At 36.0% G+C, this 144,179-nt stretch overlaps 8 protein-coding genes and 1 long non-coding RNA gene across 10 annotated transcripts in view; 5 read left to right on the forward strand and 4 right to left on the reverse strand.

The window, feature by feature from the left end:
• Positions 1 to 16,418: 16,418 nt before the first annotated feature.
• Positions 16,419 to 23,220, forward strand: LOC112053379 (uncharacterized). The gene is made up of 4 exons (XM_024092781.2): positions 16,419 to 16,765; positions 19,037 to 19,224; positions 22,137 to 22,303; positions 22,993 to 23,220. Exons 1-4 carry the CDS (start codon positions 16,594 to 16,596, stop codon positions 23,189 to 23,191), a joined length of 726 nt encoding a protein of 241 aa, XP_023948549.2. The 5' UTR covers positions 16,419 to 16,593; the 3' UTR covers positions 23,192 to 23,220.
• Positions 23,221 to 26,445: 3,225 nt separating this feature from the next.
• LOC112053381 (uncharacterized) lies at positions 26,446 to 30,611 on the reverse strand. The gene is made up of 4 exons (XM_052884349.1): positions 29,934 to 30,611; positions 28,792 to 28,979; positions 27,675 to 27,844; positions 26,446 to 26,965 (listed from the first exon to the last, which is right to left on the reverse strand). Exons 1-4 carry the CDS (start codon positions 30,106 to 30,108, stop codon positions 26,767 to 26,769), a joined length of 732 nt encoding a protein of 243 aa, XP_052740309.1. The 5' UTR covers positions 30,109 to 30,611; the 3' UTR covers positions 26,446 to 26,766.
• Positions 30,612 to 51,560: 20,949 nt separating this feature from the next.
• LOC112053370 (alpha-(1,3)-fucosyltransferase C-like) lies at positions 51,561 to 55,126 on the forward strand. Its single transcript, XM_024092771.2, has 2 exons — positions 51,561 to 52,321; positions 54,859 to 55,126. Exons 1-2 carry the CDS (start codon positions 51,606 to 51,608, stop codon positions 55,124 to 55,126), a joined length of 984 nt encoding a protein of 327 aa, XP_023948539.2. The 5' UTR covers positions 51,561 to 51,605.
• A 12,412-nt stretch (positions 55,127 to 67,538) lies between these two features.
• On the reverse strand, positions 67,539 to 74,791 carry LOC112053373 (alpha-(1,3)-fucosyltransferase C-like). Its single transcript, XM_024092775.2, has 2 exons — positions 73,642 to 74,791; positions 67,539 to 70,857 (listed from the first exon to the last, which is right to left on the reverse strand). The coding sequence occupies exons 1-2, from the start codon at positions 74,619 to 74,621 to the stop codon at positions 70,590 to 70,592; spliced, it is 1,248 nt and encodes a 415-aa protein (XP_023948543.1). The 5' UTR covers positions 74,622 to 74,791; the 3' UTR covers positions 67,539 to 70,589.
• A 3,069-nt stretch (positions 74,792 to 77,860) lies between these two features.
• Positions 77,861 to 89,294, reverse strand: LOC112053374 (alpha-(1,3)-fucosyltransferase C-like). Its single transcript, XM_024092776.2, has 2 exons — positions 87,949 to 89,294; positions 77,861 to 83,848 (listed from the first exon to the last, which is right to left on the reverse strand). Exons 1-2 carry the CDS (start codon positions 88,932 to 88,934, stop codon positions 83,581 to 83,583), a joined length of 1,254 nt encoding a protein of 417 aa, XP_023948544.2. The 5' UTR covers positions 88,935 to 89,294; the 3' UTR covers positions 77,861 to 83,580.
• An 11,535-nt stretch (positions 89,295 to 100,829) lies between these two features.
• LOC112056910 (uncharacterized) lies at positions 100,830 to 104,023 on the forward strand. Its single transcript, XR_008251277.1, has 4 exons — positions 100,830 to 100,973; positions 101,721 to 101,935; positions 102,885 to 103,093; positions 103,971 to 104,023. It is a non-coding gene; the product is annotated as an uncharacterized LOC112056910 (long non-coding RNA).
• Positions 104,024 to 115,571: 11,548 nt separating this feature from the next.
• On the reverse strand, positions 115,572 to 117,202 carry LOC112053378 (uncharacterized). Its single transcript, XM_052884277.1, has 2 exons — positions 116,601 to 117,202; positions 115,572 to 116,116 (listed from the first exon to the last, which is right to left on the reverse strand). Exons 1-2 carry the CDS (start codon positions 116,850 to 116,852, stop codon positions 115,790 to 115,792), a joined length of 579 nt encoding a protein of 192 aa, XP_052740237.1. The 5' UTR covers positions 116,853 to 117,202; the 3' UTR covers positions 115,572 to 115,789.
• Positions 117,203 to 119,746: 2,544 nt separating this feature from the next.
• On the forward strand, positions 119,747 to 137,873 carry LOC112053377 (myophilin). The gene is made up of 4 exons (XM_024092778.2): positions 119,747 to 119,946; positions 133,470 to 133,606; positions 135,846 to 136,050; positions 136,540 to 137,873. The coding sequence occupies exons 1-4, from the start codon at positions 119,893 to 119,895 to the stop codon at positions 136,708 to 136,710; spliced, it is 567 nt and encodes a 188-aa protein (XP_023948546.2). The 5' UTR covers positions 119,747 to 119,892; the 3' UTR covers positions 136,711 to 137,873.
• A 3,943-nt stretch (positions 137,874 to 141,816) lies between these two features.
• Positions 141,817 to 144,179, forward strand: part of LOC112053371 (mitochondrial glycine transporter) — a 13,276-nt gene continuing 10,913 nt past the window's right edge. The window contains exon 1 of one of the 2 annotated variants that reach the window (XM_024092773.2): positions 141,817 to 142,053. In XM_024092773.2, coding sequence (XP_023948541.1) covers positions 141,946 to 142,053 — 108 coding nt within the window. In that variant the 5' untranslated portion in view covers positions 141,817 to 141,945. The remainder of the gene's footprint in view (positions 142,054 to 144,179) is intronic. The other variant, XM_024092772.2, reaches the window with a different exon arrangement.

Raw genomic sequence — 144,179 nt, forward strand, 5'->3', positions numbered from 1 at the left:
TAGTCAAGGCATGTAGCGTAGACCGATAACTCTACCATCTAAGGCTTGTGGAAAATTCGTTAAAGTAGGGGAGCCGAAGAGAGGATGTTTACAGTTACTCGAGCGCAGCAGTTGAACTTATGAGACTATATCTTGCACGTTGTTGAGTAGGTACGTCCACCAAGTATGAGCTCTCAATATTGGGGGGTAAGATTTGGCAGACAAAAAATAAAGTAACTTCAAAATAGTCATCCAGCACGACAGATAAAAATTAGTTGATAGCAAAAAGGTGTGCATTTCGAAAGTCTAACGATTTCAAGGTAACGTAATGGAATGTGAGGTTTACAAAGTTAAAAAAAACCCTTATATTTCAGTATCCGAGCCACGAGCGTGGTTAATTTTTTATTAATTTTGAAGGAAATAAACTCAGAAATAATCGCGAATATTTTCTGATAATTCTAGCTAGCCGAAGTAATCAAAATTGCCTAAAGTCTGCAGTTTTTTTCCCACCGTTGAAAACGAAAACAATATATAACTATTCATATTTCCTATCATCTAATGTACCAAATCTAATCGATCATTAGTAACTGAAGCCCAGACGCTTTCTGTCGCTTAAGTATCTGCAAAATTAGCATCACGGGCTCCTCTAATATTAGTTGGTCTCCTAGAAACTAGCTAGTTACCCTACTAGCTTAGACCTACCATGCAATGTCTCCTGTCTCAATATTGATCACTATTGCCAATGTTAATTACAATGATAAGTTTCGTTGTACGCGGTCCCAAAGTGACTTAACTACACCGGTACTGGAGTTGATAAGTGGTGTGGAGTAGAGAATTAAAAAAAACATATGTCATCACTCGGCCAAGGACTGTAACCTAAAGCCTCGTGATCTGTACCTACATAGACTTACAGCTCCACGCCAAAAGGGATTTTAGGCGATCGAAGTAATTGGTAACGGCTATAAAAGCATACAGATACATATAGAGACTGTACTGCCATATGGACCAAGAGACTGCGATAGTCAGACATTCCTCATTTTATGAACACTGAAAATTTGTCAGCCTATGCTTTTACCATATGTAGATAATGTACTCAATTTATAAAGTTAACCTGCTGCCGATCAAAAAGGTTTGTGAACGGCAGCAGGTTAAGGGTCCAGAAGGGTTTTTAACTGTCCAAGTTTAATGCGTACTTATTTTTAAATATATTCTTCAGTATAATATCAGAATACATGTCTGGTAACTCTGCGAAAAACACCGCTAAAGTCCTTTTAAGAGAACTTAAAAGCGAAGGGTTATCACCACATTATGGGTCTGGCGAATAGAAACATGATTTCTCATGATGTACCTACGGGATATAAAAAGTATCAAAAAGCTTTAAGTACTTTGGTATTTGAGGCTTTGCTCCTTTTAAATCTGTTATCTCCCAAAGCAACGGTTCAGACTCCACAATTGATTAACGTATTTACCCTTCTCTTAGCATAGGTGGATGGATAGGATAGGTAGATGGATAATAAAGGGTATGTCTGGCTATCGCAGGCTCTCATTCTATAGAGACTGTACCGTCATAACTATGTTAAAAAATTATATCAGCGCTATTAAGCCGGCGACCGAATGCTGGCCCCGATAGCCGCTGACGAGGTTCTGACATGTTTTTCCTTTTTTGAAAGCTGACGCAGAGCACAAAAAGTGCATCAAAACTTCCATGTACCTACCATCGCTTGGTAAGCTTAACGTTTACGAAATTCAATTTTAAAAAGTTAAAATCTCAAATTACAGATTTTTTTTTTTCAGCAGCAATTTAGCTAAAATGTCAAGGTACTTTTGTGTTACAATTTTTAACCGACTTCCAAAAAGGAGGAAGTTCTACGTTCGGCTTTTTTTTCTTCAATGAGGACATTCAAATAAAAACACATTTCGCTCTGTAATTCTTTTATTTCAAGTCATGGTTTATGAATTATGCAGGACGTCCAGGATGCACGCCATGATATATCGCTCTCCCTTTCGTTGCGATGGGATGAAAAAAAAGGATTTCGCCACTATTGGTCGACAATAATGTCTTTTCCCCATCACGTTTTTGTAGTTAGTTGCCCTAGGCCTATTAGTGCAACCAAGTGTTAAATTACAATGGCGAAATTAATGCATGGATGGTCTTTATGATTTGAAGGAGTCCTTTGAATAAATCAAATTGATTTAACTTCCTTTCGAGACGTGAGTGAGGTACAAGATTAGGTACCCTTAGTAAGAGTTAAAGTCGAAAGCTTCATTATACTATTATCGTAACTCGTCATCATCAACATTATTAGCCAATGGTTGATGGATGTTCAATGCTGGACATAGTCTTCTCTTGGACTTCAACATCACTACCTTAGCAGCCTACAACCAGCGGGTCCATGTAACCCGCATGATGTCGTTGGTTCACCTAGCTGGAAGTCGACCAACAGACTTTCCGATGCGAGGTCGCCACTCCAGCTTCTGGAGACTCCAAAGTCCATCGGCTCTTCTATTTATTGGTACCATACTACGAGTATATGTTGTCGTTACTACTCGTAGCATTACGAGTAGCTTTTCAAAAGGAGCTGGGAATATTAATTATATAATATTTTAAGTAAGACATGGTGAACATTGTTTTGCGTTAAAATTTTAGAACTTGAACAGGGTGCTAAATTCGGTTTCAAGTTTGCCTTAATTCATCAATCTCGCTATTTGTAATGACTCATTACAGGGCACACCACTCTTCTCTTCTGCAGAAGAATGGAAATCTAACCCACTAGACCTGACGCAAGGAGGGTTTTTGTTTTATTTAATGACAAGTTAACCCATGACTGTGATCTCACCTGATTTTAAGTGACAATGCGATGCAGGATGGAAGCGACATGGTAGGTATGCTTGGCAGTACGTCTTTTTCGGTAGGGTAGTTACTAGCCACGGCTGAAGCTTACTACCAGATAAATCCGTGCTAGGACCAACTTGTGATAGTGTGAGTCGAATTTCACGAAATCTATCAACGTTGTCGAGATTAATGAACTCGTACTAAACCTTGCTACATATTGTGAAGTGAGAGGAGTAAATCACTATGGAGGCGAATGGGTCGCGAGGGAAATTTTGTGAATTGTTTGAACTATTGTTTGGTTTCCCAAACAAGTTACAAAGTTCTACCATCCCGTGGTTTATGGATCACTAGTCGTTCCCAAAGTAAGCAATACTTACTTACTTACGTGGGCACTAAAGTCATAGGTGATATTAAACATGAATTAAATATTCGTATATTGTGAAATATTATGTAAAAGTTTTACATAATATTTAATAAAATATTCTATTATCTTAATTTATTATGTCTCACCTAAAATTCAAAAATTCTAATATTCATATATCATGTTTAAACTACACATGTTCCATGTAAAAAACCATCAGAAGTAGAAGATCACTAAATATTTACATTATTTCGCTTTTTAAAACTAAATTACCTACTTATTTTATTTAAACAGTACCTGACGTCACGCGGTTTCACCTGCGTGGTTCCCATTTTCGTAGGAATATATAGGAATATATCCTATAGCCTTCCTCGATAAATGGGCTATCTAACACTGAAAGAATTTTTCAAATCGGATCAGTAGTTTCTGAGATTGTTACGAAGGCTGATACCTTCAGTAGGTTGCAATGCCAGCAATGTTCCAGTGCTCTGCTTTCCGCGACGTTCCAGCGGCATATGCTCACTCAGCAATCTACATACATCGATTCCTATCTACCTGAAGTCATGTATGACGTCTATCACCGTGACTTGCGGCATCAAGAATCAATTCAGATCGATCTCCGATCGGGATTCATTATTTAGATAGAGTTAGTTATAATATAATTTTGTAATAATTATTATATTGCAGAATTTTCATTTTTTAACCCCTTAGCTGCCCCAAAACGTAAGTAGATTAGCGCGTTCAATCAAACAAATAAAACAAACTCTTCAGCTTTATAAATATTAGTAGACGCCTGGCCGTGTAGTGAAGATAAAGTAGACTGATAATGATGAATATACTCTGTACTTTAATTGTGATATTAGTAACTAGCGGTCGCCCGCGACTTCGTCTGCGTGGAATCCAGTTTTTCACAAATCCAGCGGGAACCATAGACTTTTTCGGGATAAACAGTGACCTATTTGTTAATCCAGAGTGAAATATATTTCCATTTCAAATTTCAGTCAAATCGCTTCACTTAAACTTTCGAATTTACAATATTAGTGTGATTTACTTATATGCTGGGGAAGCATGTTAAATACACTTTCTATCTTAAACAAATAAAGTAAAAAGGGAATAAAATCTTCACGAGGGAAGTCATTTGTGTAGTCCACAAATTTGACAACCTATGACTTCAAGCTATTCCATAATTCGACAACGACTCAATAACCCGTACGGCCTATTCATACAAATTCTAAACGCATTCGAATGGATTAAAAGACCCAGAAAATTATAATTATGGCTTATTCAAATTATTCAAACCTTTCGTATCGCATCGCGGTCTGCCAAATCCAAATATATTAAAATTATTCTCACAGAAATACTTTTGTATCGCCCAGGGAAGAATGGCCACAGTGATGAGGGTATGATCTATCTGGAATGGGTACGTTCGTGCAAATAAAATAAATTGTAAGCCCGAAGTATTCTTTTGTATGTATTTTTTAAGGAAAGTCATTTCGAGTCATAGAGAACAATGACTTTTGGTAATAGTAGAATCGACTTTCTTTTCACCACCACATTGACCAGATTAACTGGTAGATTATAGAGTTTAGAGCCACCACGCTCCTTTATTTATGGGTGACTAGCGCACGCCCGCGACTTCGTCCGCGTGGAATTCAGTTTTTCACAAATCCCGTGGGAACGATGGATTATTCCGGGATGAAAAGTAGCCTACGTGTTAATCCAGTGTAAAATCTATTGCCGTTCTAAATTTCAGCTTAATCGCTTCAGTAGCCGCAGCGTAAAAGAGGAACAAACATACTTACACACTTTCACACTTACACACAAACTTTCGCCTTTATAATATTAGTGTGATAATATTTGTCTGTAACAATCATAACTTAATTATATTGACCTCTCCAAGACACGAGGGGTAATAACAACTTCCTAAACTCGTACTGAGAATTTTGCGTCTGTACGTATGTAATGGTTTAAACGGCTTGAATCAAACCTATCAAACAAAAAAAAATTCAAATCGGTTCAGGCTTCTTCGAGTAATCGGTGAAAATCCATAAAAAAAAATTAAAATATTGTTTAAAGACCCCTCATACCTTTTAAAGACTATCTAACGATCCTATCCGATCCCACACTATGAAATAAACGAGTAAATCAAATTCATCCCCTCTGAACCCTAAAAAAATATTTTATTTTATTTTACGACTTTGTACACATTTTTAATGTACATACCTCATGCTAATTACCATCTTTCTAGTATTAATAGTCTCTGCGCTAAACCGCGGACAGACGGACGGACGGACAGACAAACGGATATGGCGCAACTCTAAGGATTACTTGTGGACTACGAAACCCTAAAAATTGGATTATTCTAAATAGGCACGTCATGTTTGGATCAAAACCTTTTTTCAACAACTAAAAAAAAGAATATCATAAGCACATAGTACGAGTAGGTATACCCTGCACGAATAATTTTATAAACCACTAAAACAAAGGTGAACCTGAAAGTAAAATACGGGTATTGTTTGCGCTAAACGTGACAAACTCTCTATGAATGTAAAGTAGCTTACTTTGTGCTAAGATTTCGTGTAAACATTTACGTTCAACTTTGTTAAAACTTTATTTATTTTACCGTGTAATTTTATTCTACACAGTTTTAGATTAAAGGGTAGAATAATGCTAATATAGACGTCTGTTTTGAAAAGCATTATTCACTTTAAGTAGAAAAATGCTTTTCAAGTCCCAGAGTCAGACAAGGAGACTTTACTGTTTATGCTACGCCGTAGCGTGAAATGTCTGTGTGTAAAATACCGAGCTCATATGATAACCAGCAGGCTAAATAACTAACTTTGACGTACCCTTAACGGTTCAGTTTTTACAGGGGCCGGATTCATCACAGAGAGGTGGTGGTTCGATCCCCGCCCGTTGACTTATTGTCGTACTCACTCCTAATACAGTATTTTCCGATTAACTGGAGGGGAACAGGAATTTTGGTCATATTGAAAAAAAAGATAATTATGGCAAACAAAAAATATTTAGCTGAAATTTTGTTAACGGTTGGTTAACAAAATTTCAGCTAAATATTTTTTTTTTGTAATTTGTTCATAATATTTCTATCAACATATTGGTAAGTACCAAATATGAATGTGAAATACCATGGTACACATTGCTTTTTGGAAATTAGTTTAATTTTTATCTGCCTTGTTTACAAATATTCTTGACAATAAAAATATAAAGTGTGATTTTATTATACTAATCAACATTCATTCCTTCATTATTTCTTTATTTATGCTTCAAATGTTTATCACAATTTACCTAAAAAGCGTTTTGCGTATATAATAATAATTTTTAGACGTTCGTAAAAAACCACAATATAAAAATACAAGGTTTTAAAGAAATTTAGACACTCAAGATACAATGTCGAATCACTTGGCGACGCTGAATTGCCAGGTTTAAAAACTGAAGTCCCTTTGTTACATACAAAGGTCAATAGCGACATTGAAGGAAGATTAACTCGTAGACCTTGAAAGAAAGTATAATATTATTACAGACCGCATCTTCGCAGGCTTTTTATAGAGAAAGAATACAAGGAACTTAAGCTAACTTATCCTAATAACTATACAAATCATGTCCACGTGGAATGGTGGCAAGAACACTGGCTGCATTTCCGCGCTGGACAGCCAGGGTGATCTTTTGCGCAAAAAATGAGCAAGCCCAATGGCTTCACCAGTCGAGGCAACTAGCCGCGAGATTTCTTGGTACTTCGACTCCATGACCCTAAAGTATCTTGTCTAAATAAGTCACGCTTGTTGAAATGCTTATTTCCATCCCCAAGAAATGTACTTTTTTCCAGATGAAAAGTAGGTTTTCGACCGACCTCCGTGGCGCAGTGGTTTGTGCGGTGGATTTACAAGATTGTCCTGGGTTCGATTAACGGCTGGGCTGGTTGAGGTTTTCTTAATTGATCCAGGTCTGGCTGGCGAGAGGCTTTGGCCATGGTTAGTTAGCCACCCTACCGGCAAAGACGATTTAGCATTCCGGTACGATGCCGTGTAGAAACCGAAAGGGTGTTGATTTAAATCCTCCTCCTAACAAGTTAGCCCGCTTTGTAAGATTGTAGTCAAGGACTAACTTGTAAAGAATAAAAAAAAGGTAAAGTATGCGCCAAATTTCTTGTCCACTCGTTTTTACTTGTTGACATTGCATTACGCCGAACTCCGAAAATAATTTATGTTCTCGCTTACTACCATAAATCATAAGTCTCATGTTCAAATTGGACTCGTAGTTTGGCGCGTTTTCCTTAAGTGCTATTTTCCTAAAATAAATTTTACCATTATTAGCGAGAGCTAAGTGTGTGTTGGACTTTGTTATTAGTACCTATTAACACGTGTCTTGTATTTACTGTAACTTTAATTGAGTGAAAACGTATGGCAAAGCTTCAGAAGATGTTAAAATTAAACAATACAACGTGTACAAAAGTCCTGAGCCAAACCTTAAGCAATAGTTTAAAAATTAAAACATCTTATTAGATAAATATAAATTCTAATTCCGAAACAAGGTAAATATCATTTTGATAACATTTTCCATTTTGTATAATAGCGAACACAGATTCACAAAATGGGGAAATTTCCTCAAACTACGAGTATACCCGAGAGCTAAACGACCACTGTTTGCTCCACAAAATTAACTTTCTATGAATATATAGTAGTTTAAAATCCTTTTATAAATTGTCACACCCACATTTGTAATAAACTTTCGACCAATTTCCCAACTAGATTTACCTACAAAAGGACATTGTGACCGACAAAATTTCGGCCACGGGCTCCCAGACCTCAATCTCATGTAGATATTGTCTATCTACGACTTAATTTTAGTTTTTATTGCACAAGACGTGTACCTACCTATATGCAAACACACGTGGCCTCTTTACTTCGATCATGTGATGGTAATTCGAAGGGAAATACGCAATAGGCTAGTTGAAACTTTTTTTTAAATGGTCCTAAATTGTTCATTATCAATCTACTAGATTGAAAAAAAAATACCTTATTAAATTAGGGGATATCAAGCTTAGATCCACCACACTGCTCCAATGAGGGTTGGTGGTCTTAAGGTTAAGTATAACGTTAAACTTTTTAACGATTACGATCAAATGTTATGATATGAATTGATAATGAACACGATTGTCGACTCATGCTCTCCGAGGCACCGGGGCTTACCACCACCAACTCCTGACTGAGAATACTTTTCATAAACTGTCCTTTTATTAATTTCATAGTTTAACCCAGAACTTGAATCCATAACCACCTGATCTGAAGCCATCTTAGAGCCTGGATTATACACTGGGCCAACGATACACAGTCGATGATACATCATCATCATTAACAACCCATATTCAGCTCACGTTGAGTTCGAGTATCCTCGCAGAATGAGAGGGGATAGGTCTTAGTCCACCATGCTGGAATGCAGATTGGCAGACTTCAAATACCTAGAGAATTAATTCTCATCTATACAGGTTTCCTCATGATGTTTTACCCTCACCGTTTGAGACACGTGATATTTAACTGAAAAGTTTTAGGGGCATGCCCCGGACCGGATTTGAAAATACGCTCTCCTAATCGAAAGTAGAGGTCATATACACTGGGCTATCACATCTCACAGACGCCTTATAAAATAATATATTTTGTAAGGCCTGTGTATTATTAATATGCAGAAAATTGCTAATCGATCAATAGCATAACAAATTGCCCAGTACTGACAATGATCTCGAAATAATATAATGACTAGTCACCAGTAGCCCGATAGCTCTACAATTGTCAGTTAAATCCAGACTGACTGGCAATTGGCACTCGGCCAACAATTTGGACATAGCGATGCGTTGTGTGCTTAGGTTCTACAGTGCTACCATTGTAACTCGATTTAGGTTTATCATTTTAAATCGAATTAAATAAAGATGGAGCTTCATAATATAATAGTATTTATGTATTTGTTATCAACTGGCTCGTTGATAAATCTTTATGGCTATATTAACCCTGCAAGTCTAAATGTAAGGTTTTTTTCTTTACAAGATAGTATAAGTTAGAAGTCGGAAAATTCATAGTGTTGCCCTGTACTTCGGATTAGAACACTATGTCAAATGTCCCGATAGATTTCATTAATATTAGATAGTGATATTAATGTATGTAAGTAATGGCTACTTAAATAGCTATTGTTAATATAGTTTATATATGGTGATTAACTAAAAAATAAAAAAACACCTGGCTGAGTTGAAGAGGCTGTAGAGGGCACTACTTTGCTCGTTGGGGCACAACGTTTGGGACCCTCATAACTTTGATATTAAGTTTTCGACGAATTTATTGTTATCTAATAATATTATATTACCTGACGCTTTGAAAGTGCTTGTAAACTAAGCCTAATTGAAATAAATTAATTTTGACTTTCACTTTACAGAGTCTAATATGGATTATATTGGAGAAGTGTGGTGGGTTCAGCTCACTACTAAGAGTAGCCCTGAGTCTTTCAGAATAGGTTGATGATGACTATTGTTACATAATATTATGTTCGGGCGTAACTTCATTACTTATAAAATGGTTCTGTTTATGGTTGTGAAGTTTAAGGTCCAATCTCAAACTATCCTGGTTTCGAAGATAAATATAGCAGGAAACTCCTCAGCTTATTTGGCACCGAATATGAACTTCATGCCGGTTTACAAAAAAAATATTATTTTAAATAAATATTCCTTACATTTACTAGTTACACTAAAATTTTATGATATCCTCCGTTTTCTTTCTGGAATCTAAGCGAGTTACAATAGTACCTACCAGCAAAGCATGCATGTTGATAGCAAGTACTGGTACGTGACATTCATTTCAAAGTGCTCGAATTTACCCACACAGAAGCGGATAGGTTAACCTTTGTCAACAAGTGAGATGGTACGATTCACGTCAGTTGTATCTAACAAAAGTGGACTGTTTAATGGTCTACAAACTGTCGTCTAGTTTAGAGGTCCCCAAAGTTTTTTGCCTCGCAGACCACTTTTAATGTTTTCGGTTTTGAGATCCCTGATCGACAAACCATATATGGATCGATTGTAAGTCATCACGAGATTTGAGCACTGTTGAGCACCAGTCTCCTCACAGAATAAGAGGGGTTAGGCCTTAGTCCATTCCAGTCCACGCTGGTCATTTACGAATTGGCAAGCAGGTTTCCTCACTATGTTTTTCTTTCACCGTTAACTAAAAATTTGGAGAGACAGAGGCAAGAAGTGTATGCCCTGGACCGGACTCAAACCTACGTCCTCTGAATTGAAGGCAGAGATCATATCCACTGGGCTATTACTTATGTCTCACGTCAAGCCAGGAAAGATCCTTCGTTAGCTTAAATACTAATTAATTATCACTAAATTATTATCACTCCAACGGTAGAATAACATACATCTCTCTCCATTGCAAATACCATAATAACTCTATTTGGAGTCTCTTTTGAGTAGACCTGCCCTATATAGATGACTACAACAAATTATACAGAACAATTTAAAAATAAATAACTTTTTAAATTATCATCATTTCGAATTGAAATAGCAAATCGATAAATAATTTATTATTTTTATATCCGGGAAAGAATATAATACACCTGCTGTGCATTCTAATATTAAAATTAAATCGGTATAATATTTCTCCTATTACTTTAGCAGCATTAAAGCTAAGTGTTCCATAACAATAAAACTTTTCACGAACAATTTACGAGGAAGTCGTAGATACTCTAAGTAGAGTGACGCATAAAATTTAAATGTTTAAATTTACATTATTTGTAGGAATGAAATCTAGGCGTCAATGTGTTTTACTCACTGACTGAAAAATATAGTGCTACGTACCTTTAGTTTGTTAAAACCATCAGCAGGGTTATTATGTATGTAACTCGGTGTAGGATTCAAACAACTAGTCACTACATCGTTTTTGATCGTATTCTCGGTTTTGCAATCATCTAACATGGTATTTTCAACGAAATAACATAAGTATCTTCATTTACCTACGTAAAGTAGCAGTTATATAGAAGTGGTAATTGCAAATAGTAAGATTATTTCAACGAAAAATTGTCATTTATGTAATTTTGTTAAAATATTCATGTTAAATGATAGTAAAACGAAAAGATTACTGCCATTTGACGTAAAGTTATAACGAAAAATATAATAAAATAACTGGAGGATCATAATTACGAAAATACGATGTAGTAGTTTGAATGGTACACCGAATTACATAATAACCCTGCAGAGCTTCCTAAAACTATCAAGCAGCGGAAGATCTCCTACCTCGGACATATTTTACGACACGTTAGTTACCGTTTGCTTCAAACTATTATGATGGGCCAGATTGAAGACAAAGGTAGAAGGAAGAAGTCTTGGCTACGAAACATAAGGCATAAAAGCAGTCGAAGAACTTTTCCGCCTAGCCATGGGCAAGGAAAAATTAAAAAAGCTGACCGCCAACTTTAATTAATAGAGAGGCACTTAAAGAATATATAGGTACGTACCTACTACTAGTATGTAGTACCTACCAGACCCATCTCGTTGTTAAGTCATGTCTAAAATTTGTTCTCGACATCACTCGACTACATGTTGCCGACGATGTGGTCATTATCGCACCGAAAAGTGCATTGTTAGTCGACCCTCCACTAAATGGATCGAGAACATCAAGCAGATTGCAGGAAGCGGCTCGAGATCAAGGTGTTTTGACGTCCAGCGTCCATCAGCTGTAAACGATGATAATGATAACTATGTAGTATTTGTATGTATAATTGTATAGCCTGAAAAAAAAAATTTATAACATTATATCTACTTCAACCTCTGTGACTCCAAGTAGCTCCTTCATTATTGTTTCAAAGTACACCAGCATGATGCATAGGTTTTTAGTAAATTAATAATTTTTAATATGAAAATGTGAAACCTACGAAGCAGAATTTACTTAAAAGCTAAATGTCGAAAAAATAAGTACGTTATAACTCACAGAGAATAAATAATTCCATTTTTGCAAGCACTCGTTGAATAAATCTAACGATCAAAAGGCAGTCGCGCGTAAAAAGCATTAATTTACATAATGCAGCAACATAGACTGGAAATATGTCGCTTTTAATCCCGTTACTGGAACATTCTGAGATATTTTCTGACATTTTCATCTTAGAAGCTTCGATGTTTAGTACTTCGTAGAGCACGTAAAGCCATCGACGATCGGCCTCAGTAATTGCTGATATATAATTAGTGTAAAATATTGTGACCCTAAGACCGCCAACCATTTTAGTCTAAAATAATGATTACTATATAACTCGTGCGCATTAACTTAACACGTGGCTACAAAAACACAACCAAACAAACACAGTACAAACATTATTCGAGCCAGGTGTCAATTAATCCGTGCGAGCTGCATGGCTTAGCAATTTAGCAGTCCGGAGCATTGTCGAATAAAAATTAAATAGGCGCTCGGTTTGATTCACGAAGAGAAATATAAAATGAATAATCGGTGAACATACATAAAAAAACAAAGATTCCGACGAATTAAGAACTTCCTCCTTTTTTGAAGTCGGTTATAAAAGCATTTTAAAAATCTAACGATTTTTAGCGTAACCTAAAGGAAAGGGAAAGGGTGGATAAAGTTGCAAAATTTTTGCTCTTGTATTTTTTCTATTGATCCAAATTTTGAAGGGAATAATCCTCCTCAAACAATTATAATATTATCTGTCGAATTTCCCTACCGCGGAAAGCGAAAATACGAAAATTAGAAAAAAAAACATTTATTCTTCTTATCATCTAATCAACTAAATATTTCCTATGTTCTGTGTACTAAACTATACAATCTATATTAATATTATAAAGCTGATGAGTTTGTTTATTTGAACGCGCTAATCTCAGGAACTACTGGTCCGATTTGAAAAATTCTTTCAGTTTTAGATAGCCCATTTATCGAGGAAGGCTATAGGATATATTTTATCCCCGTATTCCTACGAGAACGGGAACCACGCGGGTGAAACCGCGTGGCGTCTACTAGTTTTTAAATAATTGTTTAAAAGAATACCTACCTAGTATCCAATTAGTTGTGTTTAAGCAGCAGATAATCGCCAAGTAGCGTACTGACAATAATTATTATTAATGCAAGTAAAATAAACATCAAGTTATATTTTGTCGCTCTTTTCAGAGCAGATTAAACCTACAAGTGGTGTTCGAGCAACAATTTTGCAGAGCTTTTAAATAGCCTAGATGCTTCGCGCTAAGCTGATAGTCACTAAGTATTTAACTTTACAAGGATTACTAGAATGTTTCTGGTGTTGAAAGTTCTAAAACCCAGTTAAAGCACCGGATAATAAGACCTAAAACAGGGTTATTCTACCCATACCTCTAACGGTTTCAACGCGACATCGTACCGGAACGCTAAGCACCAATTCGCACGAGAGATTTTTAACTGGCGTTAAAAAAGCGATCAAATACGACAAATGCATTCCCAAGTATATATTCACACGATAACGTTTTTTTTAACACATCTATGAATGCAATCTGAAGAAAATTATCAGCATTTATAGATTATCTAGAGGTAGAGATAGGGGTAGGGTAGGGTAGGTGTAGGGGTAGGGTAGGTGTAGGGAAGGGGTAGGGTAGGGGTTTAGTAGGGGTAGGGTAGGAGTAGGTTAGGGTAGGGGTAGGGTAGGGTAGGGTAGGGTAGGGGTAGGGTAGGGTAGGGGTAGGGTAGAGTAGGGGTAGGGTAGGGGTAGGGTAGGGGTAGGGTCGAATCCCTTGTCCCCAGAGTTGGTAACAGAAAAAAATAATGCAGCTTCAAATGTTACTTCGCCGGTTTGGTACGCCGGTGAACATTTTTCCCAAATTATCATCGCCATGTACTTTTATTCGGGGTATACGGTATACCTGGGTTTAATAGACCGTCGTCGCAAAAGTCAATGTAACGAAAACACTATAAAATAGAATTCCTAAATATCTTTTGGAATAATAGACTTGAGTTAATTGAGTGCCATTTCAATTCAAAATTTATATTAGTACGAATATTATTATTGAATAATACTCCAATTCAATAGTTGGACGAAATCTTTAGCAATAAGCTGGCTCAAGTAATTTTCATCAAAGGCAAACAGAACGCTTAGAATATATTACCTTTAGGATTATTCAAGCCAAAGTGTACTATAGATTTTTAGAAGCGATAAAGAGATCAGCATATTTCTTCAAAGTTCAAGGTCGAGTGGGATTAATCATTCATATCAGCCTATTTTAATAACCCACCCAGTCATACCACGTACCACGGAGTAGCGTGGTGAAGACCCACTATGCTACTCCAATGTGGATTGGCGGGCTTAGCGGGATAATGTGTTTTTTTATTCTTTACAAGTTAGCCCTTGACAACAATCACACCTGATGGTAAGTGATGATTCAATCTATTGATTTTATTCATTCATATTGTTTAAGTCAAACTGTATCTTTAAAATGCGATCGAAAAGTTCTCCTCTTCTGTCGCGGTCCAGTCGTTTCATATCAGAATGCGACGATGTAGGTATTCGTAGGTAGTAGTAGATATTGCAAGGCAAGGCTCAATCGGGTAACGGAAAAGTATTAAATAAAAAATTAAGTTTAAAAACTATAACCCGACTACGTCTTAAAAAGGTGTCTAAAAAAACGAAACAAGAAAATGTTTCAGATTGAAATAGATAAATGCATAGGAACAAAAATGTTCATGGTAGAGCCTATATTATATGGCCTGTCCATTGCCTCTTCAGCTTCGCGACTCGCTGACTTATGTCAGTGGCTTTGGTTCGTCTGCGGATTTCCTCATTTTTGATTCCATCACGCAGAGAAACCCCAAGCTCCATCGCCCACAGAATATTTATATCAATAATATTTTCTTGGCATTTTAATCCTGAATTATTTAGCAATTCAAGGGAAGTATTCAAAATGAAAATAACAAAGAAGAAAACTGACATGGTAATCCCGCCAAATTGAGATGGGTCTGTATCAGCTAATGCTAAGTGTGACCGAGCTAACCTTATATTTACATAAAAAGGTATTACGTAGGCCCATAGAATGGCGCAATCCTTTTGAGATATTACAGAATTTAGAATGGGACAGGATAACGTTTGGTAAAGTTAGTGACATCGTAATTACGATTGAAAACGACACCTTTATTAATAACTTAATATATATTAATAATAGAGAAACATGATAGCCCATTCGATTCGGAGGGCGTAGGTTTGAATCCGGTCCGGGGCATGCATCTCCAACTTTTCAGTTATGTGCGTTCTAAGAAATTAAATATCACTTGTCTCAAACGTTAAAAGAAAAGCATCGTGAGAAAACCTGCATACCTGAGAATTTTCTTGATTCTCTAGTTGTGTGAAGTCTGCCAATCGGCATTAGGCCAGCGTGGTGTACTATAGTCTAATCCCTCTCTTTCTGAATGGAGACTCGTGTTCAACAGTGAGCTGAATATGGGTTGTTAAAGATGATGATGATGATGATGATATTAAAAATTTAGTCCGAGAGTGTCTTGATCCATTTAATTTAAATTAATACTCGTATAATACAGACGTGTTTGGCAAAATTTAGCAAAAAAATGAAAGTGCTGGATAAATTTTGATGAACATTGCTAACTTTACAATAATCAAAGTTACTATTGTGATGTCAATTGGTTAGATATGAAAAGACTGATTTGCCATATAATTAAAACACTTTCATAAATTTTATTGCTTTAATTTTAAATTAAAGTTAATTACCAATAGATAAAGATGAAATAAATTTTTATGCACAATATGTTTGCTAAAATTATTGCAAAATGATACTGTTTTTGGTCAAATTATCACAATAAAATTTTAACTTACCACGATAAAATAGTAATATTAGAAGTAATTCAATTAAAATAAATAAGAAAATACTTGAAAAAAAATAAACTCGTACTATTTAAAATAATATATTGTAAGCTTAAATATATTTACATAAATAATAAAAATAAAATATATAATAGAGACAACAAATACATACAATACAATACAGATAATATAAAATCATATAATAATAATATACTATTATATAATAATAATACTGACAGATAAAGCAATAAAACTCATACCTATGTTAGCCGTTGTGTGCGTGCCAAGAGAATACGATCACAGATACTCACATGACGACTGTAGCACACATTGAAACTGTATATTTACACGCACACAGAAACATGCACAATATACATAGCGTGGTCACATGAATGGGTATTATATCAGATACATACTAGTTTTGCACAAGAGCTTGCGTTTATTGAGAGGAGCGTTGAATGTGTGAATTAACGAAAGATCAGTCCAGTTCTCGTCTAGTAAATATTCGGGTGTCCTCCAAGGCTCTTGTGTTATAGTTTATTTAATTTATTTGTATGGTAGTAGAAATTTTAGTGTAACAATGTCGGATGCTAGCAGTTCTTCTAAAATATGGACCAGATTTGAGTCGAAGAAACCAGATGGCAGCATTATAAAACTAAAGATTGAAAATAGGCCTGTGGAACCTGAGAATGATGTTTTTGAATTTCTGATGGAGCATTTTGTCACAGAGGAAGCTGTTCACAAAGCATCAGGTAATATATTATTCTGCTTATTAATAATAACTTCTAAAAACATAAATATTATATTCGTAAGCTGCTGGTAATTAATGCAATATGCAGCTGCAAACTCAAAAAATTGTAAACCACAGTGAAAGTGGAACACTGTTTCTTAACGGTTTTTATAGGTATTACATATAAACTTAAAGTAGGTACATTCCACATTTTAAAAAAAAATATTTATTTTTAATTATCATGCTTGGCAAGATTTTAATGTCCGCCCTTGAACTTGGTTCAAACAATGTTTACTATAGGTAGGTAGTTGAAATTCCAACTCTATCAATAAAGTTTTTATGTTGTTGTCAATCATTTTGCTTAACTTGAGAAAATAATAAAGAAATTCTGGGATACAAATGCATCACGTAATTGAGGTAGGTATTCGTGGTAATTTAAATTAAAGTAAATTCTCAGATGCAAAAATATTCGATCCCAATATTTTAGGATTAACTACAATAAAATGTTTTTTTATTGTATCATAAGTTTGACGGCCTCCGTGGCGCAGTGGTATGCGCGGTGGATTTACAAGATCCCCGGCTGGGCAGATTGAGATTTTCTTAATTTGTCCAGGTCTGGCTGGTGGGAGGCTTCGGCCGTGGCTAGTTACCACCCTACCGGCAAAGACGTACCGCCAAGCGATTAAGCGTTCCGGTACGATGCTGTGTAGAAACCGAAAGGGGTGTGGATTTTCATCCTCCTCCTAACAAGTTAGCCCGCTTCCATCTTAGACTGCATCATCAATTACCATCAGGTGAGATTGTAGTCAAGGGCTAACTTGTAAAGAATAAAAAAAAAAAAAAAAAAAAAAAAAAAATAAGTTAGCCCTTGACTGCCGTCTCATCTGCTGTTAAGTGACGATGCAGTCTGAGATGGAAACGAACCTACCTCTGATGGTTTCTATGCGGCATCGTACCGAAACGCTAAATCACATGGCGGTACGTCTTTCCCCGTAGGGTGGCAACTAGCCTCAACCGAAGCCTATAACGAGACCTGAGGCAAGTTAGAAAATATTAAATCCCAAACTGTCCCGTGTTTGAAATCGAGCGCAGGACCTCTCTGTTGAGAAACTCTCTCTCTCTCCGCATCATGTTCCTCATTACTGAAGATCGTGACCCCTATCAGACATTCACGACTTTTTCCCACACGACATCGCGTCATGCGGCTTGGCTTTTCGCTACTTGTAGACTTTCGTGTACTTTTATCCACGACGCTCAGTTTACCCGGTCTTAGAAGGCCTCTGACGTTCTAAGTGGCAATATGGCTCATATTGAGGTCTTGCACAACGTATGTTTTTTGCCGTCAGTAGCATTTCCGTATAGAGACACCTGATGGCACGCATCTCCAACAGCTTAGGTCGCATATTTTACACCATGCAGCCCGTGTAGTTAATTGCGCCGAGTGTTAGTCAGGTCGTTCAACAAGCACATTCCAATTCTATTTGCTGTCATAGTGGATTGGGGTTTTCTTGGAATCAATGTGGTGGGCTTCTAGATCCTTCCACATCAGTTTTTTAATAGAGCTATCTCTTTGTGGCCACTGGAGACCTCTTGGTGTCTGATTAACTTATTCGCCGCTCGAGACGTTGCTGCGCGTTTTGCACCACCCGGGCATGTGTAGATGTGTGTAATCTACACACATATGCCGCTTATCTATCGAATTTTAGTCCACAACCTTTATGATTTACGCTCAAGGAAATCCGACTAATCGACAAGTACTTTATCCATGGACTCCATTCAAATCTTAATAGAGTTGTAAATATTAAGGAAGAGAAGCGACATGGAACAAAATTCCTGGTCAAACAAACAACTCTTTGACAGTTTGTCGATTGATCTACGCTGACCTCTGAACAATAAAACTTTCGACACACTAACAAGAATTTTACTGTTTGTAACATCAAAACTTACTCAAACGCATTTGAGTAAGTTTTGATGTTCTCTCTGGCGTTGGTAATGCTGATTTCTACAAAGAGGTCCTGGTTTCGATTCCCACCTCGTCACCTCGATACTTTATAAATTAGCTCAGGTTTGGTTTGATTGTGGCTAGTCACCTTTCTACCGGCAAAGACGTATCGCCATGCGAGCAAAGTACATCTTCCAAGTACGTTCGCTTCCATCTTAGACTGCCTTATGGAAATTAATTAATTAATTAAAACTTGTAATTAAATAAAAAAACTGTTTAATTAACCGATGTCAAAGAAGGAGGAGGTTCTCAATTCGAGAGTGTTAATATTATCTGTTGTTTATTTTCAAGGCGTATCAAAGAACGCAGATGCAGTAAAAGAATATAGAGAGTTGATGACACTAGTTTTCACAGCAGTACCAATACATGCAACAGCGTGTTGTATCGATGATGACTCGGACACGAGGGGTAAAATCCTCGGATTATCAGTTGTACAACTGATGAGGAATACGGATAAGTTTGAAGATTTAATAAAAGACGTGAGTAAAACTATATTAAATAGATTGTGTTGAAAAGGTTTACTTAGTTGAGGTACTACATAATAATTGATGAGTTTCTTAGAAGGAAGTGAAAATTGTAATGATGTTAACAATTCTAAATTATAATACTGTATGATTTTTAAAAGAGCAATTGTTGAGTTTCTTGTCGGCTTTTATCAGTAAGACCTGCCTTCCGAACCATTGGTAGAGTCTTAAAAGTCAACCTTGACTCTAAAGTACTTGTAAACTAAGCCTACTTGAAATAAATTAATTTAAAGTTTGATTCTGAGTATTCTATTTAATAGACCTTTGGTAATGGGCAGGGCGTAACGTTTAAAATACCCAATGAACGGTGGGGTTCCAAGGTGCTGAAATGGCCATAGAAATAGCGCAGTGTTGGTCGACCCCTCACTAAGAGGTTCGGTGATAAAGAACGAGTTGTTGGGAGCCCTAGACTCTGATGTTTGAAAAGCCTCACGGTAGGCTTATGTGCTGCAGTGGATGTCAATTGACTGATAATGATGGTGATGATAAGTAGAATCATAGAATTATCATACTTTAAAATGAAAATATAAAATTTTTCTTTGAAGAATTACTTTCTTCTTAGACGATTTATCGCACTGATTATCACGCCTTGAATCTAGGAATATGAAGAGAACTTATCAATAGACAACAATCACAAGCCATCATTGTATATGACGTTCAACATTACGTAAACCACATAAAAGATTTTATATAGATCTAATTTATTGAGCATTATTACCATGGTTTCAAGGCCAGTGTAGCATATTTATACTATTATATTGCAGTATATTATTATACTTATTATCTAAATCATAAGCCCACGATTAGCTAGTTCGGGTAAGGATAACAGGGTCCAGATTTTGAGTCCCGGGTCAGATGGACAAAATAATCTCCTGCTATATGGCGACTCATATTGCCCGTAGTGGCCGAAATTATGTCATAAAGGCATTCTAGCATGGCATAAACCAGTTCTGCGGTTTTATCCGCGTAGCTGGTTTTTGGAATTGGAATAAAAATAGCACAAGTTATTCCATAAAGCATCAGCTAGTTACCAGTGAAAGTCCTATCAAATTCAGTTGAGTCGTTTCAGAGATTATAAGTTCCGACTGGACAGACAGACTACAGGTTTTAAAGAATATGTTTTTTAATAAATACCGTATATACCTACTCTGTATCCTATACGAGTATCCTTGTTGTTTAGAGGATGTGACAATTTAGCCTCGTTCCTACTCAGTTCGTTTCCTTGATAAGAGACGAGGCAAATGCATCGCCGGAAACGTCAAATCCTGGGATCGCTTTAGTTTCTATTCAGGTAATTTAAGATGATCGAATTTCCTCGTTTCAGTGACTCAACCTGTGGCTTACGATCACGAGGTTCTGTATTCGACCGCTAGATTAGTTTATGAAGTACTACTTTTCTTTCTTCTGATAAATTGTTAGCTCTATCTTTTTTATCTCTCAGCCCGCAGTTGGAAAATTAGACATCCGTTCCTCGTTGAGCTTGATGAGTTTGTCTGTCTTGGTTAAAGGTTCAAACATTAGTCATTTTGTTCAGGGTTTAGGGTAACCTAAGCCCTGCAAGTAAAAAAATGCCGTCATCAGAAGGCAAGATTATTTTGGGTGATAAAGAGTTGTTCAGATAGCATGGGCATGGTGACAGTTGCCTTATTACGTTCATAATGAATTGGACCGCGGCAAACTTTCAAGAGTGAAACCGGCGATAGTTCGTACTATCTGAAAAACACTTTAGTTTGGTTAATCTTGGGCTTAGCACAGTTAACACACTCTAATTAAGGAGGTATTTAATGTCTTTGTGCATTGTATAACTTTTATTTTCCATGTTCCATGCGGAAATTATTATCTGGTAAAATAAACGTTATAGCACTCTGGGGGTGAATATCTTACTATTTTTCCTTTGCCATTAGTAGAGAGAGCAAGCCTTTGAAGATAAGTATCATATGAATCATCGGTATTTAATATGCAGTACTATCCCGTCCTCGTCTTTATGCAGTCTTACAGTCTCTGATAGCCAAAGTACGATCAATAACATTGCTTCTCCAATGAGCTGAAGCAGGAAATTCATCCAAACCAGTATCAGTTGCCAGAAACTTCAAGTCATTCTTCTTGCTAATCTACTTTAAAAGACTCAAGGAAATCTTTAACACTGTATGATGTCTGTCATGGTGGTATGGTCAAACCCAACTGGGTTTTTCATACTATTTATATTGCAATAACACATAAACATACATGGAATTAAATTGAGAGCTTCCGTCTAATTTTAATGTCGATTAAAATAACCAAGTACTAATCAAAAGTACTCCCTTGATTGGGACAATTGGGAGCAGTGTTCGTATTGTTTCTCGCACATTCGATGATCATAAAGTTAATAAAGAATAACAAACGTACCCAAGAGACGCCCCCAGTGTAATTGTATCATTTGAATAACAAATCACAATGACAATGCTGATGTTATTTTTATCTTAACTACTGCATATGCATAAATTCATGGAATATAAATATAAGATATTATGTCTTATGTAATGTATTTAACATCTTATCTATCTCGTACACAAATGAATTTCAACTATTATATATTAATTAATACATAATTACTATATCATTATATCATATTAGTAATAAAGTAGAACAGAATATTTTAACAATTAGAAATCTATTTATTAATATCAAATCATCTAAACTTGAAAGTGTTCTAAATCTGAAACACTTTATTCATGTAAACGTAAGCCTAGGCCTCATCATTGCTTTCCATCAGGCAATTGTAGTCAAGCGCAAGCCTATTCTGAAAAAAACAAGCAACTGACTTAGCGAAATTTTGCGGAATCAAATAAAGTCAGTAACAATGAATGACGCGTAACTATTTGTTTCAGATGGTGTTCAAGACAGAAGAAATGCAACGATTATTGTATGCTGCTAAAGTATTAGATGGCTACACTGAGGATAAATCAGAATACGATATCTTTTACTACGGCAGAGGAGTGATTGTACACCCAGATTACAGAAGATTGGGCATAGCGGTGGAACTTGTAAGAGTTAGGTGCGTATATTTTAAAGCTTTGCAGCCGCCCAAATTTGACGTTTCCCCTTTGAAGACATTCATTTCGTTAATCGAAACGAAGATCTTTAGATCTATCCTTAATCTATAGTTAAACGTATACGAAGCGCAGATGCTGCAACAGAACGACAAGCGCTGTATAAAGTTTTAGGACCAAAAAAATTACCCATCCGATGGTTAGCTGGTCTCTTATATCATGATGTCTGAATTGAAATTAGTAAGCGTCCTTGTATTTAACGTTTTAATCTTATTAAATTCAGTTCCATTTGATAAACAAACCACTATAATTAAACGAAAGCAAAGAGGAAGTGACTTCCCCTTTGCTTTAGCTATAATAACTTTATTATAGCTTTATTTTCCACTTAACAATTTTAAAATACATAATATCTTAATAATAAATTATAGCATTTCTGTTATTTAAATATGACGTGGGCCCCTATGGGTAAAAGCCTCCACCTCCTTTTTCCATCTTTCCCTATCTTTGACCATATATATGCATCCAATGCCCTAATAACTAACGTTTTTTAAATTACAGAATAGGCTACTAAATAAAGCATTATTACCACATTACGTTTTGATCTTTAAATTTAAAGAGTATCACACCGATTTGAATTGATCCCAGTTCATTTAATATTAACGGCATATTTTTTATGTATCAATTTTTTTTCTAGAGAGTTAATCTGCAAAGATACAGTCATTTCGATGACTTGTGCTTGGATGTCAGCAAGAGGTAGCCAAAAGGCAGCGGAAATTAATTCATGGAGGACTATGTCAGAGGTGCCGAGGGAAGAATTGGAGGAAAAGACTGGATTTACTTTCGATAAGAATCTACCTAGTTTTAAGTTTATGTTTAAGGATGTATTAATATGAGAGTTTCAATAAACGCTGCTTGAAAATTTTGAGATTTTTAATAATTTACAAAAGTTATCATCGTTATCTGTATCGTTATTATCTGTGTTAGCTATTGCATTAGCAACAGCAAATCAACAGTAAGACCTTTTGTATCAAAAGATAAAAATTCATTACAATACTCGTACTATATATAGTTCACTATCTTGATAATGTAGTAAATTTTACCAGTCTATTGTGTCAAATTAAAATTACGAAATTTTTGCTGAGTTTGCGTTTACTGTGAATAAAACCATAGGTCTAATATTTTAGTAGCATATAAAAATAACTTCTCTGAATGAAATTTTTGCCTAATTAAATGTTTTTAAAAATATCAGCTCTGTTATATTTTTATTAAATTAGTGTAACAGCTGGATTTTTATTTCTAGTTGTAAAATAATTATATCAGCGGTCATCATATCATTTAAATTGGGTTCGATTTTAAATAATTGTCGGTTCAGTAATTCTCTACCAAAATGTCTAAAGAGTTTAATTCCTGTAAAGTTTGGACAAGATTCGAATCTAAACAAAGTGACGGTAGTGTTCTGAAATTAAGAATTCAAGACTTGCCTGTGGAGCAACAAGATGAGGCAATCGAGTTTTTAGTAGAACACTGTGTTAACGAAGAAGCTTTTCAAGTTGCAGCAGGTATGCTTAAAATTTGATTTATGGTAATACCAAAACCAATAAAATTAATTACTGTTCTACATGACGATATTCTGGTGAATGCAGAAAAGGATAAAGTATCAAAATACTTGATGGATCTTCCTCACAAGAATTGTGTGTGGAATTGGAATTTTGTGTCACTTGTCATCCAATAGTCGTTTTAGTAAATGGTCTTAAAGCGAGAAGCTTAAACCAATACTTTAAGAAGCTTTCTCTTGACAGAATACAGAAGGTAGACATTCTAGACAGTGCGTATTGTGAGGAGATTCCTCACTTTGGAAACCTGACCACCGGTTGTATACGCACTCAAAAGCCTCACAACGGGAGAGCTGGTTCTATTTTAATTCACTTTTGTAATCTGTAAGCATTGTTAAAATTTAACAAAGTGTCTATATCTTTTCCACTAGGAATCGGTGATAACCAAGAAGCAATAGAAGAATATAAAGCACTTTTCAAAGGTATAATTGAAACTCCAGAAACGATGCCAGTTATGTGTTGCATAGATGATCCAAATGTTGTTGGACAAATTATTGGATTGTCTATTATGGCTGTTACTAAAAATACTAATAAGCTTAAAGATCATATACATAAGGTAAGTTTGTACACATAATATAATCTGTACTAATAATTAAAAAGTAGTACCTACTGTATGGATCTTTCTGGGTCTACAGAAATGATTTTAAAAATTCTCTCAACATTAAAAAAACAAAATCCTTCACCGCGCCTGTCAGTCTATTTGCCATAAAGTCTAAAACTACTGAAGGGAACTTTCGTGCGGTTTTCACCTATAAAGTGATTCATGAGGAAAGTTTAAATATAATTTGTCATGGTTCTGCTGAAACTGATTGAAATATGAGGATAAATTTTGGAATTGTCCAAAATGGGTTTCTCACGTTGATACATATTTTTCATGGAAAAATCTCCTTTTTGAGATATAAAATAAAACAATGCATGGTGGAATATCCCGCTTTTATACCACTTGAATCTACAAACAAAAAAATTAGTTATTTTCTTTATTACAACAATTCCTCGTTTTCGAAACATTTCAGATGGAGATTAAGACAGATGAAATGAAAAAATTGTTCCACATTTTAATAGTCTTGGAAGATCATATAGGCGACGTACCATTTGAGACCTCTTACGAAGGCCGAGTGATTTCAGTTCACCGGAATTATAGAGGGCTGGGCTTAGCGACTGAACTCGTAAGAGTGAGGTAAGTTCTGATTTATTGTAGCCTGGGGAGCGATTTGCCAGTTTGATTTATTACTTTGACATTGGGGATTAAAACGTTTTATAAATTATTTTGGAAAGACTTTGATCATAATCAACAAATGTTTGTGTGGGAAACGGAAGGAGTGTCTAAATTTTGACTTCAAATTTTGATTTTGTAGAATATCATCTTTCTTTGAATGGTTCCTGAGTAATGTTTCCTCTTTGGGTAACGTCACCATTGTCTCAAAATGAACCGAGATGAAAATATATGGTTTAGAGACAAATTGGGCCTTGTAACAGAACATGGGCTACTTTTTATCCGAAAGAAATCCATGGTTCATGGGCGTTCATTCAAGTCATGGGCATCTGTTAGTATATAATAGTGCGTTTCAACGCATAAATAGTATTATGTATGCGCTAAAACACACTTCCGGCTATCCGCGCGGTTAGACGTCGACGGTTTACCGTTAGTGCATTTGCGCCCTAAAGAGTGACATCATCCTTCATCATTATGATCATCATATCAGCCGATGGACGTTCACTGCAGGACATAGGCCTTTTGTAGGGACTTCCAAACATCACGATCCTGAGCCGCCTGTCAGTCAGTCTAACTGGTGGGGGGTCGACCAATACTGCGCTTTGTAGTACGGGGTCGCCATTGCAGCACCTTGGGACCCCTTACGTCCATTGGCTCTTCGAACTATGTGCCCCGCCCATTGTCACTTCAGAACGTCGAGCAGATTCTGCGGATCTCCTCTTAGGGATCCTAGGATCTAAGGGTGACTTTATAAAACTATATATTTGGTTGATCGTTTTCAGAGAAATGGTATGTGCCGAGCAGAAGATATCAGTAACTAAGGCCTGGATGACCGCAATAGGCACACAAAAGGCAGCTGAAAACAACAATTGGAACACCTTCTATGAAATATCTTTGGAGGAAATGGATAAAATTACAGGCCTCAAATTTGAAAAGAAGTTAAAAAGCTTCAAGTTGATGTACAAATTCATAGATTAACTTTACCGGTAGAGGTGTTACTCTATTATTGTTTTAAAATTTTTATAAATATGAATTAATAAGAAAATATTTTCAAACTTTCTTAAGTAAATTCTACCCTACTATTTGGATATTTGTTAACCTTTCACACAAAAAGTAATTAATTCTTTAAAAGTCCAAGTCATTCCAAATTACGGCAATTTGGAATGACTTAGATTTTTGAAACTCTTATAATATACTATTAGTGTGATAAAACGAGAACAAGGTTGCTATGTAAAATAAACAAACACTTTTATAAGATTAATATATTTAAGAAAGTTAAGGGTCGGTTTTACCACTTAGTAGGTAAGTATCGGATAATCTAAACGTAAGCTTTGTCACTTTCTTAATACATGTCAAATGACAAAGACAAAACATGTAAATAACCGACACTTATCAAAAGGCAGTGAAACCGTCCCTTAATGGTAAGCGTTCACATATCATCGCATCGGACGTATCGGGCGCATCACATCAAACGGATTGTAATATTCTTTATATAGAAAGACCGTGAAATTGAATACCCGTTTGACACGATGCATCAGATACGTACGATGCGGATATGTGGACACCTATCATAATAGAGCTTAAGTATGAAATGACATATGTACTACAAGATTTCATAAATCAGATCCAATTGTTTTCCATGCTACTCTGTCGTTGTGTACATTATGTTGTGATTCAAGATGGAGTCCTTTTCGAATACAAGTCCAGTATTCTTCTCGAGTTCGTCTATAGGTATATCTACGAAGGTCTTCCAATTGTTCTTTTCAGCCGCCTTTTGGCTACCCACCGCTGACATACCGGCGCATGTCATAGGGACATTATTTGCGATGCAAACCAACTTTCTAAAAGAAAACAAAATCACATTGATATCATAAAGGCCAAAGTGTGTGTGTGTGTGTTTTTGCGTGTGTGTGTGTGTAAGTATGTTTGTTCCTCCTTTACGCTGCGACTATTGGAGCAATTTGGCTAAAATTTGGAATGGAAATAGATTTTTCTCTGGATTAACACATAGGTTATTTTTAATACCGGAAAATCCAGGGTTCCCGCGGGATTTGTGAAAAACTGAAGTCAGCGCGGACGAAATCGCGGGCGTCGGTTAGTATTAAATACTTTTTTTTTAATTGCAAAGCTATTAATCGGCGTTTTCGTGGCTATAAGGCTGGCTTTGGGTCAAAGGATCAGTATTGGCATTCAACTTGGCTACTGTTGGTACATAACAGCCTATTGTGGGCCTATTAGGCGACCAACGACATAATATATTTTGAAGAGAAATTGACTAACCCTTTTTGGCAGTCGGGTAAACAGGAGACCAAAGGCGAATGTGTTGTCCCAGTCCAATTTCTTTAGCAGTGAAAATGGTAGCGGTATTTCCGACAGCGCTTATTGGCTAACATTTGTTCATTTCTCTTCACTAATATCTCGTAGGTCGCATGTTAGGCACAGAGGTAACTTTACTATTTGACATCGATTCGGAGGAATACTATGACGCCTAAGTTTTTGGTATAGCAGAGATCTTTGATTTATATAAATAATATGATGTAGGTAACTCACCTTACTTTAATAAACTCATTGGCTATTCCTAATTTTCTATATTCTGGATGTACGATGAGGCCCCTACCAAAATAAAATGTATTGTAGCTGCTTATATGAGGCTGAAGATAGCCTTCTAGTACTTTCGCTGCGTGCAGTAATTGTTGTATTTCTGCCGTTTTAAGGTCCAACTGAAAAAAAAAATAGTGCATATTATCAGTTCAATGCTTGAATGGAACATATAGCTGATTGTATTCATACAGTTAATACTGAATTACTGTGTAGGTGTAATTATCACAAGGACAGCTTTGAATTTTATCCTGTCCTAAGAAGGCTGTAAAGCAGCTCGCGATTGAACGAGCTATATACTTGGAGTTTCTGCGTGATCGAATCAGAAATGAGGAGATCAGCAAAAGAACCAAACCGAGTCGCGAAGCTGAAGTGGCAATGAGCGGGGCACATATTTCGAAGAGCCGATGGACCCAATATGCTGGAATGATGACCCCGCAACGGTAAGCGCAGTGTTGGTCCCCCAAGTGGACCAAATATATCAAGCGGGTTGCAGGTACTGAATGCTGGCGGCTCAAAACTGTGTCAAAACAAACTAAAAATCAAAACTCCAAAATTTGGAAGTCCTTTGAGGAGGCCTATGTGCAACAGTGGACGTCCATCGGCTGATAATGATGATGACAATTAATGGAATAGCTTCAGATAAAGACTGGAGCGAGCTATACTTGGATTCTTGGATTGTGATCGAATCAGAAATGAGAAGATCCGCAGAAGAACCAAAGTATAGCTCTATATAAGTATAGTATAGCAAAGTATAGTGTACATAGCTCAGAGAGTCGCATAGCCAAAGTAGCGGGGCACATAGTTCGAAGTTAGTTCGAATATGCTGAAATGGTGATTCCGCACTAGGTGGGGCGAAGATATCAAACGGGTTGCAAATAGACGCTGAATGCAGGCGGCTCAAAACTGTGTTATTTGGAAGTCCTTAAGAGAGGCCTAAGTTTGGAAATCCTTAAGTCCTTAAGCAATAGACTTCCATCGGCTGATAATGATAATAACGATGAATGGAATCGATAATAAATAGCTTTAGATAAAAAATTATTTATATAGATCTATATTTAGAACTCACCTCTTTAGTTATATCCTCTAATTTTTGTGTATTTGTCATGAGCTGTGTCATCGACACACCCAGAATTTGGTCAACAGTAGTTCCATCATTGTCAACACAACACACTTCGGCGCAGAGTGGGGCAACTTTGAAATGCAGGTCCAATAGTTCCCCGTATTCCTTCAAAGCTTCTGGATTTCTAGTTATGCCTGGAATTAAAACATGTCTTGTGGTAGGCTTCGGCAATGGCTCGTTACCACACTACCGGCAAAGACGGTACGCTAAGCACTTTAGCGTTCAAATATGATGCCGCATATAAGCCGTCAAAGGTATGGTTATAATAAACTGGTATCCCTTTCAAGTTAGCCCACTTTCATCTTACACTGCTTTGTCATTGAATAGAAAAAAGGCCATCGATGTTATTTGATCTGTTTCTGTCGAAATTGATAAAGTCTATGTTTTAAGAATGCCTTGTTTATCTAGTGGTTAGCCTATATAACTTTGGTTCACGACATCCTGACTTAATTACTGAGTTTCTATTTCTCTTGAGAAATTTCAAGTATAAAATCTCGAAAGCTCGTTAAGCCTTTGGTCACGGTCGACGTGAAATTAAAAAATATCATCATTCTAAATCATTAAAATATGATAGCGGTCGTTAAAGAATTTACATTAAAAGCCCTCCAATTCGCATTAGGACCAGCATGGTGGGTATAAGCACCATATTTCCTCTCTAATACTCTCTCTGTATTAGAGAGGAAATATGGTGCTCCTAAAATCTTGGCTTCGCGTTAAAAAAGGCTGTTAATAGACAAAGATAACAGCTGAAAATTCTTCCATAATAGCTGAAAATTCATCAGCTCATGCTCCTACTATCGATATGTAATAGCCACAGTCCGATATACCCACATGCCTGCAGCGCTGCCGGCATGATGTCCGGTAAAACTCGTCGTGTGAATGTTGGACGGTTCGACTTGAAGCATAAATCAAATATACATGTATGTAGTCGAGAAACCAAAAAATGCCTTAAGAGTTTTTCCTTTGAGGTACGAAATGGTGTGTATTTACAAATAAAAATATTTAAAGGTGCACATGAACATTATGAGCTACGTAAAGTTTTCCAGAAATTATGGGTACCGTTGTTTGTATTTTAATAGACATCTCACCTGCAGCTTTATGAATTGCTTCACCGGAAACAAAATGTTTCAAAATAAATTCGTAAACATCATCTTTGGATTGTAATTGCCAACTTTGTATTCTTAGTTTAATAACACTGCCATCCTGCTTCTTCGCTTCAAATCTAGACCAGATCTTACTCGTACACTCATTCATATCCGACATCTTTATAAACACTTAACAAACATGAATTTATATATATTAAAAAAAATCAAACCACAGACACTCCCTTGGGGAACGCCAACACGTCTGTTGTTAAATTGCAACAACGCTAACATTAATACAATGGACAGTACTTAATAGCAAACTAATAAAGTGCTACATATATGGAATAGGAACTTGGATAGAATATAAATTGTTTATTTCTGACTTCTAGGAAGAAGACAATCTTGTAGAAGGAAGTACCCTAGTGGCGGACACGTAAGATTTTTAGGAAAAAGTAAAAAAAACTGTTTTGAAAAACGTATCTATAATGACAATTCGTCGGAATCTTTTTTTTATGTATGTTCACCGATTACTCGAAGACGCCTGAACCGATTTGAAAAATTATTTTTTCGTTTCAGAGGGTATGCTTTTCAATTGGTTCTATTGTAATAATGTTAGGATCTGATGATGGGATCCTGGAGAAATCGAGGGGAATCGAGGGAAATAACATGGTATCACTAAAAATGTAAAAATAAAAAAATACAACCGACTTCAAAATTATTTTCAAGCCGTTTAAATCATAAAGATTTAGGATTTCCAGACAGTTCTTTCAGAAACGGTTTCAATTAACACAGCACTACCTTGGTACCGCCTCCAAACTGATCGCACTGAGCAAACTGAGAAGGTAGTACATACGATGTTATTTTTCGCTTTTTAGTTTTGTAAAAACATTTTTATGATTTTGAAGTCGGTTGTATTTTTTTATTAACATTTTTTATAATGTTGTCATTAAGTATTTTAAATCACTACAATTCATGAATGTCTGGCATCGATCTGATGATGAAACCGAAGCACAGACGACGGAACTCCTCATCAATTTACAGCAGTTACCTTGTGTTTGAACTTAATTAATTTGTAAGGATGAGAATTTTACGTCTAGATAGATTGTGACTGTCGTTAGGGGTCTGGTGATGGAGACGGGGACCCATCGCTCCTGGTACTCATATATTGGCATCTCATACAAATTTATTATACGTGTATAGGATTGAAGATTTTTGCGTAGTGGTAACTGAAAGTAGATATAAACTGGTTACGTACAAACACTTAAAATGACATAAAACTTACTTGTTTACTATATTTTGTATTATTTTCCTTTTAATTGTTTTTTTTTATTCTTTACATTTTAGCCCTTGACTACGATCTCACCTGATGGTAAGTGATGATGTAATCTAAGATGGAAGCGGGCTAACTTGTTGTTAGGAGGAGGATGAAAATTCACATTCACCTTTCGGTTTCTACATGACCTCGTACCGGAACGCTTGGCGGTACGCCTTTGTCGATAGGGTGGTAACTAGCAACGGCCAAAGCCTCCCACCAGCCAGACCTGGACCAATTAAGAAAACCTTTATCGGCCCCGCCGGGGATCGATCCCAGGACCTCCGTCATGTAAATCCAGCGTACATACCTTTCTTTTACCTTTTGATTTCTTTATTTTTTTATAGATGTGTTTATTATTGTCAGGAAAAGGTTCTTATATAAGAAAAAAATTAAAAAATTGAACAGGTAGGGGAAGGGTAGGTTTAGAGTAGGTTAGGGTAGGGGGGTAGGGTAGGGTAGGGGTAGTTGAAAGTTTACATCGAGTGTTACGCGGACAAAGTCGCGGGCGTTCGCTAGTAAATAAATAAAATAAAAGTTGGTGCTACATGACATGAAAATGCTGATGAATATTAAACTAAGTTAAAGTAATTAACTAAACTTCCTACTTGTAGGATACTACTAATATTTGTTTCTAATCAAAATAAAACACTTGAAACTTTGAATATGAACTATAAATCAATCGGTAGGTAGTACTTGTACAGAATATCAATGATAATTTAATAGCATTTTTATTGCAAATTCTAAAAAGGAAGTAGATTACGAATTTAATTTGTATTTTATGGCTTCCAAATAATATGAGGAAAAAGTTACGTTTAGGTTGGTACTCGTATCTAATAATAATAAAAAGACTTTGTTTGTTACGGACAATCTCTGTGAGATTATAGAAAAAATATCTAAGGTTCTGACAGTTTTTTAGTTTATGTCAAACTAGCGGACGTCCGCGACTTCGTCCGCGTGGAATTTAGTTTTTCACAAATCTCTCGGGAACCATTGATTTTTTCGGGATAAAGTAGCCTATGTGTTAATCCAGTCTATAATAAATCTTAATCAGCTAAATCGCTTCAGTAGTAGCGACGTTATAGAGTAACAAACATCCAAACATCCATACAAACTTTCGCATTTATAATATTAGTAGGATGATAAAGATAAAACTTGTAGAAGACACATAGCAAAAGAAAATTACAGTCAGTTTTAAGAATTTTTATTATTCCGGACCAGATTCGTACCCACACCCTCCGGAATAGTAGGCAGAGTACATATCCACTGATCTATCACGGTCCTTATCATCATCTCCTTACCCTTATCCCACTTAAGTGGGGTCGGAAAAATATGTCAATCTTTTCCATTCGTCTCTATTACTCGTCAACTCATCATCCACTCCTTTTGCACACATGTCCTCTTTCACACAATCCAACCATCTCTTCTTTGGCCTTCCTCTCCTCTTATGACCTTCCACTTGCACATTCAACATTTTTCTAGTAATATGACTTTCCTCTCTACGCATTACATGTCCATACCAAGCTAACCATCTACTCCTCAATTTTTCTGTCACTGGCGCCACCTTCAGACTTCCTCTTCTATACTCATTCGTTATTTTATCTATTCTTGTCACACCACACATCCATCTCAACATACGCATTTCGTTCACATGCATTCGTTTACTATCCGTCCCTTTCACCACCCAACATTCTGATCCATACAGCACTATCACGGTCCTTATATACTTAGTATTATATTATAATTAGCAGACACCCCGTATATTTCCCGTTCCCATAGGAATACAGGGATATAATACGTGTATATAGCCAATTACACTCACAAGTAACATGGTTATAAAAATATAAAAAATAGTGTACTCTCTCATTTATTTATTTAACCTTTTTTCAAGCAAGCAAAGCTTAAGTTGTGGGTTTTGGCTATAAGACCATTGACTGTAACAACTAGGTATCGGAACAATAACAGTTGACTCAACATTCCACATGGCGGTAATCTCGTGAGCAAGGTCCAAGTATTTTGAGTACCAATTACCATTATTTAGTAGTTCCTGCTTCCATAGTAGCAGACAATACTTAGTTGACAATCCGTTGAATGGCTTCTTTCGAGTATAGATTCTTTTCTTTTGACTGATTGCACGATATTACATCGAACAAAAAATCTTTTTAGTGTAAAACATTTTTCTATTTTCCAAGTCGGTTGATTTTTTATTTTCATTAAAGTTTTCATTATTAAATGTAAGCATGAATATCTCCTCAGTCTACCGCTAAATTAATTAAGACAAGTCTGAAGCGTCGACATGGTCTCAAAGAGCTCGTTCGCATTCAGCTCGTATACGCAAGTACATTTTGTTTTATTTAATGAAGGGTCTCAAAACAACCCTAATGCGGTCTTGGGTATCTTTTAAACCGCGCTAGCTTTTATTCGCGTCTATAGGCCACAAGTAGAAACTGTCAGAATTTATGACGAAAAGAATCGTCATAATTAGGAAGATGTTTGACCGATTTTAAAAGGAAAGAAGAGAGTTATTGACTTATATAGTCAATAAGTAAGAAAACATATATGACCTATTTGGAATATTACTTTTTTATTGGATAATACTCTCTTTATATTGTACTAGCGAGTACCCGCGATTTCATCCGCGTGGAAGTTACGAAGAACAAAGTAGTTAGTTAGTTTTTCACAAATCCCTCGGGAACCACGGATTTTTCAGGGATAAAAGGTAGCCTGTGTTTAATCCAAACTATAATCTATGTCTACTTTAAATTTTAGGTGATTTGTTTCAGTAGCCGAGGCGTGAAAGAGCATTCATACCATAAAAAATCATCATGTTTGAATAGTACACTGAGATACATAATCTATACTTATAATAAATCTGTAGAGAGGTTAATTCTGTACATGAAATATATTTCCGAAATAACTATCAGGGGGTGATTAGTGATCGATACTGATGCCAAAAATGCAATTAGTAAAATTTTTGTTTGTCTGTCTGTCTGTCTGTCTGTCTGTCTGTCTGTATGTTCTTTATAGAAACAAAAACTACTGGACGGATTTTAACGAAACTTGGTACAATTATTCTACATACTCCTGGGCAGGTTTGGTACTTTTCATTACGCTACGATCAATAGGAGCAGAGCAGTGAAGAGAAATGTTGAGAAAACGGTAGAAGTTACTCAATTTTTTAAGCTTCCGTCGCGTGTACAGCCTTAATGGTTAAAGCTACATAGAAATAATGTATGACGGAAATGTTCTCCTTGAAATTATCTATAAGGGTAGGATAGGGGTAGTTGAAAGTTTACAACGACTTTCACGCGGACGAAGTCGCGGGCGTCCGCTAGTAAGTATATATAGTGTTTAGTGACTAGTGATAGTGTAGTGTTAAGGGCTACATGGAAGATCACGTGAACAAAGTGACCTAAAGACGTAATAACGTTAGTAAAAGACTAAGATTAAGTTATTGGACATTATCTTAGCATAATAATAATATATTATAAGTTTAGGTTAAAGTTAAATCACTAATTAGTCACATAAGTAGGCTAGATCGTAATTTTATGATGTACCAAATTGGTACTTTACAATAGAAAAAAAAATGGGTTTATACTGCTAATTTAATCTACGGAACCCTTTACTGCGCGTGGCCCAACACGCACTTGGCTGGTTTTTATTTTTTTTAAAGGCCTTTATCCAGCACTTCATATAAATGCTGGCTGAACGTGAAAACATAATAGCCGTATGGAATCGTTTGAATGCCTATTAAATTAATTGGCACACACATCAATTGATATCGAGTACTGTATAAAATCGCTTATCCATACGGTAAACCCTCATTCGCACGAGAGTTTTTTTTAAAGTGTTCTAATACAACAAAATATGCATTCTATGACTGACTGGAGGATTGACGGCCTCCGTAACGCAGTGGTGTGCGCGGTGGATTTAAGACGGAGGTCCTGGGTTCGATCCCCGGCTGATTGAGATTTTCTTAATTGGTCCAGGTCTGGCTGGTGGGAGGCTTCGGCCGCGGCTAGTTACCACCCTACCGACAAAGACGTATCGCCAAGCGATTTAGCGTTCCGGTACGATGTCGTGTAAAAACCGATAGGGGTGGGGATTTTATCCTCCTCCTAACAAGTTAGCCCGCTGCCATCTTAGATTGCATCATCACTTACTATCAGGTGTGATTATAGTCAAGGGCTAACTTATAGAGAATAAAAAAAATCTCAAATTATGTTCACACGAGCGTTTTTAAAACACGACGCTTTTTTATCAGGTAGTGTCGCATTTTCAATTTTAGGCGTTGGTAATAGACATTAATTTAGCCCTCATTCGCACGAGCGTTTTTTTACGGGCGTTAATAAAGCGTTCAAATATATTGAAAATGTAACCTAGTCTGAAAAAAGCGTCGCGTTTTTAAAACGCTGACGTGTGAACATAAACTTGGGAATGCATTTGTTCTTTTTGAATGCTTTTTTAACGTCCTTTGAAAACTCTCGTGTGAATGTGGGCTTAAGCGTTCAACGCTGAAAAAGCAATAAAATAAACTTCTGGACACATCTATTGGCCCACCTTAGAGTTTAGGTTTCGATGGCCCCTACCGAAATATGATTGCTAGATTGAATTTACTATACACCGGCCTTCGGCCGGGGGTTCTTATATAAAGCCTCTGACCGCGGCTTCAGCTGGTCATTTTATCCAAGTAAATATAATGCGAGAACAAAAAAATGCGCGGCCTTCGGCCGGGGATCTGAGTTAGAACCTCTGATCTTGTCTTCAGCTGGTCATTTTATCCAAGTAAATATAATGCGAGAACAAAAAACGCGCGGCCTTCGGTCGGGATCTGAGATAGAACCTCTGGTCTTGTCTGCAGCTGGTCATTTTATGCAAGCAAATATAATGCGCAACAAATAACTTTATCATACACCGGCCTTCTCGTATTGTCAAAAACATACTTAAAAATTAAAATTTTTATGTATTCACGTCTCGAATAAATAAAAAAAGTATCAACTAGCCTATCCTAAACATATTCTAGCTGGGAATTGAACCCAGAACTACAGCACCATGCGCCAAAGAGGTCGTCCAAGCATGAGCTGAGGAACTTTCAGCTATAAATTTAGTAATTTAGTAACACGAAAGGTCCATTCGCCATACAAATGGGCAATCAAATGCAGTTATTCAATTTCGTGGACATTGCTTGAGGTGATTGGCTTAATTCCGTGCGCCAGACGGCCCGAGGTCCCGTGAAATGGAAATGAAGTGATGATTGTCAATCTGACTGCTCGTTAGAAGGCGGATGTCGGGCTAATGGACGGCACTCTTCTTTTCAATCGTCCATTAAGAGATTTTGGTAGTTAGGTAGATACGTCAAGTTAGATAGTCGTCGTTGTTATCAACCCATATACGGCTCACTGCTGAGCTCGAGTCTCCTCTCAGAATGAGAGGGGTTAGGCCAATAGTCCACCACGCTGGCCCAATGATTGGCAGACTTCACACACGCAGAGAATCAAGAAATTCTCTTGTGCTCACGATGTTCTCCTTCACCGTTTGAGACACGTGATATTTAATTTCTTAAAATGCACATAACTGAAAAGTTGGAGGTGCATGCATCGGGCCGGATTCGAACCCCCACCCTCCGAAATCGAAGGCAGAGGTCATATCCACTGGGCTATCATGGCTCAGTTAGATAGTAGGGAATTAAAAAAAATCCAATGTTTCAAGAAAGGAGAATGGTGAGGTTGCATGTATTTTGGGACTAGCCGATAGAAGTAGCGTACATAATGGAAACCCATTAATAGTTGTTAATCGTGATTAAACTAAGAATAAAGCAAATGGTAACCAATCTTGAAAAGCAGGGGGAAAAGAGATATAATAAATGTGAATTTTATACTGAAAAACATTGCTGACAACTGCGTGATTGCTTTATAAATACGACAAGGCGTTTCGGTCTCAGGCAACAAGTAGAACAATTTTACTATGCTAAGTATAGAGGTAATCTTGACTCCCGTTCTGTAAAATCTCAATATTTTTTACAAGCATCTTATAAAATAATAGTTTTAATTAATACAAATGTATGAGTGTACCACACTTCTGAGTGTGACTCCCACTTTCGCCATCCTCCTTTAATAGATAACAGTGGTGAAGGATGGAATTTTGACGAAGGTAAGCCGTCCCAAAGAAAAGGAAATTCATACCGCTTGATACACACTCCGGTTTCTCATATATGCATACATACATTCATTACAATAATTAATATGTATGTATGGATTTTTAAACGGTAACGTAACGGGAATTGGCTTGTTTGAACTATTCGCCACTATTAGATTATCATATTAGAATGTTCAAATAAAATCTATAGGATGACTGGACTCTATGTATTTTTATTTTTAATAATAAAAGTTCGTTTTTATCATCAAATCAACACTATTATAATTATCTTCATATTAATAACTTACTATAAAGCACATTAAAGAGAAGGCCATTGTTGTTATACTCAACATGATATATCATTGCGGATTGGCGGGCTTAAACTCTGTAACGATCACTATCAGATTTTAATGATATCAACCGATATTTGAAGCCGTTTTAGACCAGTGGATATGACCTTTGCCTCCGATTCCGGAGGGTGTAGGTTCGAATCCGGTCCGGGGCAGCAACCTCCAACGTGTCTGTTAAATGCATTTTAAGAAATTAAATATCACGTGTCACAAACGGTGAAGGAAAAACATCGTGAGGAAACCTGAGAATTTTCTTAATTCTCTGCGTGTGTGAAGTCTGCCAATCCGCATTAGGCCCGCGTGGTAGACTATTTGGCCTAACCCCTCTCATTCTAAGAGGAGACTCGTCAGCAGTGAGCCAAATATGGGTTGATAATTATGGCTGATGAACCGATATTTGATATCAAAATTCTCTGATATCTTAAATTGATGATTTAGTCTCAACATGCGGCAGCATTTTCGAAAAAAAAACACAAAATGGCGACTTTACACCACACAAAAATCTTCGAACCTCTTTTTGTACAAACACTAAATGTCTCTTCAGTTTATTAAACAGTTTAACTTTATTTATCTTTGGAAGCTAATACAGGAAGCCGTTTGAGGCAAACTTGTGCAGTTGTAAGGCTTACAGTCTCGTGAGATGGTTTCGAACTACGGAAGTTGTGTGTTCAACTTTGTTCAAAATCAAGCCGACAAGCCTTAACGTGAACTTGGGCGAAGGACTTGACATGTTTTACTCCTACAATATGAAATACTAGCGGACGCCCGCGACTTCGTCCGCATCGAATTAATTTTTCACAAATCCCTCGGGAACCATGGATTTTTCCGGGATGAAAAGTAGCCTAAGTCGTCGTCATCAACCCATATTGGGCTCACTGCTGAGCTCGAGTCTCCTCTCAGAATGAGAGGGATAAGGCCAATAGTCCACCACGCTGGCCTAATGCGAATTGGCAGACTTCACACACGCAGAGAATTAAGATAATTCTCTGGTATGCAGGTTTCCACACGATGTTTTCCTTCACCGATTGAGACACGTGATATTTAATTTCTTAAAATGCACACAACTAAAAAGTTGGAGGTGCATGCCCCGAACCGGATTCGAACCCACACCCTCCGGAATCGGAGGCAGAGGTCATATCCACTGGGCTATCACGACTCTTCACCGCCGGCTATAGGATCATACTTAGGCTCTTAGCCTAAGTATGACCCTATAACCCAAGTATGAAGATGATAAGTATGATGAGTAACCCAGAGTGAAAACTATTTCCATTCCAAATTTCAGCCAAATCGCTTCAGTAGCCGTAGCGTAAAGGAGGAACAAACATATACACACACTTACACACAAACTTTCGCATTTATATCCTTGCGAATCCGAAGCGGGCCGCTATGTTTTTATATACAACGTTCAAAGTTTTTCTGTTATGTATTTACTATCAGCATTGCACCCGTGCGAAGCCGGGACGGGTCGCTAGTTATACATATAAACCTTCCTCTTCAATCATTCTATCTATTAAAAAAAAAACCGGCCAAGTGCGTTTCGGGCCACGTGCAGTGTAGGGTTCCTATATTCAATGATACCCTATTAAGTTCATCCCAAACAAGCAAAAAAAATTCATCCTCATTTTACATGTACTTAAAAATATATTTTCTAAGATTTTATTTTACGACTTCACATTTTTAATGTACATAATCATGCTAACTTACAGCTTTCTAATAGTAATAGTCTCTGCGCTAAACCACGGATAGACGGACTGACGGACATGACGAAACTATAAGGGTTCCTTGTGGACTACGGAACCCTAAAAAACCGCATCAAAATCCGTTGCGTTAAAGATTTAAGCATACATAGGGATATAGGGATATAGATACAGAGAAAGCGACTTTGTTTTATACTATGTAGTGATGAATACTGATTCTCATCTAGCCCTTGTATCTATTTGAAATTATTAACCACTAGCGGACACCTGCGACTTCGTCGGCGTGGAATTTAGTTTTTCACTAATCCCTCGAGAACCATGGATTTTTGTCCGGTATAAAAAGTAGCCTATGTGTTAATCCATGCTATAATATATCTCAATACCAAATTTCAGCTAATTCGGTTAAGTAGTCGAGGCGTGAAAGAGTAACAAACATTCACATCATTAAAATCATCAGTTTTCGCAAATCTTGGGAAACCATGGATTTTTTGGGATAAAAAGTAGTCTATGTGTTAATCCAGAATAAAATCCATTTTCCATTCCAAATTTTAGCTAAATCGCTTCAGTAGTAGCGGCGTTAAAGAGTAACAAATATCAAAGCATACATCCAAACATCCATACAAACTTTCGCGTTTATAATATTAGTAGGATAGTAAGATTAGCACAGCTCAAGGGGATAGCCTTAACACCAATCAGCGATATATGGACACTCGTATATGGAATTGGACGGATGATTGTCAATCTAGCTGCTCGTCAGTGAACGGATATCGGCTAAATGGACGAGATTATTGTGACCTTCATCAGAGCGAGAGATATTTCACGCCCAGTTGCTAAAATTACAAAAAACGTGTGCGTCTCGGGAAGACCCGTGATCGCCAAGTGGATATGACTTTAGCCGTCGATTAGGCGTAGGTTCGAGTCCGGAGCATGCACCTCTAACTTTTCAGCTATGTGAATTTTAAGAAATTAGTTATAACGTGTCTCAAACGGTGAAGGAAATCGTGATGAAATCTGTATACTGCTACGTGTGTGAAGTCGTCAAATCCGCATTAGACTAGCGTGGTGGACTATTGGCTTAACCCCTATCATTTTGAGAGGAGACTCGTGCTCAACAGTGATCCGAACATGGTTTGTCAATGATGTGCGTCTCGGGACGCTCGACAGATGTGATAACTTAAACCAGCTGTCGTATGCGTGAGAGAAAGGGAAGATAGAGTGGTGACGTAACGTGTTACGTTTCGAATCGGTTTGCCCTCCCATTTGATATCACTTCAAAAAATAGTAATATTAAAATGAAAATGCACGTTTTTTATTATTATTTTCAAATTGAATATCCCTAGTGTAACAAACTACTTTTTTTTTAATTAAAAAATCTTTTAACAGACCAGAACTCTGTATCTTACAACATATTAGTTACAAAGGCTGACAACAATGATGATTACACTCTAATTTTAGACATTTACTTAATAAATAAGTCTTATGGCTGATGTAACTATAAGTCTGACTAAATAAAGGAGTTGGTTCATTTCAGGTCCACTCTTCTACCCCGTATCATTGAAATTTAAAAAATACAAAGATTTTATTATAATTTATTAAAGTGAATAAATGTAACTATATAAAAAAACGGAGTTATTGAGTTATATCAAGATAGCTGTCATAGAGCAACTATGACATGACAATTGACAGTAAACGTAAAATCGATTACTGCATTGAAAATGTCATCTATCCGCCATTATTACCCTTATTAATGTTGCATTTCTTGAGAGATAATGAATATTCATCATCATCATCATTGTCAGCCGATGGACGTCCATTGCTGGACATAGGCCTCTTGCATGGACTTCCAAACAAAACGGTCTCGAGCCGCTAGAATCCAGCGGCTCCCTGCAACCCGCTTGATTGTGTTGATCCATCACCTTGGGATCCCAACGTCCATCGGCTCTTCGAACTATGTGGCCTGCCCACTGCCACTTCAGCTTCGCGACTCGCTGAGCTATGTCAATGACTTTAGTTCGTCTGCGAATCTCCTCATTTCTGATTCGATCACGCAGAGAAACCCCAAGCATAACACGCTCCATCGCCCGCTGAGTGACTTTGAGCCTTCTTATAAGGCTCATAGTTAGCGACCAAGTCTCGGATCCGTAAGTCATCACTGGCACACGCGCTGTTCGAAGACTTTCGTCTTCAGGCACTGAGGAATTTCGGACGAAAAGATGTCGCAGAATAAAATAATGAATATTATTTCGGAAGAATTAAAGTAAATTCGTAGATTTGTGTAATCAAAACTAGTTAAAAAATATATCTTCTTTTATTTCCGCTAGGGTACAACGACTGATCCTGGGCTCCACACAATTTTAAACCATCTCCTTTACTCCTAAAGTCAAATAAATTGCCATAGCTCCAACATAGCTCTCAATTATAATTCTCGCTGTAAATGAAATAACGGGCAGTGCCTCGGGGCTCAGGGGAAAGTTCACCTAAAACAATAGCATCATAAGGTAAATGATATTTACTATATACTGATATTATTTCACACATATTTGAACGTACTAAATCAAGCAAATCATAAATTTTGTGTGTGCAAATAAAAATGATTTGAGACTTGGTCTACACGAGAATGTTTGAACATCGAGAACTTTTGGTTAGATATTTAAAAAAATATATATATTATGATACTGATAAAAATATATAACGTCTTTTATTAGGTGTGATTTCTTGCATCATCATCATCATCATCACCATAATATCAGCCGATGGACGTCTACTGCAGGAAATAGGCCTTTTGTAGGGACTTCCAAACATCACGATCCTGAGCCACCTGCATCCAGCGAATCATTACGACTCGCTTGAAATCGTCAGTCCACCTTTTTTTTTTATTCTTTACAAGTTAGCCCTTGACTACAATCTCACCCTATGGTAAGTGATGATGCAATCTAAGATAGAATCGGGCTAACTTGTTAGGAGGAGGATGAAATCCACACCCCTTTCGGGTCGACGTCGTACCGGAACGCTAAATCGCTTGGCGGTACGTCTTTGTCGGTATGGTGGTAACTAGCCACGGCCAAAGCCTCCCATCAGCCAGACCTGGACCAATTAAGAAAACCTCTATCGGTCCAGCCGGGGATCGAACCCAGGACCTCCGTCTTGTAAGTCCACTGTGCATACCACTGCGCCTCGGAGGCCGTCAAAACCTGGTGGGAGGTCGACCAACACCGCACTTTCTAGTGCGAAGTCGCCATACCAGCACCTTGGGACCCGAACGTTCATCAGCTCTTCGAACTATGGAAAGCGGAACTGCTGAAAGCGGGTGGAAGACCAATACTTAAAGTCCTTCAGCGATTGTATAATTACGTCATTCACGAAGGCACGAGGCATGAGGTATGGCACGGGAGTGTGATGGTTCTGTTCTTCTAAAAGGTGACAATACCTTGCTGAAGAAATACAGACTCATCTCGCTGTTCAGCCATGTTTACAAATTCTTCTAGAGAGTCATCACTAGAAGTACTAGGTACTCGAACAAGCCGGACTCCGAAAAGGCTTTAGTACTATAGACCACTTTCATACGCTGGCAGGGTATACAGAAGGCTCAATAGTAAAACCAGTCAAAATGACTGCATTTGTGGACTATCTTGCACATACATAACTAAAATATATGAATTCAAAGGTTTTTATAAGTTATAATAATTCTTTCTTTCTATTAAACGTTATCTTTATTATATAAAAAAAGTCGTGTTTGTTACACTATTTATAACTCAAGAATGGCTGGACCGTTTTGGCTGAAAATAGATGGAGAGGTAGCTTAGAATCAGGAGACGGATATAGAATACTTAGGTTAGGGGTAGGGTAGGGGTTCACGCGGACGAAGTCGCGGGCGTCCGCTAGTATTATATAGGTATGTTTTTATGAAACGTAATGTTTATTCTCTTTCTAATTAACTCTCCAACGATGTATACGCTGCCTTAAAACGTGTAATGAATACATTTTTGTGAAACAATACAGGATGGTCAAATTTAAAATTCTATTCACAACAATGTTTGTAAACACAAAACGTTCCCTGGAGGTCCTTTTATTACGCCCTCGACTTCAAGGGTTGAAGGTCAGAATATCAAATGAGGGCTGTGTTTCAGAAAATCAGGGTGAAAATGAATTTTTCACGCACATACACATAGTTGAAAATACTTGATTTTTTATCGGCATTTTCTTCCCCCATCTAAACGGCAGAAACAATGTTTGCAACGCAATTGCGACGCTGTAAAATAGATTTTTCACCCATAAAAATCGGTTCGATTTTGATTTTGACATTCGATTTTGAGCGACAGCTTCAAGTGCTTTCCGAAGTACGGAGGTTAGCTTACGTCTTCCCAACTGCATAATGAGGCTGCATATTGAGATTTTTTAAATTTAATATTCGCTATAACTGGTTTTCTCAAAAAGTAGGCAGACGGCGAATTTTGTGATTGAATGAATTTTTCACGCACACACCACCGGCAATTTGATATCAAACATCAGCATCAGTATGTACATACATACTTACATTATCAACCAATATTCGGCTCACTGCTGAGCTCGAGTCTCCTCTCAGAATGAGAGGTCAGTGTGATACCACAATTTGTCTACGTGTGGAGGATTTTGGAGAGTCCAAACCACAGGAATTGACGCGTATAAATAAAACACGTATATCTTGTTAAGTAGAGGTGCGATCGCTTCAGGCTTCGGGAGTGAAGTGTGTGAAATATTATTGGGATGCTGAATTATATTGGATTAGAAGCGCTCGCATTCTCTTATCTTTATTCCAGGTATAAAAATATATAGAAAAGAGACAGAGTTACATTCGTGAAAGAGATGGCATTATAGTATGAGTGAGATAAGTATATGGTGTGAACAGTACAATATTACAATAAGAGTGAAACAGTAATACATGACATGATAATAATACAGACTATGGAAATCTGGCAATGATAACAATATAATATTAATACTTAACATTATTGGGTAATCGGTTTATTTATTTATATGTAATAATTGCTTAGTATCTACGGTCTCTACTACTCTTATAACTAGTTATCCTAATATAATAGGTAATTCTTACTATACAACAAATATACCTAAATATGTATATATTTATTAAGAAGTAAAGAAGGAAATAACTAGTTAACTTATACATACTTAACATTATGCGTATCCTAAGAAAGTAATCATAATATATATAACAATAATATCGTCAACAAGAATTGCCAGACGTTAACTATGTCTAATAATTCTTAACACTACGACTATGATAATAAAAGAAATAAAAGTATTAACAAACTTGGTAAATAATGAGCGTTAGGCGGTCTCATCGATTTAAATATCGGCATGGCCACCTCCTAAATAATAATAATAATAATAAAGCTTTTTTTTAAATTTCGAAGCGTTTGCGATTGTATTTGAACTCAGTAGGCTTTAGTTATAAATGTAAGATATTCCAAACTGTATACGAGAGCTCGTTATTCACGCAGAGACAATGTCTGTATGAAATTATGAATAATAAATAGTGTATGGAAACATTATAAGCAAATTATAACCGATCACGACTCACGACATGGCGCGCGATTACGTCATAACCAATTTAACTGGTGTCAAGTTATTCTGTGCTCGTTTCTATTCAATTACACATGCGTACTTTATACCTATAGATACGAGTATCTATCTTAAAACAATATTCATAACACATTTGCTCGTAAAATATCGATTATTTCACCAATTTCAATATCGTAATGTATCTCATTACGCACTTGTGCCTTAATGTAATATATATAACCTTTGTCACGCTGTAAAATAGATTTTTCACCCATAAAAATCGGTTCGATTTTGATTTTGACATTCTCCGAAGCACGGAGGCTTGCAAACGTCTTTCCAACTGCTTAATTAGGCTATTGAGATTTTTTCGAATTTAATATTCGCTATAACTTGTTTTCTCATAAAAATAAGCAGACGGCGAATTTTGTAATTGTCATAAAATTTATTTTGAAGTAGATACCTGAACGAAAAGATTAAAATCTTTGACATACCTATTTCGTTATGAATAGCAAACGCAGATAGGTAAGTAATAGGTAATTCGCCGAGATTTTCTAAGCGAAACTGTTACAGGGAAATTAAGTATTTACGGGTTTCTTCCAAGTTTTCCTTTTTCTTGTTTCATTAAAATAAGCTGAACTTGAATCTTGAGTCTCGAGCAAAAGCCATCTATATTAATATTCAAGTAACGGTTCCACTAAAACTACTTTGAAACTTGTAACTTTCTTATTCCGGTACTGGAAGATTGATGTTTAACTATTTGAAAGTGTTGGAAGTTGAAAGCTTAGTTCTTTACTATTAATATTGCTATTGCTACATTTTATATAGAATAGAATAACGTACTCGTAGTACTCGATGATCGAGTGGAATTTTTGTATGGAAAGTGCTGCTTTATTAGATTTACCTTTAATATTGTAACGAGCTAATCCGGTAAGTGCAGTATTGCTAAAAATAAATTGGCAGGCGTTTATTTTTTTCTTAATATCTGTGCTAGGAGTGGGTACGACAATAGACCAACGGGGCGGGGATCGAACCACCACCCCTCCGTGGTGAGTTCGACGGCTCTTACTGTTGAGCTATTGAGGCTCAACTGTTTACTGTAAACAATACCGTTTAATATTTACTTAAATACTAATATTATACCTAGAGGTAAAGTTTGTGGTATTCTGGGCCGATTGAGGTTTTCTTAATTGGTCCAGGTCTGGCTGGTGGGAGGTTTCGGCCGTGGTTAGTTACCACCCTACCGACAAAGACGTACCGCCAAGCGATTTAGCGTTCCGGTACGATGTCGTGTAGAAACCGAAAGGAGTGTGGATTTTCATCCTCCTCCTAACAAGTTAGCCCGCTTCCAACTTAGCCTGCATCATCACTTACCATCAGGTGAGATTGTAGTAAAGGGTAAAGAGGTAAAGTTTGTAAGTTTGTAACATTCTTTAAATGGGGTAATCTCTGGATCTACTGGACCGATTTGGAAAATTGTTTTACCAATAGAAAGCTACGTTATTTGCGAGTGTCATAGGCTATGTTTGATCCCCATATTCACATGGGAACGGGAACTACTAGGGTAGAGGTAGGGTTGGGGTAGGGTAGGGTAAAGGTAGTAGTAAAGTTGACATCGAATTTTACGCGTACGAAGTCGCGGGCGTCCGCTAGTAAAGAATAAAACAAAAAAAAAACGTATAAGCTAAGGATAGCAGAAGTAGTGGGTTGTTCTTAGGTCCATTTCTCGTAGCTGGTCTCAACAAACAGCGATCATTAAGCAACGGTGCTTGACACGGTTTCTATGCACAATGGCTTTTTTCTGGAGTTAGGAAAACTAATTCTGCGTATGCAAATGAAACGTCGTTATTGTCTATTTTTAACCGATTGAAAATAGGAGGTTATTAATTCGGCAAGTATATAATAATTAATGTATACTAATCTTATAAAGTGGTAAAGTTGGAGGTGTTGTAGGGGGTGATCTCTGTATCTACTGAACCAATTTTGAAAATTCTTTTACCATTATAACGCCACGTCATTTGTGAGTGTCATAAGCTGACTTATTCCCGTAATTTCACTGGAACGGGAACTACGCGATGTATCGGCTAATATGTACCCTAATCATCATTATCAACCCATATTAGGCTCACTGCGAAGTACGAATCTCCTCTCAGAATGAGAGGGGTTAAGCCTTAGTCCACCATGCTGACCCAATGCGTAGAAAATTAAGAAAATTCTCAGGTATATATTCCTCACGATGTTTTTCGTTCACCGTTTGAGAAACGTGACATTTAATTTCTTAAAATGCTGAAAAGTTGGAGGTGCATGCCCTGGACTGGATTCAAACCTTCGCTATGGAAGGCAGATGTTTGGTATATCAATTGGGCTATCACGTACTCGTATATTATAGGTTACGTAGTTGTAATATACCTGTAGCGTACCGTATAATCGTTACGTAGGAGGGAAAATTGTGTTCCGGAATATTTGAGTTGCCGACTAAATTAGTTCGAGGTCCCGGACAGAGCAACAGGTAGGTCAAGGACGAACGCTCAAGTTCCAAGTGTGTACTTACATAAGTAGCTACAGCGTGTTCCAGACTTTAATGTGGTTCCAGACTTTAATCTGAATAAATATTTCATGCATACTTGGGTTTTTTAATCTGTCGTCTTTATGTAGTCTTTTTTTTAAAGTTCCGACGTTGGCGGTTTCACTTGCGTAATTTCCGTCCCCATGAATATCTATATCTATACTAATATTAAAAAGCTGAAAAGTTTGTTTGTTTGATTGATTGAACGCGCTAATTTCAGGAACTACTGGTCCGCTTTGAAAAATTCTTTTCATTTCTCATACTCGGAAAGTAGTGTTGTTTTGATCTGAGTATTGGGTGGAAAATGGTGCTTCCCTACACAGGGAGGGAATAACTCATACAAATTACTTCCCACCTAAGGGCCGGAATGAACTTTAAAAATAGAACTGCTGTCATTAGCTGTGAAGAGTTTTATGTTTTTTTTTTTTTAATTTGTCCTCAACTAAATTCGGGGACAGGCAAAGATCGTTGACCATACAGCCTGTTCAGTCGTCAATGAAGTTCTTAGAGGAAAACTTTTATGTAAAAAGTAAAGTAATTATAAAAAAAATGCTACGGCCATATGAGTTTCTAAACAGCCAGTGTAAATTTAACGCAAACTTCTTAATCGGAATAAGCCGCAACAATAACGTGTTGAGTTCCCTTATTAAAATTTGAAAAGTCGACATAAATTGGCGGGATACTAATTTGTTACATAACAGTGACGGAGTTTAAAAAAAATAGATAATGATTAAAAAATATAATGACAATTAATTTTAAATATTATATATATAGTATTTAATAATATTTAAAAAATCTAAACTGAATTTTGTCTAAAGTTATTTCAGAACGACTATTTGCCGTCTCATTTCTTCTCGGGCTTTCTCTCTTTCTCTCTCCCCAAGATCACCAAGATGGTGGATTACATAAACAAGACGTTTTTAAGGTGCATAGTACTATCTAAAGGTTTATTTTAAAAACCATACAAATGTGAACCAGTAATTTTATAAGTAAATGATTTTTTGATTTTTTTTTTTTTTGGAAAAGTGAATTTTATAACATTAGTGGTTCTTCGAGTAGGATTTAACGAGATTTTTACGTATGTCATTCTCCTTAGAAAGAGCCGCATAGCGGGGAGTAGTCATAACGTCGGTAAAGCAGTCGTCCAATTTGACGACTGCTTTACCGGCGTTCCAAGAGCGGGCCAAATAAATAGACAATAATTTTAATTTCCTCCTAATCGAAATGAAATTTCCTCATATTTGAAATGAAAAGTAGAGTGTTTAACACGGGTAAAAGAATCAATTCCTACTCGGACTATAGCCGCACTCGCTACGCTCGTCTGAATACCTCGGGAATTGATTCTTTCCACCCTCGGTTAACAATCTACTATTCAGTGTTAGATAGCCCATTTATCGAGAAAGGTTATAGGAATATACCCGTATATTATATATTATACCCGTATTCCCACGGGAACGGGAACCATGCGGGTGAAACCGCGCGGTGTCAGATAGTATCTATATAAAATAAAGCCTATCTTATACATGTGATACTTACAATTGACATAGCTTTCTATTGGTAATTACCTACCTATATATACTTAACATTCACGTCATCAACCCATATTCGGCTCACTGCTGAGCTCGAGTCTCCTCTCAGAATGAGAGGGGTTAGGCCAATAGTCCACCACGCTGGCCCAATGCGGATTGGCAGACTTCACACACGCAGAGAATTAAGATAATTCTCTGGTATGCAGGTTTCCTCACGATGTTTTCCTTCACCGATTGAGCCACGTGATATTTAATTTCTTAAAAAAAATATAAAAAAAGGAATTTAAAAATCAGTTTAGTAGATTCAGAGATTACACTTTTACAGTAAAGTTGGTGGTATTGTACGGGGTCATCTCTGGATCTGGATCGAACCAATTTTGAAAATTCTTTTACTACTAGAAAGTCACGTTATTTGTAAGTATCGTAGGCTTTATTATATCCCCATTTTTCTCACGGGAACGGGAACTACGGGTGAAACCGCGGTGCGTCGGCTAATCATCTATAATGGTTAAATTGTTTCAGCTATATGTTGATATTTAGGAAATAATAGAAAACAGTCGATATTTCATGTGCTCAAAATAAAGATCACATTTCGAATAGTTTTTTTTATACCAAATATTTTAGATTATTTTTACCCCCTACCCCCAAAAAATCTCCTTATTCCTGAATCGAAACACATACAGAAACACATTCGAAACATATACAGGTTCAGACTATGAGACCAATTGCAGCTAGGAGTGCGGCAGGGAGATGTAATCTCCCCAAAGCTATTTACCGCTGCATTGGAAGATGTCTTTTTTTTTCTTTACAAGTTAACCCTTGACTACAATCTCCCCTGATGGTAAGTGATGATGCAGTCTAAGATGGAAGCGGCCTAACTTGTTAGGAGGAGGATGAAAATCCACACCTCTTTCGGTTACGTCGTCTACGGTACGGTACGTCTTTGCCGGTAGGGTGGTAACTAGCCACAGCCGAAGCCTCCCACCAGCCAGACCTGGACCTGGACAAATTAAGAAAATCTCAATAGGACCTCCGTCTTGTAAATCCACCGCGCATACCACTGCGCCACGGAGACCGTCAAAGCTGAGGCTGTCTTTAAGCTTCTAGACTGGAACGGATTTGGCATCAACATCAATGGTGAGTACACCACTCAACTACGGTTTGCCGACGATGTAGACATTATGGCAAAGACTCTGGATGACCTTAGTACCATGCTTAACGACCTCAGCAGGGTTTCTCAAAGTGTGGGCCTAAAAATGAACATGAGCAAGACGTAGATTATGACTAATGCTCATGAACCGCTCCACCAAGTCATTGTTGAAGACTCTGCGCTCGAAATTGTAGACGAATATATATACCTAGGACACACTGTACAGTTAGGTAGGTCCAATTTCGAGAAAGAGGTGAATCGACGAAACCAGCTCGGCTGGGCAGCATTGGGGAAACTCCGCGACATGTTTTCGTCCGAAATTTCTCAGTGTTTCGATCAGTGCGTGTTGCCAGTGATGACCTACGGATCCGAGACTTGGTCGCTGACTATGGGCCTTAATAGAAGGCTCAAAGTCACTCAGCGGGCGATGGAACGAGCTATGATTGGAGTTTATTTGCGTGGTCTTTATAATATTAGTATAGATTTCGGTTATAAGAGAGTATAAAACAGATCTATCAGCGGTCTTTGAGACCGTATATAGATGATTACGGCACTGAAATATAAGGTAGGTGATTAAAGGTTGGTGGTGGTGGCTTACGAAACGTTCCTGTGACAGTCTTCAGGCGACGAGTGATATGGTGGAATTTTAGTCGGTTGAAGTCCGACATAACTTTCTTGCCTTCCAGTGACGATAAAGTATACATGAGGATTTTCTCCACGTGAAAAAAGGTGATTAAGAGTTAATGCACTATAAAACTCAAAACTCATCTATAGGTCTACGCGTTTATGTTACGTATCATAGATGTAAGTAAATGTGCGTTGAGTTTCAAATAAAGAATACTTATCGCCTCGTGGCGATATGTAGCCGCTCCGTGTCTGCGCCGATAGATGAGTTTTGAGCTTTATTCGAATAGGTAAAATAAATATTGCGTATTTTTGTAATATTTTACTTATCACCTAATAGAAAAATACTATGGCTAATACTTATCAACTAATAGGAAAATATATATTATTATGTATCAGTCAAGCAAATGTCCCTACACTTACGAACGTATATGTTGTGAAGAAAAGTGTGACGCTAGAAAATTTAAAATGTACAAAATTTCAAAATTAAATTCAAATTTCAAAATTAAAATGAGAAGGAAAATATCTATGGCAACCTTTTTCTATATCGCGAACTTCGGTATGTTAACGTTATTATTTTTAGACGTTTTAAAGACTAAAAATGTTACTTTAATTAATAAAAAAAATAATACCACGGAAAAAACACAGCAAAAATTTAATAACAACAATGATATAGTCAAATCAAACGCAGATACTATATCACAATTAAAATACATATTACAATGGACACCTGCACGAAGTTATCCATTTATATATATGGGTGAAGGTCAAAGAGGGTTTATTGATAGAAATTGCAAATACACAAATTGTTACGTAACCGATAACAGGACTTTCCTAGGCGATTACACTAAGTTTGACGTGATAGCGTTCGCTGGTCAGGAAGTGGTAGAAATGGCCAAAAATGAATTACCAGAGAGGAGATCACCTCACCAAAAGTTCGTGTTCGCAACTAGAGAATCAGCTGACAACTATCCAGTATGCTCCGAAAGATTTGACAATTTTTTCAATTGGACATGGACGTACAGACTCGTGTCTGACGCAAAATGGGGTTATGTAGCAGTGAGAGATGCAAATGGGAATGTAATAGGGCCTAAAATAAACATGGAATGGTTGAAGCTAGCAGAAATGGAGCCAGTCAGTGAGGAATTAAAAGAGAAATTGAGAAAGAAAACCAAAGCAGCGGCATGGTTCGTCTCAAACTGCTATTCACATAACGATCGTGGAAATTTTGTGAAGACATTACAGGCAATGCTTCAAAAATATAATTTAGGGGTAGATGTGTATGGTGGATGTGGACCCTTGAAATGTTCTCAAGTTAATCAAGACGATTGTAACAGAATGTTGAGCGATGATTATTATTTTTACTTAGCGTTCGAGAATTCAAATTCTGAAGACTATGTCACTGAAAAAGTATTGTACGGTCTAGAATATGACACAGTGCCTGTTGTGTTGGGTGGTGCAAACTATACAAGGTGATTATTCAATACTAGCTGACGCCGCGCGGTTTCATCCGCGTGGTCCCCGTTCCCGTAAGAATACGGGGATAATATATAGCCTATAGCCTTCCTCGATAAATGGACTATCTAACACTGAAAGAATTTTTGAAATCGGACCTGTTCCTGAGCTTAGCGCGTTCAATCAAACAAACAAACAAACAAACTCTTCAGCTTTATAATATTAGTATAGATTAACATTTATTATTAATCTATACTAATATCATAAATGCGAAAGTAAGTAAGTCTGTCTGTCTGTCTGTTACCTTTTCACGGCTTAACGGCTGGACCGATAAAAAGGAATTTTGATATTATAATAAATGGGACCTTGGAGCAGAACATATATATGCTACTTTTTATCCCTAAAATAAAAAGAGAATAGGGTGAAATAGCGGTTGAAAGTTTGTGGGGAAAGTCGAATAGAATAGAACAGAAATTGAATATAAATAGAATGGAAATAGAACGGAAGTATAATGTAAATATAATGGAATAGAATAGAATAGAAAGCCCGTTTTGAGGTTGAATTTTAAAATTACTTTAATCACTTTTTATTTGTTAATCTTTATATAAAAATTCGGAGGGTCATTTGTCTCGAAATCTCGAAAACCGCTGTACAAAGCCGAAATTTGAGAGGGAGGTTTATAGTTAGTAGGTATCCAATAAGAACAGATTTTGCGATAGGGCCGAATTAAAGAGGTCTAGAGCGGACGAAGTAGTCAGGCTAGCGGGCGTCCGCTAGTATTATTATAATAAGAAGGTATTTGTATGAAGTTGTTATAGTGAAACAATAAATAAGAGGTTATTTTATGACTTCAGTTCAGTACTTTGTTAGGCAGCGTGAACACCGTCACGCTTGTTTCCTCTAATTATATGTTATTTTATAAACGCAATGAACTAGCCAATCTACAGAGGTCCCTGTAGTCCGGGAGTTACGTGTGAAAACAAAATTTAGTAAAATGTAATCCACAATTGCACTTAATCTGGTGCTTCCCGGAAAAAGAAAATAAAAATAAACTGCCTATAGAGTTTTGACTTGAAAGACAGGAGTATATGGAGCAGCCTGAGTTGTTTAAGTTTCATATTCCTTTCCTATATAGTAACGGCTGTAGTGGGTCAAAATAGAGGCGAGTGAAAATAGGCTGCCGACTTAGTTAAGTATACTTTTATTGGTCTGCTATGGGACCAGGCTACTTGTCCCTATTATTAATATCAAATATCAGTCTTGGTAGATTGATGACGAACGAAGAGGTGCGTATTATGTGTAACATGCATACCCCCAAATTGCTGTTTTATATGTTTGTCACTTTGTTTGATCACGCATTGATAATGGACCAATTTTCATGCGATTTCTGGAAGCATAATATTTTTTTTTTCAAAACCGAATTCCAATCAGACAAAGAAGCGGGCGTCCATTAGTCGTAAGTCAAAAGGTGCTTTAAGCCTAAAACTTACTATTACGCCTCGGACACGTAATTGATACTTATCACCCCGCCGACCTGCCAGTCACTCGCCAGCAATGTTTTACGACACTTCAAATGTCCGAGAGTTGGTGGACATTTTTGGGATTTTTCCGTAAAAATCGGAAAAAACATACAGAAGTGATTTTGGCGCGTTGCTGGTGACCGCGCGCGCTAAGGGAGGCGTTTCCGTTACGTGTACGAGGCGCAATGGTGAGTTTTGAACTTTAGTTACCGTTTTCGTATATTAAAATATGTTGCTATGTCACTAATACGCATACATCCACGTGTATGCGTACATTTACATATAAATTACGCCTAAAACTAATAGAGTGATAACAATATGTAATTGTACGCATTATTGCCTACGTTTTTTTAAATGGCTTTCAAAACGGAGGTTCTGTTCCGCTATAAGATGTACTGGTATGTCTTTTTCATTCGCACGATCATTTTTTTTTAAATAAATTCATCCCTTATCACTATTATTATTATAGTAGCGCACGTCCACGACTTCGTACAGTCTTAGACCTCCTTAAACCGGCCCTCGCCCAAAAATCCGTTCTTAGCGGATGTCTACAATGTACAAGTACCTATATGTAACTTCCCTGCCAAATTTCCTTTTCCTTTCCTTCCTTTCACATTTGTATATTAAGATATCTAATCATCAAAGATCAGGCCACCTACTAAAGTTACTCCTTGGCAATCAGACTGTTTAATCTGATCTAGGATCCGATACCTCGTGATGCAAAACCATACAGTGTTTTCGATGGGGGGTCGCTAAAATAGGTTGATAATGATGATAATATAATAGTTTACTATTTATCCTTCTCGTTGTCCATGGCAAAGAAGCATTAAAGAAATTAATGATTGTAGAATTTAAACTCTCGTGAGTAGGTATCATTCATATTAAGGTATTATAAAACACGGCTAAAACTCATGTGATAATACGTCGGAATATGCCTTGGGCCCTTACATATGCTGGATCCCAACTAGATCATTACTTTCCTTTTAGGTATATATTTTTATTTTAGCTATTAAAATATAGCTTGTTAATTACAGGTTCATGCCAGATGGGTCATATTTGGACGCAAGAGAACTGGGACCTGCAAAATTAGCTGATAAAATGTACAATCTCATACAAAATCCAGATTTGTACGCAGAATATTTTAGATGGAGGAATCACTATTCCTTCCACAGCAGATATGATAGTCCAGACACAGATGACTTCTGCAGATATTGTGCTATGCTTAATGACGAAGAGTTAGTGAAAAGTACTAGTATTTATGAAGACTTCAGACATTGGTGGGACCCACCTGGACTATGTTGACTTTAAGGGGGGGGGGGGTTTATGTCCTTAAGCCTAACTGGAAAGAGGCTGCTATTTCTATTCCATCCATTCCGTTCAAGACGCCCCGTGGTTTCTCCCGCGTAGTTCCTGCGCCTGCCAGAATACGGTGATAAAATATATAGCCTGTAACACTCACAAATAACGTAGCTTTTTAATGGTAAAAGAATTTTTGGAACCGGCTCAGTAGTTATAGAGATTACCTCTACTACACCACAAACTTTACCTCTGGATCTACAGAACTGATTTAAAAAAAATACAATTAGAAAGTCACGTTACTTATGAGTGTCATACAGTGGAATTTATAATAATAGTAATAGTCGTTTATTTGCAAGAATTATTGTTCTTTACAACATTCAAATAAATTAATAGTGTACAAATATTATACATGATGAAAAATAAAAAAATACAAACAGTCACAATTACCAAAATAAATGAAATAATAAATGATTAAGAAAAAGATAAATACACAACAACACAGTAGTCACAATTACTAAATTAAAAGAAATTACAAACAAAAAAGAAAAAATGACACCAACAGTCATGAAACAGTCCAAATTAAATGAAAAACAAAATAAAGTTACAATTGCAATATAATACAAAAAATTCATTATTTTTACAATTATTATTTTAATAGTTCTTTGACATTATATTAGGTTACCAATCAGTCGTATAATTTTCTTTTAAATTGTGCCATAGGTAACGCTTTAATATCATTCGGAAAGCGGTTAAATATTTTGATACACATCCCAGGACAATTCTTTAAGTTAAATTTAGTTCTAGGAGAATAATTCAGCGCCAAGTTATGAGGGTTTCTTGTATCATTCAGATTTTTACAAAGGAGGTACATAGACGTTGTAGAGGCACCCCCAGGGGATCATTCAACCGCTGAGCGTCAAATTTAATCTAATTCGTACAGCAAAAAATGTAATGACCTTTCAGTGTTTATGTTTCCTGACACTTATAATTTAACACCTTCAAAGCAAGAGTGAATAGGTAATTTTCTAGGTAAGCGCGCTCCAACTTAGACCGCATTAATGCTTTCCATCAGGCTTTATTGTAATCAAGCAATTATATATAAAAAAAATTGTCTACATTTTATCATCTACTCCCCACTGGAACAGGTACTACGCGGGTGAAACGTTCATAAAGTTTTAAGTCTTTACGGAAAGGAGATAATCCATTTCAGGTCCACTCTTGTACCCCGTATCATTAAAATTTTAAAAATACAAGGATTTTATTACAATTTATTAAAGTGAATAAATCTAACCCAAAAAAAAGAAATAAAATAAAAACCCAAGTTTTTAAGTTATAACAAGATGGCGCCCTTATAGCAACTATGGCATGACAATTGACAGTAAACGTCAAATCGATTACTGCATTGAAAACGTCATCTATCCGCCATTATTACCCATATTAGTGTTGCATTTCTTAGGAGTTAATGAATATTATTTTGAAAGAATTAAAGTAAATTCGTAGATTAGTATAATCAAAAAGTAGTTAAAAAAAAAATACCTTCTTTTATTTTAGCTAGGGTACAATGAGTGATCCTGGGCTCCATACAATTTTGGACCATTGCCTTTTTACTAGGAATAAGTGCTACTATATACCATACTGATAAGTATTTGCTATTAGTAATAGATACTAAGTAATTGCTGAATAAAATTAAAGTACTGGCCTATAGACAAATTTATTTATTTCGACTACGGTTTAACGCCATTTTAATGTACCTATGTTAATTGGGTCTATTAGTAATTCTATAAACTAGTTTTAAGCCCCCGATGAAAAAAGAGGGGTTATAAGTTCGACGAGTCTGTCTGTCTGTCTATGGCACCGTAGACCTTATCTCCCGAACGGATGAAGCGATTTCAATTTAGTTTTTTTTTTAACCGACTTCCAAAAAGAGGAGGTTCTACGTTCGGCTGTATGTATGTTTTTTTTTGTATTAAAAGTGACTTATGTGCGAGTGTTCTTAGACATGCTTGATGAAAATCGGTTGAGCCGTTTAAAAGTTGTGGTATGTGATAGTGGGGAAGAATAACTGATGTCTGCAAATATACGTATAAAGTAAAAATATATATATTTTGACGACCTCCGTGGCGCAGTGGTATTCACTGTGAATTTGCAAGACGGAGGTCCTGGGTTCGATCCCCGGCTGGATTTTGAGGATTTCTTAATTAGCCCAGGTCTGGCTGGTGGGAGGCTTCTGCCGTGACTAGTTACCACCCTACCGGCAAAGACGATTTAGCGTTCCGGTACGATGCCGTGTAGAAACCGAAAGGGGTGTGGATTTTCATCCTCCTCCTAATAAGTTAGCCCGCTTTCATTTTAGACTGCATCATCACTTACCATCAGGTGACATTCTAGTCAAGGGCTAACTTGTAAAAAAAAAAATATACTGAAGTGGCGTCTCAAATGAAAGCGCACTGAAAGATAATATTGACGACTTGATCGCGAGTGTAATTAATATACTATGCACAAAAATTAAGGGAGCAGAAAAAAAATCCAAATTTTTGGGGGATTTTCAACAGGCTGTAACTTATACAAAAATGGTCGTACAGCAAAAAAATAAAAAGCAAATTGTAGCTCTAAGTGTTTAGTTTTTGAATCTGAGTTTGAAAATTTTTTTTTGAAAATATTTTTCGAGTAATCATAAGAAAACCACCGAAAAAAAAAATTTCGAAATTTTTTTGGTTTTTTTTTTAATCTACGGACGTGGAAAAAATTTTTTCGACTCAACCTCCATATGGACCGGATAGCTTGTTTATTCAGATTTAATTTCGTTTTTTTTAAATCTCGATACGAGCATTTCTCGCTGAGATATCGATGTTTGAATAGAAAAAGATCATTTTGTCTTTGATTACCAATATCTCAGCAACCAATGATCGCACAGAAATTTTGAGGTTGGTTTCAAAAACTTGAATAAATTCTCTACAAGGATTGGCAATTGAATTTTGAAAAAAAATTTTTTTTTCAATCATTACATGAATTTGAAAAAGCATCCAAAAAAGGGCTTTTTGTCGTTTTTTGGAAAATCAAGCGCCCAATCAAAAATATTGCGGAAACCACTGACGTTAAGTGTGCCTTTTACTGTTCAATATACCCACAAAAACCCTACAAAGTTTCAATTCAATCCAGCCAACCGTTTTTTTTTCCCACTAGATCGAATTTTTGAAAAAATTAAAGGAGCAAGAATTTCGTTCTGAAAATGTCATAATTTACGCTTTTGTGCTTGCGCACGTGTATGTGTGTGGTTTTATCAGAGATTGAGACCCTGTGGTTCGTCACTTCCACACACACACACACACACACACACATACATCTTCGGAGAGTGAGTTTGGAGTCACAAAATACTGTGGAACACACACATACACGTGCGCAAGCACAAAAGCGTAAATTATGACATTTTCAGAGCGAAATTCTTGCTCCTTTAATTTTTTCAAAAATTCGATCAAGTGGGAAAAAAAAACGGTTGGCTGTATTGAATTGAAACTTTGTAGGGTTTTTGTGGGTATATTGAACAGTAAAAGGCACACTTAACGTCAGTGGTTTCCGCAATATTTTTGATTGGGCGCTTGATTTTCCAAAAAACGACCAAAAGCCCTTTTTTGGATGCTTTTTCAAATTCATGTAATGATTGAAAAAAAAATTTTTTTTCAAAATTCAATTGCTAATCCTTGTAGAGAGTTTATTCAAGTTATTGAAACCAACCTCAAAAATTCTGTGCGATCATTGGTTGCTGAGATATTGGTAATCAAAGACAAAATGATCTTTTTCCATTCAAACATCGATATCTCAGCGAGAAATGCTCGTATCGAGATTTAAAAAAAACGAAATTAAATCTGAATAAACAAGCTATCCGGTCCATATGGAGGTTGAGTCGAAAAAATTTTTTCCACGTCCGTAGATTAAAAAAAAAACCAAAAAAATTTCGAAAATTTTTTTTTCGGTGGTTTTCTTATGATTACTCGAAAAATATTTTCAAAAAAAAATTTTCAAACTCAGATCCAAAAACTAAACACTTAGAGCTACAATTTGCTTTTTATTTTTTTGCTGTACGACCATTTTTGTATAAGTTACAGCCTGTTGAAAATCCCCCAAAAATTTGGATTTTTTTTCTGCTCCCTTAATTTTTGTGCATAGTATAGTTTCGTGATGATGACTTCGGGGGTTTTTCAAAATTTTCAATTTTATGTTATTTAGCTTTCTTTACTAAGCTGCCTCGTTGATACCTACTGAGGTAAGCTCACAGCGAGTGGCTTAGCGGTTTATCTATGTTTTTTTTTCTACAAGTTATCCCTTGACTACAATCTCACCTGATGGTAAGTAATGATGCAATCTAAGATGGAAGCGGGCTAACTTGTTAAGAGTAGGATGAAATCTACACACCTTACGGTTTCTACACGACATCATACCGGAACGCTAAATCGCTTGGCGGTTCGTCTTTGTCGGTAGGGTGGTAACTAGCCAAGGCCGAAGCCTCCCACCAGCCGAATACCATTTTTTTGTAATGTTATGGGTATGGTGTGGTTGTTAGCCTATTTGGCTACAGAGCACAAACTCCTGTTTTCAAGTACCTACCGGGTACTCACCTTACCTTATCAGCTGATACACGTCTACTGCTGGACAAGGCCTCTTGCATAGACCTCGAAGCACAACGATCTCGAGCCACCAGCATCCAACGGCTCCCTGCAACCCGCTTGATATCCTCGGTCCACCTAGTCGACCAACACTGCGTTTTGCGGCGTCGCCATTCCAGCACTTTGGAACCCCAATGTCCATCGGCTCTTCGGACTATGTGGCCCGCTCATTTGCCACTTCAGCTTCGCGACTCGCTGAGCTATGTCAGTAACTTTGGTTTGTCAGCGGCATCTTCTCATTTCTGATTCGATCACGTGGAAACGTTAAAACTCCTTATGTTGGCAAAAGTCATGAAATAAAGAAGGTCGGTATCTCTACTGTGTGTTTCTTTTGAAAACTAAACAAAGTATTTTGACATGTTGTAAGTCATGTGATCATATTCAAGTCAAGCAATTTGTATTATGTTGTAATGAGTTTTATATATAAATATTTCAGTTTTTGTCTTTGCTATTGCGTTGCATTTTTTATTGTTTTTTAATAATTCTATAACACAAAAAGCGCATAAAATCTTGTAGACAGTGTACTATTGTCATCTATGGTAAAATCAAACAATTCAAGATAGATTTATTGACATCCCGACTTATCGCATAATTATTATCAAACTTTAATAATATTAAAAAAATTCAAGACGCGATAATAATTATAGTTATTTATCACACCAATTTAGTGTGGATTTTCATCCACATGACTGGCTAACAAGTTAGTCCGCTGCCATCTTAGATTGCATCATCACATTTTTTTTTTTTTTTTTTTTAAGGAACTAGGTATGATTGACCCACAAGGGTCAATCGATACATACCTAGTTCCTTCAATCTACTAAAGGAGGTGTAGTTGTTTCATCGTGCTAGCCAGTGTGTAAGCACTGACATTTTAGCTCATAGTCTTCACCAGGAAGATCTTCCTGCAATGCTGTATGGTTTTCCTCTCGGCACATAATATCGGTTTTATTGTTATGTAAAACCGTTATATTGATGTGCCTATTGAAAACCATACAGCATTGTCTTGAAGACGTGTTTGTTATCTGCTGGTGAAACATATTATAGACACAATGCTATGATGATGATGATGATGTCGATAGTAAGATCTGACATCAAATTAATTGTTAATTTAACTAGGTATTTGACTTTTGCTTATAATTTTTATCATGGTTTTGCTACTTTATATATAAGCAAATATGTGTTTAAATAAAAGAAATCATTTTTTATGTACTTTGATTACAAATGTAAAATAAAAATTGTACCAGCGTTTGTATTATTACAGTTGAATTAATTTTTTGAAGAAAAATCGTACGATAATAAAAAGAACCAAAATATTAAGCAATCTTAATTGTATGAAAATAAACTAAGATCAAAAGCGTAACACTTATTTGGCAAAAATCACACCGCGCTGAACGTTTTAAAAATATATATCATATTTATTTTTAGGAAAATCAATTTCACGTCAATAATGATTAAAAAATGTGACTGATGATTTCCAGTTTTCGCACAGTAATATATCGTCAATCGGCTGGTTATCTGACCATCGTAAAGATGCTACTTCTAATCTACAACTGCCCGGGGAGGCGTCAATGCCGCTTTGGATAGGAACTGTTTGACCCCAGTTCCCTATTACAGAACGAGAAGCAGCTTTAGGTGTATTACCTAGTATGTAATATGTAATAAAGAGATTATTTAAGTTCTCAACTTTGCCTATTTTAGACTTACTTTTTACAATCAAAGACCTGACTAACGTCACTATGTATATGTCGTTATGTTTGAAAGTTTCCATACCGATTGTCTATATGAGTGAGAATCATTTTTTGAACCAAATTCCGGTATTAAGTATATATATTCCCCAGTATCACAATAACTATCTTTTGCAATTTTTAGCAAAGTAAAGTCGTGGACTCTACGACCCGATGCTAGCAACAAAACCGTAGCTGAAATTGAATTTTATTTATCCTCTCCACACCATAATATGTACAACAATATAACTGTGTTAGGTTACAATTTCATTATGTGATAATGTGGGGACCGGTGCTCGCATCGGGTACAAAACCTGTGTTGCAAGACACCACGCTGATGTAGCCGTTCTCCTAGACATTTCAAAAAGGGTATCTTTAGGTGGATTTGTGATGAAAGTCATCTGAACACAACCTCGGGATCCCATATGGAAATTGACTTAGCGACTTTAGGTTTAGCTTTACTAATAGCCTTAAGGGCATGTTTTATTATGAAAATTAAGACAGCGGATTTATGTACTAAGATTCTGCTATAAGATAGTTTCTCATTTTAAAAATTAATATATCATAAATTTTGTTAACTCTGCAGGTTGGGGAGATTTAGGATTTACTTGGGAGGTTTCGCACCAGTTTAACCATTTTCTGATGGCTGGTAAGTAGGTTGACAAGGTTGATTGTCTTTAACTTTTTTCTTTCCTGAGTAGACCATTCTTTTATTTGGGCACCCCACCCCTAATTGTCCAGACTTTCGGGGTCAATGTGTAAACCTGAGGTGGACACTGTGACGTGGCATCTATCAAGGTCTTTGGTAGGCTTTGTAGTTCGTGTGGGTGATCCAATGCTCTAGCTTTAAGATTCTGCAGTCAAAAAGCACGCGGCCACTCGGGTGCCACTATTAGCGACGTTCCTGTCGCATTGTTTAGATGTGAAACACTCGTGCTAGTTGATGTCTCCACGGTCTGCTGAAGGCATCTATGTAGTATGTCTATGATCTCTGCAGTCTATCGAGACGTAATTCGATACCACAGCAATGTTGTGTAGCAAACAATTCTATCTCGGGTCGTCCCCATTTCATGAAGATTCCCTTTGTTGCTTGAGGAAGTAGATGGCACTCGGCGGGCGGTTTTTCGCGAGACAGTCTGTCTGCGATAATGTTATAGCGGAATGGAAGGTAATGAGCTGATAACGTGATCTGAAACTTGTTTGTCATGTGTAAGAGATCGAACTTTAGATTCAACAGTCCAGTGACTTTGATCCACCCTCCTTCCGAACGTACGCTTCAAATGTTCGATTGTCTGATTGAACATGGGGATTTTGTAGAACCTTTGTGTTCCTTCTGATCGCCGTTATAACTGCATACAGCTCCTTTTTGTGGAGCTCATCAACATCGTTTTTAGCTGAGCTGACCAAATTCCTGACAGTAGTTTTGATTGAGCACCCCAACCTGAATCTGAGGCATCCGTTGCCAGGAAGTGGAATGTAGGTTGTAGATGTACTGGCCACTTGAGTCATGTGGCTCCGAGCCACTATTTTATCTCCTGTTCCACTACTTGTGAAATCAGTTGTTATAGACGGGGGCATTTCCTGTCGAAACTTCTGAGGAATCATTGAATATTGCGACCGTCTAGTCTGCGTCTGAGAATCACAAAATCGGCAAAGTTTAATTGGCCCACCAACCGTTGTAATTCGCGAAGGGTGATGCGACCTTTCAACGTCGAATTTCTCAGGGCTTTGTTGAGAATGTTTATACTGTGGGCAACGATATTGAATTTTTTGGAGGTCTGTCAATGAATACCAAGGTAATCCAGATCTTGGGTAGGTATTAAGATTAATTTTTGGTAATTGAAGAGCCAGCCCAGATGTTCCAAGTGCCTCACGGCTTCCGCAGCCTGAAGACATAACTTGGATTGGTCATATTTGACCAGAAGGGAGTCGTCTAGGTATGCCAGAACCCGACAGCCCTTCGCACGTAGGGTTTTCGCAACCCAACATGTTACAGATGTCAAAAGATGAGGTGCTGGCGCCAGACCGAAAGGTAGACATGTCAACTGGTACAATTGCCTTTTGTAGCTGATTCTCAGGAATGGTCGATGTGATTATGCAGCCGGTATGTAGAAATAGACCTGAGAAATATCCTGCTTTATCATCCAGTCTCCAGGTTGTATAAAGCTGGGAACTGAAGCATGAGAGATCAGACGGAAATGTTTCGTTTTTCAAATTTGTTTAGTTCTCGGAGGTCGAAAATCGGACGCCACCTTTTTTGTTCCGGAGAAAAAGCTTTGAGAAAGAGCTGAGTATCTTCCTGTGAACTACTTCCAGTATATGTTGGTCTAATAATTTTTGTATCACTTTCGTCATGGCCGGTGACGCCTTGGTTGCATATTGACGCATTATTGTTTCTGTGGGCATTAAAAGAAGAGGTTTCTTGTATAAGGGTATTCGAAAGCCCGTTATTATTGAAGTTAAAAACTGTTCTCGCCCAGAACTTGCCACCGGTTTTTGAAAGTAACTCTGAAGTTTATCGGATATTATTATTATTTTTTTTTTTTTTGCTTCCTTAGTTGTATTATGTTTTGCTTGTTAGCACTCTCTTTTACCCTTGTATATTTGCTTTGTCTTTTGTTGCTTATAAGTGTCGTGTAAGTTATTTTTACTTTGTGACTGTACCCATAAATGTATGTTCTTTGTATTTTCTCTTCAGCTGTTCTCTATTGTTAGAAGATTGCGGAGGTGATAGCCAGAAATGTAGGCCACCAAGAGAATAAACGCATACCAATTTTGTTTTATCAAATGAGAACACTCCACTAGGGGTATATTGCAAAGGGCCGCTTGGATAATTTTATCCAGAATTTATTATCATAACTATTGCACCTTGATTCTATACATTCGGCTCTTTTATCGCAAACAATTATATGTAAACTTTGTTCGGATAACTTGTAAGACAAAGACGATTTTCCATAAGTTTTAGTAAATTTATTAAAGAGGGTATCGATATTTAGGTAGGTTGGATTTATGTTAGCCCAACCGATGATTTCTTGTAAACCCGATTGCAATAGCTCTCTTTGATATAGCAGAGCATTAGTAGTGGTGTAGCTAACATATCTGTTAACGTTTTCGTATATCCTATATGTTACCATGTAGGTGAATAAAAATGTTGCAATTCGATTAAACGACGTAAGCGTTTTACCTGGCTGTAGAATATTTTTATCGTCCAGGTCAGTCTTACAAAAAACCTAAATATAAGGATTTTCATGCTGTCGACGGGTTTGTTAAGAAATCGTTATTGTTTTCATTTGGTTTTTCAACCAGTAGGTCTATCATTCTGATTCAAAGTCATATTAGACACACAGGATTGATGCATAATAAAATTAGTGAGCAAACTCACCTGTTCGTTCATAACGCGTCGATCCGAGGATCGACCGTTACCTGTGAGGTCAGATTTCGTTTTTCCTGTTGAGGTTCCTCTCGTTCCTGCTCACTGTTAGAACCGCCGTTGAAACTCGAAGTATCCTCGTGTATGGAGTTCCTCTCGGGCGCCATTGAGTACGAACCAACAGAAGGATTGGCTTCCGTTGTCTCCATGCTCCGTGCGCCATTTTTCGTGCACGTGGTTTACATTAAGAAACTCAATTGATCGAACCACAATAATAAAATATGCACTATTACCGCTGTATTATTGTATTTGTAAATCGTATAAAATAATATTTTTTAGGAAAATAAGATGTTATTTAAAATTTTTTTGTGTACGCGGTGACAGTACACAATGCTATGAGCTAAAATGTCAGTGCTTACACACTGGCTAGCACGATGAAACAACTACACCTCCTTTAGTAGATTGAAGGAACTAGGTATGTATCGATGTTCTGACCATAGAAAGGTAAGGTACACAAATGCGATCTTCAAGACAATGCTGTATGGTTTTCAATAGGCACATCAATGTTGGATTGTCAATTTTCGTCGTTTTCTTTACATTACTTGGAAACTATTTATTTTAAAATTACAAAAAAATATATATTTTAGATCCTCTTAACAAGCTCTTTCATTTGATGTGTCATGTGTCACAATAGTGTTTTCCATCTTGCCCCCCAAAAGTGACCTTCATATTTAAAAAATTCAGAGTTACCCCCCATAACTGCCCCCCATATTTAAATTTTACCTTTTCACGATACATGCCTGTATTTGGGTCACAAGAATTGATATGTGCATTAAATTTCAACTGGATTGGTCCAGTACATTCGGAGAAAACAGACAGACATTAAAATGTGCGCGAGTGATATTATAAGGATTCCGATTTTGTATTACGTATGATCGGAACCCTAAAACAAAAAATATATTTTATTTACATAACCCAACACAAATGACATTATGTACATGGAATTTGTATATTATTGTACAAGACCGTTTTTCATGGAAATATTATACATGGTTAAGATTACAAGGAATAAAGACGGAAAATACGTTTGTAGATAACAAAATTTGTTAACTCTTAATTATTATACGATAAGATTTGTTGTGTATCAAGGGAAAGATATCCATTACACTTATCTAATGAATTGACTCGATTGAATCATTCAATGGAATGATAATTTTGCTTGTTTTATCAATATCTATACTAATATTATAAAGCTGTAGAGTTTAATCTCCGTAACTACTGGTTCGATTTGAAAAAAAAGAGTAAACTCTGAGGTAATCTCAGACCTCAGATCTTTTGGTTTGATTTTTTTCATTTTTTTATTTTTTATTCTCTACAAGTTAGCCCTTGACTACAATCTCACCTGATGGTAAGTGATGATGCAATCTAAGATAGAAGCGGGCTAACTTGTTAGGAGTAGTATGAAATCCACACTCCTTTCGGTTTCGGCTTCTTTCGGTTTCTACACGTGTACCGGAACGCTAAATCGCTTGGCGGTACGTCTTTGTCGGTAGCCACGGCCAAAGCCACCGACCAGCCAGACCTGGACCAATTAAGAAAACCTCAATCGGCCCAGCCGGGGATCGAACCCAGGACCTCCGTCTTCTAAATCCACCGCGCACTCCACTGCGCCACGGACTTTTTCTTGGAAACGATTTCATTTTTACTGAATATTTTCTTTTATGTTTTCTAATTTTGTAGAAGGTTACAATTTAAAAACGTAAAATAAAAGATGCAATGAAATTGTAACGCAAAGCAAACGACTTATTTTATAGATGTTTGTAATTCAATCATGACTTAACGACTAAATGGATGAACAGAGACAGACCCATAGCCAGTCCCTGTAGCCAAGTTGCATGTCGATTCTCTTTCTACGATCGCATACGCTTCGAAAAATAGAAAAATGTATGGGAATCTTGATCACTCCACCTCTCGACAGCAAATGTCTTCCTATACATTTTTCTACTTTTTTTACCTGGCGCCACCTCGCTCGCTCGGTGTCCAGCCCATAGGCGTATAATCCGCCGGGTGGGCCGGGCCCACCCTAGGATACTGGGCTACCTATTGGAAATTCTATGATGGACGCCGAAACACTGATAATTTTACACAAAATATATTTATAAATATCAAATAATAACCATTACAACTTATAATAAAGAAAAACCTATAATAAAGATTTTGATATATAAGTACTTGGACCTTGCTCACGAGATTACCGCCATGTGGAATGTTGAGTCAACTATTATTGTTTCGATAGTTGTTTCAGTCAATGGTCTTATAGCGAAGAGCTTCGACCAACACCTTAAGCTTTCGCTTAACTGTTGGATCAAGAGTCGGATACAAAAGGCAGTGATTCTTGAGACGGCGCGTATTGTGAGGAGGTTCCTCACTCTGGAGCCCTGACCACCGGTTGCTTGGACACTCAAATGTCCCGCAGCGGGAGGGTGAATTTTTTTATAAATTTTGATATTTTTTTGTATTTTATACTTATATTGTTAAAAATTTAAAAAAAAAGAAGTAATAAATAAATGAGAGATAAAAAAAATTTTATATTATATTATAAGACAATTTCTGATACCTATCATAGACACAAAGAATAAATAATAAAATAAGTCGAGTAATTTCATAGGTTTGCGTCCACAAATATTGTTAACTAAATTATATTAAGTGTCGTCTCTGTTAATTGATATGTAGATATGTAGGCTCACCCCAAATTAATTGTTAATTGAAACAATCCTAGATACGCCAATGGTCCAGTCGTTGGTAACAACGTCCGTAAATAGACGCCTCGTTTTTAACCAATAAACACTCACAGAGACTGTGGGTTGACGTGCTTAGGGTGATAAAGTTGAACGACATTACCTGTTAAAAAATTCTTAAAAGAGAGAAAATCTCATAGTTAGGTACAACCAACCCCTCATCAGATAACTGACGACATCAAGCTAGTCGCAGTGATTCGCTGGAAGTCTCTACAAAAGGCATATGTCTATGGCAAAGGCATATGGCTGATATGATGGTGATGAAACATAAGGGGCTCCTTCTCCGTCATCTACTTACTACAAAAAAAATCTTTTTTGTAGTAAGTAGATGGATTAACAACCATCCATGATTTTCCAATAGTCCATTTAAAATTAAAAGTAGGTACATTTTTGTTTGTTAAAAAGTTCATTATTAATTTTACAAGATAATATGGGTACCTACTGGGTGTATTGTTATCTATGTATAAAATCGCGAACCTGAAAGAAAATCTTTTGTAGTCAAAAATTAACAAGTTCCCAGGATTAAAACTGCTAACAAAGGCAGCAATAATGTTGTAGTCACACTAATAAATCGGCACGCTTTCGTTAAACCGCCAACTGTTTAAGAGTCACTTTTAACCGTAACACTATAAACTATAGGTATCATCATCATCATCATCATCATCATATCAACTAATAGACGTCCACTGCAGGACATGGGCCTTTTGTTGGGACTTGCAAACATCACGATCCTGAGCCGCCTGCATCCAGCGAATCCCTGCGACTCGCTTAATGACGACATCAAGCAGTCGCAGGAATTCGGTTCCACCTGATGGGGGATCAACCAACCCTAACACACCTTGCCACGCCGTTACCGTAATCGCTGTCAGACCCAGGAATTACGGGGCTGTCGGAGACTAGGTATACCAATATGAAAATAGCGCAAACTAAAAGGCGAGAACGGTTTGATGGGTTTGAATAATAATATTGTTTGTTTTGCTAACACTTACGACAGAAGAAGAGAAAAAAAATGAACCAAAGGCCAAAATCAAAGGTGTCGGAAATTTTCGAATCACTTTATTGAATGAATGGCACAGATTAATGATATAGTATTACTAAGAGACATCCGCGGCTCATCTTGTACAAAATACGATGAAAATTGACGTAGGTATAGGCATACAACCTTTATACCTACAACTACGGAATCATATAAAGTGCTTGATCCAACCACTTTGTTTTAATTTAGAGGTTTTCTGTTATTATTTTTCATAATATTTAACAATAAATAAGTTCTAAAATAACAGCGTATTGAACAATGTAAGCCAAATGAAAGGACAACCTCTGTTGGGTCAGCTACTTTACCTAGGAGGATAAAGACAGCGTTTTCTGTCGCAAATACGTTTCTGGCATTAAAATGGCCGACATTTTGGGATTTCAGTATAATATTTGAGAGCCGGTTGAGAACAGAGACGTGCTTATCCAGAACACGACGATCAGACGGTGAAGCGATCAATATTCCATGAGTACCTACCATTGCGCTGCGTTCACATTTACTTGAGCAATAGGTACCCTACCTATTTACATTCTACATAGACTTATAAAATAGGCAGACGGCCAGCGTGGTGGACTATTGACCTAACAGCTCTCATTCTGAGAGGAGACTCGAGCAGCAGTGAGCCGAATATGGGTCGATAATGATGGGGTCTCAAATGCAAGCGCACTGAAAGAGAATATTGATGACTTGATCGACTGAGTAATTAATAATTTAATGACCTTCGGGGGCTTTTCAAAAATTTCAATTTTATTCCTACTACCATACTAGATCTACGAGTAAGTAAAGATAATGGCTTACTAAGTTTTTTTTTAATTTTAATTTAAACTCGACCTATTGGTGTTATCTTGACTATTTTTATGATCGTAATAATTAAAATTCATCCAAAAATTATTAAATTGTAAATGAAAATGCTACTTAAGCATTTTCGTAATAATGAAGTCGATACGGGCGGTTTGTCGCCAGTCGTTACCTAACCGTTGTAACTGATAGTCAATATAAGTGTTTTATCAGTGGAGCCTACTATTATTTATCACCCATAACCGCTACCCGGGACACGACATACCTTACTCAAACCCAAATATAATAAGTATTAAAATAGTACAAAAGTAGTACAAAACACTTTTCTATACAATCATTGTTATGCTTAGTCGTTTATTATGCAAATTGTATAATCATCATCATTGTCATTATTAACTTATTTTTTATGAAAGTATTAGGGTGTTGATGAACACCACCAACTTCCCAACTCCAGGCTGCCACTGAAAATCATTTAGTCGAGGCGAAATATCTTATCATCAACATCATCATATCAGCCGATGAACGTCCACTGCACTGAATCCATGCGATTGGCTTGATGCTGTCAGTCCACCTGGTGAGGGGTCGACCAACACTGTGCTTTCAAGTGCGGGGTCTCCATTCCAGCACTTTGAGACCCCAACGTCCATCGGCTCTTCGAACTATGTGGCTTGCTCATTGCCATTTCAGCTTCGCGACTCGCTAAACTATGTCAGTGACTTTGGTTCGTCTGAGGATCTCCTCATTTCTGATTCGATCACGCAGAGAAACCCCAAGTATAGCTCGCTCCATCGCCCGCTGAGTGACTTTGAGCCTTCTAATAAGGGCCATAGTTAACGACCAAGTCTACGATCCATAGGTGGCAACATCACTGGCAACACGAACTGTTTGAAGACTTTCGTCTTCAGGCACTGAGGAATTTCGGATGAAAAGATGTCGCGGAATTACCTAAACGCTATGCGTTTTAAATGGTCTTAATAGTCTCACAAGAAACCGTTATTTTTGCAGTTCTTCAATGCGTTTTTAACACGAATAACTTATAAATTAAATGAGTAAAATACTAGTGTCCATCTTTTCACGTTAACTCAACACCGTCCCGGTGGGTCCCACCAATGTCGAAAGTCTCCGTAAATACTAGTACTTTTCACTAACTCTTCGTTATTCAGAATAGTACAGAAGCTGCAGTAGTCATCCGTTTCTATACTCTCGTATCTTCTGTAATATGAATAGTGTTTCTTCCATCTAAAATATTCTGCATACAAATCTGGATTTAGTATGAGCTCGTTCATTTTGGCTGCCAGTCTTTCAGCTCCCAGCTCTCTTGCGTTTAAGTAAATCCCATCTGGCATGAATCTGTAATAAATAAATAATATTTTATAATTGATGGTATGGTCGTTTTTTATTCTTTAAAAGTTAGCCCTTGACTACAACCTCACCTGATGGTAAGTGAAAATGCAATGTTAGATGGAAGCGGGTTATCTTGTTAGAAATACACGTCATGGCAACGGAACGCTAACGCTACCGCAATAAACCTTTTTAGGGTTCCATAATCCTCAAGGAACCCTTATAGTTTCGTCATGTCCGTCTGTCCATCCGTCCGCGGGTTAGCGCAGATACTTTTATTTTATATAATGTATCAATAGTGCATGTAAAAACGTTTTATAATTACTAATAATGTATAGGCATGTTATTATACCCCATATAAATCGACTTCGTTCGTCTACAATTTCTGATTTCCCATGAGGTTCGGATTCTGGGTCTTGACTCCCGCTAGATTGCAGGTACCTAACATTCGTTACACATACATACATTTACCTATTGTTCGGCCAATTTCGATTAGGGTTATAAAAAAAATATTCCTTGCAGTCAATTCAAATGTTAAATAATAAAAAAAAATGAAAGAACACATGACTAAAATAAAAAACAAAAATTTACAAAAAAAAAAATGGGACCACCCTGGAATCAAACCCTTCAAAACAAAAAAAGAATTTTCAAAATCGGTCCATAAATAACGGAATTATCGCTGGACATACATAAAAAAAACATACATACAGCCGAACGTAGAACCTCCTCCTTTTTGGAAGTCGGTAAAAAGAGACTTTACACCTTGGGTAGTGGCTCTGCAGGACTTTGCTCCCTGACATGCAATCTCTTCGTATATGCAGATTACACTCATGTTACAATTAATAAATCTTAATTACATTCACGTTGAAAATAATCATATTAAATTTCATCAGCTAAAAAGGTTACTGCTTTAGCATAATGCTGCAGTGTTTGCAACTGCAGCGCTGATTTTCAGGGGCAACCTTTATTGTGTATTAAATTATGTGTATTTTGTCTAAGACTAGTGTTCAACTAGATTTATCTACTTGATATATTGCATCTAGATTGGTTATGAGCTTAGCATTAACAGACAGATAGACAATTTTACAATTTAGGTATGTACTTTTTGTGTCTTCCCTTAGATGCCGTCTTGTTTTTATGTTTTGCAGGTTTTCATGTATGTATGTGTGTATGTATGTATGTATGTATATATGTATTTCTTTGTATATATGTATGATGTAGTTAAGTATAGTCTGATTGTATTATTATTATGTATTATTGCATATTATTTATGTATTTAAATTACTTAACTTTTCTTATTTTTTGTGTGCGTATACCCGAATCGGTGCTTACGTTTTTTTTTTCTCTTCCACAGTGGTTGTCTGGAAGAGATCGCTCTTTAGCGATAAGACCGCCATTTGTACATTAGTTTCTAAGTGTTATTATAAGTTATTGATTATTTTTGTTTTTAATGTACAATAAAGTATATTTCTTCTTCTTCTTCTACTTTTCTGCCAGCATTATTTCAAATTTGTATATTTTTTCCATAACGCTTATACGCACAGTCTCTACTCTGTTACTGTTACAGTCACAGATTAACCAGAGTGAGTTTCTACAAGCAACGTACTGTGTGCCTAGTGGGAGTTTTCAATATTTTCATACTGTTACTGTCACGTAACGTAAACGCAAAATTTATATGGAATGAAACAGTTGTGCAGTAGTGCCACTAGATGGCGCTGTTTCAATTCCTCAGAAATTCGCGTTTACGTTACGTGACAGTAACAGTATCAAACTGCCACTAGGCCCTCTGAACCCATTAAAAAAACCAAACGTCACGCATCTACTTGACAACCGCATTGTATATGCGATTTTCAAGTTAAAGTAAAAAAAGTGTGCATAACTTTTTTAACCGACTTCATAAAAAGGAGGAGGTTATCAATTCGTCGGAATCTTTTTTTTATGTATGTTCACCGATTACTGGAAAACGCCTGAACCGATAATTTGAGAAATTATTTTTTCGTTTGAGAGGGTATGCTTTCCAGTTGGTCCCATACTAATCATGTCAGGATCTGATGATGGGATCTTGAAGAAATCGAGGGGAATTCGAATATTATAAGGGCTAGTGCGTTTGTTAAGCACAGACGAGGGAACTCCTTATCGATTTACAGCAGTTAACTTGTGTTTGAACTTAATTAATTTGTATCGATGATAATTTCACGTCTCGATGGATTGTGAATGTCATTAGGGGGTGATAGAGACAAGGGACAGTTAAGGGAACTCCTCAACGGTTTACAAAAGCTACCTTATGTTTGGGCTTGATTAATTTGTATTGATGAGAACTTTACATCTAGATGTGTTGTGACTATTATTAGGGGTCTGGTGATGGAGACGAAGGACAGCTAAGGGAACTTTGCAATGGTTTACAGTAGCTATCTTGAGATTAGGCTTGATTAATTTACATTGATGAGAACTTTACATCTATATGGGCCAACACAAACAAAGAAAATTTTGAATGTTCATGTTTCGTAGGGGTTAAAGTAAAGGTTAAAGTAGCATTTTTAAAAATGGTTTGGTTGATTGTTGATTCTGGGGTTTCACCAGCTTGTAAACACTCATTCTGGATTCATTCTTTATTTGGTGGGTACTATATACCATAGTATTCGATTTACGAAGAATGATTTATACGGACAAACAGACGTAGTGACCTTTAACATAATACATATGATATTACCATGGATACAGTAACGACCACTAGTTTACTACTCATTCATTATATTATAATGTAGAACATACAATAATCTTGAATAGAATTACCTTGTATAGTTGGCACCACCGTATACAATAGGCACTGCGTCATGTTGTAGCCCGTACAATAACTTCTCAGTAACGTAGTCTTCAGAAAACGAATTCTCAAACGATAAGTAGAAATAATAATCATCACTCAACATTCTGTTACAATCGTCTTGTTTACTTTGTGAACACTTCAAGGGACCACATTTGCCATACACATCTACCTCTAAATTATATTTTTTGAGCATCGCTTGTAGTTCTTTTACGAATTTTTCACGACCGCTCCTCGAATAACAGTTCGAGACAAACCATGCCGCTGCTTTGGTTTTCTTTCTCAATTTCTCTTTTAATTCCTCACTGACTGGTTCCATTTCCGCTAGCTTCAACCATTGCATGTTTACTTTAGGTCCTATTATCTTGCCATTTGCATCTCTCACTACTACATAACCCCATTTAGCTTCGGATTCGAGTTTGTACGTCCATGTCCAATTGAAAACATTGTCAAGTTTATCAGAGCATACTGGATAGTTGGCGGAGGATTCGATACTAGCGAATGCAAACTTTTGGTGAGGCGATCTCCTCTCTGGTAACGCGTGTTTTGTCATTCTCACTACCTCCGGACCAGCGAACGCTATCACGTCAAACTTAGTGTAATCGCCTAGGAAAGTCCTATTACCAGTCACATAACAATTCGTAAAACTGCAATTTCTCTCAATAAAACCCTTTTGACCTTCACCCATATAAACAAATGGAACATTACGCGATGATGTCCATTGCAATATGTATTTTAATTCTGATTTACTATTTGCATTTGATTTGACTATTTCATTGTTATTATTTAGCTTCCGTAATATTTTATCCATAGTATTTTCCAAGCTTTCCATTCTTTTGTTTAGTAGAACATCATTTTTTGTCTTTATATCGTTTAATGATAAATATAATAACGTTATCATACCGAAGACTGCGATGTAAATAAAGGTTTTCATAGATAGGTTGCATCTCATTTTCACTTTTAAATTTTATAGCACAACACTTATCTTCACAACAGATACGTTCGTAAGTGGAGCGATATTCGCTAGACTGATTTGTATTAAACGCCATAGCTGTTCCATAATAATAAGTATTTTATATCTAATCTATTGTAAGTGGTAAGGTGATAAATGAAATGAGTAACACATGAAAAATCTTTCGCAGTTGTACGTAACAATAACAGCAACAGCTACTCGTAAGTACACGATTTACGTTTAGCTATTTCTGTTAAACATGTATTATCCATTTTGATTTAGAAATCTGTGGTATATCCGGTTTTTTTTTTGTTAGAGTCAAGTGCCCCTCGTAAACATGTAAAAAACACAGAAGTAGTTTATTGTTGAAATTACAAGGAAAACTTAAAAGTAGCGATAGCAGTAGAGTTGATCAACTCATAAAATATACTTTATTTTCTTTATAACATAAGGAAAATAAATTTATACAAATTCCAACTGATTTAATTAGATAAAGTTGTAACGTAAATCATTCTATTCAAACTTCAATTTTTTGGCTGGTGGGAGGTTTCAGCCGTGGATAGTTACCACCCTATCGGCAAAGACGTACCGCCAAGTCAACATTGATCAAGATGTGGTGGTCATGGATGACTTCAGTAGGTACCATGCTCAATGACCTCAGCAGAGAGTCTCAACAGGTGGGCCTTAAAATTAACATGAGTATGACAAAGATCATGTGTAACACTCATGTACCGCTCCCCCCAGTTATTAAAGATAAAGATAAAGATAAATATACTTTATTTGCACACCACAAAGACAAAAACAAGTGAAATAAAAAACAAATTAGGAAGAGATCAGCATACAAAAGGCGGCCTTATCGCTAAGTAGCGATTTCTTCCAGGCAACCTTCGGTTTAGGAAAACTTAAGGACATTAGCAGGTGGCGTAAAACAAAAATAACCATAGTATTAGTAATACACATACATACAAATAATTTACATCCTAATACATAAACAATATTACACAAATACCTACAATAATGAATAAAATACATATCAAAATATACTAATAAATACCTTATATTGAAAAGAAATAATATATACAGATCGTCTTTACTGCACCAGATAATGAGTCTTTACGGCATTTTTAAAAATGTCCAGTGTCTTTGATTGCCGTATGTTTAAAGGGTCCGAAAGTCCTCAGTGCCTGAAAACGAAAGTCTTCGAACTTGATTGCCAGTTGCCAGGAGTTACGGATCCGAGACCTGGTCGCTAACTGTGGCCCTCATTATTTAATAAATGATACTTATTTGGACATTGTAACGGTTCATTCATTAAATTTGGGCCAATGTATGAAAAATGGTCGATTATCTTTCTTCTTACCTTCCCTACATATAAACCGAGGTTGATTTTTTCTATGTCTAGTCTATCACATAGTACAAGGACTAAGGTTTCATTAGATAGGTCTTCCAAAATATCATGAGTGTGACAACATTATTCTTGAAGACACAGATTTAATTATGTATTTTGAATTTAATTTACAGTACAGAAAATTGCTAATTTAACCTACAGATGCCAGCAGTGCATCCCAGACCCACTCGGGCGATTTTTTATTTTCTCCTAAAGAATTCCCGACTTAAAAAGGCCGTATTTTTAAGAACACTCGTATTATTTTAACATGAGGAAACTATTATCAAAGTCGTGGTCGGGCGCTATTGCTATTTTATACGAAAAGCTTGCTAGTTACTTAGCTTAGTGACTATGTCAGTTTTACGTTACCTAATATTTTAACTAACTTACACAAAGCCTTGATAAATTATATATCTCGTGATGCTATGTTGGCTAAATGTATAATGTATATTTAGTAATTTTAAAGTTTATCGCAAACAGACATATCTAAAATCATAAACTCTGTTTAATTACCCGACTGCGTTAGAAGGAGAATAATGTTTTCCGAGCGTATGTATGTGTGTATGTTTGTATATTTGTGTGTATGCCCATTTTGTTGGCACGCCCTTCAGCCCAAACGGCTGGGCGGATTTTGACATATGAGATGTCATTGAGTTCGTCAAAATTTTCAAAATGGCACCCGTAAATGAAAAAAACGTGGGGGTGGTTTTTTTTTTACCTTATCCTAACAATATGGATAACAACATATTAAAAAGTGGGGGACAAATAATACTTTCTTACGGGCAAAGAATGAAATGCCAATGTTTGTCACCGTATACGGCACCACAAAGAATTTAAACAGAACTTTATATAGTTATTGTGATACTTGTTTTTCTCTTTTCAGTTCATTACGCTTAAGCAGGTTTTTTGTTTCTATAATCATATCTATATGACAGCATCCTTGATTTTGAGTTCCACTGTGTCACGCCGTCTTGTCCTATTTTCAGCCACACGGAGATGTAAATGTAAATAGTGATCAACTATAGTGCGGTCCAGCTGGCTTATTCACTATTTTGGTCTTATCAACCTATTAAAATAAACATCAAATCAATTAACACATCAAATCATTTACCAAAATGGCTATTCTGAAACGATGTTTCGTACAACTCGCAAGTTCAAGTTTCGAATTCATCTCTATATCTCTCTGTTTAACACGGTAACTATAGAAAGAGAAAGAAAGAGGTGCATTCGAAACTCGCACTTACGAATTATATAAAATCTCTGCAGGATAACTAATAGAGTAAGATCCCTCTGGGATCTTGGACTATAAGTATCTCGGTGTACCATTGAAATAATCAGTCACTATGTGTGTTTTTTGTTTTTGCAATCATCTAACATTGTGTTTTCAACGAAATTAGATAAGTATCGTCATTTTATGTAAAGTAAAATTAGAATATTCGTGAAAAACTAGTATTTATGTAATTTCGTTGAAATCATGTTAGATGATCGTAGAAACTAATAATCGTTACGATGTGACGTAAAATGGTGCAGTCAAGGTTATTTCGTTGAAATAACTGTCTTAGATGTACGACTAAAACTAAAACGAAAATACGATGAAAAACGATGTAGTGACTTATTAATTGAATGGTACACTGAGATACATAACAAGCCCGCTGGCCAACGCATTGAATAGCTGCCCCGCGTCTTTAAATTTCAATTTACCAGTGACCATAGTTTCTCGAGATTATTTCCGGCTTTCCTGAAGTAATCAAGGATTTGCTTAAAGCCGATGGTTGGTATAGTTTTGACTCGGAGTTGGGTAAGTATAGATGTATTGGTCCGAAATGCTGTCCATGGAATCCGGAGAATTTTCCTCCAGCACTAACATAAACAAATATCATCTATGTCGCAGTAGGTATAAAGGGGTTGTACATCAGAAGCGGTTGTCTGCAAAACACAATTACTGAATGAAAATCTGTCAGTTCTAACAATTTCCACTAAGAATGTTACCAATAGACCCTGAGTGGCAGAGAATGACCTTGAGTGGAGTCACGCACTTGTGAACGATGTTTGTAGGGTTTATTGGTAACATTCTTAGTGGGGATTGTTAGACCTGACAGATTTTCATTCAGTAATTGTGTTTTGCCAACAACGGCTTCTGATGTAAAACCCGATGAAAAATACTCCGACATCAGAAGTGGGATGACAGGAACAGTATTCATTCGAGGATTATGGAAATTATCGCTCGCACTTGAACAACGTGGTGGGTTTAATTTAGCCTAATAATGATATTTTTTTTATTCTATACAGGTTAGCCCTTGACTACAATCTCACCTGATGGTACGTGGTGATGCAATCTAAGATGGAAGTGGGCTAACTTATTAGGAGTAAGATGAAATCCACACTCCTTTCGGTTTCTACACGACATCGTACCGGAACGCTAAATAGGGTGGTAACTAGCCTGGGCTGAAGCCTCCCACCAGCCAGACTTGGAGCAATTATGAAAACCTCAATCGACCCAGCCGGGGATCGTACCCAGGACCTCCGTCTTGTAAGTCCACCCCGCATACCACTGCACCATGGAAGCCTGGCGTATATTTTTTGATGTATATTTTTTGTTTAGATCGATTTGAAAATTCTCATATCCGGCAATAGAGACAGCTGAGTATCTTACCTGACGAAACTAAGTTTACCTTTATTATGTGTAGGTGGTATACGTTTATCTAGAAGGCACAAGGTTGACTCCCCGCTCGTCACATATTTCGTCTTTGACATATTCTATCGTATTATACTCGTACGTATCTACCTACTACAAAGCGATTTTGTTTAAACAAGTTGCCTGCCACACTGCGTCACCACTTACCATTGCAGTCGAATTGACCAGCTAATAAAAAATCAATTTCCATAAAAATATATATTGGAAATATTCAATTTTACTATAACCGTACGAAATTGTAAGCTATATCTACATTAATATTTTAAAGACGAAATGTTTTTATTTTTGAATGTAACGAATAAACTCAAAATCTACTAAAACGATATAGAAAATCTTTCATGAATAGAAAGCTACATTATGGGGGAATAACAAAGGCTTTATCCCCATACCCAACGATTATTTTATACTGTAGATATGTCACGTCCCTACAAAATCATCTCAAAAAATGATCTGAATGATAGTCTACAATATTGAGCGCACACATGCACAATTTTGTCTTTAATTCCATTATATATTTATATCTATATATTTTTTACACTTTCTGAACACACAGCTCGTCATTGTAGACGATATTTAGACCTTAGACCATTCCGAATTAGACCGGACCGGATCTTAGACCATTACTAATTGACTAAAGCCTAAAACTAGTAAAACTAGTAAAAAAATTAAAGTCGACTTTACCTCGACCTCGACCTTGGTCGCTAACTATGGGCCTCATAAGAAAGCTCAAAGTCACACAGCGGGCGATGAAACAAGCTATGTGAGGAGTATCTCTGCGTGATTGAATCAGAAATGAGGAGATCCACAGAAGAACCAAAGTCACTAACATAGTTCAACGAGTTGCGAAGCTGAAGTGGCAATGGGCGGGGCACATAGTTCGAAGAGCCGATGGATGTTAGGGTCCCAAAGTGCTGGAATGGCGACCCCGCACTAGAAAGCGCAGTGTCTGTCGACCTTTCGCAGGGGCAGCAGGGATTCGCTGGATGCAGGTGACTCAGATTCGTGATGTTTGGAAGTCCCTACAAAAGGCCTATGTCCTGCAGTGGACGTCCATCAGCTGATATGATGACTCGACTTTATTATAATATAAATATGGATCAAAATTATCATATCTTCTACTTTTGGCAAAATTAGATTAGTAGACACATAGCTAATCTTATCAAAATTCGGGATACAGACCAGACTATTGTTGACTACTTTATCTACTTATTTGGTGTTATCAGCTTTCCGCTTACTAAAAATACTAGTTGGGTTGCTACCCATACTATATATAGCCGAAAACCGAATAATTTTTAAATTATAATTATATTTTTTTAACAAAATACAAAAATCTACTTTACCATACCTTCGACGGAGTTTAGTCATACCATGTGCTGAAAAACTACTAAAGCGTTGATACTTGGTATTAATTTTGAATAGTTGTTTCATCTATTTTAACTTTCGCAAAGAAAAATAAATGTACTAGGCGAAGCTGTACACATACCTTAAAAATATGTCCATTTAATAAGGATTCCAATGATGTAAGACATTAGACATTTTTGGAAAAACTTGCTTTGTAAAAGGAAAACCTAAAGTTTCATTAGTTGAAACAAGTACTTACTCAAAAATACCAAATATAAAATCAACCCGTAAATAATTTTTCAGCACCTGGTCAGACTATTTTTTTCTGAAGGTAGGGATTTTTGTATTTTGAAGAAAAATTAATATAATTTTAAAACCGTAAAAAAAAATAAGTAAATAATATTCGGCTTACATAGGTATATGACATTATTTTAGTAGGGCTTTATGTCAGCTATCAGCCTGCATAGTATGTCGTAATATATACAGGACACCCTGTATACATAAACATATAATGTAAGTAATCACAAAATTGTGCATGTGTGGACTCAGTGGAGTAGCTAAATTCGGATAACTTTTTGCGGTGGTTTTGCCGACACGAAACATATCTAATAGTATAAAATCGTTGGCTAGAATAATATAGAAGTCGTGGTGACCCCATAAATGCAATTACTTAATTGATACCACCCTAGTCACACGCCGCGCCCTACCTTGCCTTATAAAATGAAGTAGGTACCTAATAAATATTTAAAAATAATTACAACCGACTTCAAAACATAAAATATGTAACTAGAAAGCTAAAAATAACATTATAAAATTTTCTACCTACTGATTACTTTGAAGGAGATGCCGATCTATTAATTCAAGGCATTCTTTTTTTCTTTCATGTATTTTTCAGTAACAATGGAAATCAATACAACACGTTCACCAACTTCAAAATAATCCACTGATCACTGTGAAGTTGATGCCAAGCCCTTTTTACCACCTTAACTTTGAAGGTGATGAAGTTAACATAATATTTCTACCCACTGGTAGAAAATATTATAATGATATTTTTCGCTTTTTAGTTTCGTGGGTACATTTATGTTTTGATGTCAGTTGTATTTTTTTTTAATTCTTATTATAGAATTATTAGTGTAAATAATAAGTGTAAAAAATTCAATTCATATGAAATTCACCCTAACATCCTTTAGAAAGTCGATGTTTTCGTTAATACCGTTTCGTTAAGGTTTAGTGTTTACATGACGTCATGAAACTATAAAATATAGACCATCATGGCTGACAGCGTTTTGGTTCGTATTGTCAATAAAATGTGTGAAAATTAAAATTTTTATGTATTCTCGTCTCTGATATTTTTTTTCAATGTAGTAGAACGATAATGAACAATTTTAGACCATTTAAAAAAATGTCATTATATTATAAAAACAAATAAAAATATCATAGCTTATTATGAATAATAAATAAATTAAATTAACATGTAAGTATACTTACTAATAGTATAAAGAGGGTGGTTTTGATAGGGGGTGACAACTAGCCTATACAATACTGCACGGCTATTCTCTAACGATGTTTTATATAACTCGCAAGTGCGAGTTTCGAAATTACTGCTATCTTTCTCATTCTATAGTATCGTGTTAAACAGAGAGAGATAGAGATGAATTCGAAATTCGCACTTGCGAGTTATATAAATATCGTTAGAATAGCCTAGCTGGTCGTATTGAGGAGATCGCTTAACTAAAATTATTATAAACTACTAGCGGACGCCCGCGATTTGGTCTACCTTAATCCGGCCCTCTCGTAAAGTCTTTTCTAAGCGGATTTCTACTTTCTATAAACTACCTCCCTACCAAATTTCAACTTTGTACGTCCAGCTGTATTCGATATTTTCGTGCTGCTACACACGTTAAAATAAAAAAAAATAACCTACTTGTACAATCACAACCTTTTTTTGTAAATTTTGGTTACTGAATTTTACATAATGCTTACACGAGCAGGTAAGTAAATATAACTAAATTATATCACATTATTACTTTGGAATAAGAATTTTAAAGGAATGTACACACCAGCGTAAGTCATCATTAACAGTAGTGTCAACATGCGACCAACGACGAAGAGAAATAGATAAATTTCAAACCATGGCGGCACAATTGGAAATACCACTATCCAATGATGTTAAATACATGTTAGATGTGTTACTAGGTCATAAAAAATGAGGCGCTCAAAAGAGAAAAATTCGCCATCTCCAAGTTAGTTGTGGTCAACAAAGAACGTTATTTATATTATATTGGAAATACCGCTATCCAATGATGTTAAATACATGTTAGATGTGTTAGTAGGTCATGAAAAATGAGGCGCTCAAAAGAGAAAAATTCGCCATCTCCAAGTTAGTTGTGGTCAACAAAGAACGTTATTTAAACAAATAACTCTTAAATATCGTCTACAATCTCGAGTTGTGTGTTCAGGAAGTGTAAACACTATCTAATCATAAATAAATAATGGAATTAAAGACAAAACTGAGTGTGTGCGTTCAGTTTTGTAGCCTATTTTTCGGATCTATAGTATAAAATTCACATTGCCGCTATCTGTTTATGACTCAAACAACTCCGCCGCCATTGGACAACATTTTGTCTATTTCTCTTCACTTGGTCGCATGCTAGGCCGAACAACTTCAGCATTCATTATTCTAGCTTATTAGTACAATTCTTCTCTAATAATACAAGATATATTCACATAAATATACGTATATTTTACTATTTATAATGGTGGGTACTGACCAGCTTTACGGTGCGTAATGTTATATTCCCAGAAACTGTGTCCCGAGTAGGGAAAAAGCGGCTTTTTGCTCGCTTGTTTCCCATACTGGCAGCAAAATATGGCTCGCTTTATATGTTCTTTGCTTCTTCCTTTTCCCGCTAAATGCCTTTGGATGTAATACTAAGTTATAGTCTGGCAAGTTTGTCGTAACACTCCCATGTTATGCGGGCGACGGGGGGAAAGACTGTGACACGCGGGTGTGAAATCGTGCGTGCGGGGAAGTGAGGTGCATCAATCGTGGGTTTTTCATTTATCGCTACACGCCCCCCGGCCCGCGCGGACCATCACTGGTGTTACGAACGAAGTTCAGAAGCTATAACATTAATTCTTTAATAATATGTTTACTGATGCTTCAAGCTCTTTTTAGTAGCGTGTTAGTAGAGCATCTTATATGCAAGCCATTTGGGTTTGATCTTGGCTAAATCTTTACTGTGTGTTGAATTGATTAATTTTGATTTGATTTTGATTTGGAATGACGTCTAGACATGGCTATTTAGTACGAAATTCCAAACAATGGTCCTAATAAGCGTACAACCTCCTTCTCCTCCTCCAAAAGTTAGCCCGGTCCATCTTAGATGGCATCATCACTTACCATCAGTCCAGATTGTAGTCAAGGGCTAACTTGTAAAGAATTGAAAAAATAAAAAACAATAATAATCTTACGTTACGCCCCATTACACTGGTCAGTGCCCACATTAACAGTTTGTTACTTAAAACTACTTTGATCAACACCGTCCAGGCGGATCCCACCACTTTCGAAAGTCCTTTATCACACTAAAACTCCTCACATACTCATCATTGTTTAGCATCTCACAAAAACCGCAATAGTAATCCGAGTCCACGTAGTCCAAGCTGTCGTGGTAGTAGTAATGGTTCTTCCATCGGAAGAAATCGGCGTACGTATCTGGATTTTGTATGATCTCGTGCATCCTTCGCGCTAACTTCTCGACGCCGAGTTCTCGCGCGTTCAAGTATATGCCATCTGGCATGAACCTGTGAAAATAGAACACGAAATTAGCGTGAAACTGCTACTTTATAGGTACTTATAACAATGCCTCGCTGGTAATCTAATTGTGTATTTATAAACAGACTAGCTGATCCGGTCAAGCTTCGCTTTGACTCACCTACATATACCCTTACCTACCCCTACCCTACTCCTACCTTATATCTAAGGTTTGGGGGTTTGAAAAATAGATATTGGCCGATTCTCAGATGTACTAAATATGTATATAAAATATCGTAAGAATCGGTCAAGCCGTTTCGGTGGGTTATGGAAACAAACATTGTGACACGAAAGTTTTATATATCGTCGTTATCAACCCATATACGGCTCACTGCTGAGCTCGAGTCTCCTCTCTGAATGAGAGGGGTTAGGCCAATAGTCCACCACGCTGGCCCAAAGCGGATTTGATGAATGAATGATGAATGATGACAGAAGTGGCAATGGGCGGGACACATCGGTCAGAAAGCCGACGGACAATGGGGTCCCAAGGTGCTCGAATGGTAACCCCGCATCGGAAAGCACAGTACCTGTTGGTCGACCCTCCACTAGGTAACCCGATATAATTGGGTTATAGAGCGGCACTGGATGCTGGCGGCTTGAGAAAATGTTGTTTGGAAGTCCATAAAACAGGCCTATGTGCAACAGTGGACGTCTATCGGCTGATAATGATGATGATGATGACGATGATGATGATGATGATGATGATGATGATGATGATGATGAAGATGATGAAGATGATGATGATGATGATGATGATGATGATGATGATGATGAAGATGATGATGACGATGATGATGATGATGTAGATGATGATAATGACGATGATGATGATGATGATGATGATGATGATGATGATGATGATGATGATGATGATGATGATGATGATGATGATTATGATGATGATGATGATGATGATGATGATGATGATGATGGTGATGACGATGATGATGACACAGATGATTACATACAGTGTGGTTATGTAATCTTAAAAAGATACAGTTAAACAGGCGCCTCATATTTTATATAGTTCTTTTTTTAAAACAGCAGCCAACAAGACTTCCGTTTTTTTCCTTTTGAGGTAAAAAGAAAAAAAGGGAAGCCATATTGCCACAAGCATAAACAAATTTCTAAAATTCTGTCTACGTGACTATGGTTTAGAACTTTAAATTTGGAATCCACTATCTACGTTGAAATGAGATCATTAGCAAAGATCGAAGAATCGCCTAAGCTACACAGTTTGACTACGATTCACGCAAATTCCAAAATATTTGATGACTTTCCAGTAATCAAATATTCTTCTCGTATATACACTGTATATATCTGCAGATCTCGAGTTCTGTCAGCGTTTGACGAAAACCTTGAACTTACGTGTTATTAAGGAGTCTACGAATAAATCAGTGAGCCAAATTTTACATCATATATGGCTTCAGTTTTAAATTCATGACACGTTTTGCACAAACTTTGTGTATATTTGTAATACTAGTGGACGCCCGCGATGTTGACCGTCTTATACTTCCATAATCCGGCCCTGTCGCAAAATCAGTTCTTAGCGGACGTCTACAAACTGTAAACTACCTCCCTGCCAAATTTCACTTCTGTAGGTACGTCAAGCGTGATGATGACCTTTCGCTTTTCGGACAAAACATCTTCCAGACTTTAAAGTAAATAACATGCCAAAAATTATTTCCTGTTGGTTTTTAGATATGTTACAAAATTTCAATTACTAAACTTGGTAATTGTGTTATGCGTTGATGAATCAGTTATTCGTTTTGCGAAGTGATACTAAACACTATGTAGGTATATGCATATCTAATGAATATACATTCATTAAACATAATATTATAAGTCCCGGTTGATTTTGCCCGTGAATAACTATAAATACCAAGTGGGGTTTTTAGCTTGTAACTATCAACCCACTTAATATAACTGATAATAATTATAATTATTATTATATTAGTCACTTTCGAAACAGTATCATGAAGATTCTGATAGGTACAAAGTAAATTAATTATTATTAAATAATTTGTCAACCAAAAAAAATTTTACAATAATATTAAAACTACGTACCTACATATCTATAACTACATATTATAAAAATTGTAATTATAAAAGTAGTATTGTAAACCGACTTCAAAAAAGGAGCTTCTCAATTCGAATCTATATTTTTTTTGTGTGTATGTTACCTGATTACTCAAAGACGGCTGGGTCTATTTGTATAATTCTTTTTATATTTGATTATACTACTAAGATGTTCTCATTGACATCATGTCGGAATCTGATGATGAAATCCTGGAGGAATCGAGGGGAACTTTAAAAAATCGTAAGGATAACTATAGCGTTTTATTTATTTTCCTATAAACATTTTAAAGCACTACAACGTGATGAAGGTCTGAAGTCGACCTGATGATGGAGCCGAAACACAGACGAGGGATTTCTTTAACTATTTACAGTAGCTACCTTGTGATTGGGCTCGATCGATTCCTATTGCTGAGATCTTTCCACCTACATTTTTATATTCACACAACACTCGGTTTTGCACCGCCTTCAAACTGATCAAGATTTAGAACATAATATGATATACATATAGAACATAGTATGATATTATTTTTCGCTTTTTAGTTTAGTCAGTGCATTTTGTTTTTGAAATCAGTTGATTTTTTTTTTATGTAACAAACAACCAACCACAACAACCAAATCGATCCATACCTCTTCATGTAATCAGGTAATAAAAAAAACATCCACTCGAATTGAGAACCTCCTCCTTTTTTTAAATTGTAACCAGATTGCAAGAAATTTAAAAACAGTCGAAGTATAACTTTACCCCTTACAAAAAATTGTTACAATCTTACAAACTTTATCTCTTTATAATATTAGTGTAAATACAATGTAGTCAGTATGTTGAATATATTCTTTTTTTGATTTTACTAAATGTCCAACTGTTCAAATATATGTATTTACTTTTATCAACTATATTTTAAGTCGCTTCAACACGTAAAAACGTGAAATAATTTCTGTATTGTTTTGCGTTTCAATGATTGAAAATGACTAATCGAGATCAAACTGTTCTTCGAGTAAAGTATAAAATAAAAATTCAAACAATTAAATTCATTTATTTGAAATAAATGAATTAGGGTTAGTTTACAAGCATTTTTGACACGTCATTTTATGTCATGATTCAATGGTGATATTCGTAGGTAGGTATTATTATATTATCGTGTCATGTCTACAAACTACAAATATTGAAAAACTTCAGCGATATTATCTATTTTTAACCGACTACAAAATAAGGAGGAGGTTCTCAAATACGACGCGTATGTTTTTTGTTATTTTTTTTAAATGTTAGTTACCTCATAACTTCCTCATTTATTAACCAGTTTTAAAAATTGTTTTTTGTTTGTACACTTCCAGATTGGTCCCATTTAATTTTCATGAAAATCCGTTCAGTAATTTTGTGTTAAAATGAAAATAATTCGTCGTTTATGATCCGATTCTGATAATTCTTTTTTTGTTGGAAAGGAGATGTTCCGTGGGTGGTACCATGACAAGGAAACCAGGGTCTAATTGTGGAATCCTGGAGAAATTGATCGAGGAGAACTTTCAAAAAGCGGAGGGGTGGCCAGATGCGTTTCTTAATTTTTATAAACGCTGTTCTTTAATTAGTAAAATGTTGTTATGTTTAACTATAAGTATAATTTTGTCAAACCTAAAGTTAGGTTAGATTAGATTAGAACCTAAAAATTTTGGTTAGTCCTTGGGTTGTTACCTAATCCTAGTTCAGGAATACCAAAATCGTAAAGTTTTATCAGAAGGTAGCACGTAAGATGTTATTTTTCGCATTTTAGTTTATTTTCTGATTTTGAAGTCGGTTCATTTTTTTATAATAAGTTTATAAAATTCTAATAAACATCGATTTTAAAACGGTTTTATAAACGCGTTAGATCATTGATCTTATACTTTGACAAAGAGGTAACGCCAAGTGTGTTAGGTCCATATTATTATATTATAATTCATAAAAGTACTACAATATCGTAAGTTTAAGCCATGTTTTATTATAATTGATGATGATGATGATTCTAAAACAAACTTTTACCTTGTGTAATTTGCGGCACCGTAAACAATTGGAACAGCGTCATGAATAAGGGGTCGCAACAACTTCTCAGTCACATAATCCTCAGCGAAGGAATTCTCAAACGATAGATAGAAATAATAATCGTTCTCGACAACCTTGTCACAAGCATTTTCACTGTCCCGGGAACACCGAAAGGGACCACAACCACCGTAAATGTCCACATCTAAGTTGTATTGTTTCAACTCGTCTTGTAACTTTTTTACGAACACTTCACGACCACTCCTCGAATTGCAATTAGAAACGAACCAAGCGGCTGCTTTCTTTTTAGTTTTCAACTTATTCCTAAATTCAGTGCTCACTGGTTCCATTTCTGACAGCTTAATCCAGTGCGTAACATCTTTCGGTCCAATTATGTTATTGTTCAAATCTCGTACCGTTAAGTAACCCCATTTCGCATACGGTTCAAGTTTATAAGTCCAGGTCCAATTGAAATAATCATTAAATTTGTCCGAACAAACAGGGTAATAGTCAGAGGATTCCATAGATCCAAAAACGTACTTCTGTCGCAGTGACCTCCGATCTGGTAAACTAGATTTAGCCATGCGAATAACTTCTGGCCCGTGGAACGCGATGACGTCGAATTTTGTGTAATCACCCAAAAGTGTCCTGTTGTTCGTCACGTAGCAATTTTTGAAAGTGCAGTTCTTTTCAATGAATGCCTGTTGACCTTTGCCCATGAAGGCAAACGGCATGGTTGTCGGGGACGTCCACTGCAAAATATACTTCATGCCCGATTCCTTTCTTCTCAACTCGTCATCTTCATTTAATTTCAAAAGCACTCTTTCCATCAACGGCTCTAAGTTCTGCATGTATTTCTCCGCCAATAATTTCTCATTGGTTGATTTTAAATCTCTCAACGATACGTACAACATAATTAGCATGAACGTTGTGAAAATGTAGAAGAATGTTTTCATTGAGAAAGAACTCCTTATTTTATTCGTCTTCATGGCGCTGGGTTGACCTCGTCCGTACGAAGACAACGCGTGTCTACACGTTTACCGGCAGTATAACGACTGCTCGCTTAGCTAAACATGGTCGACTATTTTCTTTATCGGACAACTGTTTACATCGATTTTATCACACAGAATTAAAAGTATCTCGGCACCTCACACTCACAGAGAAAACGTCCGTCGCTGATAAATCTCACGTCACTATTTAAATAAATAATATTAAAAAAATGCGATTAGTTTTATCAATGTGAAACATACATGAAAAAAAACCTATTTAAGTATATCATTCCATCAATGCGTGTGTCATGGTTTTATTCAAGTTTAATATTTGGTGCGTAATTTTCGCTACGACAATGTCGGGCGCGATAGTTTTGTACACTCCACAAAGATATCAAAGCGACCGCCAACGTGCCCGTATTGTGACGTCACAGATGACGTCACTGGTGGCGACCGCTTGGCGTCTGGCGTAGCTTTAGAGCCTTCAATCGAAAAGGACGTGGTACTTGGAGCGTGGGAGAAACAGAACGTGGCATCTAGCCAATAGCATCAGAATTATCCTGTCTAACTATACGTTTTAATCCCCACCTTAAAAAGTTTTTAAGTTAATGTATCGATTATGATGCTTTTCTGGTTGAAAACTGACGTGATGGAAATTGTTCTTAGCTTATAATTTGACTAGTGGACGCCCGCGATTTGACCCGCTTAGTTTCCGTTCCCCTGGGAATATGGCAATAAAAGATGACATTCTCAATTAACTTCTATTGGTAAAAGAATTTTTGCAAAATCGGTTTAATGGCTCCAAAGATTAGCCCTTACATCATGCCCTGTCATAAAATCTGTCATCATAAAACCTGTCATAAAATATTTTTTTACCAAAATTCACGACTGGCTTTCCAAGTTGGCTTTTCTAAGAATGCGTGACCTATATAAAATTTCGTGTCTAATAATAAACAGTACCATAACAAAATCAGCAATATATTATTTGACAGCATTATTTGTTCAGTTTCGTTATGCCACGTAAAAAAATCGCATGCATCCAAAGAAAACTCACGCTAATTAAATATTGACTGAAATGAGTCCAAAACAATGGACATTGGATTTTTCGTTAATAACTTTCATTTGTTTTTGTACCAGAAAATCAGTTCAGTAATTTAGCATGCGGTTGTAATTCTTAGCTGTTTTTAGCCGTAGGCTTTATAGGATCTCAGCGGAATCACCAGGAGGTTTGGGCATTCTCAGAAGCATCACCTGATGGGGCCCGAAACAGAAGGAGAAACGACGGTCGGAATGACTCTCTAACAGGGTCTCTTCTGAGACTCGGAGATGTGGGAGTAGTAGACTGCTGTGTAGTGTTATCAAAATGCACAAAGGTTTGTTAAATATGACAAATCTTATCTATCAGGAAGTGTACAAAGGCTTTTGAAAGTCTTAAATCAAATAGTCATTGTCAAAACTAATCTCTCGGTTCTTATCATTATTATCAGGGACATTTTATAATGGCCCACTACAGGGTCAGTAATAAGGCCTCCTTTTTAGGGTTCCGAACATGTACGAATTTGTAAGTGAAGGTGTATTTTTTTTTATTCTTCACAAGTTAGCCCTTGACCACAATCTCACCTGATGGTAAGCAATGATGTAATCTTAGATGGAAGTGGGCTAACTTAGGAGTAGGATGACTCCTTTCGGTTTCTACACGACATCGTACCGGAACTCTAAATCGTTTAGCGGTACGTCTTTGCCGGAAGGGTGGTAACTAGCCACGGCCGAAGCCGAAGCCCTCAACCTCCATCTTGTAAATCCACCGCACATAGCACTGTGTGACCGAGGCTGTCAAAATATGGAGCATAGGGTTCTGTTTTCCTTTTGAGATACGGAATCCTAAAAATATCTGTTATAAAAAGTAATTGTTGTTCACACTTGACTGAATGTTAGAGACCGCTATGACCTAATCTCAATCCTGATAATAGATAGTGATTTTTTTTTCACACGTATCAACCAAAACATATCTTCTCGTATGTTACGAAATACAAAGGTAATTATGGTGTGCAATTGACTGGACAGGAGTTTTGGTATATGTCTAATGTCTATACATCTTTATAGTGGCATCATCATCATCATATAAGCCGATGGACGTCCACTGCAGGACATATGCCTTTTGTAGGGACTTCCAACATCACAATACTGAGCCGCCTGCATCCAGCGAATCCCTGCGACTCGCTTGATGTCGTCAGTCCACCTGGTGGGGGTCTGCCGGAGATTCTTAACACCCCTTGCCCCGCCGTTACCGTAACCGCTGCCAGAGCCAGGAATAGTGGGGCTGCCGGGGACTAGGGGCATTGTCGTGGCATTATTGAATTCTAACTCCAGTCTGATTGACACAAATCATGCTAGATATAAATTATAAATATTATTTGTCAGAATTACTTGTTAAGTTTCCATAGGACAAATATGATCTCTGTATTTATGCGATATTTGTCCTAACATCTAGCTGACTTTGTTATATAGGCCTGCTTATAGACGGCCGCCTGGCGCAGTCGGAATAAAGAAAACGCCTTTAAAAATATTTGTCTGCTATTTTTTCTTATAATGAAATAATTTAACAATTATTACCTTGTGCTATTCTCTCGCCAAACGGAACAAGCAGTTTGTTGCCGAGTTGTGCTTGAGGACTCCTTCACTGATCTCCCTGTCTTTTTTGAGTCGCTCAATTTCGAGCCTGTCTGTGTTCGTCTAATGCTGCCTATCCACCAAAGCGGAGCGAGGCAGTGGAGCTAAGAGGACTAATGCGGAGTAGAGTTGCGCGCTGTGTCTGTCCACCGGAGTGAAGCGAAGCAGCGGAGAGAGAAAGTAATGCGAAGCCGAGTTGCAGACGTGATTCCCCGCTCCGTTTCTCCGCTCCGCTTACCGTTTTTATAGAAATTTTTAAACTATCTCGCGAGTCCGCGAATCCAATGAAGAAGAGCGGAGATTTGTGCAATCCTATTGGTTAATATTTTTTCCGTTTCTCGGCACCGTTGCCTCGCTCCGCTTCGGTGTACTGGCAACTTAATGGGCTTATTTTGTCGCGATTTTTAAGGGTAAGGTAGATTATCCTGTTACTCTTCTAATGTGGATTACAATCTTGCCTAGTGAAAAGTATGATGAAATCCAATATAGCGAAGGCATTTTCGCTTACTAGCAAGCTTGTTCGCTTACTTATAAAATTACTAAGTGTACACTTTTGTTGTAGAATTTAAACTATCGTGAGTGTTACTTATTAACATTATTTTTTTCTTGCGACGTGGCACGGGCGAAACAGTTTGACTGTTTGGATCGCGCTGCGTTTTTCATGACTAAGGGCCCCGTATGTGTTCGAAACTAGTCGGACATACACGTGAGTTTTAGCCGTGTTTTATAAATTTAATATTAACTATGAACAATTAATATTAATTATTAAATTTATTATAATGTTCGAAACTAGTCGGAAATACACGTGAGTTTTAGCCGTGTTTTATAAATTTAATATTAACTATGAACAATTAATATTAATTATTAAATTTATTATAATGATTTTATTATTAACATTTCACAGTTTATATGATTGAATTAGAAATGTATGCAAAACGATTGACCATTGAGATCGGATGTAAGGAAGTAAAGGTAAATCCGAAAAAACTGATGTCGTGTGAAAAAATATCCATTTAAATCTTGCAAAACAAAAAAAAAACGTCTCGCTACAGACAGATAACATTGAAATAGTGAAAAACGATCACTGTAAAAAATTACTAAGTAGTGAATCGAGTATCTAATTGCGGATTTTATTACATTTAAACCTTGTTAACTAGGTATCTCTAGGTATCTAACCTACATCTAAACTAATATTATAACGAGGGTAGATTCGATTTTTTTTCGCCAAACCCATACGTGTGAGGTATCTATAGATGATAGGTCTTCAAAAATGTTCAGTTTTTTTAGTACGTCATAAATCGTACTCGTAATATGTATGTAAATAATGTGTAGGTATATGTAATTAATGAGCAAAAAATTTATGTTACTTGCTGCTACGGAACCCTTCATGAGCGAGTCCGAATCGCACTTGGCCGCTTTTTTTAAATATTCAATCATTTTCCATGTCTGTGTAATCCTCACATCAAATTATATGAACAGAGTCAAAAGAAAACCCAAAGTAAGGGAAGAAACACAAAGATAATACCATTGTTGCGTACAAATTTGAACGCAAAATAATATTAGCCCTTTTGTCTTTTAGACAAGCGAGCGTGTAATCTGAAAGGTCTTTAATGTCCACAAAGGAGATTAGGACAGGGAGATTAACCTTAAAGTCCTTATTCAATGTTTTGAGATAAAACACACAAGGTAGCTAAGTTTGTAAGAGCCCATAAAATATGCACAGACAAATGTTCGACAATATACTTATTTGTAAAAGCTTTGGTAAACATATTCAAATCAAACATTTTACCTATACTACTACTAGCAGACGCCACGTGGTTTCACCTACGTAGTTCCCGTTCCCGTGAGGATACGGGGATAAAATATAGCCTATAGTACAAGGGGATAGTGTAGCTTCCCAACAGTGAAAGATTTTTTTCTAATTATTTCAGTAATTTCGGAGTCTATTCTATTCAAACAAAAAACAATCAAATCATTCCTCTTTATAATATTGCTTTTTTTTATTATTCTTTAGAAGTTAGCCCTTGATTACAATCTCACTTGATAGTAAGTGATGATGGAATCTAAGACGGAAGCGGGAAAACTTGTTAGGAGTAGGATGAAAATCCACACCCCTTCCGGTTTCTACACGAAGTGAGAAAACATTTCGCCTTTGTTTAATTATAAATGCTGAGGTACAGGTTTCTAGTCCCCCGTCAGACTTAAAAATAGCCGTTTCTTTTAATCAATTTTATTTAACAAATAAAATAAATGAAAGTCTATACTAATAAATGTAAAGTTTGTGGTGTTTTAGGGGGTAATCTTTGTATCTACTGAACTGACTTTGATTACTTAAAATGTATAAAATAGCTTTCTCTTTTAATCAATTTTAAGTAATAAAATAAATGAAAATCTGTACTAATATTATAAAGATGTAAAGTTTGTAGTGTTGTAGGGGGGTAATCTCTGTATCTATTAAACTTATTTTGAAAATTATTTTACCACTAAAAAGCCACGTTATTAGTATCATATATTTTATATCCGTATTCTCACGGGAACAGTAACTACGCGAGTAAAACCGCGGGGCGTTGGCTAGTGAAAAATAAAGTAAAAACCTAATGAAGACATATTATATTGATTGTGTTGCCACCTTGCATTCTGGTAATGGTGATGTCAACGTCCTGAAGCGCGATTCTGTGACAAGTAACTATTACTTGTCAGTGCGAGTTTTAAATTAATATCTATCTCTCTTTCTTTAATAAGTTGTTAGATAGAGAGGGATAGAAACGAATAGGGATAATGACTAGGTTTGAATATATCGATTTTTATGATACATTCGGGTAAATAAGGTCAATGTTAACTAATTTATACATAAAAAGCAAAGATTGTCTGGATATTTGCAAAATAAATAAGATTATAAAATTTTAAAATCTATTAATTTTTTTTATCGTAACTAAATGAAAATTCATACAGTTTTAGCTTCCTTACATTAAATGTGACATTTTCAATAAATGAACTATAAACATAAACGAACAAATAACAAAGATATTAGTAATTTTGTTTGAACGTCCATACAAATCTAACGATCAGCGAGCCAACGACGTCACTAAATCGTGCCATTTTGTATGAAGCGTTTTTCAGGGATCAAATCTGACCCTTTAAATCCCTGTAGCTCCGGAAGTAATGATCGCAGATACCCTGTTACTTTTATAAAATTGCTTTGCTATTAGTATACTCTTAATTTATATACTATTAAAAAAACTGTCATCATCCCAGACTCGCAATGTCAAGTTATAAAACATCGTTAGGTGTTAATAACGTTATTGATTGGCATATTTCCATGCGTCATTTATTTGTAGTACGTCGCAAAGAGTCCAACGACGAGGTAGTATGGGGTCACCAAAAATAGACTAGCTGTGACGTCACACGGTAGGGCAAAGAAACGCCTTTTTTATGCTGAAATAAAAAAAGGCGTAAAGGCACATAAGTCAAATAATAATAAATAATTAAATAAAAAAAATATATAATCGCTACAATATCAAATGACAAACATAATTAGCTAATATATATAAAAATGAATTGCTGTTTGTTAGTCTCGCTAAAACTCGAGAACGGCTGAACGGATTTATCTCATCTTGGTCTTGAAATGTTCGTGGAGGTATAGGGAAGGTTAAAAGGTGAGAAAAATTAGAATAATAGCTGGGAAAACCATAAAATCAACCCTTTTCTATTTCCCATATAAACGTTTGAGTTTTTAGTAGGAGTAGGAGTAGGGTAGGGGTAGAATAGAGGTAGGGTAGGGGTAAGGGTAGGGGAAGGGTAGGGATAGGGTAGGGGTAGAGTAATATAGAGTAGGGATAGGGAAGAAGTGCACATAAGTCAAAGCGAAGCTTGACCGGGTCCGCTAGTTAGCTAATAAAAAATACCTAATACAAAAAATGTCACAATACATTTTTTCTTTTTTATTTTTATATTTATTAGGTAAGTAAATAATTTTTTGGTTTGTATGGGTTGGTTTGATGATACACCAGAACCTTCTCAAATCCGGGCTGCTATTAAGAATTTATTAACTATACTTATAATAAATCTGTAGAGAGGTCAATTGTGTTCATGAAATATATTTCCAAAATAACTATCAGGGGTTGATTAGTGATCGATACAGATGCAATCATAAAAATTTTTGTTTGTCTGTCTGTATGTTCGTTATAGAAACAAAACTACTCGACGGATTTTAATGAAACTTGGTACAATTATTCTTCATACTCCTGGGCAGGTTATAGTATACTTTTCATCACGCTACAATAAATAGGAGCAGAGCAGTAAAGGGAAAACGGGAGATGTTACTCCATTTTTACAGCGATACTACTGTAAGGGCTGGATTAAAGGGGTCTAAGAGCGGGCGAAGTCGCGGGCGTCCGCTAGTATTGTAATAATAAGCATTACGAAAAGAAGAGACGAATAACACCCAAGGGATATAAACCTCATTCATTAGGTATCAGCGCGCTTGGGAACTTGCTTATTAAGACTTCTTGAGGCGTTTGTGACAGGTTTGATATATTGTATGGCTCTACCCACAAATTAATATGTTATACATATGTGTTCAGCCCCTGTAGTCAAATGACACGGCGATTCTCTCTCTACGATCGCAAACGCTTCGAAAACTAGAAAAATGTATGGGAATGACAGATCTTGTTCACATGGCCTTTTTTTTTATTATTTTTTGCAAGTTAGCCCTTGACTACAATCTCGCCTGATGGTAAGTGATGATGCAGTCTAATATAGAAGCGGGCTAACACTCTTAGGAGGAGGATGAAAATCCACACCCCTTTCGGTTTCTACACGACATCGTACCTTAACGCTAAATCGCTTAGCGGTACGTCTTTGCCGGTAGGGTGGTAACTAGCCACGGCCGAAGCCTCCCACCAGCCAGACCTGAACAAATTAAGAAAATCTCAATGTGCCCAGCCGGGGATCGAACCCAGGACCTCCGTTTAGTAAATCCACCGCGCATACTACTGCGCCACGGAGGCCGTCAAAACCTCCTGACCAGGACCTGATATGACCTGTCGATATCAAATGTCATTCCCAAACATTTTTCTAGTTTTCGAAGCGTTTGCGATCGTAGAAAGAGAATCGACGTGCCACTGGCTACAGGGCAGATGTTCTCAATCATTCAATAGCTTTTAATTATTAGGTCAAGGGTGTTGTAACATCACACTGACAATTTGGGAGCACATATGTCTGCGCACGCACGACAGTACATTAAATATTACAATAATCATTGTCAGTTTGAATGACCTACATTTTTATTTCACGAAAAAGTTGTACATAGACTGCGATGCGATACTTCACGTCTGTCGTCCCACACAATCAGCAGGGTTATTGTATCTCGCTGTATCATTCAAATAATGAGTCAGTAATTACATCGTTTTTCATCATATTTTCGTTTATATTATTTATCATCTAACATTATATTTTCAACGAAATTACATAAGTTACATTTTACGTAAAGTGGCAGTAAAATTGATGTGGCAGTAGTAATTAGTAAGATTATTTCAACGAAATATCGTTATTTACGTATTTTCGTTCAAATAATCATGTTAGATGATCATACAACGAAAATATCACTGCCATTTAATATAAAATGACGTAGTCAATATAATATTGCTGAAATAACTATGTTAGATAATCACAATTACGAAAATACGATGAAAAACGGTGTAGTGACTTACTATTTGAATGGTACACCGAGTTACATAATAACCCAGTAGCAGCAAATTTTACGTTTTGTACGTTTTAGCAAAAACGTACAAGCACACGACAACGCGCCCGTTTGTTGAATCGAATATTATTAGCCATCAATGGCCAAAAAAATATTGCAGTGCATTTTTTATTAAAATTGATATATTTTTGGACCCTTACTCCAAGTGCTATACTTGTATATGTATTCTGTAACTCAATTAAAGAGATAGCGGTTTTTTACGATTGCACTGTCATTGATTGAAATTCAACCAGTTGAATGAATGAATGCAATATACTTTATTGGACACTAAAAAGAAGCAAGAAATTAACTTAAAAACTAATGTACAATTGGCGGCCTTATCGCTAATGAGCCATCTCTTCCAGACAACCAATCGAAAAACCAGTTTAAACCGTTTAATCCATAAAAATTTACGATTTTCAGGAACGGCTTTAATAAACACAGCACTTACTTGGTACCGCCTTCATACTGAGCAGAAGGTACGATGTTATTTTTCACTTTTTAGTTTAGTAGAAACATTTTTGTGATTTTGAAGTCGGTTGTATTTTTTTATTCGTCACGAGATTATCTCATTGGTCGCATTCTAGCGCCAAAGTAATTACATAGAATAAACATCTCTTATTATGTTTATATGTCACAATATTATATGTCACAATAGCATAAACTCAGGGTCACGTCCCGTCATACAACTTGACTGTAACAAATTGCAATGGCTCACGATGTAACAGCACTATTATTTTGTAAATATAAAATGCATGTGTATTTCAAAGTGACGATAAGCCTTGATGAACAACTGACAAGCATGCTCGATACATTTTGTTTGTTGGAATTTACTCCTTATGAATCGATATTTCATATGAAAAAATATGGGCAGTAAAATCGATGAACGAATGCCAGCACATTTTTTGTGCGCAACCTATTTTGCGCACCTTTCACTTTTCAGGCGTAGTATTAAAACGTACATAGTGTATGCTGCTGGGCAACCATTCTACTTAATATTATGAACGCGAAAGTTTGTATGGATGTTTGGATGTATGGATGTTTGTTACTCTTTAACGCTGCTACTACTGAAGCGATTTGGCTAAAATTTGGAATGGAAATGGATTTTACTCTGGATTAACACATAGGCTACTTTTTATCCCGAAAAAATCCATGCTTTCTCGAGATTTGCGAAAAAAGATGATTTTAGTGATATGAATGTTTGTTGCTCTTTCACGCCTCCACTACTTTACCGAATTAGTTGAAATTTGGTATTGAGATATATTATAGCATGGATTAACACATAGGCTACTTTTTATCCCGAAAAAATCCATGGCTCCCGAGGGATTTGTGAAAAACTAAATTCCACGCGGACGAAGTCGCGGGCGTCCGCTAGTAGAATTATAAGTACAAGAAAGGCTGTCAAATAACGAAATCAGGACGAAAAATTAAATGTTCTGTGTGTTATTGTGCATGTGTGCAAGCCGCTAGTGTTACACCGTGCACTGATTGTTATCGATACTCGATATAAAATTCCGTTCCGTTCCGTTAAGGTCATCCGTTACTTACAGTGCCCCAAACTTTTCTAACCCGGTGGCCAAAACTGAAACTAACGTTCGAATCGTAATCGTTCGTCATTTTGCAAACCAATAAACTAAATCGCGACAAAACCGTGTCAGGTACAGCTGTGGTACTGTAATTACGTTTTATTGATGAAGCCTTGTACGGAGTTTGCTTTTATAGAAATGTAATAATTTTATATTGAAATATAAATAAAATTATATATATATTCTGAATATATATGTTCCATTCGATCATGACCTGTCAGAAATGCTTATATCTAAGCGGCCGCAATTTAATGTAATGTGTTGTGATATCTAAATCACTATCAAAATCGAATGATTTTGACTGACAACGGCATATCAATCAGCGACCTATTTCTTTCTTTCGATATGAGGATCAAAGTAGTTTAATTAAACAATCGATAACTCATGTTTCCATATCTTTAATCAATACTTCAGTTATCGATCCTCAACTTCAGATACGATACAATATCGCGCTAAAAGTTGACCATAAATGCTAACACAATTATTGATAAAAGATAACGTTGCCATTACAATACATAAGATAGCTATAATCTATACATAAGATAGATATAATCTATACATTTATACATGGACGGCCTTCGTGGCGCAGTGGTTTGCGCAGAGGATTTACAAGGTTCTGGTTCGATCCCCGGCTGGACTGATTGAGGTTTTCTTAATTGGTCTGACTTATGAGAGGCTAGTTCCGATACGATGTCGTGTAGAAACCGAAAGGGGTGTGGATTTTCATCCTACTACCAACAAGTTCCATCTTAAATTGCATCATGACTTACCATCAGGTGAGACTGTAGTTAATGGCTAACTTATAAAGAATAAAAAAATAGTAACAATGCAGTATCCATTTGTTACATTTGAGGCACTACCAAAATACTAGAAGAAAGGTCTAAAAAAAACTGCCAGGAAACTGAATAAGTATCGTAACCTTGTGTCGTTTCTTTACAGACTATGCATAAGTTGTCCTATAGTTTACTTCCCAGTCTCGTTGGTGCAATGGTTGGTCTATGTGATTTTGAATCACGAGGTTCGAGTCCTGGATCTCCTCTAAAAAATTTACAGTTGAAATTCTGGTTGGAGTTGGAAAGTTGATGGAGTTAAACCCCCGTGCTTCGCAAAGCACGTTAAGTCATCGTAACTGCACTTTATTTAATGAACCATAGATACGTATATAGGCCTCAGACCAATTATAATAGGACCTGCCTCGCTACTTCCCTGTCAAAGTATTTATAAGATCAATGACCTTACGCGTTCACAAAAACTGTTTCTATAGAATCGATGTTTCATTGTTATAATCGTTTTGATAGTGTATAGAGCTTTTTATCGGTACTGGTTTGTGTAGTTACATTGAATTAAAGCTTCTAGTTTATTAAAAGATGAAGTTATTTTTCATTTGTAAGTATTAACTTAATTAACTATACTAAATTTCTAATACAACAATATTTAAAAAGAATCGATTCTTCTGACGGAATAGCAAAAATTCGAATATTTTTTGTATATATTCCGTGGAGAGTCTAAACGATGTATTTGTTAGTCTTTGTAAAAATTACAAGTGTGTGTGTGTATTACGAATAAAATTTATAGTAGCGTATAGTTTAAGGACACAAAATACATTTATAGATGTTAAATATTTTCGTCGTTTACCTCGTCCCTCTCAAAAAAACCGACAGAAAATTTTGTTGCAGAATTTGGGTACGGTGCATCTCCATATCTAATTCATCTATGATATAGGAGTAGGAGTTTAAATGTGATGAACATTTCGTATTTTACCTCGGAGGATAAAATAATCTTTTTTCAAGGTATTTGACGAACATGTTACTCGTAATTTAAAGTCTATGCAATTTTCTTATTGGCTGAGGTAATAAATGATGTCAAGACATTTGTCAAGTTAATTTATTATGAAATACAGAGTCAACCAATCTGTGGGAAATTCTGAGATCAGAATCCAAAATATGTAACGAAAATTATGCAATTATTCAACATAGGGACTATGTACCCCATTTTCTGTAAAAAATTTCTACAATATTTTAAAAATGTGAAAACACTCGCTTGGTTCGTATGGTTTTCCTTGAAACGATTTTTATAACAAGATATTTCTTGGACTTTATTCCATGGCATTACCATTCGTCTTTTAATTCTCTAAATAAGCCTTTAGAAATATTAGACTTTTTGAAGTTGTTTGGGATTTTTAACCAACTAATCAATCCTATAAGTCGGCTACCCTCGAAATACTTTGGGAGAATCTGGGAATTCCCAAAAACTACGCCTATTACGCTGACTTTGTCAAAAATTATCTTTGTGTTTCTGATTGATGACGAAGAATGACTTGTAAGGTCCGAGTCCAAAGCGCACTTGTCCGGTTTTTTGTGTATGTTACACAATATTTTTACTAATTGTGAAGTGTTTTTAATAATATTAGTTATCACGGTGCAACCCATCTCTGTAAAATTAGAAACTAATTAGAATTTATGAATCATTCCATAAAAATCAAAGGTCCTTACTATAAGAGAAGCTAAACACTGGACTGCAGACCGCGCACGACCACTCAGATCGAACGCCGGTGACAGACTTAAGACTGACTCATTCTTATTGCCCCCACTACCAACGAACATGAGGTAGTGTATGTAGTAATATAGGTATCTATTTACTATACACAAACACTACAGTTATCATTATATTATAGCCGGACTTTCAGAAACAGAAGCGAAATTATAGTCAACAAAGTATGAAAAAGTATTGAATACTGCAATTTCTTCCAGTCAATCTTTGTTTTCAGGAATTTTGTTTTCTTTTTTCTAGGTATTTGTACTACACGTTCTAAAATATTTTTCAAATGAATTCATGTTGCCTCGCTGATGCTCTGGAATGTTACATGGGACAACTTGTCCAAAGTTTCCAGGACTTTGTGAAGAAAACCCTCCTCTTGATGACTGTTGGGCTGGCGGCGATTGTTGGTGTGCTATACTATTTACTAAATGGGACCAAACATAGCACTTCTGGAGATGCCATTCCTCGTAAGTGTTTTAAAATTCAACGGAAGAAAGTAATTTTAAAACGAATCAGTGTGCACGCCGTGCCGTCTGATTTTATCATTACCTAGTACTCGATAATACCTAATACACGAGAATATTTAATACACGAGAATACCTGAGACACAAGAATACCTAATGTCAGCCACTGACGATTAAGTAATCGTCTGCAGCGCTAACGCCTTGACGTCCGATAAATCTTGTATTGGTCGCGATGTGCTTGACATCATGCTGATGGCGACCAACTCTTTCAGTTTGACGGCCTCGATGGCGCAGTGGTATGCACGGTGGATTTACAAAACGGAGGTCCTGGGTTCGTGGGTGGTCTGGTGGGCGTCTGGCTTGTGGAAGGCTTAGGCCGTGTTAGGCTAGTTACCACCCTACCGGCAAAGACGTACCGCCAAGCATTTTAGTGTTCCGGTACAATATCGTATAGAAACCGAAAAAAGGGGTGAGGATTTTCATCCTCCTCCTAACAAGTTAGCCCGCTTCCACCTTAGACTGCATCATCAACCACAATCTTACCATCAGGTGAGATTGTAGTCAAGAGCTAACTTGTAAATAATAGAAAAATAAAAAAAAAGCTGTCGAACTGTTAGCGCTGCAGGCATGTGAGATTACTTGATCGTCAGTGGCTGTCTTAGTACACGTTTATGCGTTCGATCCGTATTATTTTTTACATAGCTTTCGATATTTATTACCTACTATGCGACTAAATGAAATTAAGACAATAAACGTACTTGCATCAACTTATCTGCATCGTAGGTATATATCGGACGCATTGCATCAAAAGGATTTTTAATTTTACGGTAGATAAAATCCGTTCGATGCGATGCGTATGATGTGGATCTGTGGACGACTACCGTAACTATGACTAAAATTCATTTTTGAAGTCAGTTCAAAAGGATTTCGTTCATGAATTTTATTTGTCCAGTGGCTAATCCCGACAACCTAACGAATATTGACAAAGAAGACAACATAAAAAGCCGTCGTAGCGTTAAAATGAGAAATATGAGTTCCCAGTGCCATTTATTATGCGAAAAGTCTTGTAAAACAACTGATGTAAATCACGATCCACCTCTGGAGAAGAAGCGAAGTATTGAAGAAAGAGTCATAAAAAATACCACATTCTCCTCTTCGAAAGTTAGTAATTAATTTGTTATCATTATCATCCTACTACGGGATGTTCGCGACTTCGTCTTCGTGAAATGCAAAACTACCCTACTCTAATTATCCTTTTTCAACTCCTGGTTCTAAGCAACCTCTTCACCAATTTTCAGCCACACTGGCCCAGATGCTAAACGGTTTTAAAACTATTTTATCATATATGTACAAACTAGCAGACAGCGCGCGGTTTTTCACGCATATTTCCTGTTCCCGTAGAAATACGGGGATAAAAATATAGCCTATAGCACTCGGGGATAGTGTAGCATCCCAACAGTGAAAGAATTTTTAAAATCGGATCTATTCAGTGCAAACAAACAAAACAAGTCTTTCCACTTTATAATATTAGTATAGACTAGCGGACTCCAGCAACTTCGTCCGCCCTTAGTCCTCTTTAATCCAGTCCAGCCCTTACTTACTTAGTAGTATCGCTATAAAAATGGAATAACTTCTCCCGTTTTCCCAACATTTCCCATCACTGCTCTGCTCCTATTGATCATAGCGTGATGAAAAGTATACTATAACCTGCCCAGGAGTATAAAGAATAATTGTACCAAGTTTCGTTAAAATCCGTCGTGTAGTTTAGTGTAGTTAGTTTAGTAGTGTAGACAGACAGACAGACAGTCAGACAGACAGACAGACAGACAGAAAGACAGACAGACAGACAAAAATTTTACTGATTGCATTTTTGGCATCAGTATCGATCACTAATCACCCCCTGATAGTTATTTTGGAAATGTGTTTCATGTACAAAATTGACGTCTCTACAGATTTATTATAAGTATAGATTATAAAGATTAAACAATGAACGATACAATAATGGATAACTTAATCGTAAGCACTTATTTATTTCCAGCTACCTACCGCCCGTAATGCCAACAGTAAACACAGTAGTTTTATAAGAAGCAGGTATGTCAATATACTCTATTTCTGTTCCAGGAAGCTTCATATACGTTATGTTGTGATACTTGTACTGTTGTACTAGCATACTATGGATATAACAGCTTTGGATTTTTCCGGGATATTTACCTGTGGTCTGCCCCAAGGTTTAATTTATTTCCACACCAAATTACATCCAAATCGTGAAATGGTAATAGACAGACAGATAAACAATAAACTAATCTGGAAAAAAATTCCATACATTTCGTTGATTATGAGCTTTTCTTTATTTTGTATCTACTTAAGTTATTTTAACTTAAAACCAGTCGGCAACTTTGGACGCATCGCATCAAACGGATTTTTAATTTTACGGTAGATAAAATCCGTTTAATGCGATGCGTCCGATACGCACGATCGGATCAGTGGACGCCTGCCATTAGTGTATGTTTCATTTTAAACAGACGGGTCTTAGATTCTATAGTTATGACATACTTATATCATTTAGAATACAATATTTTCAGCAGAAGCTTCAAAAGTGGATTTAAAAAAGAAAATCAATGTTGAACATTGACAGAACAAGAGACTGAGTGGAGTCACGCACTTGTGAACGTTGTGTGTAGGGTTAAAGGATCCTTTGACAGTCGACTAACACTCCCCTTTTCAACTCAAGTCACTCTCCCCGCCTATCCTTATTAACCCATAAAGAATTACACAACAAGAAATGTGGACGGCTCGAACGCCACGAGCAAACTGAAGCCAAACGTACGACGGTTGACGAGCGCCTTAAATAACAAGTTGTTATCGCCAACCGATTGCTACCCCTCTCTAACTCCCTACTCCTTACGTCCGGCTCGGACTACTATTTCCTACAATATATTATGATCCAAAACCGAACTCTTTTCTGAAATAAAATCTACCTAATACCTCTAATCTAATCTACCTTTTAAACTAGCTGAAGCCCCGTAAGAATAAAATATAGCCAATGACACTCACAAATAACTTGGCTTTCTAGTGGTAAAAGTGTTATCAAAATCGGTTCAGTAGATCCAGAGATTACCCCCTACAAAACTTTACCTCTTTCTTTTAATAGATAACGGACGCCTTTATGAGACCTTTGTTTGTTAATTTATATTTGTTCAATTTCAGACCGCCAGCCTATTATGATCCGCCATCGAAAGGCAACTCAGCCCAATCTCTTCAACCTAAAAGCTGTAAACGTAAGTTAGATAACGTGATGAAAAGAAACACAACGATTGATTTGGTATGGCGAGCTTTGATTATGGCCAGCACGGCTATTCTCTAACGATGTTTTGTATGACTCGCAAGTGCGAGTTTCGAATTCAACGCTATCTTTCTCATTCTATAGTATCGTGTTAAACAAAGAGAGATAAAGGTGAATTTGAAACTCGCACTTGCGAGTTATCGAAATATCGTTACAGAATAGCCTAGCAGATATCACTTCTTTTTTATTCTGTACAAGTTAGCCTTTGACTAAATCTCGCCTGATGGTAAGTGATGATGCAATCTAAGATGGAAGCGGGCTTGTTAGGAGGTGGATGAAAATCCACACCCCTTTCGGTTAGTACACGATATCGTACCGGAGAAATCACTTGGCGGTACGTCTTGGCCGGCACGGTGGTTAACTAGCCACGGCCGAAGCCTCCCACCATCCAGACCTGAACCAACTGAACCAACGCTTGCAGCCCAGCCGGGGATCGAGCCCAGGACCTCCGTTTTGTAAATCCACCGCACATACTACTGCGCCATAGAGGCCGACGCAACCGTCAACCGTTACAGCTATTTACGTATACATCGGAAGAACTTAAAAAGCTAAAGTTCGGGGCAGGAAAACATTTAAGGCCGTTATCACCGCATTTTGATAAGGTCTGATAGCTTATTCTGCTAAAAAAATTGTTTTATCATCTATACTAATATTATAAAGAGGTGAAGTTGATTATGAGGTTGGTTGCAGGGGTGAATATGATTATGAAGTTGGTTGCAGGGGGTAATATCTGGATTTATTGAACCGATTTTGAAAATTCTTTTACCATTAAAAACCACGTTATTTGTGAGTTTCATTGGTTATATTTTATCGCTGTAATCTTGTCGGAACGAAAATTATGCGGGTGAATCCGCGAGGGCGTCGACTTTTAATAATATAATCTATACTAATATTATAAAGCTGAAGAGTTTGTGTGTTTGTTTGTTTGATTGATTGAACGCGCTAATCTCAGGAACTACTGGTCCGATTTGAAAAATTCTTTCAGTGTTAGATAGCCCATTTATCGAGGAAGAAAGGAAGCTATATATTATCTCCATACTCCTACGCGGGTGAAACCGCGTCAGCTAGTATAAATATAAATCATCCTCCAAAATGGGAAACACTGCTAAAACGAAATAAATATTTAATTACAGCTGTCATTTCATCACTGCCGAAATGTTCAAAAGCCATTTCAAAGAAAAATTCCTGCTGTTCCGTTTGCTGCGAAGATCAAAATAAATATTGATAATATCCATTTAATAGTTAGTATATATATATATGAATGTATCACTAATCATGTAAACCATTATAACTATTTTCTTTGCTGTAATAAAGACACAAATATACATCCTGTAAATATATTTGACAATAATAATTCTTATGTACTCGTAGGTAGGGAATTGATGTAGATATTTCAATGAGAAAGAGGAAATAAGTAATGAGGATGATGACTAGGTTTGAATTTATTAATTTTTATGAGACATTCGGGTAAATATGGTCTATATTAACTAATTAAAACACAAGCTCCCATTCGCACGAGAGCTTTTTAACGGACGTTAAAAAGCGTTCAAATACAACAAACGCATTCCCAAGTATATTGCTCACACGCTGTCGTGTGAACATAATTAAATTTACTTGGAAACAACTAAGATTTTCGATTTTATAAAATTCCAAAATCAATCAAAAAATCATTTAATAAGATAAAAAAATCATACATTTTTACCTTCTTTACATTCAATGTGAAATTTTTCAATAAATGAAGTATAAACATAAACGCTGTAATAACAAAGATATTTGTTAATTTTGTTTGAACACCCATACAAAAATTTCACGCATCGATGACGTCATTTATTCGTACCATTCAGTATGGGGCGTTTTTGAGCGATCAGTAACAGTAAATATAACCCTTAAAATTCCTTTAGCTCCGAAAGTAATGACACAGATACCCTGTTACTTCTACAAAATAGTTTTACTGTAAGCATACTCTTGTTGTTTATACAATTTGAAAAATTGTCACCATCTCTAATAAAGGCGCCTGCAAAAATTTTGGCCGCAATAACAAATGCATGTATTATAGCATTAATATATACTGACTGAGCTTGCATAGCCTGACTTTAGTGGTTTATTTTCATCAATTTCGCTACTGAAGTAGGTATTTGTCCATAATGTAAGTAAATTGTAATACTAAAGTTCGGAGTTCTTTTTATAATGTCAAAATAAATTCAAACGTATGTAATTTGAAAATATACTGTAACATTATTACATAAAAACATACTTTTATTTATGTAATTTCATGAATCAAACGGTTGAGAAATGGCGGAGTGTACTGGAACGCTTTAGTTAAGTTTGAGCGAAACAATGGAGGGCAGCATTAAGTAAATTGGGCCAATTTGTCATCGGTGAAAGCGTCAACATAATGCTGGTCGGGGAACTCCATTTTCTAGTAGAGTTTGCAGCGTTTTCTCATAATAAAGTACATCGCACAGTACCTATGTAAATATTATACAGGGTGATCTGAAGTACTTCCCATAACTTCAAGGTATTGACAAGTCCACTTATAGGGGGCGAACTGCATAACTAATTTTGTCATTATTATTTTTTTTTTCATTTTAGATTAATGGAATAATAATCCAGTTAAAATTACTTTTAATTTTATATGTTTACTACTTGAAATAAATGATTTTTGATTTGATTTGATATGATTTGACGAATTAAAAAAAATGGGAGTCACTACAAATAACAATCAATTAATAATTAATTTATTGTGATTTGTAGTGACTTCCAATCCCGTACAAAACCACTAGTGGACCTTGGACCCCTAGGGGTCCACCTAGACCACTTTGGGAATCAATGGTCTATACTAATGTTATAAAGCTGAAGAGTTTGTTTGTTCGTTTGCTTGAACGCACCTAACGCGCGCAAATCTCAGGCACTACTGGTCCTATAAGAAAAATTATTTAGTGTTAGGTAGCCCATTTATCGAGAAAGGCTGTACACTATATATTATCCCCGTATTCCTACGGGAACGGGAACTACGCGGATGAAACCGCGCGGCGTCAGCTATTAAAAATATATTTTCAAATATTGTTCTGTGATCTTTTTGCATAGAAACTTTTGCTATGCTAATAAATAGAGCATGTAGATTGACAGTCTATGAGCGAAATCTTTTGAACAAAGCTGTCAGTTGTATGAATAGCAAAAATTCAACTAAAAATCAGTGAAATAACAAATATGGAATAAACCATTAAAGAAAATATCGCATGTTTGCAACATATACTTTAGAAATGATTTAGTTTCTGTATTCTGTAACTATCTGATTAATAAAAAATATTTAATAGTACAAAATATGACGAAACGGACTAACATTTATGAAGGTATAATAAAATATTAAGCTAATTTTTATGTTTTTTATGTACGATATCCGGTCCCAGGAACAAAATATTTATATATTAATGAAAGGTGCAATATTTATTTTTAATGCTAGCAACCCACCGTCTAACAAGATGCACAAAACATCATGCAGATCGCGAGCAAAACACGATCAGTTTTATCGGATGTCAAGCCGTCAAGCCGCCGACGGAGGCCCTGGGTTCGATCTCTAGCTGAGCCGATTGAGGTTTTCTTAATTGGTCCAGGTCCACTTTTTTAAATTTAATAAAATTTTCACTTCTACCCTTGATATTTCAGGTCTGTTTCAATATTTCGACCTGCAATTTCAAGTAGTTTTTTTTTGTGCTTCAAATATTAGGGGTACATCGAACACTATAGACATTTTTCGGGCTACGCCGCTCGTCTATAATGCACGCCATTGACGGTCAATTATTCTCACATTCGTTGTCGTTTGATCGTGTATTGGTCGCTGCGTGCATGACGGCTCGACTTATGAAACGTCTTCGCTGCCGTTTGCGCTGCAGAAACGTGAGAATAATTGACCGTCAATGGCTGACTTAAGGCCTTTTCGGGAATCGGCTTTTTCGGGAGGAATTAATTATTTGAAAACCATTCCTACAGGTAAATATTTTATGAAAAGCAGTCCAAGCCGGTGTCATCATAAATACTCTCATCGTCAATATGAAGAAAATAACACAAAATCATTAGAAGCGAAACCTATCGAAATAATCAAGGCATATGGGAAAATGTTTATCGATAATTTGAAGTTGTCATACCTAATGCTGTCTGACTTGGCTAGACTTGCAAGCAACTACTTTCCAATTATACTGCTTTTACTGGTAATCCTCTTCAGCCTGGTTCTGCCAGACTTATCGAAGCAGTTGCGCAAAAACAATGAGCTCAAAACTATCAAGAATATTCTGAGCCGCATTGAGGTAACTGTTTATAGAAAAGTAATATCTTTATATGTATGTGATGTAAGCCACTGACCATCAATTATTGTCACGTTCCTACAGCGGTGACGGCTACAACTAGCGCGTAACCGTAAACGCGAATTTGTAAGGAATTGAAACAGTTGTGCAGTGGTGCCACTAGATGGCGCTGTTTCAATTACTAAGACATTCGCGTTTACGGTTACGTGATAGTCACAGTTTGAAAACATTGGAAACTGCCTCTAGGCACGCAGATTGTGTGTTGGTCGCTGCGTGCATGACGGCTCGGCTTGAGATGTTACTTTTTATTCCCAAAAAAAAAAATGTGAGCCGTCACGGGACGCCTGGCAGATGTGAACCATCGACTTTGTTTTGTAAAAGAAAAGAACAAATTGCAGAAAATTTTGTGACAGGAACTAAATAAAAGGTGGCGACGCGTCGCCACAGCATGCGTCGCCACGCCAGAAATCGGTTTTACATGCGGCTATAGATGTTTCACATCAAAAACACATAAAATTAAAAGTGGGATTCATCGTAATAATTTAAATCTATTGTACGCAATTTTTTCCCCTTTCATCTAAATCCGTTCAGCCGTTTTTCAATTGAGTGCTTGCCCGTTTTCTACAAATATACTCATACTTACATCTTTAAAACTTATAAATATACAAATATTTATAATTTCTAACCCCAACAAATCTTACTGTTATAAATATTTTATAGTATTAACAGGATGAGGTAAAACGAGCTGAGGTAGATTGCTTTACTTCCAACGAAAGGATGAACAACTTACACAATGCACTATATGAAGACGCTAATGGCTTCGACCTAAGTAAAGTGACTGATGAAAAGGTTTGTATTGGCTATTGCTGTTAGCGTTACGCTAGCCACAAACGGTCAATTATTCTCACGTTTCTCAAAAACAAACGGCAGTACCCACGCGGCATACTATACAAGTCATGTACCTACGCAGTGACCAACACACGATCAATTATAGTCGTGGGTGCTATAAGAAACGTGAGAATAATTGACTGTTTGTGGCTAGCATTAGCGATTATAATGAAATAACTGAACTAATAACGTCTAGTATCACCCTCCCCTTATTCTAATCTTAGGCAGGGCCCGATCCAGGGCGGGGCAAGCACGGCCAGAGCGGCAAAAAATGAGGGGCGGCAAAAATGAGAGGCGGCAAAAATTAAGTGCGGCAAAATTGACTTATTCCCCAGCAGACTTATTTTATTTCTTTCAACTCTCTCTGTCTCTCCAGTCGGCCCCTCGTGACTGAGGATCGTAACCACCTTAGCGAGTCATCTTTTGATAGACAATGCTTTTCTATCGAGTACAGTCTCAGGCCATTTGAACGGCACTTTACAACTGGTAATATATAATAACTAGCTGACGTCGCGTGGTTTCACCCGCGTAGTTCCCGTTTCCGTAGGAATACGAAGATAATATATAGATTTTAGCCTTCCTCGATAAATGGGCTATCTAACACTGAAAGAATTTTTCAAATCGAACCAGTAGTTACAAATATTATCGCATTCAATCAAACAAACAAACAAACTCTTCAGCTTTATAATATTAGTATAGATAATAAATATTTTTTTATAAAATTTTTAATAGTGTTTATTTCATATTATAATTGTTAAAAATTAAAAAAAAAACGAAAAGAAGAATGAGATAAAAAAAGTGTCTTTGGTGAATGTAATGACGGATCCGATGACAGAGATAAAATATAGCCTATGTCACTCCGTAATAATCTCCTTAATGGCGGAGTAATCCGTGCAAATGTCCCTTAAGTTCAGGGCCCTCTAATCCTTACCAGAAAATCGCGATCTAGTTCGATCGCGATTTTCTGGTTTTTGAAAATTTTGAAAATGAAAAAGAGCTGATGAATATTTTTAGACCTAACCAGTTAAGATAGCAGTGGGGCCAATTTTTTTTATTTGCACCAGGGCCCTTGGTTACCTAGCTACGCCCCTGATAATAATATATGTTTCTATTGGTGAAAGAATTTTTCAAATCGCTCCATACATACATACAAAAATACAACATAGTATGGATTATTATTAAAACTAATTCGACGTATGACTGTATCTCATATTTCTGGTTGTTCCAGAAATTTTCTAAATCATGAACACAGTCTACTTTCAGACTGAACAATTCCGAAACCTCTCAACTAGATGCAGCCAGGAATTACAAACCACACGATCTGATCCTAGCATGGTGGAAAACTAGCCTGGAATCTTTAGCAGATTCACCGGACACAGTCCAAGAGCTTCAAAGAAGGTTAATTGTATTAAACCAATAGCAATTGTTATCAATGGCGTAACTACCCAGGGGTTAGACGGTGCAATGCCCCGACGTCCTCAAGCTCGAATCGAATCCTCACCAGAAAATCCTCATCGAACTGAACTTGTAGAACTTGAGAGCTGATGATAAAGTATGAGCATAGCATTTTAATTTATTTGTCTAAATTTAATATTTTTACTTGATAAAACGTAACCAGTTTAGATAGCAGTGAGGCCCCATTTTTTATTAGTACCAGGGCCCTTGGTTACCTTGCTACGCCACTGATTGTTATCATAGTTACTTGGCATCGCGGTTTTTGTTGTAATATAAGAATAAAATTAGCACGTACCATTCCAGTTTATTATAATTATCTGCATCTAGATCCATTGAACTAAAACGGGCAACCGAAATGAGCGAAAGAGTAACTTGCGTTCAGCTCGTTGAGCTATGACGGTGACTTTGGTTCTTCTGCTGATCTCCTCATTTCTGATTCGATCACGCAGAGTTAGGTACTTCCAGGATAGCTTGTTCCATCGCTCGCTGGGTGCCTCGGAGCCTATACGGACCATAGTTAGCGACAACGTCTTCTTTATTGGTATAAAAAAAAACACACATTTACATATTATGTCATCTTTTAAGGATATTAAAAATAAAAGTAAATAGTTCAGTCAAAATTTCCACGCGAGTCGCGCGTTTCTGGAAGTTGATAAAAATAGAGTAGCAAATTGTATTTATATATTTATTGCTTTAATATATTTCTTATTTCCCACAGGAAATTACCCTCATGTCAGTACTCTACACCAACTCGTTCGATTCTCTAGAAAAAATGAAAGATGCTGTGCCAGAAACGATCGTCAATAAATAAAATATTATATTGTCTGTTTTTGTTTCTCATCATCATTTTCTGGCCTTATAGTCAGGCCCTACTCCTTACCTATAAGAGACGGGAATATGGAGCTTAGAACCACCAAGCTGCTCAAATGTGGGTAGGCGGGGTTATAGGGGATGATTTGATTATGTTTAACTATTTAACTAATAAAACTAATTTATATCGAAGGTATGTACCTAGTAGTAGGAGCAAGTATAGGAAGGCATGGAGCATGAGTTGACAAACTTTCACCTTTTTTACAATTAGGATGGTCTGGTCATCGCGGGAATTTATTTCAACAATGGTCCATAACTAAAAATAATACTTAAATAAATATTGTATTCAAATCAACATATTTAGAGTTTCTCTGCGTGATCGAATCGGAAATTAGGAGACCCGCAGAAGAACCAAAGTCACTGACTATTTAGTGAGTCGCGAAGCTGAAGTGGTAATGGGCAGGATACATAGTACGAAGAGCCGATGGACGTTTTGGAATGGCGACCCTGCGCCGGATACCGCAGTGTTGGTCTACCCCCCACTAGGTGGACCGAGGACATCGAGCAGGTTGCAGGGAACCACTGGATGCTGGCGGCTCGAGACCATTGTGTTTGGAAATTACTAACGCGACTGGCAGCGTGACGGTGTCCATGCTGCCTAACAAACAACTTAGACAAAACTGAGCTCAAGTCATCAAATATCCTTTTATTTATACCAACACTGATACCCCCCTACATTATAACATAAATATTGAATGGTAATCTACCCGTAATCGAGGAACTTGCTGTACCGACTCTTAAATCTATGCTTCTAACACTATGTTCAGCAGTGGACGTCCATCGATTGATAATGATTATGATGGATGATGATGACCTAGGATGAATTAATATTTCCTATTTAATGTATAAGCTGAAATGTATTACGGTCCTTTGGTATAAACTTCTTGGTTTAACTGTACCTGTAATATTCTTTTATCTATGGTATCTATGGTAATATTAATAACAAAACAAAATTTGACAGCATCAAAGTACTTACAGGATTTCTAAGTCATGAATTTACAACCTAAAATAATACTATGTAATTTTTAAAAGCAAACAATATTATGTGTGTAAATTAATGGAAAGTTTTATGTAAATCTTACAAAAATGCTTCAGTTTTACAAAAAAATATTACTAGAAATAGTACTGTTTGCTACCATGGTTACGCTGGCGGGACATGTTACAGTTAATATTTGGGAGCGATATTTTGTACAAAATAAACTTTCCGATATAAAGAACAGCTTAGATCATCTGAAGGTAAAATCAATAATTGGTTCATAGTACAAGTTAAGGAGTTTATGATCCCCGACCCAGAAACGATTTCCATCCACATTTCATCCATCAGGCTTAATAGACGGAGAGCTCGTGATCTTCGTCATTTTATAAAAGTTGAGTCAGCAGTCAATCAGTCATTCTCCTACCATAAGTAAGTGCGGCAGCCAATTATGGAGTTTGGACCGTGGTGTCTTTAGGAGGCTTTAAGGATCCAGACCTTCAACTGTCTAAATATAAAGTATATTTTTTTTTATATTTTTATCAGCATAATATGAGAAATAATATCCCCATTTGCTAAACACTTGGCTTCGCGGCAACCTTTCGAAAACACTATTTCATTTGAAACCCCTCAAGGGTCTCTAGCGAAGCCAACACGGTCCAAGATCCATAATTGGCCACCGTATTTATGGTAGGAGCATGAATTGAAAAACTATCAGCTTTTACAAAATGACGAAGGTCTAGGATTCACGAGCCCTTAGTCTATAATTATAGTCACGCGCAATACATTAAAAAAATCTGTTTTCATGGTCCCTAGATAAGTAACAAGACCGCTAAAATTTATTAACGTTTATTTTAATGTACTTCCTTGTATGCCATAGTATACACAATTATTTGTGAATTTCATAATATCCTGCATATCTTGAATCTTTTATAATATCATGGATCGCCAAAACCTTGCTTTTACAATTTTAAAGTAAAAAATGTTTCAGATTACAGTCCACAATATGGAATACGCCTACGATGACTTACAAAAATCTCTTATAGATATAGCAAAAAGAAACGTAAAACTCCCCAACTCTGTTTACTCGTCTTTAATAAAACAACCAATCGAGAAAAAAAACGGTTTTCATGATGGTCTACTAGATCATCTAAATATACTTGCAAAAGTTAATGATAAAGCTCGTGTTTTGATTGATAAGAACCCTGGAAGTAACAAGAATGCCAAAGTTGTTACTAGGCTTCCAATTATAACAGAAACTGCAGCAAGAATGATAACAGTAACAGGCATAAATCCTGCATCTGTAGTGAATCGGAGTAACGGCATGTGCACAAACAACTGTAGAACTACAAATAGCGTAAAAACTTGCACGGAAGATTGTAGAAGTAATAACATAACGCATCAAAAGTTTTAGGGAAAAAATATATGGTGAAAATACGCTAAAATTTACAATTAAAGTGTTTAATATCTACTCGTATTATTATAGTCCTTGTCATGCGTATTTTTTTTATATTTTCAATCGATATGAGATTAAATTAATGGTAGAAATTAAAATTTTTTGGGAAATCTGTGTCAAGAAAATCTGTTTTAAAAATATACTGTGCGTTGGCAGCGCTTTAAACCATTGTAACCATTTGTTAAAATAATACAATGTTGTTACTAGTATTATACCTTTTTCAGTTCAGCAAATTAGCAGTTCTCGAGATACTAAATAATATTGTTATAAAAATAGATTTTAAAGAAAATTCAAATAAAAACACGTAACATGTTTTTTGTTTTATTTGACTATTAATAAAATGTGCATAAAATCATCAACATTGGCTTGTACTAAATACAGTCTGTATTTTTGCTTCTGCTGTTTAAAAAGTATTTATCAAAAAACTCCAAAACATGCAGTCCTGGATGCTGAATAGTTTTTATTATAGTTCCTTGCTAGTAAAACGACCGGTACTTCGTATCCGAAGATGGAGTCTGTTAATTTTTTCTTAATCTGGTTTCTCTGGAATAATAAGAGTTTAAAGAAGTATCTAGACTATTGAAGTAAAATTTTTGTAGAAGTCTTTCTCTACAACACGAACTATTGGATCATTCAATTGTCCAGTTTTTTCAAATGTAATATTTTTGTTGTTAGCTGCTTCCTCGGGAATTATAAAACTGGGTTCATTTAAAGGCACACATACATTGGGTGGGACAAAATCTGTTTTTGGATACCATACAAAATCGCCTTTTTCCAAAATATTAGCCAATGTTTGTAACATTTCTATTTGAACATCAATTTTTGGTTTCTCTTCGGCGAATTTTGTGATTGTTTTTTCTAAATCTGTATATGAGTCTTTTAGTCTTGAAATGTTGAGCTGAAATGGAAAATATATATTGAGATGAGACTTGAGATACGAATCTCTAAAGCATCAAGGCGGATAGCTGAACATCGATTGCTCAATGAATACATTCGTAAAATAATCAAAACATGCAATAATAGGCTTGGTAGTTAGCTTGGCGTCAGGTTCTGAAGTCTGACAACTACATCGCAAGACAACTTTGGCCAGCAATGCATTAGCTGTGCTTATTTATGTTGAACATTCTTGCGCTTTACTACAATCATGCCTGATGGAAAGCAATGATGAGGTCTAATATAAAGCGCGCTTGCCTAAAAGTTGCCTATTTACTCTTGCCTTGAAGTACTGCGAATGACAATGGGTATTGACTTAACATCAAGTGATCTACAAGCTTGTTTGCTAGCTTTTTAGATGCATACTTCGTGATACAAACTCAAAAGACACTAGCTATCTATCTTTTAAACTTTCTAAAACGATAGATTCAAGAAGTTTGAATACATACCCTCATACCATTGATGTTTCTTTTTATTATAACCAAATCGCTTTTATTGCTGTTCTTACAATGGAGTTTACATAAACCGATCGCAAAGACTCCAATACTGACTGATAGTGCTACCATTAAGAGGAATCTAGAGAGGTTTTTCAAAACATCACACGTTGTCGGCCTTTGGACAAAATGCATGGTCTGCATAGGCATATGTTGATACGAATTTCGTTGCCTTGCTCTACGGTTGCGTCTTCCGCAATATTCCATTTTGAATATTTTTTTTTTACTTTTTTTAATTTACAGCCTCGTTTACAGCATCCTATGAATGGATCACTTTGATTGTTATTCTCTTTATAACTTGAACATATTTCTAGATTCTAATGATTTATGTTGCGAAAAAACCAAGGTTACCTAATTTCTTTTTTTAGGTTTAGTTTAATATAATCATATTTTACTAATAATATCATTGTTTAATTTTAAATTTACGCCGTTTGTTTGAATTTGACAGACGTACAAAACAGTATTGTCCCTTTTTTATGTAACATTTGAAAGTTTCATTTGACAATATTCCATAATTAAAGCAAAGAGGTTAAATAAGAAAGTACATAATAACAATAAACGGCAGATAAGTATTGATATATTAATAGTAAAATGATAATTAAAAAAAATACAACCTACATCAAATCATTACTGGTGGAGTCAAATAATACATAAAACAAGCATATTCAGAAAGTCCTCAGAAACAGCTTCGATTTAGATGATTTTTTTTTTAGTTTTTTATGTTATTTAAAATCAGAAATGTTTTGGTGCGGCGACGCACATTTATATCAAAAATACTACCGACTTCAAAAATACAAACGTATGCTGAAAACTAATAAGCGACAGAAAATATTATAATATTTTTTATGTATTGATCACTTTCAAGGCGGTGCCAATAGTCTAATTAATAGGCCGACAATCAGATCAAGTCATCTACCGTTTTCTTAGGTTTAGGTTTCGAATTGTTTTTCATATATATATGATATAGATATTCGGAATATACCCTTTATAATAAAAAAAGAATTATCAAATCGGACCACTCGCATAACTTTTATTCTTTTTTTTTAATAGAAAAAAAGAATTACCAAATTTGGAAAAACATTTTTAACCCTAAGAGTAGGAAAATAGAAGATGACTGATTTTCCCGTTTTATAATGATGACAAAAAATTCAAAATGTTTCTATCTTTATTTAGGTACAATGCCATCTTACGGAATGTATCAGTACTTCGTTGAAAGTTCAACCCCGTGTTTTCAAGTTAAACAAGTTAAAACGACACCTATGTCGTTTAAAGGTGGAAAACCTACATACGAACTACCTATAGTTCGTATGTTGGTTTTCCACCTTTAATGTAGATGGCGCTAGCAGTGTGAAAAAAGCATTAAGTTCTAAAAATAAATCTAACAAAAGCCGTATGTAAAAAATATAATTAAAAAAAAATAACAAAGAATAAAATATAATGTCTTAATAATTATACTATATGTTTTTTATTTTTCACCACCCACTAGTTATTATGTGACTAAATACAGTTCATAGATAAAAAAGAAACTATTTCAAAGTTAATGCCGGCAATGATATTGCCGGTGACCGGTGTGTTTTGAGGTTATGTTTGATCCAGGCTTTTCTAATAAGAAGTACCTACGGTAAGCCTTTCAATCTCATAGTTTCGTGGTTTCGGTCTCTCCAACTTTTCGTCGAGACTTTAGAAGGAGAGGATGTATTGAGTGTCTCATTCCCTCTCATTGTGCTCCTTACTTGGTTTTCATTTTACATTTCGAAGCAAATATTAGGGTTGTGTCGTTATCGATATTTTTAGTTATCGAGAACGAATCATATTGATTTTTGTTTGAGTAAAAATTATTATCAACCGCTTTTTATAAACATAGTTAGATATATTAAATGTGAAGAAATCAAGGATGTACCTTTACCTTAACCTACGTTACTGTTATACATTTTCATTCATCATTATCAACCCATATTTGGCTCACTGCTGAGCTCGAGTCACCTCTCAGAATGAAATGGGTTAGGCTAATAGTCTACCACGCTGGCAATGCGGATTGGCAGACTTCACACACGCAGAGAATTAAGAAAATTCTCTGGTATGCAGGTTTCCTCACGAAGATTCAGGAAACACAGACTTGGGAGGGGTATTCCAAACCCTATCCGTACATATGATAAAAGAAGACGCAAAACCTTTTGTAAGAGTCCTAGGGACATCTACAACATAGGAATGAAAACCCACCCGATGACTTGCGGTGTGATGGTAAAAAGATGAAGGTGGTATGACGTCAAATAGCTCCTGATGATACAATATATAGATAGATGAATACATAATTATTAGTAATATAACTATAATTGATGTATATGTCTGTGATTTCAAAATGACTGTGTTTTCTTGTGTCTGTAGTGCTTTAGTTGTTTACCCGATTTAAAGAAGACGAAGAAGAAGAAGAAGTTTGTGTAAAACACAAACAGTCTTCTTTAAATTTTGATCTGTCTGTCTGTTTATACGGGCTTATCTCTGGAACGGCTGAACTGATTTTAATTGAACTGACTTTACCTTTAATTGGACTGGAATTTTAATTGGACGTGGAAGACAGAGGAGGTTGTTGACCAACTTAAAGGCTGCCTTTTATATGGGAATGGCTCCCTAGGTTTTTTGAAAAACTGAATTTCACTTGCATGAATTCGCGGGCGTCCGTTAGTGTTGTCAATAAAATAGGTAAACGTTGCTTATGAAGATCTCCTAAGGAGAACTGTATCATTTCCGGGTAGGTACGACTTACGCTGTGGTACATCTTTAGGCAACCCTTCACTACTTTAACAGCTATTTTAATAATTAAAATAAAGAGAAGTTAACTCATTACGAAATATCAAAAACCACTTGACGTACGAAGTTGAAATTTGGCAGACTAAGCATAAGCTACCTTAGCTTATAGGTAGTAATCATCTAGTAAGAACGGATTTTACGAGAGGACCGGATAAAAGAAGATCAAAGGGCAGACGTAGTCGTGGGCGTCCGCTAGTTTAAAACGGTGTATTGTCATCGGAGTCGATAAAAATATCGATAATCTAACCTTACAACTCTTAACCCGAGCCGTGCACCAGCCGGCCGCTGCATGATGTCATTCATCACACACTCACACATTGAACCGGTCGCCCGATCCGCGCTGTTTATATTACCAAACGATTATACCATACGCGGTGACTTCACGACAACTCGTGTTTTGTGATTTAATTTATTATTAATAGTTTAGTTAACAGTTAAAATGGCCAACAACCGGGCCGCGAAGTCTGGATTTGCCGCTGAAGCACAGCGAAAGGTAAGCTTAAAAAACTGCTTATACTTACTTGAATTTTTAAACAATAACTTAGGCGTCCTAAGCGGCACATTTTTGCTAATGTCACCTTATCGATTGGGATGCTGTGGTCCAGATATTGTACCAAGGGCTAGGCCGTGACCTACTTTTAGCGGACATCTGCGATTCCTCTGTGATATTATGGAATAGACGAGTAAGCTTGCCATACCTACGTGTATCCTGAATATTTTCTAATAAGAATAATTTGTTGCTTAGTTTTTGATTCACGGTTTACATATAAATTTAATGGCATTCTAAAACTACCTATGAGTCGTACCTATATGTACCTTTGCAAGCATCCCATGTTTTAGGTTTTATTGTTTTCACACTACCTACTTACTTGATTAAAAAATGTATGTAGGTAGATAAGTCATTGTTTTTTAGTCTATGGTAGGTATGTACATAACCTCTTCTAAATTTGAATTTAACTGTTTCTTCACTTGGAAAAATCGTTTAGAATTCTTTATCTGTTCAACCCACACTAAGAAAAAAACGCTATCAAATACGTTACATTACTCACATACACGAGGTATCCTAAAAGGTGGAACAGGTTTGAGGTTTGCTTCACAAAAAATTCGTCTACACAGAGGATACTGTACAGGGTACAGGTATACACACATAGATACAGTAGGTATATTACGAACAGTCATTTAATGACTTGACAAATTCGTTTAGAAATACCAAAAAGATATACCATATTTTTTTTTTGCATAGATTTAATATTTTTAAAGCTGTCCTACTTAATTGATAAGTACCTACCTATACTCAATGATAATTTTATACTATAGATCGGTTACGTCCCTACAAAATCACCGCAAAAAGTGAACCGAATAGACTACAACACTGAGCCTACAGAAGAAAAATTTTGTCTTTAATTCCATTTACGTATACCTATATAGTTTTTACTTTTTACACTTCCAGACCGTGCAACTCGACATTGTAGGCGATATTTTGGTATTATTTGTTTAACTAACGTTAATTGTTGACCACAGCTAACATTGAATTGACTATAAATTTCCTCTTTTGAGCGCCTCATTTTTCATGCGCTAATAACACATCTAACAGTATTTAATATCATTGCCTATACTAAGCTGAAATTTTATCGGTACCTATAGTAGGTAACTATCTACTAACGAATTAAATGAATTAGAAGATAATATCATAACGACTTATTTATTTGTCAATTATATAATTACTGAGCTATGTACCTATTACCTATTACTAAACTAATATAGTTAGTTATCCATGTTTATGTTTCATATTTTAAGTATTTTCGGAGACGTCACCTCATTTCGGAAACATAATAAAGATTGCATCCGATTATAATAGTTATTCATAAATATTCTACTAAATTAATTTACGTATCTATTATAAGTATCTATTTTTTTTAATTTTATTGTGTACCTACACTAAAAACACTAAAATTAAAGAGACTAAAAAATAAATGTAATGATTTTAGCCGGTATGTTCCCTTTTCGACCTTGAAAAAATATTAGCGAAAAATAAATCCAAAATAGTTTTTTAGAAACAACTTTTTTATTTTATAGAGGGTTTTATCATTGCTATTAATAAATTGTAAGGATCTTAATACAAAACGCATAGATTAGAAATACAAAACTTGTATTTATTTAATGAGCAATTTTATTTGTTAGAACGTAGGTAATTCAAACTTATGCTTATGCTTAATAGTAAATAGTCTAATTAGGAATACCTATTATACAAGACTAAAAGTCACCTTACTTAGCAAACTACAGGTTTCGTAAAGAATTACTGGGCTCATTTTGATGGTGTTTTTTTTTCATTACACTTGTAAGTCACCACCGATTCAATATCGATTTAAAATACATATTATTCATCCAATGAGACAGTCAAAATGTTTTCAAAATCACAACAAAAGTGCCATTTGCATTTGCGTGTTAGAAGTGTTATCATTTATCTATTGTTTAGCAATAGAATGAGTGGTAACAAAAATAATGAGCAATTAAGACTTACCTACAACAAACAAAACTATAATAAGTAGTGATGTAAGAATACCAAACATGACTAACAATTGGGACTGTGATGTGTTTGCCATAATACATGCCTGTAGGTATACAATATAACGTCAACATAATATAGCGAATTGTAATGACGAATTACATTGAAATCAAATTATTACCCACTTACCTACCGACCAGTTTAAAAAGGTTTTATGTGATTTTGAATTATGCATCATCAATACATATAAATTAAATAAAGGTGTGACTACTAAAACACAAACAAGCTTTTTTTGAAATATTCGTTTATTTGTTTATCAGGGCTAATTTTAAAAATGTAGGCTACTTTTTATCTCGGAGAAATCTATGGTTCCCGCGGGATATATGAAAAATTTCAACAAGTAACTAAGTAACGGGCGTCCGAATGAGAAGGTATTTTCGTTTATTTTATCCTTAAGGAATAATATTTAATTGGAAATAGAACATAGTATATGTATATGATAATAGTCCAAATGGGGAAAAAATATATTAAAATTGCAGAGCATGTCAATGAAAAAACTTATTTCCAAATGAAAACGATCAAGACTGCAAAAACACAATTATTATTCTATTTACAAGAAAGTAGCTTACAAGTTGTTATGATCAAAAGTTGTTCGGTCTACAGGCTTTTCACCTTTAAAGCTAAAAGAGCCTTAGTTTACGTGGGTATGTAAGCAAAGCCGTTTTGCACTTGCCATGGAAATTCCTTTGCATAATGCTCTGGCTGCCAGCCGAGGTTTTGAATTTTAAAGAAGCTGGAAGCTTTATTTACATTCATGTAGGTTATACTTGAGACAAGGATGAAACTGTTTGAAATCTTAATCCGTTCATTTAAACTGTTTAAACTCATGTGGTTTCCTGACGCCATTCGTAATCCTTCTTAAATTTCACAATTGTATGTGTACTATTTAATTATGCCATCGTTATACCAATCTAATTAGTTTTGTTAATTATTGCTATTGTTATGTCGATAAAACACGTAGGTACAGACAAGAAATAATAACCTACATATTACTGCGTTTATCAGCAGTTTCTTAGCTTGTTATTAGAATTCAACAAGAATAAAGTTATTTTTATTATGAAATGAATAAAATTAATAACAGATACGAGAAATTAAATTAATATAGAGAAGATAGAAATTTTTTTTTGGGTAATCAATTTATAACACATTTTTATGTAAGTATAAAAATATGTAAATACCCGTTTAAATTGCATCAAATGAATATTCTAGATTTATTAAGCTCTTCCATGATGATAAATTATTGAAATTATAAATCATAATCAGATTTTAATTAAATGATAAAAATATCGTCTATCATTTACAATTTAAACATCACACCTAAAAGCGACCGAACAACTTGCTATAAGATAAATTTAAATATTGCAAACAACTTAAGCATTACCAAATGCGGTCAATGGCCGTAAATGGTTCTTTTATACACAAATTCGAATGTATAGCACCTGATAACTGTATACGAGTATTACTTACTAGCGATATTTTGGAAGTTGACACACAAGTTTTTTGGTAAGAAAAATCACGTACCTGCTTACATACGTATATTTTTTGTGTTGAGTAAAAGGTGCTTTAACGTGCATCTCTTCCTGCTACACTGCAACGATGTGGGTCAAGGAGAATCAGTCAACAATTACGACCGGTTATAAACAAAATAAGAATCGTTACGCGTGGATGATGATAACTGTATAAGTGGGGTTAACACAGAGTGGCATTTTTTTAAATGATTTTTTTTCCATTAATACTGTTTGCTGTCTAAAATTATGCATAAGTGTATAATGAGCATTAAATAAAGTATACTTCGTACCTAAAATCGCCGAATTGGCAATTCCCGTACAAAGACGTGCTAGTCTATTCACTATTTTGTACTTTATTATCAATCTAATAAAATAAACATCTTCTATCTACTGTATAATTACCACCAGTAGACACCGGATGACATTTGTTACATAGAATCTTAATTTCTTAAATGTCAATTATCATACTATACGTCAACGTTAGTAAATTAGACTGGTCCATCATCTGTCTACTTCTTTAGGTTTCCTTTATTTTCTCTTCTCACCTCTATATTGGAGCAAACAAAACAAGAACTTTTTAAATCAATCAAGCCATTTCTAGTTATAGCAAGCAACATCATTACAATTAAGTATTTTTAATAAATATATAATGTAAAAAAAAGCAGATGTACCCCTCATTAACTTTCCTATCTGTAGAAAGCGTGAACATATTTTGTTCGTATAAAAATTTTTGGAGAGCTTCGGTCAGGTAGAGGTCACATGAATTCCGCAAGTTCGTTGAGCTGATTACGCACATTGTAAGACTTTTACATGTACCTACCTACCATAATCTATACTTGCCCTGACTGACATTGAATGCACATTCAAAGCACTAAGTGGAATAAATGTTATTATGTAACCTTAGCTTTCGCGGTTTTTGAAAATTCCAAATAAAATGTATGTGCTTAAAGGTTTGAAATTTAACGAAAATGTGAATGTTCATCACGCATCAAAAAACTAACGAAGAATCCTAAATCTGTGTCCTAGTATTATAGTACATTTCCTAAAATTCAAAAATTCAAACCTTTTGCACTTAAACAATAATGGAAAATGTTAAATTGAAAATTCAGTAAGCATCTCACAATTGAAATTACACTGAACAATTTACATTTAAATTATCAACACTCACGTGTTGTACGTCCATGATAATTCAAAGTAAATACTTTTGTTTAGTATTAATTTCGATTACAACAGCTGGAAGTAAAAAGAATTTAAAGTAATATTAGCCATTGCGTCATAATTTTCCATGTCTGCGACTTAAAATACGATGTTCTATGCCACAGAGACGAGAACGATGACCATTTAAGCCTAAGCGAATGCTTCAAGTAGTTTGTTTAGTTGAATTCTCCAAGGCTGACGCATAGAATGCATCAATATGACTTATTACTATGCGAATACGTCGTCAACATTTTAAATATTCAAAACATTTTAATTTAATATTATCTTTGTAATAATTTCCTAATAAGATTTAAACTGGTAAGATTTTATAAACAGTATTAGACATGACAAAGTGCTAGTTGGAACTTGAAAAATGAAACGATAAGTTTAATCCTATTGCAATGGTAAAACTTACAAACAATAACTGATTATGAATCTATGGGACTATAAAACAGTAGTGAAGTTTCCGAATTCCGTTAGGGATAATCGAAAATGGAACAGATGTTCATTTAGTGCATAAGAATTTATTTTATACTAATTCAAGACGATGACTCAGAAAAGGCACGGTTCAGTTACAACACCAAACCACGCCTTATAAGGTATGGCCTTTACGCTGAACGTATTTATATGCCTTATATATAGGCTACTTTCAAAACTCCACCATATGTTCGTGATTGACACCCAAACAAATTTCTCTTTGACAACATTCATGTCGCCTCCATTGTTAGCAAAGGCAGAATATTAAAAGGAAACGAAAGCCTTCAACACCATATGGAGAATCTACCAAATATACCATGCCTTACTTGTTTATGTCTAGCTCTATTTGATCCCTTTCCTCTGTTTTGTCTCTTGCTTTTTTGTCATCTAAAACATGTCTTAAACGAACATTAACATCTTAGCTGACAGCTTATATGTTGAAGCGTCTCCTTCTGACTCGTAGTTAAACAATTAGGAGTAAGAGAAATCATAAATTTTCACTATAACGTGTTCTAGATAATTTCTACAAATACAGTTTGTATATGTATGTGTACAAAGCTGAAATGATTGGTGCCTATTTCATACTCAACATGTGTGGCCACAAATGTAACCCGATACTCCAGCCAATATTATTGTTCTGTGCTGTCGACCTCTCGTTGATTTACGTTTGTTTTGTTTTAGTTTTACTCAAAGGTGCTACCGGGAATTTTATTTAAAGTTACACGTGACATAGCATGTTGTACATATTTAAAATGACCTAATTGTTTCGCAAATGTGATTAATGCTCGCTTTTAACGTCCTCGTGCCTTCATCTACATTCGATATGGAAGATTACTCATTATAATTAATGGATATAGTTATAATTATTATTTCAACTCATTCTGAAATTCTATTTGAAGATACTAAATCTATTGTAGGGTCCCCGTAATAACATTATCGTTTTAAGTGATTTGCTCCAATTTTAATATAATTTAATTTCATTAGTGCTTTATCAAGAAGACTTTTATTTATTTTATATAACAATTGTGTTGTTCAAAATGAATCTGTTATAAGCTCACAAGGCAGCAATTAGCCAGTTACTATATCTAAGGACTTTAATGGATTCACATGGTTCAACAAGTTGTATTTTATTGGCCGTGTCTCAACTGGCGGCCTCATATTGACCCCATTCCTGTTTCCTTTTAGAGAAAACACTGTGGATTATGTTATGTATACTTACGAGGTCTAGTTTTTCATAATTTTACATGGCATTGCAATATAAAACAGATTTAATTATTGGTATTTGAAACTGTTGATAGCTTAGAGATGACAACCGCTGTGATAAAAATCCGTTAATGCTGAGTCATCGCTATTTCGGGCTTTCGGTTGTTGCTATGAATAAGGCATACGTCTTTACCATGTACAGATTGGCAATGAAAGAACGCTTTTAACGGCACGTTGGTAATCCCTCCGACGTTGTGACCTTCGCAAGCAGCTGGCGCCAGAAATGGATTAAACATGTAATCCTATACCTACTGTGCAATGCGTTGCACCATTTAATCCGTCTGTATGCATTTGTAACTGGGTCGTGTTAGGCTTAAGTTAAATCAGCTTCAAACCATATAAATAATAATCAATGTTAATTAAATTTTAGATATCGTTTCTAGTAATGAAATTTCAAATATTTACTGATAACACGACGTTCTGTTTGCGTTATCAGGCTAATATTCATTGGAATGTAGATTCAATAATTAAATTCTTGGTTTAAGTTGTGATTCATACTTGAAAAAAAAATCATGTGCTCCATCACTATTATTTTTGTATCTATCTACGAACATTTCGTTCTTATTGATGTTCAATAAAAAGTTCAACACAGTTCTAGTGGAGTTCGTGTGCCGTAATCTTGAGTTTTTTATATAGAAATGGGCAGGTGTTACAAAAAAGTTCAAACAGGACAAAGCTAACAAGAACCACTTCCTCCGTCTTCCAACACAAATTAGATAACGCTTTGGAATATTAATGAAAGGCCCAACTATTTAACGAGGCTCTTATCTGTCAGTCCCATCAACTTGTTGCATTAAAACTTGACGTCATTGAACGTGGTACTAACAATTAAACATTATATTCATGTATTTAGGTTTGCCGAATGTTATCTCTTGCCTTAAAAATAGTTTTTATGTTATTTTTGTTTTTACAATATCTAAGACTGCCCGTTAATGCATTATCTATATTATGATATACTGTTTTTATAATAGATATGGCGTTGAAAAAAATAGTACTTTTGAAAGCACTACAATAAAATTAAAAATTCATTCAATTCGTATTAAATTTTAAACGAATTTTTTTACCTTACAAAAATCCAAAAACGAAAGCATTTTACCTTACAAAAATCCGTGTAATTACTCGAAAGTCATCGTCAATATTGATCTACAGTAACTGAAAAAGTACCAAAATTTATTTTTCTTATTAAGAACGAAGTAACTTCGAGAAACGAATGAGGATTCGGGTTAAAGGCATTCATTTTTTCTTGCTAATGTCTCGTCTGCGAAATCCTGAGTCATGTTTGAATCCTTCATCAGTTACGTCATCCTACGCATGAGTTGGTTTTCGGTATCATAGTTTCTAGAAGTTACACAATGAGCTCTTATAAGTATACATTTTAATTCACTTAGTAATAAAATTTCCAAGAATATTATTGTCACTTCATATTACTTTATAAGGAAATCATTGTTGTCCTATAGACTTGCCATAGTACGTCGTGTCATGAATATGTTAGTGTGATGTGTAACAATTACAAACAAATGGATGAACATTTTAACGTAGATAACATAGAGTAAAATTATGTTTTAAGTTTGGAATGCCGAGTTATAATATACGAGTATACCATTGCTTGCCATGAAACGGGAAGTGTTTGGTCATGCTACAAACTTAACCTAGATTTTTGATTGCATTCATTATAATTCCGTACACAAAATAGAACGAAAGGCGTGAACATAATTTTAACGAACCTTACAGCACTCGGAGTTGTTAATTTTGTACTGGTCATCAACACTATCTTTTAATTAGTTCAATTATTACATATAGACTAGAGACAGTTTTTATTTTAAGTAACGTAAAGCGTAGAATTTTAAATGCATTTTGTTTTTAGATCATATTTCATTTACATACTTGCATTAGTTTATAACCAGACTCCTCAGTTTATATTGCGATGTTGCGTGCTCGCTAAAAGGATTGGCGTGGTTTCACAAATATGACGTGATTATAGTAAATCTTTGAGCATTTGAGCACAATGCTTTTATGCAAATTATTTCAAGTTTCATATAAAAATCATGTCGTACAACCATTTGTAGGTATGTGTTTATTTTATTTCTCCCAATCGAGTTTGATTTTGTTTTCGAGTATTGATTACTACACCTTCAGTTCCTCAAATCCAAATCTCAATTATATTATTTTTTTTTATGTAATTTATGAAAATAAACAAGTTAATCTCACAAAAAAGCGTAACAAACACTTGAATGCTTAAATTTTGATATTAGTTATTTTCACTAAACCACAGAAAACATATGTACAAGTAAATAGTAGTATTCTCACTAAACCTAAAAATCAGTTCAAGGCTAGTTAAAAAAATATCATTATAAAAATCTCCAAGGTATAGCCAAAAACATTTTGTATAAGAATTCTCTTTAATTTTAGATGTTACAAAATTCAACATGTCAGAAAGTATATCCGGCATAATAGTGTTAACATTATAATTAGTGTAAAGTACAATAAGTACAAGCGTAAGGTGTGTCGGCTATATTGGATAGCTGGCATATTTGCAAAGGGTGGGCAGTGTCAACAGGCAACAGCATATAACACGCAGGTTTTATAAAAACGATGTCAAACAGCGAACTGGGGTGTGTTGAATAAATATGAAAGTCGAATGGGGTACGAACCTCAATGACTTAAACCAATATTATTACAGTTAATCCTTCACTTACTATATCATCATTATAACGACTCAATAAAACGTTTAAGGAGCCAGAGTCAAATCTTTGATGGTCGTTGGTTCGATTTCCCATTGGACTTCTGTAATAGGTACAAGTACGCCTAATTTTCCTTGATTTTAAGGAAAACAGAATTTTGTCACGTAATTATCGGCTTAAAAAGGATTTTGGCTAATGTTCTTTAAAAAAAATCGATCGCACTTGATCATTAGGTACTTTTTTTACTTTTTTTTTTGCCGGCCTCCGAGGTGCAATGGTATGCTCGGTGGATTTACAAAACGTAGTTCCTGGGTTCGATCCCCGGCTGGGCCAATTGAGATTTTCTTAATTTGTCCAGGTCTGGCTGGTGGAAGGCTTCGGCTGTGACTAGTTACCACCTTACCGGCAAAGACGTACCGCCAAGCGATTTAGCTTTCAGGTGGATGTCGCGTAGAAACCGAAAGGGGTGTGGATTTTTATCCTCCTCCTAACAAGTTAGCCCGCTACCATCTTAGACTGCATCATCACTTACCACTAGGTGAGATTGTAGTCAACTTGTAAGGAATAAAATAAACAAACTTATTATATTAAAGTCTATATAAAAGTGCCATTCAATCTAAATATGGGTATTTGCAATTTTTTATATAAATCCTTATTTTCCTTAACCAATACATGTTTGTCGTGTAGGTACTTTGAAGTTAAGACCATGCACATCAGTTCTTGAATTACATTGACCCACATTTATTGCCAACTTACTGTTAAACTTAACACGAATTTTGCATTATTTAAACAATATTTATTTGTATCTGCCTATAGTTAGCCTGTATAGCTTCGAATCATGAGGTTCGAGTTCACGGAGTCTATGAAAATCGAGCTTTTCTCTCTTCGAAAATATTTAAATGAACACCTGGGTAATAAATAAGTACTTAGTTGCTGTGCCCGTGCCTTGGATTCATCATTAACAACCCATAATCGGCTCACTGTTGAACACGAGTCTCTTCTCAGAATGTTATCTATGATATCCACTGGGCTATCACATCTCTCTGCCTTGGATTATTGTTATAATATACTCGTAGTCTAATGTTATCACTAAAAACCCGCGAAAGAATAGCGTGGTGCATGTAATCTCCAAATCCACTATCAGTCTGTATGTTAGGAAGAAGGAAGCCTATTCCCTAATAGCCTTAAAATCATTCTGATAATATATTTTTTTTTATTTAATACTCTTTATTTATAGACCATATTAATTAAAAAAAAGAAACAAGCAAAACAGAAACATAAGAAGTAGAATACAAAAGGCGGTCTTACCGCTTAGTAGCGACCAGGCAACCTTAGGCTTAGGAACTGATGATGAGGGATGGTTTTCTCTATTTTCACATCCATCGTCTTATGAATACTAACATTTCTAGAATATCTAGAATTTAAGATCCCTATAATCATTGAATGATTGTCATGAACATTTTAATACAGAAGCAAACCGTTTAGTTAAGCGATAACATTCAGTAGGAAATACATTTATAGGCACCTCGGTTTAGTAAATACAACCCGTTGAAGGTCATTGAGATAAGCACTAAGTCTAACTGAATGACCGTAACAGCTATGTAATATTTATAGTTTTAATTATAGTTAGTATTAGCGGCAATCCACGGCGTGAAATTCCGTTTTTTAACCGACTTCCAAAAAGGAGGAGCAAGAAATAACTTCTTACCTATGTCCTACCTTCTGATCAGTTTGCGATGCCAATTCAGTGTCATGTTTTAATTAAAGCCGTTTCTGAAAGAACCACAGAAATTTTGTAATTTAAACGGCTTGAATTAAAACATCACTGGCTTGGCACCGCCTTCATACTGATCAGAAGGTAGGACATAGGTAAGAAGTTATTTCTTGCTTTTTAGTTTAGGTTAATTTTTGAAATGGAAGTCGGTTGAATTTTTTTTATTAAAAATTTTTCATACTGAAGGATCCATAGATTTTAGTCTATCTATGTTTAGCTCCAAAGTACAATTTATCATCATCTTCATCATCAAAATTCAAAAATCATTTATTTCAAGTAACCTGTTTACAAGCACTTTTGATATGTCAGTTGACTATTTGTAAAGATTCGACCAACGGTTCGGAAGGCAGGTTCTGCTGAGAAGGAACTGGCAAGAAACTCAACAGTTGCTCTTCAAAAAAATCATACAATGTTATAATTTACAATTGATGACAACAGCAATTTGTAAGACGTGTTTTTTGCATTCTCTTACCATGGCACGTGGCCCATTTCTTTGGTCAGTCCTTTATAACCTTATAGTAAAAATTAATCCTAATAGGTATTTAAACCAAGGCAAAATTAAAAGCCTACCTAATAAAGAAAAAAACGTCCCTAGAAATCCTAGTCATCCAGTATCCACGTTACCTACACTACAAGTACTTATAATAAACATCTTATCATCACTTTTTATGAATATTCATATTCAATACACCTTCGTATTTTAATAGACAGGTTCAGCTTTTAATGAGATGTTTCCACTTTAGAGCACTCCGCAGTTTACTACTCCGCAAAACCCGGAATAGAGTGCCTGTCTATATTATCTATGGTATGGTATGCAATGTATGGGTAGGTATGTAGTAAAAGGGGACGCGCCAGACGGGTGATTAGCTCTACTTTTTATGGCCCATTCTAACCCTGATTCCATTAATCTCCGCGAATTCTATTGCTTCATTAAGTAAGGACGACATCGGCATATAAATCTCGATTTTTTTTTGTTACACGGCTATGACGAAGCTAAAAGGATGCATTATAATTTTAGAAATAGAGTTTTATAATTATAACCCATCGTGTATAACCACGACGATGTATGTATGTTTTTATTTTCTTCGAACCGCGTGAACTGCTCATCCGATTTTGATTAATTAGGTGTTTATATATTATATATTATGGTCCGGATAATATTGGCTATATTTTACTCGTAACCGACAACAATAGAGGGATTCGATTTTAGCTGAAAGTTCCGATTTTTTCCCTAATCGGATTTACAGGTTTTTGAATTTTTTTTCTTGTTTCAATTTCCTCTACCTTGAAATTTTGTAGATGTAGGTATAGATACTATGAAATTGCGTGAGATTGATATCTGAATTTGCAACATAGAGAGCTCTAGGTAAAACGTTTATGTCTTCACATACTGAATAACTATCGTCTGTCTTCATCAAAGTTGTTAGTCTTCATGAAACTGCTAAGTCTAGAAAGCTGAAACTAGAAATGTCTTGTCTATATAGATACGAATTTAATTATTAAGAGGAATTAAGTTTGAATTAAAATAATCCTTTTAATTCTTTTTCTAGAAAGGAAAAACATGAAAATTACTTTATTTATACTTTCACCGTTTATTATTTTACATCATTTATGACTTGCCTCGTCTGACGACTGAAGAGCTGAGCATTTTTACGCAAAATACAGTTCAACGCCAATGATGTTAAATACTGTTAGATATGTTACTAGGTCATGAAAAATGAGACAGGACGTTGTCGCGTGGGTTCGTCGGCTTTTCGCGGATAATAGCAAAATAAATAAATTATTATATATTCATGAAGAACTTCCGCAAAGTAACGCCTGCTTAACATCCAACTATGAGTGTTTTTTTAAAAAAGTCCGATTTTAATCGTCTATTCTATTAAATGTTAATACTAGTTTATAAAACAAAGACAGTTAGAGCGTCATAGCAAACCTATTGAATGATGACGATTATCGCCTAGCATTTATTTGCGGGGCTTCATTTTATATCCACAAGTACAATACAATAACTGACTAGCGCATTCGTTTTAAATCCACTACAAGCGTTGTTCAATATTTTTGTTTCTTTTATTGAGAAAGAAAACCATAAGAAACTTAACATAATTTATCCTAATAGCTATAGGTACAAATATTGTCCATGTGGAATGGTGGCAAGAATACTGACGGCAATTTTCCGTGTTGAATCTATACTTAATATTATAAAGCTGAAGAGTTTGTTTGTTTGTTTGATTGAACGCGCTAATCTCAGGAACTACTGGTCCGATTTGAAAAATTGTTTTAGTGTTAGATAGCCCATTTATCGAGGAAGGCTAAAGGCTATATATAGCCACCATTATAAGTTCTACATCGCACGCTCTTTACTGAGTCAACACTGAAAATTTACGAGTACCTAAAACAACATTAATTTCTAGATTGAAAAGTTACCTTTTTAGGTAGGTAAGTTTTAAAAACTTACTTCCAAAGTAGACAAACTTACGAGTATACTTACGAGTTGTTGTTGTTGAGAGTTGTTGAGAGAAATGTTTTAGAAATTGATTTCCTTTTTTCCAGATAAACAGCAAATACAGCGAAGAGCTGGCAGAGGAGTGCCTGGTGTGGATCCGGGAGATCACTGGCGAACCTGAGAATGTGTCTGGTGACATGGACAACTTCTACGAAGTGCTTAAAGACGGGACGCTGCTTTGCAAGTCAGTATTAAAAAATATATAATTGATTGAATTCATCATACCTTTTTTTACAAGTTAGCCCTTGACTACAATCTCACCTGATGCTAAGTGATGATGTAATCTAAGATGGAAGCGGACTAACTTGTTAGGAGGAGGATGAAAATCCACACCCCTTTCGGTTTCTACACGATATCGTACCGGAACTTTAATCGCTTGGCGGTACGTCTCTAAGGACCATTCCACCTAGTTCCCGTGGTGTCTTTACAGTGTCCCTCCCCACTCAAACCTTCCTGTAGCCTTCGTGAACCTAACAATATCCCATAAGGTGAGATTCGTCAGGTCTGCTTCATTTAATGTATCCTTACCTAGTAACTCCCACCTTACCAGCGCGAACATGGGACACTCAGCTATGAAGTGATAGCTGGTCTCCTCCTCACCACAGCCTGGACATGATGTGTCTTCTATGATTTCAATTATCTTCGTGTGTCTATTGAGCAGACAATGTCTAGTTGTCATGCCTGCTAACAGTGCTATCTGCGAGAATCCCAGATCCGACAGAAAACCTTCTAAATGAAAACGAAAACGAAGCATTTTCAGAACACGTTGACGATGACGATACGCCGTCATCTTCTTTGCGTCATCGGGACGTTGCTTCTAGTCACTTTTTGGTTTAAAAAGTTTTATCTTTTTTTGCTTTTTTTGAGAATATTCCCTAATTAACCGGAATGACTGATAAGAGTGAATACGACAACAGTCCAACGGGAAAGGATCATACCAACAGAACAAACAACGCTAAAAGCCCATTTATCTTACCCTTGATCTTTCAGTCTTGAATCTGGTTCTCTCCGTTTATTGTGGAGAATAGAAATTCCTAATGAATTGGGTTTGGTGCTACATGCCAGAGCATTTATATAAAAACTTGGTATATTTCAATATTTGAACACTGTAATTTAAATACAAGCGTCTAATACTTAAAACGTCATGAAAATCATTCTGTTAGAAACTGACATTACAAATTCCTCAGCAAGTGGTTCCTATTACAAACACTGAATACATATAAATCGCCGGATCGTGATCTGTCGTTGCTAGTCTTGTCTGTTTCTGCATCACCTACGACGCTGTTTGACGTATTTATTTAGCAACGCGCTACGTGCAGATAAGGGCCCCTAGTCAAGTTACAGGTTGATTCTCTTTCTATAAACTCTAACGGTTGGTATATGGAGCTCCGGAGGCAAAAGGAAAATACATTAAGCACTGTTCCATTTATTAATAGGCAAAATATAGTGAACAGCAGATCACTTGAAAAGAAAAGAGAATGACAGATAATATGATTCGTGTCGATGTTAAATTAACAATATCCTATATTCTGCTACATTCCAACACTGCTAACGCTTCAAAACCCCAAAAATGTTCTATGGAAAACGGTTTACAGGATGATCAACCTATCTATCTACAACCTATCGATAACAAATGTCATTCCCATATTTTTTTTAGTTTTCGAAGCGATAGCATTTTTAAAAAGAGAATTTGACGTGTAACTTGGCTGCACAAGGTTCGAGCCCGAGGTAATGGCGCTGTCCTATTTGCATAGTAAACAACTTCGCATGCGGTGTTTCAATGAAAGTTTTCCATCTCACGTTCATCTGGCAGGTTTTAAAGGTAGATAAATTTGCCTTGTGCCTAAAATGCTAGTTTTATTGATTATCCATTTTCTTCGTTATAACTAAGGTCAAATGATGATCTTGACGAACAGTTGAATGACTTTGGCAATTGCCAAATTCAGAGTCTGTTCGGTACCATGAGCCGCAATCATGGTAATGACGGACACCACCAAGCATTTTGTGCATCGATGCCAAACTTTTCGATTGCTTTATTGATCATTCGTTTTCTTGGTTTTCTTAGTAAGTACCTCTACGATTTTGGGTACGGCTGCCAAATCAGGCTATGTGCGGTAGCTTTATTGATCATCCGTTTTTCTAGAGATGACATCCAGGATTTTACTCGTAATGCAGTTACCAAATTCAGGCTTTGTTCGGTTCAGGCTTTATTGGTCATTCGTTTTCTTGGTGGAATTTTAACTTTAGAGTTTTTACCGAATCATTTCACTATGGCTTCAAATGATTTTATGCTTGTCGCGTACCAGCTGAGGTTTTTAGCTCAGGAAGTTCGTCGGCCACTAGTTATCCGTGAATCTTGTCTGCACACTGTACCGTTCGATATTTGTCGAAGACACTTCTAATTCTTTTTTGTATTGTTTCAGACTCTCTAACCAGCTCCAGCCCGGCACAATCAAGAAGATAAACGAATCCAAGATGGCGTTCAAGTGCATGGAGAACATCAACGCGTTCCTGGAGTCAGCGAAGAATTTCGGCGTGCCAGCGCAAGAAACCTTCCAAACTGTCGACCTTTGGGAGAGACAGAATCTTAATTCTGTTGTCATTTGCCTGCAATCTCTTGGAAGAAAGGTATAGCATCTCTTCATCATCTTGTATCTAGGTAGATTTATATGGTTGAGGAATTTATGGTCTTTCTACAACATTCTTAGCCGATTTTAAGTATTTACTCCAAAGAATAAGAATCAAAATCAAGAACAAGAACCCTTCACACAAAAGCTCACGTTCTTCAGATGCTTTGATCACCTTACGCAGCAATTGTTTGCACGCTCTAGTGCTGCTTACATTAAGCGAGAATACTTGGAAAATTCCAAAGAATCATCGCGATCTTAGACAGAACAACGAACGAATGTTATGTCTCTGCTTACACTAAAAGAAGTTAAGGGAGTGACTATAAATGCGCCTTTAGCTTACTGACTAATAAATTCACGTTTTGTCTGCTCAGTGCGCGGTTAGTTTCGATCCTATCCAGAAATTTGGTACCAAAACGTCCATGTTAGTTTTAATTTATAAATCAAACTTAGATTATTTATATTAATGAAATCAATTGTATATTTTCAGGCCGGTAACTACGGCAAGCCATCCATAGGTCCCAAAGAAGCCGAGAAGAACGTAAGAAACTTTACGGAAGAACAACTGAGGGCTGGTCAAGGAGTTATCTCTCTACAATATGGCTCCAACAAGGGAGCCACCCAGAGCGGAATCAACTTTGGAAATACAAGACATATGTAAACAATTGTTTAGAACTCAAAAAGTCATGTTATCCTTTTCTTGCACATAAGTCAGACGTTGTTGTAGAAAAGGATAACTACTTTTTGACCGTACACCATCGATATACACTTCTAAAAGGACGAGATTTTGGCATTGAATTACTATGTACTAGAGTAAACACTACTCAACACTTCTGCGTAGCCTTCAACTGCGGTGATATCGCTGCACTAGTTTCTCGCTATCTTGCTATGATGAGCAAAACATGTAAGCGCCACGTAATTCGGCATGTTTTGGTCGCTAGAAAACTATATTCTATAATGTTGCGACATGATTTTTGTATGGAACTGCTTCTCTAGTAGTACATAGTATCTCAATGGATTTTGGTAACAAATTTTATTAATAAGCGTACAATTCATTCCTAGATTATTTCAAGTGTGTACGTAAGAATACATGTAATTTTTTTTTTTTTTTTGGAAAAGTGTAATTGATATTAAGCTCTGTACTTATGAAGTAATAATTACTTAAAGTACGTTTTAAGGACCATTGCAGTTAACTCGAGTGGAATCTCTAAGTAAAATGTTATTATATTGTTGCTGTAAGTCACTCGTTCAAAATAATATAGCATTTAGATTAATCATTCCCAATTCATTCCGTATTTTTCAATTTATTTTTAATTTCTTATTGATATGTACAAAAGTATCGAACTTGGTGTTGAGAATTCAATTTTTTTTTTGGATTTTGATAAAAATCATTTCCATTTAGTATTTTAGTTTTGTGCCAATTGAAATTTTTGGAAATATTTTTTTATATAGTAATTTAAACTGTTCAGTAATATTAAATATTGATGACTGTAGTTCATTTATGATGAATTATAATAATATATTTACAATTTCGATAAATTGTGCCTTCCTTGTCCCATAGGGACTTTTTTCTCCGGAGGTGACTAACTTCGTTATTACTGGGAGTTTCCCGGTAATGTTATTTATTAAAATTAAACTATTCATTCCATAATAATAATTATTATATTTATTGTGTTAGTACACTGTGATTAACGATTTTTATAAATACATTCTATTCTTATAGTTATTGTATTTTGACGATGCGTAAGATTTTTTTGTGAGTAAGTTTCATGAAGCACTTACTTTGTGGAAGTACGTAGAATAAAATAAGTAATGTGAAAATAATTGAGTTTTCTTTCAAAATTCGTTCTTAACACTCCTGATAGTTCGCGGGAGCCGGGAGGGGGATAGCAATGCCCCGCGCGCACGACTTCACACCCGCGCAGTCCTACCCCTGCCGTGCCCGTGGCCGCGTCTATGAGCCACCGCGACATTTATATGTCCAATAAAAGGAATCGCTTAGCTATATTAAAAATTATATGATATATATGTATATATCTAGGTACTTACTGATTTTAATGGGATTATTAAGTTGTTTTTTTGCCTTACATTTTAAATATAACCAATATTCCCACAACAATAGGCACAACAATAGTATACGGGCGGGAATTGAACTCACGACCTGTCAGCGACTCCGGCCCCTTTACCATGGAGCTGTTGATGATTTTTGCCACATTCATAGCCTCATAGGTTATTAATAAGATGTTTTTATGGGCCACACGCAAGGATTTTTATGGGGGCTAGGGGAAAATGACGTTCATGATTATCACCCTTGTAGAGGGACAGACCTACCTCCTTAAAGTAGAGGGGATATAGAGGTTAAAAACACCAGGCCAATACAATGCGGGTTAGCGATGGCGGTTAAATAACAAACGGATAGGACATCCGAAACAAAACAACTATTATATTTTACACTAGGAGACGCCGCGTGGTTTCACGCTCGTGGTTCCTGTTCCCGTAGGAAAACGGGGATAAAATATAGCCTATAGCACTCGGGGATAGTGTAGCTTCCCAACAGTGAAAGAATTTTTCAAATCGGAGTTTAAAAGTTCCAGAGCCTATTCAAAACATACAAACAAACAATCAAATCTTTCCTCTGTATAATATTAGTATAGATAAGTTGTGACTTATGTATAAGTAGACCTGGTTTCGGATTTGTATAAAATAATGAGAAACTTGTGTGGGTTCATCTATTTTTATTTAATCCTTTTAAAGCTGTGGAATTACATAATTATAAAATCATTCGTTTGTAGGTTATCTGTAGCATGTACCTACCTGCATTAGAATGATAAAAAATGTACGTATATTATTACCTACTTATATAGTATCGGAGACTAATGTAAGCTCAGACTAAATACTGTCGGTCCAAACCTAACCGACAGAAAATACTGTCGGTTAGGTTTGGAAGATAAGGGCGGTTGGAAGTTGAAATTATAGAGGTAATTTCCTAGCTGCGCCATCTATTGGAAAATTCTCAAACCTTGTAGAATAGTCACAGATCAAAATGCATTAAATCACAGTTACCTACTATTGTTATAATATTATTATTTCAATAAGGATAATTTATAGAAAACTAAAAGAAAAATCAGCTCGCGAATTTTGACGCTACGCCATCTGTCAGAAAACTAGAAAATCATGACGTAAAACCAGTGACTAACTAAAAGTTGCTTTCAGTCTAGTACTACAAGTTAGTTTAATGATATTAAAACAGATGTCGCTGTTTTCATGTGATTGCATAAATACTCTTTACACTATAGTAGGGGAGCCCGGGATGCTAAATTTGCAGTTACTCGAGCGTCATTGAGACCGATTACATTTGGTAGATTAAATTATAGGAAGAATAAATGGTTATTTACTTTTTCCGCTTTTAGCGGTGGAAAAAAAAACTACAGACTTTAAAAACAATTTTTATTACTTTGGCTTACTGAAATTGTAAGAAAATTTTAGCGATTAATTAGGAGATTATTTCCTTAAAAATAAGTAAAAAATTAATCGCACTCGTACCTCGAGCACTAAAATATAAGGGTTTAATTTTGTAACTTTGAAACCCTCCCATTCCATTACGTTACGCTCAAATCGTCAGATTTTCGAAATGTGCAGTTTTTAGCTATCAACTCACCTACCTTATCTTAATCTGACGTGCTGGTTGAGTATTTATGAAGTTTTTTTTGGTTGGTCTAAACGTACCCACCAATATTAAGGGCTCATACTTGATGGAGGTACTCGACAAAGTGTAAGGTATAGTCCCTTATGTTTATCTGCCACGCTCGAGTAACTGCAAAAATTCCCTCTTCGGCTCCTCTACCACTAGCGGCACTAATGGATACGAAAGCTATGAACCGCGAATATTCGTGGGCCACGAACGTCGCTACTCCGGAATCGGAGGCAGAGGTCATCTCCACTGGGCCATCACGGCTTTAAAATCTATTAATAATATATTTTAATCACGCCTACGATTTGGTAAAAAGAGAATGTTATTGAATAATTTTTGGGGTTATTTCCCTACTTAAAAAAATTTTAGTTCATTACGCATAAGCAATCAGGTTATTTATTTTTTTTATTATTTATTTCATTTAGATTTGAATTAGAGCCAATATTAATAATTGCCAAAATCAAAGACTGAAATAGGAAGGTGAATACTTAATTACTGCCGATTAGTATGATCACGCAATTAAATAATGACACCCCCAACAACGTTTTTATCCAAAGTTCACGACCGATAACACAGTCATGAATACATAATTTGATATATAGGTACTAAGTTAAAGTATATTATGTATAAGTAGCCAAGTAAGTTCCTGGTATAACAATATATTAAATAATCAATAATATTTAACTCAGGCAAAAATACATTTTATCCACTTCACGTACCTACTATAGCTTGGCAAGTTCGTTAATGACACTCCTGTGATATGCGGGCGACGGGGGGAAAGACTACGCGGGTGTGAAATCATGCGTGCGGGGAAGCGAAGTGCATCAGTCTTGGCTTTTCATTCATCGCTACACGGCCACCGGCCTGCGCGGGCTATCGGGAGTGTTACGAACGAACTTGCCAAATTAAAGACTACTAAAACCCAGCAACACCTCTTTTGTGTAACTTACTTTATGGCAATCTTACGAGTAAATTGATTGAGTTTAGGATGTTATAATTTTTAAATTGGCTCAAGTCTGGTTTGTTGATAAGCTTAAAATTATTAATTTATGACGGCCTCCATGGCGCAGAGTCATGCGCGGTTGATTTATAGGACGGAGGTCCTGCGTTCGACCCCCGGCTGGGCCGATGGAGGTTTTTTTAATTGGTCCAGGTCTGGCTGGTGAGAGTCTTCGGCCGTGGCTAGTTACCAGCCACCCTACTAGCAAAGGCGTACCGCCAAGCGATTCAGAATCTAATATCGACCGGGTAACCGAAGGGGTTATGGATTTTCATTTTCCTCCTAACAAGTTAGCCCTTCACTTGACTCTATCACTTGTTAGGTGCATTATAACTTACCATCAGGTGAGATTGTAGTTAAGTCAAGGACTAACTTGTAAAAATAATAAAAGACAAAAATAAAAAATACGTCTTCGTAGGTTAGCGTAAAATTGACAACCTCTTTCTTTATTTGAAATCGGTTAAAAATGGAGTAAAAATCAAAAAAATATCCACCTTTTGCCATTTATTGTATGCGTCTTTTTAAAAATATCTCAAGTACGGAACTCGGTCGGAAGAAAAAACAAAATTATCAGAAGTAAGTTGCGGTCGACCCTATGCTTAGAGTGGCTTAGGTCATACAAAAATCAAGACGAGTGAGGTAGGTAGAGGACTTCGGGTGGTTAGGAGCCGCGCCGCTTAACTTGCGTTACGGCTGATACCTAAATCTAGCGCTCGCAGAAACGTTAAGATTGCATCCAACTATACCTACTATTCAAGATAAGAGTGCAAAAAACAATAATTAATTAATTAATGATAGAAAGTCTTGCGGATTAATTTAAAACAAACAAATTACCTATATGCTTAAGTGGACGTTCGGCTTTACTAATAAAATAATGGCATTTTTTTTAGATAGGTACCTAATAATAAATTATATCTTTTAAGTATTAAATCAATGTACATTATAGGTATATGGATATAAGTAAGTAAATACCAATTAGAATTATTTATTTATCTTGTTATTTTTCTAATCTTTTAAGTTTCAGAAATGTGTTATTATTTCAAAACGCAATGCGTCAATATCAATTTTTTCGTTTCGTTTTGACGTACGCGCAAATGTCACAATAGTCAATAACAATGTGACTAAAAACAAAGTTTATTATATAAATAAAATTGTAAAATACGTCAACATTTTGCTAATATTATGTTTATGAAACAATTAATGTGATGTCGCATTCGTTGGGGGCGTTTTCTAACGGTTGGGCGATCGACACCACGGCGCCTGTGCCCCCTGTGGCCCCAGTGACCCCCGACCCCAAGAGCCCTGATAAAGACGTAAGTGAGGCCCCCTGTGGACTTGTTTGTCACGATAAGGACGTCCTCAGTGACCCTCTGTGTTGTTTGCCTCCAATGGACTGTAATAAAGATATCCCGCAATATTATATTAATATGGCGTCATTAAGACTTATTGGTAAGTAAACATCTTTAATAAAACCTATTATAGCGACAAATGACTACGCTCGCTTCTTACCGACTGTGTAAATAAGTGAATTGATAGAATTCACACTAAAAATCAACAATACCTACCTTGTGATAAAAGGTATCACTACTAAAATTGTACCCAACCTAACTGTACTTGCAACTGTACCCACTGTAGCAAGATACACAGAAAGTAGCCAGTTTGGCAGTGAATAACTACAATTTTAAATTGCATGGAATATGCTGTAAGTACTCTGTTAATTTTTAAGAAATTTAAGAATTCTGATTTAAGATAATTCTTAATCAATATGCAATTTATAGACTACCATATTTAAGAATTATCATCATTTAATTAGAGACACCACTGTTGCTATTACTTACATGTTTTTTCATTGAATATTTCATTAATTAATAGGAGAGGTTATTCACTTATGTAATTTATTAATTAACCTTTCTCAGGGTCAAGTTAGATAAAGATAATTATAATATTTTTTGTTCCACACACTATACTCGTGTAAATTAATTGGACTCTTGAAAAAGATGCTGAAAAAAACTCAATATACCTAAATAATAAGGTAAAAAAAAGCTTATTGAGTCATCGTCATCATTATCAGTCTGTTTTAATAGCCTAGTTCAGGGCTCCTCTCTTCATATATAGAAGATTTGGGGCCTACACCCACAACAATGCTTTAATAGAGCTTATCAGGCCTTGGTGTAATAATCTATATACTAATATTATAAAGCTGAAGAGTTTGTTTGTTTGAATGCGCTAATCTCAGGAACTACTGGTCCGATTTGAAAAATTCTTTTAGTGTTAGATAGCCCATTTATCGAGAAAGGTCATAGACTTTATTTTTTTCTCTTATTCTTACTGGAAAAGGAACCACACAGGTGAAACAGTGCGGCATCTATTAGTGTTTAATAATCTTAGATTCACTATCAGATGTTAATGATATTGGTTAAGACAGATTATTTAGTGTGATCTCCAAAGCACAGGTAAGTAAAGAACTTTCCATCTCTGGATTGCTACTGAGGATTTCTTGTAATACTGAATATCATTAATACAAGAAACTCAAGATGTCATAAAATAATGATGAAAAGCCTTTTTTTTTAAGTTAAATACATGTAAGTTAAGAGGTTTCATAATGATATATCTAGTAGTTCAAAATGTTTATTGATCTATACCAAAAAGCATTTTGAACTTTCATATACTATGTATTTAACTACCTACAAAATACAGCAGTATATGAGGGAGAAGATCTATGTTTCCTTATACATATACCTCCAGCCTTTTCCACTTTGTTTGATCCTGTGCCCATCTTGTCTGTTTACACCTTATGCTGAATTTCACAATTTCCACGTAACCTGAAATGAAATTACTGGCATAAATTGCTTTATACATAATGCATTTTTTTGATTGGCATTCACATTAAAAGCTGGCTTTCCACTATATTTCACTCAAATAGGGAACCGTTGATATGGCTCTATAAATCTGTTTAAATAACATAAGTAAGATATATTTTTTTCTGTTCTAGATACCTATTAATGAAAAGGTCAACATTTCTTTACTAATAACAAGAGTTGATATCTAAGTGGAATGTAAATAAATTATATTGTTATTTCTTTTACTGCTGTTGCTAACCAATGATATTCTGATATCATCATCATTACAACCCACATTCGGCTTACTGTTGAGCATGAGTCTCCTTGGAATACTGATATGTACCATAGAAAATCATTTTTATTAATATGGATCATGGAGCCCTGAATTGGGTGAATTCTTGGTATTACAAATCTGTCTCTCTCTCTGCCTTGGAGAGCACTTCATACCAACAACTGGCTATGCTCATGGTACACATTTGGCCATGATCAATTTACATCTGTTAGTGACAATTAAAGAGGTAAACATTGTCACCTTAATCCTGCCAACTCGCATTGAATAAAGGTGGTAGTTCTATTCTCCAAATCTTTGTGCTTTCTTC

The sequence above is a fragment of the Bicyclus anynana genome, chromosome 11 (genome assembly GCF_947172395.1).
Source record: "Bicyclus anynana chromosome 11, ilBicAnyn1.1, whole genome shotgun sequence".
Classification (NCBI taxonomy): Eukaryota; Metazoa; Arthropoda; class Insecta; order Lepidoptera; family Nymphalidae; genus Bicyclus; species Bicyclus anynana.

Excerpts from the sequence above, each read along its gene's own strand:
- LOC112053377 (XM_024092778.2), top strand. The coding sequence starts at position 119,893 with ATGGCCAACAACCGGGCCGCGAAGTCTGGATTTGCCGCTGAAGCACAG. Across the intron at positions 133,607-135,845 it reads GACGGGACGCTGCTTTGCAA|ACTCTCTAACCAGCTCCAGC; the intron begins GTCAGTATTAAA and ends GTATTGTTTCAG. Across the intron at positions 136,051-136,539 it reads TGCAATCTCTTGGAAGAAAG|GCCGGTAACTACGGCAAGCC; the intron begins GTATAGCATCTC and ends GTATATTTTCAG.
- LOC112053379 (XM_024092781.2), top strand. The coding sequence starts at position 16,594 with ATGTCGGATGCTAGCAGTTCTTCTAAAATATGGACCAGATTTGAGTCG. Across the intron at positions 19,225-22,136 it reads TTGAAGATTTAATAAAAGAC|ATGGTGTTCAAGACAGAAGA; the intron begins GTGAGTAAAACT and ends TATTTGTTTCAG. Across the intron at positions 22,304-22,992 it reads GTGGAACTTGTAAGAGTTAG|AGAGTTAATCTGCAAAGATA; the intron begins GTGCGTATATTT and ends TTTTTTTTCTAG.
- LOC112053378 (XM_052884277.1), bottom strand. The coding sequence starts at position 116,852 with ATGGAATATTGCGGAAGACGCAACCGTAGAGCAAGGCAACGAAATTCG. Across the intron at positions 116,117-116,600 it reads GAAACATCAATGGTATGAGG|CTCAACATTTCAAGACTAAA; the intron begins GTATGTATTCAA and ends TTTCCATTTCAG.
- LOC112053374 (XM_024092776.2), bottom strand. The coding sequence starts at position 88,934 with ATGAAGACGAATAAAATAAGGAGTTCTTTCTCAATGAAAACATTCTTC. Across the intron at positions 83,849-87,948 it reads GGTGCCGCAAATTACACAAG|GTTCATGCCAGATGGCATAT; the intron begins GTAAAAGTTTGT and ends CTATTTTCACAG.
- LOC112053373 (XM_024092775.2), bottom strand. The coding sequence starts at position 74,621 with ATGAGATGCAACCTATCTATGAAAACCTTTATTTACATCGCAGTCTTC. Across the intron at positions 70,858-73,641 it reads GGTGGTGCCAACTATACAAG|ATTCATGCCAGATGGGATTT; the intron begins GTAATTCTATTC and ends TATTTATTACAG.
- LOC112053381 (XM_052884349.1), bottom strand. The coding sequence starts at position 30,108 with ATGTCGGATATGAATGAGTGTACGAGTAAGATCTGGTCTAGATTTGAA. Across the intron at positions 28,980-29,933 it reads AGCAATTCATAAAGCTGCAG|GCATAACTAGAAATCCAGAA; the intron begins GTGAGATGTCTA and ends TTTTAATTCCAG. Across the intron at positions 27,845-28,791 it reads TAGAGGATATAACTAAAGAG|TTGGACCTTAAAACGGCAGA; the intron begins GTGAGTTCTAAA and ends TTTTTTTTTCAG.
- LOC112053370 (XM_024092771.2), top strand. The coding sequence starts at position 51,606 with ATGGGTGAAGGTCAAAGAGGGTTTATTGATAGAAATTGCAAATACACA. Across the intron at positions 52,322-54,858 it reads GGTGGTGCAAACTATACAAG|GTTCATGCCAGATGGGTCAT; the intron begins GTGATTATTCAA and ends TGTTAATTACAG.